The sequence below is a fragment of the Mytilus galloprovincialis genome, chromosome 9 (assembly GCF_965363235.1).
Source record: "Mytilus galloprovincialis chromosome 9, xbMytGall1.hap1.1, whole genome shotgun sequence".
Taxonomy (NCBI): domain Eukaryota; kingdom Metazoa; phylum Mollusca; class Bivalvia; order Mytilida; family Mytilidae; genus Mytilus; species Mytilus galloprovincialis.
The window spans coordinates 77,578,665-77,688,730 of NC_134846.1; the positions used below are offsets into that span (position 1 = coordinate 77,578,665).

Sequence of the window (110,066 nt, forward strand, 5' to 3'; positions counted from 1 at the left end):
ATGTTACTTTACGCGTACAGTATATAATATACTGTCCTTCCAAACCAATGTGCGAGACAAACACATCATTCAAATAATACTGGCGTGTGGTTTTACTATTGTTGAAGCCTACCAGGTCACACAGTTTACAAGTCTAGTAACTTGATATTGTACCATATGACTATAGACATCAGTTTGCCAATATCTTTCAAAATATTTAATATTTTAATCAATATATCAGTGTAACATATACATGATATATCATTTTAAGTCTTGAAACTTCTTTGGCAAACGGGCGAATACGTCTTCATCTGTCTATTGTTCAACATTGGAAACTTTCTACAACTGAAGTGCCCTCCTTTTTGGAATCTGTATCAAAATCTGTGTAATAAGCTTCAATAATTAAATCTGTATACGGTCATTCTTTGTCAGCAGTATTTGTTTTCTATTTGGGTAGAACTGCGTGTGTTTGATTGCTTTGAATCACCTTGTTGGTTAAGATAGTAACTAGTGCTATTAAAATAATGCATAATTTTAACCCGATGATTTTTCTTTTCTGTATTTTTTTGTGTGAACCTGCAACAGGAGGCAACTGCCTTCATGCCTCTATGTAATTTACGGCTGAGGAGTTCCAAGAGTAGAACTAATATACCTAAATCTAGGAAAGGATCGACATGTATTGCTGTTTATATTTTAAGTACTGTTGATTTTGAAGATAAATTGAATTTTGGTGGTTCTTTACTGAATTTTGGGTTTTAACTGTGATTCGATCATTACAGTAACGGAAAAAAATTGCTGTTAAAGAAGCGCAATTGGTACCCATAGGAGTGCATTCTTTTGTTTCTCGATTTCGCGTTTTCGCTTTCTCGCTTTTTCGATTTCTCTTTTTCCGATTTCACGTTTGCAAATTAAAAGGAGAAAAAGTGAAAACACGAAAAGAGGAAATGTCCGCATCCGGTCACCATTAGTTTGTGCTTGTGTTAGAAGTTTTCAGTTTTTTTCTGCATAAAATTGGTCCAAAACTTTTGATACTCAACTGCCTCTCCTTTAAGGGTCGGTAATTCACGTCCCTGGTCACTATTATTTTGCCTGTCCCAAGTGAGGAGCCTGTAATTCAGTGGTTTTACTTTGTTGCTGTATATCATATTTGTCTTTCGTTTATTGTTTTGTAAATAAATCAGTTCGTTATTTGTTTAGTTGTATTGCTTTATGTCATTTCAGGACCTTTTAAAGTTTACTATGGGGTATGGGTTTTGTTTTGTTGTTGAAGGCCGTATGATGACCTATAGATGTTTTAAACTTCTACGTCTACGTCATTTGGTCTCTAGTGGAAAGCTGTCTCACTGGCAATCATACATCATCTCCTCATTTTATATCGCTGCTCTGCTTGTAATCATTAAACTGTATGGGTCGGAACGACACGAATTGCCCCGCTCGCAAAAAAAGTCATTTTAGGATTGGAAATTCAGTGTAACTGTTATTTGTATGACATTTTCAATGTCCTAAAATCAGGAACCAAACGTAAACTCGATCTGTAACTCAGAATGGTAGACTCTTATACTAAAATAAGCTCGAAATGTGAAGGCGTTAGAAAAGTCCGTTTAACTGTTGCAGAATGACGAATAATATAAGGATAATTAACAATCTGTTTAGCCCTGAAAATCAACTAATATGGTTATGAGAAAGAATGACTCAAATCACTTCAAATGATTACGGTCACCTCCACGAATTGGTTAAAGGTCAAATATATGTTCACCGATCTGACTAATTATCGTATTTGATAAACAACATTTTATAACGTAAATGTAAATTTGAAAAAAGAGTCTAAAATAAACATTTTATAATGCATGGGCTCGTTAATATGTATCAACATTTTGGTGTACATTTTAGTCAAGACGCCATCTAATCGATGTGATATCTGAAAACTGCCGATGGCCATCTGAAAGGAACATAAGAAGAGATATGAATAGCGAATTCGTGCACTGGGATTTGTCTGGTTCTGTTTGATTTCATAATCATAGGTTAAAATAAAATCGAGATTTGAAACGAGGGATGTGCCTAAAAGACAACAACACGACAAAAGAGCCAAAAAAATGAAGGTCACCAATGGGTCTTCAGCACATCGAGAAAATACCCCAACCGAAGGCGGGCTTCAGCTGGCCCCTAAATGAAAATGTATACTATTTCAGTGATAATGGACGCCATGTACTAAACTCCAAAACATATAGATAAACAAAAAGTCATGGAAGATCTCAATCCTCCCCTATACCTCTAGCCACTGTAGAAAAACAAAAAACACACAGCAATATGCACAGCAAAACTCGGTTTAAAAGAAATCCGAGTCCGATGTCAGAATAGGTAACAAAAGAAACTAGGCAAAATGACAATAATACATAGATTAACAAAGGACTACTAGCAGTTACTGACATGCTAGCTCTAGACCTCAGTTAACCTGATTAAAAGATTATGTTTTCATCATAAGAAAACCAAGCACAATCTTCCCCGATAGGGGTTAGTATCATACCATCATAAAATATATGAGAAGAAAATAACCCGTAGCATGCCAACAACTGGTTTACGAATACATATGTTTATATCCGATGCAAAGACTCTATGAGTGAATCAATATTAATACCAAAATACGCCATCTTCAATGTCCTTACAACAGTATCGTAACTATATCCCTTCGTAATAAGTCTGTTGAAAGGTTTTGTAAGCTTTTGGGGTGAATGCCGACAGTTTTGTGCTTTATAAAGAGTATTACCATAAGAGATTGGATGTGAAATACCTTCACGTATGATACAAAAACAAGTCTGCTATTAAAGGGGTGCAACTGTTGCCCATAGGAATACATACAACCTGTCGACAAACTGTTTTGCCTAAACGTAAAAAAATAGTATCAAGGAGAAAATTAACAGCTTCGATCATCTCATCACATCTCCAATAAGTAAACTAGCATATTTACCTTTCTCATTAGAGAATAAGGCTTTTAATAAGTTACAGTCAATATATTTGCATTCAGATTTACCAAACGACCATTTAATAATATAGGAACACTTTTGTTTGTTAAAATTGTTTGAAAGTGTAGTGTAATGAGTTGAAAAGTAAAAACTGTCAACAGAATCAAAAGAACCACCAAAAGCACGTAATCTATCGAAATCATCCAAAGACTTTTTACACTTCGAAATAGTTAATTCTACTATGTTCATATATTTTATTACAAAAGTTTATGATAAGTTCTTTGATAGTAGTTAATGAACTATAGTTAAAAGCACTGACAGATTAGTTGTAGAACACTTACAAGAGGCCGAGATGAACCGATATTTGACGGGTTTGTTTTGTCTGTGTAGTTAAGGTAACCAATACATAGAAGGGACCTTCAAATGTTCGAAAGAAGTCTATAGCTGTGATGTGGTTACGACATGTTTGTTTTCTGTATAACTATCGGTGGAGCGCACGGACTTAAATGTAGATGAATTTGGAATTTCACTCTTAATAGAACAATGTCTGTGTATTATTTACGGCACATCGCCACCACATTATTGGCTGCTCTGTCGGCCGGTTTAAACACAAACCGCTTTGAAAGATCTTGAAGATTATGCATTTGCGTTTTATCAACATAACATACCAAAAATCATTGTATATATAAAAAACAAAAAAACATTCAATAAATTTATATACAGCTAAAAAGAATTTTCCCCATCATGCTTGTGTCAGATTGACAACAAAACTCCAAAAGGGTGGGTGGGAGTAAATTCCCTACAACAACCATGACTCCTTCTAACAGATACATCAGGTGGTTTAAAAATAAAGTTTCGGTCTTCACAAATTGAAACAATCTGTAATGGTACAGTTCCTCAGACTATTCACCACTAGAGGAATATGGTTTTCAATTTGAATCCACTAGAACAAAAACTAATTGAAGAATTTCGGTCAAAATTTAAACTAGTGTTCCATCTAAAAAAAGTTTAATTTTCTCATTCTCTATCAATTACCCAGAAACGTATACTATATTTTTTTATGATATGTCTGGTTTATATAAATACTTTTTTTTCTGATTTTGTCGTTTGTTCGGAAGAACTTTGAATGGAAATGTAAACATATTTCCATGACGTTGGTAAATTTTCTTAAAATTACAGGTATACAACTATTAAAAGTAAAAAGCGGAAATGTCTTGCCAATTTTGTTCATGTGTATCAAAGTTAAAATGTCCATATAATGTTGCAGCGCAAATGTCACTTAGAAATACAGGTGAAAAAGCGCAAATGTCCTCCTGCATCAGTCTGGTCACGCCCAAGATAATGCGTTGCCCGATTTTTCACGATACATTTTAATAAAAAATCAACAAAATTAAAAGTTTTTGAAATAAAAAAAAATATCAAGGGAAAAACCTTTTATGTCACTGTACTGACTGACACACATAAGATTCAGTTTCAAATATATCATTATTTATTTGAATGTGATCATTATAGGTACAAAACGTGTTGTTCTTTTTCCCATAGACTTGTGTTGCACCTTTTTGTGTTTTCTCCTAAAGTACTGCATATTTTCTAAATCTTAGAAGTTGAATGACATTGGTTTTTTTTGGGAAAAGGGGGGGGGGTCCGCGTTAAAATACTTTGAAAATACAGCAGGTTTTTTTTTTTATAGATTTTGAAATATTAATTAGATTTACAATCTATTGTATTCACTATCCAATACCGAGTCTTTCACGATCCAATCGCAATGCTTTGACCGCCCGTTATATAAATATTCTTTCACGATTGTTTTTCTCGATATAACGAATGACAGCCGTGAATACGCACTGAAAAAAATATCTAGTCAGAATGACTAGTCTGTCTAATAATCTCAGATAGATGTCTAGTAGATAATCATGATAATATCGATATGATTAACATAGCCAAAACACTATACCAAAAATAAAAAATAAAAACAACAGCAGCCACACTAAACTATGTGAATTACCTGGTTTTTTTTTTCTTCCTAAAAACCAAAAGTCTTAGACTGAATCTATATTTTGCTTTGAGACCACACTGTTGTCAAAAATATAGGTTTAATAAAAATTGCGTTTCATATTAAGAAAGGGTCCGTGATCGGCGAATATCATTTGCCTCACTTTTAAAAGAGGCTAGTTATGACCCTGCTTTACTGATATGTTTTCATATATTAAACAGTATTGACTTTTTGTTTTTGTAAGTATTTAATGTATGAAGTTTTGAATACAAAAAGATTGACTTCCAGCTTCCAGAGGATGATGATTAATTTGGATTACATTGTAAATGATGACTTGACTTAAAAATTGTGTATTTTCAGATGTTATAATAAGAATGATGAAAATAAATAATCAGTCCCTTGTTTTAGTGAAAATATGTCCTTATAGCCCTTTGGAATATAAAATGATCGTTCCCTCAACAAAATACTGATGCGTAATCCTTGTTTATGCTTTAAAAGGTAAGAGATGTAGACTTTCTCATAGACTTCTCTTAAACTGAGTTTTACTGTGCGCATTGTTGTTTTTTTTTTTCTACATTGGCTAGAGGTATAGGGGGAGGGTTGAAATCTAAAAGAAAAAGCATGTTTAACCCCGCCGTATTTTTGCGCCTGTCCCAAAAAAAAAGCCTCTGGCCTTTGTTAGTCTTGTATGATTTTTAATTTTAGTTTCTTGTGTATAATTCGGAGTTTAGTATGACGTTCATTATCACTGAACTAGTCTACTTAAAATTGAGAATGGAAATGGGGAATGTGTCAAAGCGACAACAACCCGACCATAGAGCAGACAAATATATTTGTTTAGTGGCCAGCTGATGGACTCCTCCGGGTGCGGGAGATTCTCGCTGCTTTGAAGACCACTTGGTGGCCCGCTTCGGCTCAGGTTGTCTGCTCTATGGCCGGGTTGTTGTCTCTTTTGTTTTATTTTTCATGTTAACGCAATCATAGGTTTTAACGTTGTTTTCAATTTAGACATGTTTATATCTTTTCTTTTGGTCTTGCATTATATTTGCCTTTGGGTTTATATGATCCATTCATCCTATTTCTACTCTTTAAATTCAAGAGTCTATCCTAAATTGAGGTAAAATTATTTGGCCTTCCCGATACCGTTTCGATTCTTAACATCACTGAAGAGACACAATTGTCGAAATCCGGATATGATGTACTACTTTTTGCACCTCGGTTTGTTTGCGGTCTACCATCTTTTTGCAAGTTTATTGTTTTCTGTTTGGTATTAAATTAATGATTTTAACATATTCATTTTGTTACATCTGGTGATCCGTTTATTGATCTTTATTAACAATTGCTAGTCAAATACATGAACGTTGATTTCAATTTAGACTTGTATACTATATATACGTAACAATGTTTATACAAGCAAAAAACAATAAACTTGCGGAAAAGATTGTAGACCGCAAACAAAAGGTGCTAGTACACCATATCCGGATTTTGACAAATGTATACATATATATTGTAGACCGCATTGCTTGAACGTTGTTTTCAATTGAGACTTAAGTTATTTATATTTATTCAGCGGAAAGGAACATCATCGAGGCGAGTTTGTGACTGAACTTTTTATTTTTAAAATGTTGGCGAGTTGAAGAGATGGGGCGAGTTTGTTGTAGGGCGAGATGTCCTTTTTCTGTCTTTGTTAATCCGTAGTTTCAATCACACTCTTCTAACTTTACAAAGGTTGGAAGTAAATTAAATTTATAATTTCAAGAATAAAGAATATTTCTACAGTCATTTAAGAGGAGTTGTGCTTACAAGACCTATTGCAACACATTGTGAAATTTAAACTAAGCAACATCAATTATCTCCCTTGAAAAAAAATCTGACCAGAAATATCCTCATGCACATCTTATATTTGTGCAAAACAACTGTGTAAAGTGTCATCAATCAATTAATTAATCCCTTTAGGAGTAGTTGTGCTTACATGTACAAAACCTGTTGCCATTTATTACTATATTAATACTAAGTAGTTTCAATTATCTCCCTTGAAATATTTCCAACCAGAAATATTTTCCTTCATGTACATCTTCAGGTTGTGTACTACAATTGTGTAAAGTTTTAACAATATTAATCTATCCTTTAAGGAGGACTTATGCTTACATGGCATAAGGACACACAGATAGACAAAGTGATACCTATATACCCCAAAACTGGTTTATTTTGGGGTATAATAGAAATAGATATAAATGAAAAACATTCTTTCTTACCTTGGTTGTCCGTGTTATTTGGGGACTTGAACTCTACTTCTTGAGGGTACCATACTGGTCTGAAACACTCAATTCCCCAGAAACCTTTCAAAACCTTTTTTCTTTTGTACACTGTTAAAAAATAATATTGTAATAAATATAAGTTTTGCAATTGCTTTAATAAAAGTTTAAGAAAAAACTAAACAAATAAGTATAAATGATTTCATTATGTCACAATAAATGTGAATAAAATATACAGTTGCACATTTTTCCCCACACCTTCGAAAACTGATTTCAGAAAATGATAATAATAAAATCAAAATTTTACTTTCAACCATTCTTTGTCTTAGAAAATCAAAAGAATAAAAAGTCCATGTATATAAGTGGCCTAATATCAAATAGCTTTTGGAATAGAGATTTCATGCTTGTGTAATTGATGTGCATTTTTAAATAACTCTTCAATAATAAAAAATAACTATACCATCTGATGCAACAATATTAGAAATAATCTTCCTCAAGTTTGCCAAGTTGATGTCTTCAATTTCCATAGTTGGCAATCCTAAAAAAAAATATCATAAAATTAAATGAAAAAAGCAAAGGATTAAAAAGATATCATCTATCTATATTAAAATATTACAGGAAGCTCTTTCAAATTAAACAAAAATGTGGAAAATTTCATATATTTTTATCACATTTCATAATCAAACTTTAAACATCAATGTTTTTTAAAGCACTACAAATATAACAAGTCTGGTAGCATTATGTTTTGTTGATAAGCACACAATTCCTTTATTTGGTTCTTAGTTTTATACATAACATAACAAACAATGTGCAAATTATTACATTATATAAAAAATTAACATACCAATAGGTACTACTGCCATTTCCTCTCCATTAGAAATGCCATCCCTTTCAGCATATTTCAAAAATTTGTTTATCACGTCCACATCTGAACCAAATGGTTTCATGAATGAAGGACCTAAAATTTTTCATTAATATATTGTTTTTCAATATAATGTATTCATAATATAAAAAGTCCAATATTTCACAGATGATGATGTTCCTTACATGTTTTATTCTGAAATATTTATGACTGAAATTCAGGAAAAAAAATCTTGGCAGGAATTTTTGTAAACAAAATGTTTTAAAGCCACTACACATAACATTCCATTCAATCATGCATCCATAAAATACTATATTTTAAATAATGCTAATATATTTTTTAACAAAGTGTACTAAAAAAACCTGCATAACTTCTAATTCCAATAAGCATGATAAGGACTGATCAATGTTAAAATTTCAAAAAAAAATTCAATTATTTTAAGAGTACAGAGTAAAATATTAAAGTTACCTGCATATTTCACTTTCTTGCTCTTTAAATCTAGTTTAAGGCAAACAACAACTTCATCTTTGCCAGCCCATTCTTTAGTCTTTAAAATTAAAAACATATTTAAGTGTTTTTCAAAACATCCATATAAATGTCACTTTAATTAAAAACCAATTGTTCAAATTGAAGACCTTTCCACCAGTAAGGATCTATTTTGATATGAAAAATATTAAAATTAGGTTTTTAGACATGTTAATTCCAGCTTCAAATGTCAGCTTCATGTATGCTGATTCCAAAATTATAGGGTTTATATTAAAAAAAAATATAAGGGAGATAATTCATTACTTAAAAATAACGATACCTTATACCCGAGCGCCTGTGTTCAGGTGATTAAATTTTAAAACTGTGTCTTTTCATTCATTTCTATAATAGTTTTTATTTGATAGTAATAAGACAATTGAATTTTACATTCCAATTTGAAGTATCCAACTAAAGTGCAAGAGGCCACATAACAGAAATAAGATTACATACCATTTCTTGTATCTTAGTCCATTTATCTTTCTTTGCAAACGAAGACATCTAAAATAATAAATCTTAGAATTGAGATGTTATATTCATATTCATCTATGATTTATGTCAACATAATTGAATCAATTTAAAAAGTATTGTAATAAATTACTTCATGTGCCCTTTAATTAAATTACAAATATCCTATTTAATCTTATAAACATAGAACATAAAATTAAAAAAATCACCAATTATGACATTAACAAAAAATAATATATAATGGGAAAGTCTAAACAAAAGTTATTTTACAATGTTTTTTATATTACATTTCAAATATTTCAAAAATATTTTGCAGGTCAATTCTCTCTAATCTGGACCCTACTTGCTGTCATATTAACTGTATTCTATATAGTTTTAAAAAATTGATAAAAGAATAACAATTAGTGAAGTTCTCTCCTGCAAAGGGAAATATACCAAATAAAAATGTGCACTATGTCAAAATAACTAATACAGCAACCATTTCATTTTCTAGGGCACTATGGAATTTTCCCCAGACAAACATAATATTTTGGGGAAAAGAAGAAAACAATTCTAGCATTAAATATAGTGGCAGCTGAGGGTGAAACCAATTCTTTTCTCAGAAGCTAAAAAAAACTGGAAATAAACTTTTTTTCACAAAAAATGTACAGCTCCTCCCAGAAAATCAAATGATTGCAGCTGTGTATCACAAGGTTAAAAAGAATCTTAGGGAAAATACTAATTAATTATATGAAAATAAAAAGAAAAAGAAAAATCAATAAAAGAAAGAAATATACCTGTACCAATAAACAAAAAACATAGGAATACACTCTAATGAATGAAGTATTTGAAATAATAAGCTGAAAAATCTTTACCTTTAAAAAGTCTGAATCTCTATAATAATCAATGTTTATCCTTGAAAATCTTAGGGTGAAGTGTGGTGATGAAACTGGGACACAAATATTCAATACTTAACTACAAACAACTATTGTTATATTGGGTGGCTTCTGAACATAGTTCCTTTGATCTTTACCAGAAGAAACTTTTGTCATGCTGGTTATCTTCTGGACATACATCAATCTCCTAATCTTCTCCAGACTTGTCACAGCAGGTGCATATTCCATTCTCCAAAACATCCTTTCATATAAAGATAATTAGATGCAAAATTTGTATAGATATAGATTGTTAGATAAGAATGGTCTGTGTAGACTGAATTTATTAAATAGGTACATGTATGGTCTGGGTGGGGGGGGGGGTTGCACTTCAATATTTTTTTGAAATGGTCTGTAAAGACTGAGGTTGTTAGATAAGAATAGTCTGTGTAGACTGAATATATTAAATAGGTACATGTATGGTCTGGGGAAGGGGGGGGGGATGTTGCACTCCAATATTTTTTTGGAATGGTCTGTAAAGACTGAGGTTGTTAGATATGTATGATCTGTATAGACTGAGGTTGTTAGATAGGTATGATCTGAATAGACAGGTTGTTAGATATGTAAGGTCTGTATAGACTGAGGTTGTTAGTTTTGTAGTTTCTGTGTAGACTGAGGTTGTTATATAGGTTTGGTCTGTATAGACTGAGGTTGTTAGATTGGAATGGTCTGTATAGACTGAGGTTGTTAGATTAAAATGGTCTGTATAGACTGAAGTTGTTAGATTGGAATGGTCTGTATAGACTGAGGTTGTTAAATAGGAATGGTCTGGATAGTCTGAGGTTCTTATCAGGGAATGGGCTGTATAAACTGAGGTTTTTATAAGGGAATGGGCTGTATAAACTGAGGTTTTTATAAGGGAATGGGCTGTAAATAGACTGAGGTTGTTAGGTAGGTATGGTCTGTATAGACTGAGGTACTTAGAAAGTTATGGTTTGTAACTCTGTATAGACAGGTTGTTTAATGGGAATGGTCTGTATAAACTGAGGTTGTTAAATGGGAATGGTCTGTATAGACTGCATGAGGTTGTTAGATAGGAATGGTCTGTATAGACTGAGGTTGTTAGATGGGAATGGTCTGTATAGACTGAGGTTGTTAGATGGGAATGGTCTGTATAGACTGAGGTTGTTAGATGGGAATGGTCTGTATAGACTGAGGTTGTTATATAGGTTTGGTCTGTATAATATACTGAGGTTGTTAGATGGGAATGGTCTGTATACACTGAGGTTGTTAGATGGGAATGGCCTGTATACACTGAGGTTGTTAGATGGGAATAGTCTGTATACACTGAGGTTGTTAGATGGGAATGGTCTGTATACACTGAGGTTGTTAGATGGGAATGGTCTGTATACACTGAGATTGTTAGATGGGAATGGTCTGTATACACTGAGGTTGTTAGATAGGTTTGGTCTGTATAGACTGAGGTTATTAGATAGGTATGGTATGTATAGACTGAGGTTGTTATATATGTATGATCTGTATAGACTGAGGTTGTTAGATAGGAATAGTCTGTATAGACTGAGGTTGTTAGATAGGTATGGTCTGTATAGACTGAGGTTGTTAGATAGGTATGGTCTGTATACACTGAGGTTGTTAGATGGGAATGGTCTGTATACACTGAGGTTGTTAGATTGGAATGATCTGTATAGACTGAGGTTGTTAGATAGGAATGGTCTGTATAGACTGAGGTTGTTAGATAGGAATAGTCTGTATAGACTGAGGTTGTTAGATAGGAATAGTCTGTATAGACTGAGGTTGTTAGATAGGTATGGTCTGTATAGACTGAGGTTGTTATATAGGTATGGTCTGTATAGACTGAAGTTTTAAGATGGGAATGATCTGTATAAACTGAGGTTGAAAAGTGGTGATGATCTGTATAAACTGAGGTTGAAAGATGGGTATGGTCTGTATATACTGAAGTTTTCAGATAGGTTTGGTTTGTATAGACTGAGGTTGTTAGATATAAATAGCTTGTATAGATTAAAGTTATTGCAATAAACAAGGACAAACAGCTGCTGATTCCAACCCCTCGTTTCATAAAAGTAATGAGATGATAAAACTGAAATTAAGAAAAAAATATTTATAACAATGTAAATTTTAATTCTAGCAATCGATAGAAACCCTTTCTTTAAAATTTCTTGATCACATCGACAGGTTCTAACTTAACATAAATAAAAATAAATAAACAAAACATTTAATACAACAGAAATAATATAAACAAAATATCTAACATAACATAAACAAAATATATACCTTTCTCGATATTACTACTACCAATATATAAATATTACTCATCCACGTGTTAGTTATTTATATATTATTTGTTTACATTTTTTCTATTAACCAATCAGAATCATTGTTATAAAATTCAGCTTGTTGTGAATCAACCAATCAGATTGAGGTTGAATCAACCAATGAATGTGAGGTTGAATCAACCAATGAATGTGAGGTTGATAACAAGGTTGATAGATGGTATACTGCTTTTATATTATACCTCGCCATTCGTGGCGAAGAACATGTCAAAGAAAAATGAAGACAATTTAAAGGATAAGATAAAGAATTTACTTGGTTTCTCAAAGGAAAAGGATAAACCGATCACCTTCCAAAAAAGCCAAACTAAGGAAATAGTTTTCACCCCAGAACGTTTAAGGGTAAGATCCGATTCAAAACACATATCTTTGGCTCGAAAATTTATCTCAATGGGGGTTTTAGTGCACGAATGTATGCGATTTGTAAGGTAAACAACTTTTTTTGTGGTGCATTTGCGAGAAGGAAGAATTCAGGTATGTTCTGGGGTTGGAATTCCCCCTTTTAGATTGCCAACTAATACGTTTGTCTAGGGACATACATGTATGTTTGAATACCCCCTTTTTATATGTGTAGTATGGTTTTGAAATCTCCATTATTTAAAACAGCGTGATTTGTGCATGCGTACAATTACCTTAATTTGATAACTGCTATGAGGGTGGTAGGTTATTTTCGTGCAACGTGATCGACGTTTTTTATTTCACTTTCATCGTGTTTTTACTTTTTTATTTCACGTTCAGTCGTGCAAGACGGGTGCCTCATTCAATGTGTTCTGCTTTTTTTAATTTTACATGCATCGTGATTTTCAAAGTCTTATTTTGCGTGCTCGGTATTTTTCAAATAAAATTCAAACACTTGGCAGGGTTCGTCAAGAAATACTTTTTTAAAAGCCGTAAACCAATTATATCATAAATATGTATACTAAATCGGGATTATCAAGTAAAACAAAGAGTTAATATATACAAGAAGACAGTGACTCAGTCACAAAAGGTTCACATAAAAGTATTTATTTTTCGTGCAACGTTCATTAAACAGGTTGGGAACAAACCCCCTGTATGGTGATTATACCTGTATAGAGGGATAATCCTTCTTTAGAGGGTAAAAATTATCCCTCTATAGAGGGGTATTTTTGTTTGCACTGGATTTAAAGCAAATTAGGGCAGAATGGCATTTTCTAGTTATATTGGCTATAATCTCTAGCATTATATGCATCAACATATGCACTTTACTAAAAATTGGGATAACCAGTTTTCTGCTAAAGTGACAAAACTTGCAATCTATTGTATACCTATCTGAACACCTGATTAACAACAAAAGGAATAGTTGACCTTTAAATTTCATGTTAAATCTAACAATAGAAATTCTGTTCAGTGAGGCATAAGTGAGTAGAATTTACCTGATCATCACAGCTTTCAATCATGGTTGACAATAGATTTTATATTTAGTCAGATAAGCATCAAACTGGGCATGTGCATATTAAATTAAGTACATCAATTGGTGCATCAACTGTTCCAGGTTACTGCCATAATAAGAAGAGAATGCCATTCTGCCCTAATTTGCTTTAAATCCAGTGCAAACAAAAATACCCCTCTATAGAGGGATAATTTTTACCCTCTAAAGAAGGATTATCCCTCTATAAAGGTATAATCACCATATAGGGGGTTTGTTCCCAACCTGTTAAAGAAACTATTTCACGTTCAACGTGAAATTATGTCTTATTTCACGTTTTTTCATGCTAGCCCCCCCCCTTTACCACCCTCTGCTATCATGTCTATGTCATTTTGTCTCTGGTGGAGAGTTGTCCCATAGGCCAGTCTGGGATATGGTTTTCAGAGGAATCTGTCATGTGACTTTAATATGAGGCAGACATTACCTGTTAATGGGGACGAAGTCTGTATGAATTATTTTTTTTTTTCAACATGTAAAATAAAAGAAACGGGAATACCGTAACGTTTCCGATTTGGATCTGTTGTTAGGGATTTAGTTGTGATGTTATTTAAGTTATGATGTCATATTCAATGTAAACAAAGAAACGCTTTCATCAGGTAATGTTTTATTCATATCAAACAATTACTAAAAATGAATTGGGCCAAAATAAAAAGATTGTATGTTTGCCCAAACGCGACCGACCCAAAATAAACCTGCCGACTCAAATTCTTTTTTTGACGTTTTTTGGAAGAATTTTTTTTCTTTCGGATTTATTTTGGGTCCGCTCCGTCATCGTACAAAACTTAATGTTTGTCGTCTTTGCGTTTGAAAGTAACTGTGAATAAGATTAAAAGAAAGCGTATAAGAGACGCAGTTAATCGATATTCGATGTTCTCTGTTTTTATTTTCTGATTTAACGAACGTAAAGAAGTAAAACATGTGAAGTGGCACAGTTTTTATACGACCGCAAATTTTGAAAAAATTTTCGTCGTATATTGCTATCACGTTGGCGTCGTCGTCGTCGTCGTCGTCCGGCGTCCGAATACTTTTAGTTTTCGCACTCTAACTTTAGTATAAGTAAATAGAAATCTATGAAATTTAAACACAAGGTTTATGACCATAAAAGAAAGGTTGGGTTTGATTTTGGGAGTTTTGGTCCCAACATAATAAGGGGCCCAAAGGGTCCAAAATTAAACTTTTGTTTGATTTCATCAAAATTGAATAATTGGGGTTCTTTGATATGCTGAATCTAACTGTCATGACTGTGTATGTAGATTCTTAACTTTTGGTCCCGTTTTCAAATTGGTCTACATTAAGGTCCAAAGGGTCCAAAATTAAACTTAGTTTGATTTTGACAAAAAATGAATCAGTTAGGTTCTTTGATATGCTGAATCTAAAAATGTACTTAGATTCTTGATTATTGGCCCAGTTTTCAAGTTGGTCCAAATCGGGGTCCAAAATTAAACTTTGTTTGATTTCATCAAAAATTGAATAAATGGGGTTCTTTGATATACCAAATCTAACTGTGTATGTAGATTCTTCATTTTTGGTCCTGTTTTCAAATTGGTCTACACTAAAGTCCAAAGGGTCCAAAATTAAACTTAGTCTGATTTTAACAAAAATTGAAATCTTGAAGTTCTTTGATATGCTGAATTCAAAAATGTACTTAGATTTTTTATTATGGGCCCAGTTTTCAAGTTGGTCCAAATCAGGATCTAAAATTATTATATTAAGTATTGTGCAATAGCAAGTCTTTTCAATTGCACAGTACATTGCGCAATGGCAAGAAATATCTAATTGCACAATATTGTGAAATATCAAAAAAAAAATTAATTAGAGTTATCTTTCTTTGTCCAGAATAGTAAGCAAGAAATATCTAATTGCAAAATATTGTGCAATAGCAAGATTTTTTTTTAATTGGAGTTATCTTTCTTTGTCCAGAATCAACTTAAATCTTTGTTATATACAATATACAATGTATATTCACTTTTTACTACCAACTGATAAATTAAAATAATCTTTACCATTCAGTGATAACAAGCAGTTTTTTTACATCTTAATATTTTATGATGTATTTAAATGAGTAGTTATTGTTGCAAACTCCATTAGAAATTTTAATTGAGATTAGTTTTGGAATAAGGGAAAGGGGGATGTGATTAAAAAAATTGGGTTCAATTTTTCTCATTTGAAATTTCATAAATAAAAAAGAAAATTTCTTCAAACATTTTTTTGAGAGGATTAATATTCAACAGCATAGTGAATTGCTCTAAGAGAAACAAAAATTTTAAGTTCATTAGAACACATTCATTCTGTGTCAGAAACCTATGCTGTGTCAACTATTTAATCACAATCCAAATTTAGAGCTGAATCCAGCTTGAATGTTGTGTCCATACTTGCCCTAACCGTTCAGGGTTCAACCTCTGCGGTCGTATAAAGCTACGCCCTGCGGAGCATCTGGTTTTATGCTGTAGTTGTTTGTACTACCAAACCCTTACCTATATGCTCAATGTTAATTTCATCGTGTTATCGAATATCTGATAAGAATATTCAGGTAGATTTGTTCAAAACCATGTGCAATCGAATATTTTCAATGTTATTCTGACAGGAAATGGATCCGGAAGTTGCGAATTTACAATCTTGCAAGAAGATTTTGTTTTTACTTAATAAAAAGGAATTATTTCTTGATAAATTGTTGTCTTTAATTATAATTTTCCTTTATCATGTAAATTAGATGCCCTTTTATTCAAATAGTTCAAATTTACAAGTCTCATTAGACAGTCAGTACGTTGCTGTTTGGGAGAATTTGATAAAACTATAATTGCTCACAGAATCAGAAATATAATCTTAACTGAATGTAACTCCTTCTGAATAATTTATTGCAATATAAATATAAATCCCTTTTGACAAGAGAAATCTGACTTTTGTCAGAAATATTTTTTCACATGTGCAAAAGTAAAAACATGCTATGGATGCCATATTGGATTTTTATACAATTTGTGAGGTAGCCTCTAGAACCATGACCTGAAAATAAAGTCTTCAGAAAACGTTAACTTTATGCAATTATATTTTATCAATAATGATTATTTTCAAAAATTTAAACTTGATTATTTAAAGAAATAAAATTATAACAAATACGTTTTTAGTTTGGAGATTCTACAGAACATGCTTTGATCTATTTATAGCCAAATTAGTTTACCTGTGTGATAATGTAAAATATAAATTTGTTTTCAAAACATGAAAAAGACACAAACTAAGGATGGTAGATAATAATTCATATAAAAATTTAATCTATTTTAATAGAAATAGGATTTAAAAACTGCAAGCAAATTTAATCATTACATAATCAGCTGATATTTTTTTTACACAAACATCGTGTTGATGGAACTGTTGAAAATCACTTCACAAATCCAACAGCCCTTTCACACAGTTAGCAATTGTCAGGGTTATAAACATCTCAGGATACAAATCATATAGTAGACTAATTTATTTATAGAGGTTTTAAATTCATGGCTTTTGGTTGTCTCTACAAAGGTTTGACAGAGAAAAAAAAGATATACTGTTTTAAGATCTTTTAATATTTTCATGCAAATTCGGATAAAAAAAAAAAAAAAAAAGAATTTGCCTACCTACCTACCCACACCTAGTCATCATGGGTCGGGTTTGGGCAAACTGAAATATTTTTAATTGTGGCCTTAGTATGGAGTGCCAATCCCAAATTTTACTAGAATGATAAATATATATTTTATTCAAACTCTCATCCAAACAAGACCAGAAAAGGACGTAAATTTCTGCGCAAATGCAGGGATTTGAAAAAGTCTGAAATAATTAATTATTTAAAATATCAGACCGAAGGCTCATATTAAGAGTTCATTGGTTCATCTGATGGTGCCCTTGACCTCATTTACATGGTTTATTGGTAACAGTCTTCACGCTTAAGTTTTGAGTCCAGAAGCCCAATTTTTGGAAAATTTTAGTTGGATTTTGTTGGCTTGTAGAGGAGAATTTTACAAGCCCAAAAGCAATTTTACATGCCAATGCCGTAGGACTTGTGGTTAAGCGTGAAGACTGTGGTAATGTTGAGTTTATATGTGATTCACCAGACTTTAAACATAAATTGAATCATGATATTAAAGTAAAACGGGTCAACCATTTCAGTGTGTGCACTCTTGTTTCTTAATAATTTTTTAAACAAGTTTTCTTATCTCATTCATGTCATTAGGCCTTGAAGGCTCAAATTTAGTAACATGTTGCTATTTTGTCTACCTTGGTGTTCTCTGATTTTAAAAGAATATGTAATATATGTGATGCTATAGTTTTAGGGAAAGCAGTGCTATTTTCAAACCTCATGGTCGTATCTGAAATTTCTATGGAAAACAATAGACCACTTTTGAGTTCATCCTTCACTGGAAAAAAGTCAATTATGCAAGGCACTTACCAGATAGACAGGATCACCTGTATCCCTGCACTTTTAACGTTCATTAAGTGTACTAGTGATCGTCATTGTGCAGTATAAACTAGAAATAATGTTTGTTTTATAAGTACTTAATCACAATTCCCTAATGACAGCAGTAACGCTGATTGTCAATTATGAGAATTTAATTTACCGAATAAATTATGCAATACAGAATTTTAGTTTTCCAACTACTTGTTCAACATTGGAACAGAAGTGACTATGCCCCTACATTGTAAACGCATGAATGATGTTCACTAAAACCAGAGTTTTTGACGAAAATGCATCGAACTCGAAAGTTGTCTATTGCATTATGCCTCTGCCACTTCTAAGGAAAAAAAATACTACAAGATTTTGCTTTATATACATTTGTACATGTACATTTGTATATGTAAGCATAATTTGTTACTTTTTTCAATCATGTACAATTATGTTTGTTTCACTTTTTTTTTCATTTTTGCAGGAGATTGGCCCTGAAAGTCCTGCTAACAACAGACTTAGAACAATAAGAGAGCTTAGTGAAGTGGTTCTAAATAAAAGATTAGAGGAGGTAAGAAATTCAGTACAATCACCAAGATTAAATTTGGTTGAAAAGGTATAGCAAAATATATTTGAACCAAAATTTTTTCCCAATTTCAACAGTTTTGAAATTGATCTGTTTTGTCTTAGGGTTACAAATGGAGATAAACTTAGAATGGGTAATATCTTGAATTTCTCTTTTAATATTTCCAGCAGATGTCTTATAAACAATATTTTGCTTTACATATCCATTTTAAAGTCAAAAGTCAAATTTCAAATATTTATATATATTTTATATTGAATATCACTGATATTGGACATATACTTTTTCATAATGAGGTAAAGAAGGAATTGACTTCCAGATGTAAACAAGGAATATTTCAAAGACCTGAGGTGGATGACAATTTGCTAATTGATTATAATTGGCCTTATTGTTGGTACCAAAAAAAGTTTTGGCTTTGATATGGGATTGTTTGTTACATGTTTCTATTCACTATGTCTTCTTGTACTAGATTATTGATCCACAATTGATGGTTCTTTTACAGAATGCAATTGAAGCATTATGGCATAGTATAAAAGATTTAGTACAGAGTACTTCACCATCAGAGAGTAGAATTGTTGCGTTACATTTCCTGAAATGCCTTCTAGAAGGACAGGTAAAGTGTTGTCTATAAACAATATAATTCAATTTAATATTTTGATGCTTTTAACTCAATCATAATTCATTTACTTTTATTTGCAGCTTCATTGTTTTCTGCCTCGAATCTTAAGTGTTTAAGGAAAGGAAAACATATTTAATCACTTACTACTTACACCAACTGTTATGTGGAAAAGTTTTCCAGGTTTGCAATGCAAATGTGTATCAGAAAATATAACATGTGTTTATACTACAATGTTTTTTTTTCATTTCTAAAATTGAATGGTTTTTTTAAATTTTATTGAGGTGTAAAATCACATCTTGTAAAATTACTAAAATGTGTACTCGCTCAACTTTTTTTATGCCCCTATAAATTTGATTAAAGAAGCATTTAATCTTATAATTACTTTCTCATGTTTCAACGTCAAAGTCATGAATTAAATCAAGCATTTTGTTTGAGATTCTATGCATTGTTTTAACATTTTCACAAAGCGCATGTGAAGTCATAGATGATGTATTTTATACTGAATGCCTTTACAAATCAAAATTACGAAATTATTTCAATATAATTTTATTATTTGATAATAATTTTTATTATTTCCATTTTAGTATCAGTATTTAGGGATCCTTAGAGCATTCTTTTTCCATGTGATTGAAAGTTTAACCGTACCAAGTGATACTGCATACAGGTATGTCTATAACTTTATTTTACTTCATGACAACATTATCAGTTAGAGGAGAAATTGTGACTTGTATCAATGTTTTATATATTTAAAGAATGACTGTAAAAAAATATCTGTCTATGAAGAAATAACATCAAAAATGTGGTGCACACTGAATAACGCGTGTAGCAGGTTATTTAACAGTGTTCACCAGATTTTTTATGTTATTTCGAGTAGATAGAGAAAAAAATTACAATCATTCCTTATAATTTAATTCTAAATTCAATTTAAAAGGAGTTAATCATGAAAAAACGTTGATGATGTCAGTCATATGACAAAATAATGTCTATGAGCTGATCAACAAATTCCCTCAGCCTATCAGAAGATGTGTTACATCCAAAATTAAACTATTACCTGATGTTCAAATCTGGTAACTTGAATATTCAAACTAAACGAAAAACATCTGAGCAAATGACATGAACTCCAAAAGAAGTGTGACAAGGCTTCAACAGGATAAGTAATTTGCAATGATTATATTTTGTAGTTTCTATTGATATGGTCACATCACTGTGTCAACATTTAATTGGCTATTTTAGGTTGGATTTGTTAACTCTGAGCGGACATGGAAGTAATTACAGTTTGTATAGACAAGTTGTATCTCTGTGTCAACATTTTATTTACTATTTTAGGTTGGACTTGTTGTTAATCCTTAGTGAACATGGAAGAAATTTACATGAGTTTGAAGAAGATGCAGGTACAAATATAAAAATTTGTTTAAGATTGGACAGTTGTATACATATAATGAAAAAAGTCATTGAAATGGACCAATGCTGAAACAGAGTCTCATTTTTAGCTCACCTGGCCCCAAGGGCCAAGTGAGCTTTTCCCATCACTTGGCGTCCGGCGTCCGGCGTCGTCGTCCGGCGTCCGTCGTCGTTAACTTTTACAAAAATCTTCTCCTCTGAAACTACTGGGCCAAATTAAACCAAATTTGGCCACAATCATCATTGGGGTATCTAGTTTAAAAAATGTGTGGCGTGACCCGGCCAACCAACCAAGATGGCCGCCATGGCTAAAAATAGAACATAGGGGTAAAATGCAGTTTTTGGCTTATAACTCAAAAACCAAAGCATTTAGAGCAAATCTGACTGGGGTAAAATTGTTTATCAGGTCAAGATCTATCTGCCCTCAAATTTTCAGATGAATCCGACAACCCGTTATTGGGTTGCTGCCCCTGAACTGGTAATTTTAGGGAATTTTTGCTGTTTTTGGCTATTATCTTGAATATTATTATAGATAGAGATAAACTGTAAACAGCAATAATGTTCAGCAAAGTAAGATTTACAAATAAGTCAACATGACCAAAATGGTCAGTTGACCCCTTTAGGAGTTATTGACCTTTATAGTCAATTTTTAACCATTTTTCGTAAATCTTAGTAATCTTTTACAAAAATCTTCTCCTCTGAAACTACTGGGCCAAATTAATCCAAACTTGGCCACAATCATCTTTGGGATATCTAGTTTAAAAAATGTGTGGCGTGACCCGACCAACCAACCAAGATGGCCGCCATGGCTAAAAATAGAACATAGGGGTAAAATGCAGTTTTTGGCTTATAACTCAAAAACCAAAGCATTTAGAGCAAATCTGACATGTGGTAAAAGTGTTTATCAGGTCAAGATCTATCTGTCCTGAAATTTTCAGATGAATCATACAACCTGTTGTTGGGTTGCTGCCCCTGAATTGGTAATTTTAAAGAAATTTTGCTGTTTTTGGTTATTATCTTGAATATTATTATAGATAGAGATAAACTGTAAACAGCAATAATGTTCAGCAAAGTAAGATTTACAAATAAGTCATAATGACCAAAATGGTCAGTAGACCCCTGAAGGAGTTATTGCCCTTAATAGTCAATTTTTAACCATTTTTTCATAAATCTTAGTTATCTTTTACAAAAATCTTCTTCTCTGAAACTACTGGGCCAAATTAAACTAAACTTGGCCACAATCATCATTTGGGTAACTTGTTTAAAAAATGTGTGGCGTGACCTGGCCAATCAACCAAAATGGCTGCCACGGCCAATAATAGAACATAGGGGTAAAATGCAGTTTTTGGCTTATAACTCAAAAACCGAAGCATTAAGAGAAAATCTGACAGGGTTTAATTGTTTATCAGGTCAAGATCTATCTGCCCTGATGTTTTCACATGGATCGGACAACCCGTTGTTAGGTTACTGTCCTGAATTGGTAATTTTAAGGAAATTTTGCCGTTTTTGTTATTATCTTGAATATTATTATAGATAGAGATAAACTGTATACAGCAATAACGTTCAGCAAAATAAGATCTACAAATAAGTTTACGTGACCAAAATAGTCAATTGACCCCTTAAGGAGTTATTGCCCTTTATAGTTAATTTTTAACATTTTTCATAAATTTTTCAATTTGTAAATTTTTAGAAAATATTTTCCACTGTAATTACTGGGGCAAGTTCATTATAGATAGAGATAATTGTAGCAACAAGAATGTTCAGTAAAGTAAGATCTACAAACACATCACTATCACCAAAACACAATTATGTCATGAATTTATCCGTGTCCATTTTTTAATATGCACAAGACCAAGGTGAGCGACACAGGCTCTTTAGAGCCTCTAGTTTGACAAAATGACTGTGCTTTTTTTTTAGGCGATTTATAAATATAAAGATGCAAAGACTATCAAAAATATTGACTGGCCCAATATTAAATTTCTAAATCTGTCAATTTCAGACATATTTTTTCTACATTTATTTCCCCAATTGTGAACTTCATAAAAAATTTACAATGAACTCATAAAAGGTTTACAACACTAAAGAATTTTTCCAACACCATCATCTTATTAGTTTTTGGGTAAAGATTGCATGACATGCAATCAAAAACATCAATGATGGCATTGTTAAAGTCATATATGATTCTTTAAAAATTGGAGTTATCTTCCTTTGTCCAGAATTCTAGTCGAAATAACTACATTGTACAAACATTTTTCAATGCAAAATTTGCAAAATTAAAGCAATCTTTACCAATCCGTGCTTACAAGCACTTTGATTAATATGGCAGCCTCATTAAAACCCAGTTTCCATAAACGACAGTATTTTCCCTTGTGTTAAATGTTATAGAATTTTTAAAAAAGCAAAGAAATTTTGTACATGATTTGTCAATTATTGATGAGTACAATATCACTTATATACCATTCTGTCTCAAAATAGCCAGGCCATATACTTTCATATACTACCTACTTTCAGTCAACCCTTAATACTAAATATGTAGACTAGATATTTATATAGATAAATAATGAGCATCAAACACCGACAAGATTAATCAATTTAGACAGTCACATATGGCAGGGTTGAGTTTTCGCCAGTCCTAGACAACTCTACACTAGAAATTAAATCTACAGTAGAGGTACTGAATTCAATTACACCAGATGCACCATAGCTATAAAGCAATAATCCTATATAATCTATAAAACTATGATATTGAAGGTTCCTGTTTCGGGGTTGAAGTAATACCTGAGAAAGATTTTTTTATACGACCGCAAAAATTTTAATTTTTCGTCGTATATTGATATCACGTTGGCGTCGTCGTCTTGCGTCGTCCTCGTCCGAATACTTTTAGTTTTCGCACTCTTACTTTAGTAAAAGTGAATAGAAATCGATGAAATTTTGACACAAGGTTTATGACCACAAAAGGAAGGTTGGGATTGATTTTGGGAGTTTTGGTCCCAACATTTTAGGAATTAGTGGCCAAAAAGGGCCCAAATAAGCATTTTCTTGGTTTTCGCACTATAACTTTAGTTTAAGTGAATAGAAATCTATGAAATTTTGACACAAGGTTTATGACCACAAAAGGAAGGTTGGGATTGATTTTGGGAGTTTTGGTTCCAACAGTTTAGGAATTAGGGGCCAAAAAAGGGGCCCAAATAAGCATTATTCTTGGTTTTCGCACAATAACTTTAGTATAGGTAAATAGAAATCAGTGAAATTTAAACACAAGGTTTATGACCACAAAAGGAAGGTTGGGATTGATTTTGGGAGTTGAGGTCACAACAGTTTAGGAATTAGGGGCCAAAAAGGGGCCCAAATAAGCATTATTCTTGGTTTTCGCACCATAACTTTTAAAAGTATAAGTAAATAGAAATCTATGAAATTTAAACACAAGGTTTATGACCATAAAAGAAAGGTTTGGTTTGATTTTGGGAGTTTTGGTCCCAACAGTTTAGGAATAAGGGGCCCAAAGGGTCCAAAATTGAACTTTGTTTGATTTCATCAAAAATTGAATAATTGGGGTTCTTTGATATGCTAAATCTAACTGTGTATGTAGATTCTTAATTTTTGGTCCCGTTTTCAAATTGGTCTACATTAAGGTCCAAAGGGTCCAAAATTAAACTTAGTTTGATTTTAACAAAAATTGAATCCTTGGGGTTCTTTAATATGTTGAATCTAAAAATGTACTTAGATTTTTGTCGAGCCTGCAACTTTTGTTGCAGAAAGCTCGACATAGGGATAGTGATCCGGCGGCGGCGGCGGCTACGGCGGCGGCGGCGGCGGCGGCGTTAGCTCACTCCTTAAAAGCTTTATATTTTAGAAGGTGGAAGACCTGGATGCTTCATACTTTGTATATAGATGCTTCATGTTACGAAGTTTCCGTCAGTCACATGTCCAATGTCCTTGACCTCATTTTCATGGTTCAGTGACCACTTGAAAAAAAAGTTCAAATTTTTTGTAATGTTGAATTCTCTCTTATTATAAGTAATAGGATAACTATATTTGATATGTGCGTACCTTGCAAGGTCCTCGTGTCTGTCAGACAGTTTTCACTTGACCTCGACCTCATTTCATGGATCAGTGAACAAGGTTAAGTTTTGGTGGTCAAGTCCATATCTCAGATACTATAAGCAATAGGGCTAGTATATTCGGTGTATGGAAGGACTGTAAGGTGTACATGTCCAACTGACAGGTGTCATCTGACCTTGACCTCATTTTCATGGTTCACTGGTTATAGTTAAATTTTTGTAATTTGGTCTGTTTTTCTCATACCATATGCAATAGGTCTACCGTATAAATCGTTAAATAAGCCGCAGGTTTTTTTCTCTGTCTTTGTCCCTGCGTGTTATACTCGGGTGCGTGTTATGTAAGTATTATTTTCTGTTTTCAGGACGACGGTGAAAGAAAAAAATATCTGGATTTGTTTTCTGGAGACAGTCAGATTGTCAAGTGCTTGCAGTGACTTGATAAATTGTTAATGTTGCATATGTTGTTATGAATAAATAAATATATTAACTAAATCGTTTGTTTTTATTTCATTCAATCATTGTTGGTTTACAGGAAGTCGATAACCATGTGTTTAGTGTTCATTTCGTAAACAAAGAAAGATAACTGTGTCCATACAGGATATTAATTGTGTATTTATCATAAATATGTAGTTGTTAGTTGATTTAATGTGTTTTAATATAAAATTTTCTAATGAAATAATAAAGAAAGTGATTGTGTGTCTTGCCAATATTACAAGTTTCTTTAAATGACGATGGTGATGCATGTGCTTAAATCGACACTTTAAAGTGCTTCATAAACAAAGAGAGATAATCGTGTTTGAGAAGAGGTACAAAACAGGATAAAATACTGAAGAGTAACTGTTTGTCGTTTTATTGTGTTTCAAAACGAAATATCTTTACGAAATATTATTGGATGTTTAACTAAAAAAAAAAGAATACCAATTTTTATAATTTAATCTGTTAAAACATTTATTTATTGCCGTCTTCTTTTAATTCCCCTTGTCATTGCTCATAACACTTTCATTTAAAAATAGACAATGACTTGCAAAAAGTAAATTGTTTTGTTTGTTGTATTTCATCCAAATTAAAATTGAAAAATGTTTGTTACGTTCAGAACTTCAACTTTTATTTTATAGACAACAATAAAATTCTTAAGATTGATTTAATTAAAAAAAAATCTTGACTTTTGGGTGAACAGTTTTCACACGTGGGTACAGGTAAGTAGGTCATAATCAAGGTAAACAATGGCAGTTTTATGGCTTGGGTGACCTTTCATGCATACATTTTTAAGATTAATTTAAATCCTTAATGCCAATTCAAACAATAAACAAGCAATCAATACCATACTAATTTTAATCAAAACAACAAGGTTCAATGGACACCCAAGCTGTCAACACATGGCCATTGTTGACAACATCAAACGAAACTGGCATAATTAAAACAATGAGAAAAGTATAATTATTTTATTACGATTTTTTATTTTAATATGACACAAATAAATATATTCAAAAATACTCTCAACTTTCTCACCAATCTGAAAATAGAAATGAAACAAATTACGGTGTGAGTTACAAAAGGAGAAAATATTCATGACACTATCAGGTCAGTAGAATAAATATACGTTTTCTTCAGTGTGCGCTTAATATTCAGGTGCGTTTTATGTAAGGACAAAAACAATCTTCCCCCCAAAAAACGGCCGTGCGGCTTATAAAACGATGCGCTTTAAATTCGAAAATATACGGTACTATATTTGTTGTATGGAATGATTGTTAAGTGTACATGTCTAGCGGGCAGATGTCATGTGACCTTGACCTCATTTTCATGGTTCAGTGGTCAAAGTTAAGTTTTTGAGTTTTGGTCTTTTTATCTAATGCTATATGCCATAGGTCAACTATATTTGGTGTATGGAAATATTTTATGATCTTTATGTCAGTCGAGCAGGTTATATTTAATCGTGACCTCATTTTCACGGTTCATTGCACAGTGTTAAGTTTTTGTGTTTTGGTCTATTTTTCTTAAACTATAAGTAATGTGTCAACTATATATGTTGTATAGAAGCATTGTTAGCTGTACCTGTCTGCCTGGCATGGTTCATCTGACCTGGACCTCTTTTTCAAGGTTCATTGGTCTTTGTTTAGTTATCTTGGTTAATGTTAAGTTTATGTGACAGTTGTAATAAAGCTTAGCTTTATACTTAGGACTATCAACATAATATCAATGATTAGTATAGAAGGCGAGACATTTCAGCGTGTGCACTCTTGTTGATTATTGGCCCAGTTTTCAAGTTGGTCCAAATCGGGGTCCAAAATTAAACTTTGTTTGTTTCATCAACAATTGAATAATTGGGGTTCTTTGATATGCCAAATCTAACTCTGTATGTACCGGTAGATTCTTAATTTTTGGTCCCGTTTTCAAATTGGTCTACATTAAAGTCCAAAGGGTCCAAAATTAAACTAAATTTGATTTTAACAAAAATTGAATTCTTGGGCTTTTTTGATATGCTGAATCTAAACATGTACTTAGATTTTTGTTTATTGGCCCAGTTTTCAAGTTGGTTCAAATCAGGATCCAAAATTATTATATTAAGTATTGTGCAATAGCAAGAAATTTTCAATTGCTCAGTATTGCGCAATAGCAAGAAATCTTCAATTGCACAGTATTGTGCAATAGCAAATATTTTCAATTGCACAGTATTGTGCAATAGCAAATATTTTCAATTGCACAGTATTGCGCAATAGCCAGAAATGTCTAATTGCACAATATTGTGCAATAGCAAGAAATTTTCAATTGATTGGAGTTATCTTTCTTTGTCCAGAATAGTAGTTGAGTCAACTTAAATCATTGTTTTATACAATATACAATGTATATTCACTTTTACTACCAACTGATAAATTAAAACAATCTTTACCATTCAGTGATAACAAGCACCTTTTGTTACATTTTAGTATTTTATGATGTATTTAAATGAGTAGTTATTGTTGCAAACTCCATTAGAAATTTGAATTGAGATCAGTTTTGGAAAAAGGGAAAGGGGGATGTGAAAAAAAATAGGGGGGGGGGGGTTAAATTTTTCTCATTTCAGATTTCATAAATAAAAAGAAAATTTCTTCAAACATTTTTTTGAGAGGATTAATATTCAGCAGCATAGTGAATTGCTCAAAGGCAAAAAAAAAATTTCAAATTCATTAGACCACATTCATTCTGTGTCAGAAACCTTTGCTGTGTCAACTATTTAATCACAATCCAAATTTAGAGCTGTATCCAGCTTGAATGTTGTGTCCATACTTGCCCCAACCGTTCAGGGTTCAACCTCTGCGGTCGTATAAAGCTGCGCCCTGTGGAGCATCTGGTTTTTAAATAACTCTGTCAGAGGATTTTCAAATAATTATTGCAGGACCTTTTCTGCTGCAGTGGATGCCACAAGTACGGTCATCAGGAAAGATAAAACAATATTTAGAACTAATTGTCAATGTTATCAAGTTTAATGCTGCTTACTTAGATGAACCTGTGCTCTCTGGAATAGTAAAGTAAGTTTAATTTCAGATAGAAACATTGAAACAAAAAAGCATTGTAAGAATTGGCCAAAGTATGTGATAATGTGTAAATTTATATACCTGCAAACATTTGAAAACCTTATGCTGGATTTACTGTGTGTGCAATATTTCAAAGCTTAATTTAGTGACATCTTTCATATAAGATATTTGTCTGTTTGCAGTTGCACTCGTGCATTTAATCATTGTTCTATTGTTTACAGCTGGATATATCCAGAAGAATCCTTATTACCTCCCTTCATTGAAGCAATACAAGTGTCATGCTGTGCTAAACATTTAGTAATAGCTTTAAAAAATATAGGGGTGTAAACAGAGTGAAAAACATCATTTACATCTTATACATAGAATTTATTGTGGTAATCAGTATGAAACCATGAATGCATTTTCACACATTGAAGATCATTGAACATAAGTTCTCAATTTCAACACATATGTAATTGTTTTGAGGGGAGCAGTTGTTCAACTTATATTATCTTCCTACCGTAGTCAGCACTTCTATCCGGACAATCTGGCTTCCTCCACCAATAAAAACAGACAATATAATATTGGTATTACATGCAATTGAATAGCTCATATAAATAAAGGCAACAGTAGTATACCGCTGTTCAAAACTCATAAATCCATGGACAAAAAACAAAATCGGGATAACAAACTAAAACCGAGGGAAACGCATTAAATATAAGAGGAGAACAACGACATAACACTAAAATGTAACACATATAGACAAAATCCCACGAGAATAACAAATATAACATATATATATAACATCAAAACCAAATACATGAATTTGGGATAGACAAGTACCGTGACACGTCTTATCGCAATGTGAATTTACACTCAAAAATAAGAGAAAACAAACGACACAACGTTATAATGTAATACACACAGAAACGAACTATAATATAACAATGACCATATTCCTGACTTGGTACAGGGCATTTTTAAAGGAAAAAATGGTGGGTTGAACCTGGTTTTGTGGCATGCCAAACCTCGCACTTTTATGGCCATGTGAAATATAACATCAAAATGACAACACAGGACTACAATATAAATAAATTGGAGAACACAATAGACAAAGAATCACACGAACAACAGCCAACAAAAGGCAACAAGTTCAAAATTTTAATACGCCAGAAGTGTATTTTGTCCACACAAGACCTATGTGTGACGCACAGATACAAAAGTTTGAAAGCCGAAACGAGTACAAAGTTGAACAGCATCGAGGACCAAAAGATCAAAAAGGTTGTGCCAAAAACGGCAAGGGTTTTCCGTTAAGTTACCAGAAAATCCCTATAATTTAGAGTAATTTATACTTTTGCAAACAGTAAATTTAATAAAATGAATATTCAAAAGATGTACATGATAAAGCTGAAGTATTAACTAATTACAGGAAACAACTGAAATACATTTACATAACCAGACATTTGAAACACAAAAGTAGACACATCCGAATACGTATAAACCTCTACGCCAAGTGACGTCCTATTTGAAACTGAAAAATGACGAAAAAATGACGTCATTAGAATTAGTAAAACAGAGCATCAAAAAATGAAAAATGACGAAAAAATGACGTCATTAGAATTAGGATTAATTTAAGATTATATATTTGAACTAAATACTGATATTGCATTTAATAACAAAGCACATTTTAATTCTTATTAATATAAAACTGAGGTAGCAATTAACTATATTATAAAACTATGTCAGGTTTGTTATGAATCTAACTTCAAACGTAAAATATCGTACTGATTACTTTGACGAAATCAAATCTGATAAATGAAGGCGGTGATTAATTTTCTTTACCATAACACAGAAATATAATAGAAAAGACGTCAACACATTTGACAAAATCCGATGAGAATTACAAATATAACATTAAACATTTAAACTAAATACATGAATATGGGATGTATAAGTACCGTACCACGTCTTATAGTAATGCGAGTTCACACTCGGCAAAACAGTCACAATCGGGAATAAGTCACGTTTGGTAATTAAAAGATCAGACGACATTATGACAAAACACAATCTACCATGTGGTAAAAATGTCCTAGCTAGTTTGGTCAACGAAACATCGTATGGATCCACCAAATCGTGATGGTGTCCATAAAATTTACGGAGTGTCAATTTTATAAAATATTCTATTGTTTTAACAGACAGACATGCATGGTTACAAATAAAGGTAACTCAGAAGAAATAAATAAGGTAAGAATGATTAGGGATTACTTGACTAGGGTTAATTACTTTGTAGGTCTTAATGACCATCTAATAAGTAACACATTACTACATCATATTCAATCAAGACAATATTAATTATAAAATACTAAGAAATTATTTAGAATTTATTGTTTAAGAGACTATCCTTTTGATATTGATTTATTGTTTAATCTTTTGTTTGTTTTGTCAAATAAAGCAGGATTATGGGACTTGAGCATTTTTGTCAGTTGTAACTTGATGCATAATGTCACCTGGTTAATGCTACTGCTCTGAGACCATGCTTTTCCATAAACTTTTATAATTAGTGATTTTTATAACAAGTTGATTACACTGTTTTGTGATTTTTATAGGACTATTTTACACAAGTTATGGCACTTTGAACAGTTCTTCTTATTGTCACTAAAGAGCACTCTGAGACCAAGATTTGGTGCTTTGTTTTATTAGAATGGTAATTTATATCCTAGTAGCAAATACAGTTCAATAGCATTCATGGACTAAGATTGAATCCAAAACTACCCAGCAGAACACTATGAAATGATTGCATACAATTTGGGTATGGTTATCTATTTTGTGTTATCAAGTCATTTATTACCGAAACTAGTATACATGTTGAAGTCTGATTCACAGATTCATTTTATTATCTGATTATAGGGTTGTTTGGATGTCCTGAATACTGTACTGTGTTACAGTTATCTGCCTACAGAATGCTTAGATTACTTCATTGCTGCCTTATGTCGCATGGTCAATATGGCACATTTCTGTCAGTCAAGCTGGGATGTAAGTAATTAATATATTAAATCAGTACTGTAAAAAACATCAACTTTAAACTTAGATGTGAACAATTGAAATATATCCAAATTCAGGGTTTTGGCCCTGATTTCATTGTTCATTGATGGACACTGAACATGCTTGTTAAATTAATACGAGATATGATTAGCAGGGAAAAGCCTTTTAACACTTACAAAATCTTCATCATGCACTATTAAAATGTCTTCTTAGATTCATGCTTACTTTAACTTGTTTTTTAACCGGATTTTTGTGACAGAAATGTCGGTTATTGATTTGGGGATGTACGGCGGGCGGGCGGTTGGGCGGGCGGTCGGGCGGGTGGCAATCAAATGTTGTCCGTGCATTAACTCATGAACCGTTCAACCAAAGCTTTTAAAATTTTAATATGTTGTTACTGACAACTAAATGAAGGTCGATTTCAATAATGGCGATTTTGACTTTTACCGTTCAGGAGTTATGGTTCTTGAAAGATTGAAAAATGAAGTTTCCAGTCGTGTCCATGCATTTACGCATGAACTGTTCTACCAAAGCTTCCCAAATTTTAATATGTTGTTACTGATGACAAAATAGAGGTCAGGTTCAATAAAGACGATTTTGACTTTTACCGTTCAGGAGTTATGGTTCTTGAAAGATTGAAAAATGGTGTTTCCAGTTGTGTCCGTGCATTTTCTCATGAACCATTCAACCAAAGCTTTTGAAATTTTTATATGTTGTTACTGATGGCGAAATAGAGGTCAAGTTCAATAATGGCGATTTTGACTTTTACCGTTCAGGAGTTATGGTTCTTGAAAGATTGTAAAATGGCGTTTCCATTCACGTTGTTGCATTTACTCATGAACCATTCAATCTAAGCTTTTCAAATTTTAATATGTTGATACTGATGACAAAATGGAGGTCAAATTTGATATTGACGATTTTCACTTTCACCATTCATCAGTAATGGTTCTTGTGATATTGCCAGGACACAAATAAATATTAATAAATCCGGTTTGCTGTCGTTGTGACAGCATCTTGTTTATGAATATCCTGAATTTTTCTTTCATTTTGTAGTTGATGAGGAAATTATTAGGAACTCATCTAGGTCATAGCACTATTTACACCATGTGTTGCATGTTACAAAACAGGTAAGAATATTGTTATGTTTAATTCTAATATTTCAGATTTAATTTCGTTTATTTCGTGGAAAGAATATATCCACTAAATCAAAACCTCCATGAAAATTTAACCTACATATAATATCCCTTCCATTTACAGGAAATCACGAAATTAAATCCCAATGAAATCTTATATAGAGACAAAACCATGAAATTTTAACCCCACGAAAAATTAATTTTTCTACAGTATGTATATAAATATATATATATACATCCATATTGGCACTGACAAGGACCCTGTAATTATTTGAATGAAATACTTCTTAAATTAATCCAGTTTCACATATTGATATATAAGAGAAATATTTAATGATCTTCACTTTTTGTAAATAAAATGCCATAAAATGGAAATAAAATTTAAAAAAAATTTGATGAAAAAATAATGTTATGATGGTACAAAACAATGCAGGGAGATAACTCTGTAAAGATCAGTTGAACATATAAATCCTGTTCTATTGCAAAGAAAATATTAAACTTCTCAATGGTTACAATTAGTGTTCATCAAACTATATTATATTCAATGAAATTTTTCCCAAAAAGTGTGTATTTAATTTTTTTTTAAATTTTACATTTTTGTCAAAAGGTTGAAAAAGTAAATATATTTTGTCACAATTATACAAAAATTAAATGAGCCTAATTAATTTTAGTTGAGGTGTTTGGTACTATTTTAAGTTGACAAAGTTATGATTTTTTTTCAACAGACGACAACCAATTGACCATGAGTTATTACGTGGTGCTGTATTTTTCATTGGAATGGCTCTTTGGGGCTGTAAGAAAGTGCCATCATTAAAACACACTGCTTCATCAGTGCTTCCTTCATTTCTACAGGTATGTGTATTATTATATATTGGAACAGATTACAGAATAATTGTTACAATGGGTAGTCATTTTTTTTTTACATCTAAATCTATCCATGTTTTTTAATCTTAGAACTTTATGTTACTATTTCATGCACAAACAACCCAAATATCACATCCTCTCTATAATAGTCAAACATGAAATGTCTAAATCCTCTAGAAGTAGTCACTTGAGATGTGTAAAAAGTAAAATCACAAAAATACTGAACGCTTGGAAAATTCAAAACGGAAAGTCCCTAATCAAATGGCAAAATCAAAAGCTCAAACAAATCAAACGATTGGATTACAACTGTCATATTCCTGACTTGGTACAGGCATTTTCTTATGTAGAAAATGGTGGTTTAAACCTGGTTTTATAGCTAGCTAGCTAAACCTCTCACTTGTATGACAGTCTAATCAAATTCCATTATAATGTATCATGTAATGTCATGGCTGTTTCTTTTATAATTGACTTCTATAACTCATAAGATTAAAGCCTCAAAATAGCATTAATGCTTAATGAATGCAGGTTAATTTGCTGTTATATTCCAAGAGAATTGACAATTAACTTTTGACACACTTCTTTCTTAAATGAATGTTGTAAATCATTTCTGTTAAAAAGAAATAGGATTTCAAGATACTTTTCTAGGTATGTGTATTGAGGTAAATTGAAAAGCCTTGGCTATTGTTGAAAATCTTGTAAAATTTTGTGATCAGGTGCTATCAACAAACAGTTACTTGGTTGGACATGAGGTAATATTAAGTGTACAGAGACTGTTGAAGAAGTATGGCAAAGAATTACAGTATGTTACATGGAACTGTATACTGGATATTATGGAAAGCCTTCTCAAATTATTTGAGGTATTATTAAAATAAATTAGGAAATTCTAAAATTGATGTAACTCTTATTTTATACATAATTGTTTTTAAAAATTACCAATTTATTTCAGCAGTATTTATGTAGATTTTTTAAAAGGCAAAATCAGTACAAGCTTAATGTGTTACAAAAAGCTTTCTTGTGACTTAAATAATTTCTTTGATTGTGATTGGTGCACCAGAGTTCTTATTACATTTATGCTGATTAGACTTTCAAAATGGCCAGTTAATGGCCACCAGTATTAAATACATAAGAGTCTATGTAAAATCTGTAGCAATTTCTTGCCGAATAGCGGATTATTTTCGCAGGGTGCAATTTTTTCGCTTATTTTAGTGATTAGAACAAAATTGCCAAAATAAATTCCACCAATTTAAAATGGCACATGCAAAGTATTGATAAAAGTTTTTAATCCGCCGAAATATATCGTATACCTTATTCATTGAAAATCGTGAAATTTTACACCCGCAAAAATAACCTGCTATAGGGTATTAAGCACTGCTTATCGGGGTTAATTTCATGCAGTGATGAGCAATCTGTCGTACTGAGGCATACCATAGTACTTGTAGAGTCTTCTAGTAAGATTCCATGCAGTGGTATATCTTTGATCAATGAACCTAGTATAACTCTGAGCATGCTTGGAGATTCTACCATAGACACACTGTTATTTAGAACTGTAAATAAGTAAAACTATATTATCTCTGTTCATATAGTTTAATGGTAATTTATATAAAGTGATTCAATGCTCCAAACTTTATATGGATATGATTATTTTAAGGAAAGAATTCTCTTTGAATCCCCTCTTATGACAGACTTAGCATGGATATACATGAAGAGGGGTTAAAAAGGAAGTCTTGCGAAAATAAGGTTTTGTTTCTTTCAATCTATTTTAAAAATTGTAATGGAAAAATAAATATTATATCACCTACCTTGTTCAAAACTTCATTATGTGCTTAATTTATTTCTGTATTGTATAAAGCTTATGTAGGGAAAGCATGAAAAGGTGAAAAGAAAGAAGATTGAATTTTAGAACATTAAACTTATATTTGAAAAATTAGTGTTGAAGAAAAAATAATGATATTTAAAAGTTAATTGCATTGTAATATTTATGTTTGCATCTTTAAGTAAATTTTAGACTGTCATTTTAGCTACCACAATATTCAGACAAATGAAAACTGATATATTATTATGGCGTGGAAATCCAAAATTTCTTGTTTAGGACAAGTAAATGTTCACTATTTTATAATAATTTCCAATGAAATATTTGCATTTTAAAGTTTTTTACTGATTTTAAGAAGCTGCATACTAAAAATTTGTCAATTGTTGTGTCATTTATATGGATGATTATCTTATGAAAATCTAAATCTTTCTTACTGCAATGATTAGAATTCGGCAAATGTAGATTTATCCTATTATTGTAGAGTCTCCCAGTGAGATTCCAATTATTGATATATCTGTGATCAGTAATATTGCTTTTCTCTGAGCATGTAAGAATGATTAAATATTTATAAAAGATTTGGGTTATGGTATAGATGAAGTATATTCTTAAATGAGATGGCAATCGATGACTCTTATTAATATTACACAGCTTTGGTTTTAATGATTTCATAATTAGTATGGAACTTTATTATAATGAGTTGTATCAAGTTATTGACTATATCCCTACAAGACAGTCAATTCCTGTTCAAAGTTGCTTCCAATTATTGATATCCCAACTGTGCATGTGACTCAGCTTCTGTATTAAGGATTGCTTTGATATTTGGTATGGAACTTTATCATGAATTGTACTGTGTAAGCTTAGGAGCGACTTTTGTATGATAATACTTTGTGTTTTTCATATACCCATTGCTAGTTTCCTTTTTAGCTCACCTGACCTGAAAGGTCAAGTGAGCTTTTCTCATCACTTGGCGTCCGTCGTCCGCCGTCCGTAAACTTTTAAAAAAATCTTCTCCTCTGAAACTACTCAGCCAAATTTAACCAAACTTAGCCACAATCATCAATGGAGTATCTAGTTTAAAAAATGTGTGGCGTGACCTTGCCAACCAACCAAGATGGCCACCATGGCTAAAAATAGAACATGGGGTAAAATGTAGATTTTGGCTTATAGCTCTGAAACCAAAGCATTAAGAGCAAATATGCACATAGACCAAGGTGAGCGACACAGGCTCTTGAGAGCTTCTAGTTTAGGTTAGTGGTTCTCTCTGTATTTTAAGGCTTCCCTTAGAAAAGAGACTGGTCACATGATATAGCCAAGAATTCTAAAAATTAAAATGACATTAAACACTGTCAATCAATCGATCAGTTAATCTATGATCAATATGTAACCAGATAAATTAGCATGCAGTGATGACATTTCGTCGTGTTAAGATGTTCATTGGTTGTGTAGAGACTATTTGATTAGACTCCATACAATGATCTGTCTATGATCAGCTTAAAGCACTTAATTTGTCTGAGCATGCTCATAGAATGAAACATATCAACATATCATAGTTTACAACTCCCATATAGTGATTGTTCTGTATAGATATTTGAATTTATACAAGGTGAACCAACACCTGAAGTGGTAATCATGTTGTTGGGTAATAGAGGGTAGATATTGAAATGTATTCACTTTATAGATATTTGTTCATTTCCATTTAGACCCCAGTCCAAACAACACAGCCAGGGTTCACACAGATGGTGGCAAATTTACATGAAATCTTAACAACAATTGAGGAACTGTATGCACATGGTCATTACAGTGGTTGTGTATCCAGATTCTTCAAAATCATAGAGCTATGTTCTACCAAAAGACCAGTAAGTATAGAGTCATAGATATGGCATGAAAATTAAACAGGGTTAGAATCAAATTGATCAAAACTTAATTCTGATTGCATTTTTTGTATGCAGCATTTCCTGAAATATAATTAATTAATCAAGCATTTATTTACATGCAATATTTTCTGAATTAACAATAATAAGATATTCCGGTTGTAAAGTGTTGCAGGAAATAAATGTATAAGCTTTATATAAGGTACTTTATTTCTTACATACTGAAATTTAAATGGAATACGAGTAGAATGACAATTAAATATTCAGTTTTAATCAGATATATGTCCTTTTGTCAAACCCAACAAAAATGTATAGGAAATAGGACTGTAGAGAGCTACTTTATGTTTATATTTTTAAAGATTGTTTTTTTTCATTTCAGGAAAGTTCAGTTTCTATGTTAATTGATTACGATGCTCAGCAGATTCACCCAGGGAAAGAGAACTGGTTATCTAACATGTACCAATTATTGGAGAAATATTTCAGGTAACATACACAATACATTAGTTCAAGACAACTCCTTTATATGTTTTTTTGGGATACGATTGCTTTCAAGCAATCTGTAGACTTATACGGTGGCTCAGAGCATTGCCCTCACGTCAATCATTTTATTCTAAACATTAAGGAACATCTCAGATTCTTATGATTGTCTTGCTTTAAAAGGTAAAAACAAACAAAGGGATTGAACTTAAACAACTTTCCTATAATGTTCTTTTCATAATCTTCATGTTTGATAATTCCCTTGACTTATATGCATGTTTTAAACAACACGGAAAATCAGAATTAAGCAGTATTTATGTTTAGTATTTTTATAAATTTAGAAACACGTCAGAGGGAATTCCCAGTTTTGATAAAATGCGAGAGTTCTCTGAATTCCGATAAATCTATTTCTGTCATTTAAGAATTGAAGTGGAGTTTTTCTTATATGTTACCGTTATGAAACTGATATTTGAGATTGTACTTCCATAAAGAAATAGAGAACCATCTAGGTCGTTTAATAAACATTTAATACACGTTCTTGCTCCAGGGTTTGTTTTGGAAATTATGTGCATGCATATAGTTTTCTTGACTTCAAGGGGTTTTAGATTGAATGGTTGCTCTGGATTCTCCACTCAATTAATTAATTTATAACTCATGGGATCTTTTCTATGTATGTCTGCTATTGAAGGTTATTGTTGTTGCATAATTTTAAATCATATGCACCATTTAAATTAAAATAAATGTAGTCCTCATCGTAGAACACCCCTTCAGGCGAAATGGAGTCTTCCATATTATCGTTTCGAGTTGTCTCCCTTCCGGAAGTAACTTCCGTGAATTCTGAATCAAAACAACACGTCGAGTATTAGCTCGTTCTGTCAATAAACGTCGTATTATATTAAAAACGATCGCATTTTAAACCGATAATTGTGTACGGAAAGCAGTCATGATCACTGACCCAAAGGAAATTAAAATTTTTAGGAGTTAGGAATGGGGTTCCTCCTAGAATTAACGTAGGAAAATAGGTGATAAGATACGAAGTGAAATACCTCCTCTCAGTCTTGAGTCTCAGTGACTGCTGTGGAAAGTAAACTTGGAATTGATAGTACAAAAATAAAACATAGGCCTGATTACATTGTTCATACACTTTTATCCGTGATTGGCTATTTTTATAACTATTTTAAATGTGCATTTGAATTAGTTTTGAAAATAATATTATCCAGCTACATGTATACATGTGTCAATGAAATAACGGCAATCGTATCCCTCAGAGAAATCTGCTCTTTGATTCAAGTATAGGCTTTAATAGACCTTTTCAATATCATTTTTTTTTTATTTCAACTTTATTTGCATAATAAGTATTCTTTTGACAACGTAATAAATACCAGGAAATATAAAAAGTAGAAAGTAATTGTTAAAAAATGTTAATGTTTATAAAATTAAAAACCTTTTGGTCGTATATTGGTACCACGTTTTCATCGTCAGCTTCGTCCAAAGATGGATGATTTATGGATAATAACTTTAGAATAAGTAAATAGAAATCAATAAAATTTTAACACAAGGTTTATAACCTCTAAAGGAAGGTTGGGATTGTTTTTGGGAGTTTTGGTCCCAACAGTTTAGGAATAAGGGGCCAAAAGGGTAAAAATTAAACTTTGTTTGATTTCATCAAAAATTGAATTATTGGGGTTCTTTGATATGCCAAATCTAACCCTGTATTTAGATTCTTAATTTTTGGTCCTGTTTTCAAATTGGTCTACATTGAGGTCCAAATGGTCAAAAATTAACCTTAGTTTGATTTTAACAAAAATTGAATTCTTGGGGTTCTTTGATATGGTGAATCTGAACATGTACTTAGATTTTTGATTATGAGCCCAGTTTTCAAGTTGGTCCAAATTGGGATCCAAAATTACATCTTGTTTGATTTCAACAAAAATTGAATATATGGGGTTCTTTGATATGCTGAATCTAACCATGTATTTATATTTGATATTTGGGCCCTATTATCAAATTGGTCCACATTGAGGTCTAAAGGGTCCAAAATTGAACTTTATTTGATTTCAATAATACCCAAAATTGACAACAACACTTCGAATGGTCTGCAATTTTATTTGCTATGGTCTACATGTTTCGCCTGCAAGGCAGGCTTCATCAGGACAATTTTTATACAGAAATTAATCCCTGAAGTACTCAAAGTGGTGCATTGAATTTGATGTCGTCATGGTGAGAGAAACAATGAAAAGTGAAAGTAGCAATACAGAGTTATAAATAGATAAGATAAATATAGAAAATTCAAGTTTGTTTACAATGTAACTTGAGTTCGTTTTACTATTATATGATACATGAAATTGTTCTAAAGGCTTGGTATCTAATTGGACGAACTTCACATGGTTCCTACCACTTCGCAAGGCTTCTCTTCCAACCTGGCCATTGTTGGAGGTTACTACTTCCTAGGGCGTCGGCAACAATAGGAAGATTATGGTCGCCGCTATGGAAAGTAAAATTGTCAAAAAATGCTCCCTTGTTGTAAATTATTTGGTGACTCTATATAATTGTTGGATCGTCTGCAGTAGTTGGTCTGTTTAATGGCATGGTTTTGAATTCCTAGCAAGTTCCTTTAAGATCGGCGCCCGTGGTACATTTCTTCTACTATCATTTATATCTGCTATCATTTATAAATGTAGACCATAGCAAATAAAATTGCAGACCATTCGAAGTGTTGTTGTCAATTTTGGGTATTATTTTAATGTTGCATTTATTTGCATAATTTGACAACCCTGCATACCAAGGTATCCACTTCAGGGACTCTAACGAAATGATTCACACAGGCGTTGGTTCACCACATGGAGTTTTATTTGATTTCATCAAAAATTTACTTCTTGGTGTTCTTTAATATGCTGAATCTAACCATGTATTTAGATTTTGAATATTTGACCATAATTGGTAAATGTCAAATTTAAAAATTTAAAGACCATATTCATTCTGTGTCAGAAACCTATGCTGTGTCAACTATTTAATCACAATCCAAATTCAGAGCGGTATCAAGCTTGAATGATATGTCCATACTTGCCCCAACTGTTCAGAGTTCGACCTCTATGGTCGTATCAAGATGTGCCCTGTGGAGCATCTGGTTTCTTATAGTTTAATACAAAAGTAGCAAGACTTAAACTTCATAAGTGAGGTTTATCATATATTTTCAATAAATTCCTTCTTTTTCAGACATGAACACAGGACACAAATACGAGTAAAAGCTTTGACCATTTTGTCCTTTACACTCAGTGTCAATAAGCACATGCATGAGGTATTACTTAATTTAAAAGTTATTCTTAAGAAAATGAACGAAAAGATATAAGGTAAAACATCAGACATTATATTTCATAAGAGCTAACAAAAAAAGGCTCACGGCAGTGTCTTTAATGGTGAGCTTACAAAGGACTAATAGATTTGCAGGTGATAAAATTTCCAATAGAGAATTGCTTAAAATGTGAGAATGATGGTATAATATTAAATATACTGAGAGAAGTTATTAATATATACCAATGTTAACTAGGTGATAAAAATCTATTACAGATGTAGCTTAAAAAAAAAAGCTTGTCATTGTAAAGTGAAAAAGACAGTGTTTTTGCCCTATGATAATGCTCCATTAATTGATTTTGTGTGTACTTTTCTTTTTATGGAGCAAACTATTGTCAATATAAGACAATTATTTTTGTCGAGCCTGCAACTTTTGTTGCAGAAAGCTCGACATAGGGATAGTGATCCGGCGGCGGCTACGGCGGCGGCGTTAGCTAACTTCTTAAAAGGTTTATATTTTAGAAGGTGAAAGACCTGGATGCTTCATACTTTGTATATAGATGCCTCATGTTACAAAGTTTCCGTCAGTCACATGTCCAATGTCCTTGACCTCATTTTCATGGTTCAGTGACCACTTGAAAAAAAAGTTCAGAATTTTTGTAATGTTGAATTCTCTCTTATTATAAGTAATAGAATAACTATATTTGGTATATGCGTACCTTGCAAGGTCCTCATGCCCGTCAGACAGTTTTCACTTGACCTCGACTTCATTTCATGGATCAGTGAACAAGGTTAAGTTTTGGTGGTCAAGTCCATATCTCAGATACTATAAGCAATAGGGCTAGTATATTTGGTGTATGGAAGGACTGGAAGGTGTACATGTCCAACTGGCAGCTGTCATCTGACCTTGACCTCATTTTCATGGTTCAGTGGTTATAGTTAAGTTTTTGTGTTCTGGTCTGTTTTTCTCATACTTTATGCAATAGGTCTACTATATTTGTTGTATGGAATGATTGTAAGGTGTACATGTCTAGCGGGCAGATGTCATCTGACCTTGATCTCGTTTTCATGGTTCAGTGGTCAAAGTTAAGTTTTTAAGTTTTGGTCTTTTTATCTAATATTATATGCCAAAGGTCAACTATATTTGGTGTATGGAAATATATTATGATCTATATGTCAGTCCCGCAGGTTTTATTAAACCATTACCTCAATTGCACGGTTCATTGCACAGTGTTAAGTTTTTGTGTTTTGGTCTATTTTTCTTAAACTATAAGTAATAGGTCAACTATATTTGTTGTATGGAAGCTTTGTTAGCTGTACATGTCTGCCTGGCATGGTTCATCTGACCTTGACCTCATTTTCATGGTTCATTGGTCTTTGTTTAGCTATCTTGGTTAATGTTAAGTTTATGTGACAGTTGTAATAAAGCTTTATACTTAGGACTATCAACATAATATCAATGATTAGTAAAGAAGGCGAGACATTTCAGTGAGTGCACTTTTGTTTAAAGTATTCTAAAGGAAATGTGAACCAGTGTCTATGGATTGATGCTATAACTGTAAAATGACATCCTATGAAATTTTCACAATTGAAATATTTTTAAAATTGTAAAAAGAGATTTTATATACTTTAAGGATGATTTAATCAACAATGTCGTGCTGCCACATCTTAGCCATATTGACATTGACAAAGACCCTGTAGTTAGGAAGGTAGCAGCAGACATATTGATATGTCTGGCCCAGAGTTGTAGCCCCGCTTGTTTTGCCGATATAATTGGACTCCTTGACAAGTTGATAACAAGACCAATGGTGGCATATCTAACTTCACCACATCCCGGGATGGACGGCAGTGATATGTTACAGAAACTTGAAGAGAGCCACCTGGTGGACATAAAAACATCATTATTAGGATTAGTAGATTTATTCAAAGTAAGATAATCATTATCTATCAGTATTAGTTTGTTCTTTTAAAGATATTACCACAGTATTATTATTCAAAGTTTTAAAAAAAATGAGGAATATGCATTTTCTTATTATACAGTTTATGTCTCATCAAGCAAATACTTATATATTTGTTTACATTAATACTTTTGAACTAAATATATTAAGATTTTCACTAAATATTTAGATTTTGGTTGGCATAATTATGACATTTAAAATAATTTACACTTATTCTTTTAACTCTTTCAAAGATATTTTTATTTTATTTGTTTCAGGCAAAGTTATACACACGGCCATCAAACCAGTGTTTGAAGTTGTATGAATTGTTGATCACTCATATGAAAAACCAGTATTCTTCACCCAAAGAGTATGTTAGCTATGCCGCTGCTACTGTTAGGAAAGCCGTAAGTTTGAATCAAAAAAAGGATAACAAATTGCAGTATGATGATTTATATAGCAACTACTTCCAAAATTCCAAAAGTCATTCACTCGTTTATAACATAGATTAATAAGTGATCTATACCATTATTTGATAAAAAATAAATTGAACCCCCCCTGTATGGAAAATTGAACCCCCATGGTAAATTGAACCCCCCTGTTTTTTTCATTCTAGATGATTAATAAAACATTTAACATTATATAAAAACTAATCAAATATTAAAAATCATTAATACAAGAAGGGGAGGTCAATTTTCAATGATTGGTTAAAAGAAAAATATTTGCTTGGTATAAGTAAGGGGACGACCATTTGATATTCTGGGGGGGGGGGGCAGGAGGATTTTGAAAATAGATAACTCAGCCATGATAATCACAAAAATGAATGGTTTGTTCTGTGGTAGTTTGAAAATAAATTACCTGACTGGCAATGTTTTGAAAATAAATAACTCAGCAGGTCTAATCGAAAGTATGAGATGGCACCAGATTCTTCGTAAATTCATCTTTTCCCCCAAAAAAAATCGTGAAACACTTCCCAAATTTTTTAATAATAAAAGTATAAATATTATTTAAATATACTTGATATGTCTGAAAATTGGTTTTATTTAACTTTCAAGAGGTATCTTGTCTCAGGAAACCTTACCTCACTTTTATTTTAACATATTTTAAATGCTTCATGTAGGAAATTTCAAATTAAACGCTTGTCTCCATATCAAGTTGTGTTCACAGCGAGTGCCTTGCAAGAAGCAAATTCTGTTTTCCCTCATACGTAGCCCTGATTTTTTCGGGATCAATATTTTCTTATTTATTTGTCTTTTGTTCATTGATTGCCCTTCTGTATTCTGTTAGTGTTGCATTCTTTTTGTAATCTAGTAATTTTGTTATGAACTTGATCATGAGTTTAAAAAAAAACGGCAGCCACAGACTTAACTATGTGAATTCCATTTTTACTTTATCATACACATTGGTCTTATGATGTTGTCCCTAGAAACTTAAGTCTTACACTGAATTTATACATTTTGCTTTGAGACCAAAATATTGTTAAAAAATTATTAATACAAAACTTTCAGATTATGAAAGGGTCTTCGGAACACTCAGAAAGCATGATTTAACATCATTTGTTCTATAGCTTCTTTGGCCTTCAGTGGCTCCAAAACCCTTTAAAAAAAATTTGACTCGCTCCGCTCGGCGAAATATGTTTGCCAATACTTTTAATATAGGCGTTACTACCAAACTTTAATACTATGTATGTATGCAATACATGTATATGCAGTTGGGAATATAAAAGATTCATTTCTGCAGAGGATGATGATTAATTCTGATTAAAATGGTACATATTAATGACTTGACTATACATGTATTATTCATAATAAACAAATCATTTAAAACTCCATCTGGTGAACCAACGCCTGTGTTAATCATTTCGTTAGAGTCCCTGAAGTGGATACCTTGGTATGCAGGGTTGTCAAATCATGCAAATAAATGCAACATTAAAATAATACCCAAAATTGACAACAACACTTCGAATGGTCTGCAATTTTATTTGCTATGGTCTACATGTTTCGCCTGCAAGGCAGGCTTCATCAGGACAATTTTTATACAGAAATTAATCCCTGAAGTACTCAAAGTGGTGAAATTTGACGTCGTCATGGTGAGAGAAACAATGAAAAGTGAAAGTAGCAATACAGAGTTATAAATAGATATAAAGATAAATATAGAAAATTAAGAAAATTAAAGTTTGTTTACAATGTAACTTGAGTTCGTTTTACTATTATATGATACATGAAATTGTTCTAAAGGCTTGGTATCTAATTGGACGAACTTCCCATGGTTCCTACCACTTCGCAAGGCTTCTCTTCCAACCTGGCCATTGTTGGAGGTTACTACTTCCTAGCGCGTCGGCAACAATAGGAAGATTATGGTCGCCGCTATGGAAAATAAAATTGTCAAAAGTTGCTCCCTTGTTGTAAATTATTTGGTGACTCTATATAATTGTTGGATCGTCTGCAGTAGTTGGTCTGTTTAATGGCATGGTTATGAATTCCTGGCAAGTTCCTTTAAGATCGGCGCCCGTGGTACATTTCTTCTACTATCATTTATATCTGCTATCATTTATAGATGTCAAGATGGTATCGGACATCTTGGTCATCTTGGTTCAGTTGTTATTTCGTCGCAAGTATGTAATATTCCTTGGTCCATGTATATGCTGGTGGCCTGTAGATCAGCGCGTGTAGCAAGGCGGTTCCTTTCGGATGCAGGGGTTCACAAAAATTAATAACAAATTAAACTCCATCTGGTGAACCAACGCCTGTGTGAATCATTTCGTTAGATTCCCTGAAGTGGATACCTTGGTATCCAGGGTTGTCAAATCATGCAAATAAATGCAACATTAAAATAATACCCAAAATTGACAACAACACTTCGAATGGTTTGCAATTTTATTTGCTATGGTCTACATGTTTCGCCTGCAAGGCAGGCTTCATCAGGACAATTTTTATACAGAAATTAATCCCTGAAGTACTCAAAGTGGTGAAATTTGACGTCGTCATGGTGAGAGAAACAATGAAAAGTGAAAGTAGCAATACAGAGTTATAAATAGATATAAAGATAAATATAGAAAATTAAGAAAATTAAAGTTTGTTTACAATGTAACTTGAGTTCGTTTTACTATTATATGATACATGAAATTGTTCTAAAGGCTTGGTATCTAATTGGACGAACTTCCCATGGTTCCTACCACTTCGCAAGGCTTCTCTTCCAACCTGGCCATTGTTGGAGGTTACTACTTCCTAGCGCGTCGGCAACAATAGGAAGATTATGGTCGCCGCTATGGAAAATAAAATTGTCAAAATTTGCTCCCTTGTTGTAAATTATTTGGTGACTCTATATAATTGTTGGATCGTCTGCAGTAGTTGGTCTGTTTAATGGCATGGTTATGAATTCCTGGCAAGTTCCTTTAAGATCGGCGCCCGTGGTACATTTCTTCTACTATCATTTATATCTGCTATCATTTATAAATGTAGACCATAGCAAATAAAATTGCAGACCATTTGAAGTGTTGTTGTCAATTTTGGGTATTATTTTAATGTTGCATTTATTTGCATGATTTGACAACCCTGCATACCAAGGTATCCACTTCAGGGACTCTAACGAAATGATTCACACAGGCGTTGGTTCACCAGATGGAGTTTAATTTGTTATTAATTTTTGTGAACCCCTGCATCCGAAAGGAACCGCCTTGCTACACGCGCCGATCTACAGGCCACCAGCATATACATGGACCAAGGAATATTACATACTTGCGACGAAATAACAACTGAACCAAGATGACCAAGATGTCCGATACCATCTTAACATCTATAAATGATAGCAGATATAAATGATAGTAGAAGAAATGTACCACGGGCGCTGATCTTAAAGGAACTTGCCAGGAATTCATAACCATGCCATTAAACAGACCAACTACTGCAGACGATCCAACAATTATATAGAGTCACCAAATAATTTACAACAAGGGAGCAAATTTTGACAATTTTATTTTCCATAGCGGCGACCATAATCTTCCTATTGTTGCCGACGCGCTAGGAAGTAGTAACCTCCAACAATGGCCAGGTTGGAAGAGAAGCCTTGCGAAGTGGTAGGAACCATGGGAAGTTCGTCCAATTAGATACCAAGCCTTTAGAACAATTTCATGTATCATATAATAGTAAAACGAACTCAAGTTACATTGTAAACAAACTTTAATTTTCTTAATTTTCTATATTTATCTTTATATCTATTTATAACTCTGTATTGCTACTTTCACTTTTCATTGTTTCTCTCACCATGACGACGTCAAATTTCACCACTTTGAGTACTTCAGGGATTAATTTCTGTATAAAATTTGTCCTGATGAAGCCTGCCTTGCAGGCGAAACATGTAGACCATAGCAAATAAAATTGCAGACCATTCGAAGTGTTGTTGTCAATTTTGGGTATTAAATCATTTAAAAGTTGTATGTTTTCGAATATCATAAATGTAGTTGTGAAAATGAATAATCAGTCCCTTGCTTAAAAGAAAATAAAAAATCTTGCTTCAATAGTACAGAAAATGAATAATCTGTCCTCTTAGTTTACAAAAATAAATAACCGATCAAAAACAAATCCTTCTGGCCCCCCCCAGAATATCAAATGGTCGTCCCCTAAGTGCTCTGAAGTCTTAACCAACAAAATTACAATCAAAAAACTTCTTAAAGCATTATAACTAGACCATGTAGCTCGGACACTTTAATTCTTTGAAATTTGAAATATTTATATAGAATGGTTTTAATTCTCCATGGTAAAAAAGGGGGAGGGGCAAGGATCCGGAAATTTTTTCACCTAATTTCGGTCATTTTCATATAACTTAAAGTTGGTGCCACTTTTCAAAAAAAATGTCAAAATCTCATTACTGCATGAGTATGCTCATACTCGTAGCATCAACGAACTTGTTTCACTGGGGCATCGCATTTACTTCATGATTTATCCTTCCATTTTCCTGAAATCGATCAAGAGCAATTAAGGGAAGGCAACAGTTTAAAAATAAAATGATTTTAATGACTCAAAATGATAATTTTCTCAGTCATGGCTTACGTTTCTTTCGATTCTGAAGTCGAAATTAAAACCGGATGTAATGCGATAATACTAAAACGAACAATTCCGGACTCATTTCCGGGATTAGTTTTGTTGATCAAATTCACAGGAAAACATCGGCTTTTTGATGTTTTACCTTTAATAATGTAAGAATATTAATGAAAATAGTTGCACTTGCTTTATTTAGCATGAAATCATTTTAAATTTACGATTTAGCGTCAAATCTGCGGAAGAGAATTTCAGGCATGCGTATTCCATAGTAAACAAAGCACGTGTGTTAGTAGTGAAAAAAATCTTTTTTCTACGTAAATTAAATCAAGTTTTAATTAAATTTTAATCATAATTGATAATTGTCTTACACTTTAGCTGAAAAGTAATTAAATAATGAAGACAGTTTGTATAATCTTAATTTCTTTATAATTTGGAGCTTGTGATTAATAGTCCGGTGTGAATTAAAAACACAGGTAAAGAGATTAGCGATTATTAGCCAATAGCTCCCCGAGGCATTAATATAGTTATTAGGAGGGCCCTCAGGATTATAACACTTTACTGGAGTGGCAGTTTAATTACATAAAATCGATAAGAAAACAAAAACATGTTCAATATGGCTATTTTGAAACTCGATCTCAACGAAATGACCGAAATTATTTCTGTTGAAAAATAAAATTTGACCTAAATCCCAATAAATGCTTTAGGACTTTTGAATTTCCGAATCGGTCATGTCTGGCATATATGACCGTTTCCGGACCCTTGGGGAGGGGGTCAAATTACCATGGCTCAGTCAATCTAAAAAGTAAAATTTACAAAACATTTTTTCAAGCTACTAAAATAAATACAAACTACTTATTGGAGTATAATAGATATGTAAAGGAGTTACAGTAGCTAGATATTTTAGTATTACAGGTCTATAGATATATAGAAGGGGGTTCAATATACCATGGTAGGGGGGTCAAAATAACATGGCAAAGTAAAATTTTCCAAACATCTTTTCCAGCATGGTAAATACATTCAAACTACTAGTTGTTGGAGTATAATAACTACGTAAAGGAGACATAACAGCTAAAATTTTGAAATTCAAGGTCTATAGTAGGAGATTCAATATACCATGGTAGGGGGGGGGGGGTCAAAATACCATGGCAAAGTAAAATTTTCTAAACATCTTTTCAAGCAACCAAAATACATACAAACTAATTATTGGAGAATGATAACTATGTTAAGGAGTTAGAATAGCTAGAATTTTTGAAATTAAAGGTCCATAGTGGGAGGTTCAATATACCATGGTAGGGGGGTCAAAATATCATGGCTAAGTCAAATTTTCAAATTATCTTTTCAAGCAAGTAAAATACATACAAACCACTTATTGGAGTATATAAACTATGTAAAGGAGTTGAAGTAGCTAGAATATTAGAAATTAAAGGTCTATAGCAGGGGGTTCAATATACTGTGGTAGGGGGTCAAAATACCGTGGCAAAGTAAAATTTTCTAAACATCTTTTCCTTCATGGTAAATACATTCAAACTTCTATTTGGAGTATAATAACTACGTCAAGGAGACATAACAGCTAAAATTTTGAAATTCAAGGTCTATAGTAGGAGGTTCAATATACCATGGTAGGGGGGGGGGTCAAAATACCATGACAAAGTAAAATTTCAAAATTACAAACTATTTATTGGAGTATAATGACTATGTTTAGGAGTTGGAATAGCTTTAAAAAATTTTTATGACAGGTCTATAGTAAGGGGTTCAATATACTGCAGGGGGGTCAAAATACCATGGGTTAGGAAAATTTTCAAAACCACTTTTCAAGCAAGTTAAATACTCACAAACTACTTATTGGAATACAATTACTATGTAAAAGAGTTATAAAAGCTGTTTTTTTTGTTTTTTTTTAGAAAAACAACGTCTATAGTAGGGGGTTCAAATTATATACCAGGGTTTCAAGCAAGTAAAATACATACAAACTACTTTTTTTGGAGTATGATAATTTTGCAAAGGAGTTACAGTAGCAAGAATTTATAAAACTAAAGGTCTATAGTAGGGGTTCAATATACCCTGGTAGGGGGGGGTGTCAAAATACCATGGCAAAGTAAAATTTTCAAAACACCATTTTAAGCAAGTTAAATACATACAAACTACTTCTTGTTAGTATAATTACTATGTAAAATAGCTAGGTTTTTCTAAATTAAAAGTCTATAGTAGGGGGTCAATATACCATGGTAGGGGGTCACAGTACCTTGGCAAAGTATTTTTTTCATAAAGTTCATTTGAGGTGTGGCTTTATTAATAAGTGAACAAGGATATATATCCTAATCAACCATTAGTGTATTGGACTCATTGGATGTGTTGAAAACTATGTAGCAGACTTAGTAAACATAGACCATAGATCAAACAACAGCCAAAAGCCACCAATGGGACATCAATGTAGCTAGAAACTAATGCAACCAGAGGCCTCTTTCAGCTAGCCCCTCAACAAATATGTATAGTTCAGTGATAATGGTTGTCATACTAAACTCCCAATTATACACAAGAAACTAAAATTAAAAATCATTCAAAACATTGTAGTAATACTCCATTTCCTCCATAATGACGCCTTTTGACGCCACCCCCTTTACACCATAATGACGCCTTTTGATGCCTGTGTAGTACCTCAGTTGAAATGCTTTGACTACAAAATGTCTTCATAAGACTTAAAAAAAATTGTATTCAATATGAAAAGGATATTCATGAGAATTATCTGACTTGAATTTAATTGATGAAATATTGGTTTTCACAATCAATGCATTAACACTTTAAAACTGATGATTTTTTTTAACTGAAAAAAATCCTATACGAATCAGGTATATTAAAAAAAAAATCCATGGAGGATATTTTGAAAATTTTACTTAGCCATGGTATTTTGACACCCCCCCCTACTATGGACCTTAAATTTCAAAAATTCTAGCTATTCTAAATCCTTAACATAGTAATAATACTTCAATAAGTAGTTTGTATGCATTTAACATACTGGAAAAGATATTTTGAAAATTTTACTTAGCCATGGTATTTTGAACCCCCTGCAGTATATTGACCCCCCTACCATAGACCTTAAATTTCAAAAATTCCAGCTATTCTTAATCCTTAACATAGTAATAATACTCCAATAAGTAGTTTGTATGCATTTAACATGCTGGAAAAGATATTTTGTAAAAAAAAAATGTCCATGGTATTTTGACCCCCCTGCGTTATATTGAATCCCCTACTATAGACCTTGAATTTCAAAAATCCAAGCTATTCTAACTCCTTAACATAGTAATAATACTCCAATAAGTAGTTTGTATGCATTTAACATACTGGAAAAGATATTTTGAAAATTTTACTTAGCCATGGTATTTTGACCCCCCTGCAGTATATTGAACCCCCTACCATAGACCTTGAATTTCAAATATTCTAGCTATTCTAACTCCTTAACATAGTAATAATACTCCAATAAGAAGTTTGTATGTTTAAACATGCTGGAAAAGATATTTTGAAAATTTTACTTAGCCATGGTATTTTGACCCCCCTGCGGTATATTGAACCCCCTACTATAGACCTTGAATTTCAAAAATTCAAGCTATTCTAACTCCTTAACATAGTAATAATACTCCAATGAGTAGTTTGCATGTATTTAACATACTAGAAAAGATACTTTGAAAATTTTACTTAGCCATGGTATTTTGACCCCCCTGCGGTATATTGAACCCCCTACCATAGACCTTGAATTTCAAAAATTCTAGCTATTCTAACTCCTTAACATAGTTATTATACTCCAATAAGTAGTTTGTATGCATTTAACATACTGGAAAAGATATTTTGAAAATTTTACTTAGCCATGGTATTTTGACCCCCCTGCAGTATATTGAACCCCCTACCATAGACCTTGAATTTCAAATATTCTAGCTATTCTAACTCCTTAACATAGTAATAATACTCCAATAAGAAGTTTGTATGTTTAAACATGCTGGAAAAGATATTTTGAAAATTTTACTTAGCCATGGTATTTTGACCCCCCTGCGGTATATTGAACCCCCTACTATAGACCTTGAATTTCAAAAATTCAAGCTATTCTAACTCCTTAACATAGTAATAATACTCCAATGAGTAGTTTGCATGTATTTAACATACTAGAAAAGATACTTTGAAAATTTTACTTAGCCATGGTATTTTGACCCCCCTGCGGTATATTGAACCCCCTACCATAGACCTTGAATTTCAAAAATTCTAGCTATTCTAACTCCTTAACATAGTTATTATACTCCAATAAGTAGTTTGTATGCATTTAACATGGTGGAAAAGATATTTTGTAGAAAAAAAATGTCCATGGTATTTTTACCCCCTACCATGGTATATTGAACCCCTACTATAGAACTTGAATTTCAAAAAACCAAGCTATTCTAACTCCTTAACATAGTAATAATACTCCAATAAGTAGTTTGTATGTATAAAACATGCTGGAAAAGATATTTTGAAAATTTTTTAGTTAGCCATGGTATTTTGACCCCCATGCTGTATATTGAACCCCTACTGTAGACCTTGAATTTCAAAAATTCTAGCTATTCTAACTCCTTAACATAGTAAAAATACTCCAATAAGTAGTTTGTATGCATTTAACATGCTGGAAAAGATATTTTGAAGAGAAAAAAAATCCCATGGTATTTTGACCCCCTACCATGGTATATTGAACCCCCTACTATAGACCTTGAATTTCAAAAATCCAAGTTATTCTAACTTCTTAATATTGTAATAATACTCCAAGAAGTAGTTTGTATGCATTAAACATGCTGGAAAAGATATTTTAAAAAAAAAAATTCCATGGTATTTTTACCCCCTACCAATGGTATATTGAACCCCATACCATAGACCTTAAATTTCTAAAATTCTAGCTATTTTAAATCCTTAACATAGTAATAATACTCCAATAAGTAGTTTGTATGCATTTAACATGCTGGAAAAGATATTTTGAAGAAAAAAAATGTCCATGGTATTTTGACCCCCCTGCAGTATATGGAACCCCCTACTATAGACCTTGAATTTCAAAAATTCTAGCTATTCTAACTCCTTAACAGTTATAATACTCCAATAAGTAGTTTGCATGTATTTAACATACTGGAAAAGATATTTTGAAAATTTTACTTAGCTATGGTATTTTGACCCCCCTGCGGTATATTGAACCCCCTACCATAGACTTTGAATTTCAAAAATTCTAGCTATTCTAACTCCTTAACATAGTAATAATACTCAAATAAGTAGTTTGTATGTATTAAACATGCTGGAAAAGAGATTTAGAAAATTTTACTTAGCCATTGTATTTTGACCCCCCTGCTTGCTGTATATTGAACCCCCTACTGTAGACCTTGAATTTCAAAAATTCTAGCTATTCTAACTCCTTAACATAGTAATAATACTCCAATAAGTAGTTTGCATGTATTTAACATACTGGAAAAGATATTTAGAAAATTTTACTTAGCCATGGTATTTTGACCCCCCTGCGGTATATTGAACCCCCCATTATAGACCTTGAATTTCAAAAATTCAAGCTTTTCTAACTCTTAACATTGTAATAATATTCCAATAAGTAGTTTGTATGTATAAAACATGCTGGAAAAGATGTTAAGAAAATTTTACTTTGCCATGGTATTTTGACCCCCCTGCGGTATATTGAACCCCTTACTATAGACCTTAAATTTCAAAAATTTTAGCTATCTTAACTCCTTAACATAGTAATTATACTCCAATAAGTAGTTTGTAGGTACTAAACATGCTGGAAAAGATATTTTGAAAATTTTACTTAGCCATGATATTTTGACCCCCCTCGGGTATATTGAACCCCCTACTTAAAACCTCAAATTAAAAAAAATTATAGTTAATAAATTGTAAATTAGATTATCTGCAATACTATTTATCAAAAACAGGGGGGTTCAATATACCGCAGGGGGGTTCAAAATACCATATGTGAAAAATGAACCCGGTTCACTTTTTAGGGGGTTCAAAATACCATATGACACCGGCGGTGTTAAAAAATGAACGATATTCATTTGATAACAGTAATTTGGTGAAAAAATACACTGGCTATCAACCAATCAAAACCCAGGATTCTTACATAAGGTGTAATTAATGTAGAAATTACTCTTTGATTATAAATAAACCCATTATCATTTATATTTTCAGATATTAGAATCATTCTTGCTATTAAGATGTGACAGTTTACATAGATTAGGATTTATAGATAAAAACCAAGAAGACAATCAATTTATATTTAGTCCCTATATTGTGTGTGAAACCAGGTAATTAGCATTTACATTTTGAAGATTAACTGCTTTCCATAATTTCTCAACTTTTTGTCTTGCCTAAGAAGGAATAAAACAATTCTTAGATGTGCCGATTCTGTCAGCTGGAGCTGTAGTGGCAGCTTCGACACTATTAGTTTGTGATTAGGTCAGTTTAAAGTTAACAAATAGTGGTAAGTCAATGATATTTGGTATGCAGTTGTATAAGTATTGGGGAAAATTAATTCCATGGAGATTATTTGGGCCTACCCCTCAGTCATGGTGTATTTACTCTGAAACTTTAACTTAGTGTACATTAGCTTGTGATAAGGCCAGATAAGGTTGTAGGTCAATAATATTTGATATGCTGTTGTATAAGCATTGGAACAACTTAATTCTTTGGAGATAATTTGGCTCCGCCCCACTTAATTCATGGTCTATTGATTTAGAAACTTTTGTTTGTTTGTGATAATGCCAGTTTAAGGAGTAAATACAAGTGATAGGTCTATACTATTTGGATTTGTCATGGTATTAGCATATTTCATTTCCATGGAGATTATTTGCCCCCAACCCCCTCAGTCATAGTCTATTGACTTATTTACTTTTGTTAAAATGTTACAGTTTGTGATTAGGTCAGTTTAAGATGAGCCAATATTATTTGGTATGCAACTGTATTAGCATTTGCAAATGTTATTTCCATGTTGATTTTATGGCCAACTCTCTCATCATGGTTAATGAACTTTAAAACTTTTACTTAGTTTGAATTTAAAAGTTTGTGTTAAGGCCAGTTTAACCGGAACTGTTATGATTATTCAAAAATATTTGGTATGCAGTTGTATTTTGTTTATTGATTTCTGTCATTAAAATGTTTGCTTAGTGAATTTACAGTGCAATGGGAGATAACTCCGGAGGCATGGTTTTGTGAAATTTGATATCGTGATCCTGTTTTTCAATGTTCAGGCATTGATTTGAAACCATTTAAAGTTAAAGGAGTAGGGGCAATAAGGCCCTTATTTGGCCCAAAAATTACTGCAAATTTAAAAGTTATCATACATATTCTTAAATAACTGAAAACTTGACTAAGGTATAAGGTACTAAGAAAAACAAAACAAATTTGACATCGAACAAGTAACCATGGCAACAAATCATGACTTAATTTGCATATTATGTTAAATTTTAAGTATATTTTAGATTGAAAAAGTATGTGCGCACCCAAGAAACAACTTTATATTTGGGGAGATTATGCCAATAGTTATAATAAAGCTTCTGTTAAATTATTTTGTTGTTTCTTGGCTGCGCAGGATGTTTCTACAACAGAAATAAAGATAGAAAACTGCATAAATTCTGTAGTTTTTCATCGTTTTTGTGAAAACAGTACATATTATGACGTAATTGTGACGTCATCAGATAAAAATCTTTAAGTTTTTCATTTATATTTCTTGACCTGATGCATTTCTAAACAATATGTTCCAATTTGAAATGGTTATCAAACATTTTATTTTCTTGGGCCAAAACTAGGTCTTAATGCCCCCTACTCTTTTCTGTTTTTGTCGAGCCTTTGACTTTAGTCGAAAAAGCGAGATATAGCGATCCTACATTCCGTCGGTGTCAGCATCGGCGTTGGAGGCAGCGTCCACAAATATTCACTCTGTGGTTAAAGGTTTTTGAAATTTTAATAACTCTCTTAAACTACTCTGGATTTCTACCAAAGTTGGACAGAAGCTTGTTTATGATCATAAGATAGCATACAGAAGTAAATTTTGTAAAACTAAATTCTATTTTTCTGTATTTTACTTATAAATGGACTTAGTTTTTCTGCCAGAAAACTTCACATTTACTCTGTGGTGAAAGTTTTTGAAATTTTAATTACTTTCTTAAACTATCCTGGGTTTGTAATAAACTTGAACAGAAGCTTGTTTATGATCATAAGATAGTATCCAGAAGTAAATTTTGTAAAAAAATAACTCCATTTTTTCCATATTTTACTTTTAATTGAATTTAGATTTTCTGCCAGGAAACAACATATTCACTCTGTGGTTAAAGTTTTTAAAATTTTAATAACTTTCTTAAACTATTTTGGATTTGTACCAAACCTGGATACAAGTTTGTTTCTGATCAAAAGCTAGTATCTAGAAGGAAATTTTGTTAAAATTTTGTACCTGTGTATCTGTATTTTAGTTATAAATGGACTTAGTTTTTCTTTCAGTTTTAAACATTACATACAGTCTGCTGTTAAGTTTTAAAAACATTTCTTAGATTCATAAACTATCTTGGATTTCTACCAACTTGGACAGAAGCTTATTACAATCAAAAGATAGTATGTAGAGAAATATTTTTATTGATTTTTTTCCTCATTTTTGTTGAGCCTGCAATTAACAGCAAAAGTAGCGAGACACTGGGTTCCACGGAACCTTTACAATTTTTTTTTAATGTTCTTTATTTGGGAAATTTCTATTCAAAGTAATGTTAGTAGTCTAGAAATAAAACATTGAATTTTTCTGATTCATTAGACATTTAGGTATTTTCATTATCTATTACTAATAAAGTTATAAACTATGTATCCATATTTTAACATAAATCTGTTGTATATCTACAGTGAAGAAGATGAAGAGGATCTTCAACCCTGTAGTCCTCCAGAACAAACCAGTAGTGCTGCCTTCCTATGGTCCCAAGCTGCATTACTCAGCTATGATGAAATATTCAATATGTTCATAGACTGTTTAGAACATGTAAGTTAGTTCAATTATATAACTTGTCCTTGATATAATTAAGGAATGACTGTAATATTTTTTCTGTCTATGAAGAAATAACATAAAAAATTTGGTGCACACTGAATAACGCGCGTAGCGGGTTATTTAACAGTGTGCACCACATTTTTTATGTTATTTTGAATAGACAGAAAAAATATTAAATCATTTCTTATAATTTAATTCTAAATTCCATTTTAAACCGTAGAAAACCATGAAAAAACGTTGATTACGTCGGTCACATGACTAAATTATGTCTATGGGATGATAACAAAATAACGTCAGCCAATCAGAAGACGCATTACATCCAAAATTAAATTATTGTGTTATAAAAAATAGAAGCTAGAGATTGTGAAATAAAATGTATTGAACAAATGGTTTGTGTCATTTCCAAAAACCTTAAAACATAGGAAACTGATTTATAAAATAAGGATCAAATTTTAAATGTTGGTTGATAAATGTTCAGTGGGATACTCAGCTTAATTATCTACCGTAGGTCCTACCAAAAATAGTATGACACAATGTGAATCTGAAGTATAGGATACTTAGGATAGAATATACTTGTACATAATTGATTGTTTGCAGGACAAAGACTGGCAAGTAATGGAATGTGTATTGGTTAACTTACCACTTCTACTACAGAACAAATCATTAGTACTATCAACAAATCGTAACATGGTAGATGTGCTGTGTCAAAAGCTATGTTCTATGGTAAGTCTTCTTAACATAGTTATTTAACATTATTTGTAGTTTTCGTGAAGTAATTTATTGGTCATGTTAGTAAATTATAGTGTGTTGCTATAGAATGTCTTTGACCTTCTGTAATTAGTCGGAAATCTTTAGTATTTTCAAGAATAGGAGGCATGAATGATGTAATAAGTTCAAAATTGTCAACATTACTTTCAACATTCTGTACCATGCTTAATAATATATGACTTGAGAAACTATAGAATTAGAAAATTTCATTTCAGGTCATTCATTATTTTAATGTTTTACAATGTTTTGTCTTTTACGATTTACAAAACAATGATTTATGAACATGGTATTTTTATTTATGGTAATGCTTTGATATATTTCTGCAGGTGAATGACAGACAGTTAGGTTTTCCAGAGAAGTTACAGAGTGTACCTCCAGGAAAGTTCACACGTTCAGACTTCCACACCTTTATATTTCCTGTTCTAGTGTCATTAGTATCCTATCATTCTTACCTGGATAAAAATAAACAGGTATGTTCTCATAGGGACAACATTCATTACTGTATGACTAGATACACTTTAAAAGGACAGTTGATGCCAAGCAATAGAAAAGCCTGTAATCTATAACAAGATATGGGTATCAAATAAATAAAACATATAGTATGGGTAGGCGTGCAACAATACCACTGCTACATGCATTTACTATAAGTAATAACACATATATATTCATGATTTCTCTAAAAATCAGCACAACAAGGTTAAATCTGCAAATAAGCTGAAGCAAATTTTTGTTCTTACCATGCTTGGATTAGAACTCATGCGATTGTGATAACAAGATAACACCGCCTGCACAGTGTCTAGCTCTCTAGACCACTTGGCCACTTAGAGTGCACAAAAAATTCAGCTTTTGGTGGCCTAGTGTTACCTTACCTCGTCAATAGAATCTAGGAGTTGTAACACAGTACATGATATATTAGGCATCAAGATGGAATTCATTGCAGATTAGCTAAATTATCATATATATATTAACTATAACACAATTTTCCATATGTTTCGGCCATTATTGCCTTCTTCATTCGAATAAATTACAACAAATAAGTTTTTGCCACTATGGCCTTCTTCATTGGAATGAATTACAACATTATCCTTGATGTGCAATCAAAAAATTGGAACATGGTGGGTGTACTCTGTCATAAGTTGTGTTCTATTATATTTATACTTCTACTTCTTTCAACCGGAACATTACCTTACTGAATATACTACATAATCATAATAAGCTTTCACCCTATATTTTTGTTTGTTAAAGCTCATTATGAGTTTGTTGTATATTCAGTAAGGTAATGATTTTCTGGTAACACAAGTAGAATTAACATTTAAGCAAATTACTTAGCTACATTCAATATTAATCCATATTAATCTTTTTTTTTTCAGAGACAACTTATAAAGTGCTTAGAGTTTGGTTTGGTGTCTAAATGTTCCAAGATATGTACTAATTCCTTGAGAATCTGTACATTAGAGATGCAGGACGTCATGATGAGATTGTTACCATCAGTACTGTTACAACTGTCGAAGATCTCAGCCACTGTCCATATGGCTATTCCTGTCTTAGCCTTCCTTTCCAGTAAGTTATTTCAAAAGGGCTTATTAAAGTTTGAGACTAGTCCCATTTGTGAAAATACTGCTATATATTTACAGTTTGTATTTCAATTTTTATGCCCCCTGCTGTAGCAGAGTGCATTAAGTTTAAGCCTTGTCGGTCTGTCTGTCCGTCCGTGGGTATGACCTAAAGTTGGTTTCGGTTCTTTAACTTTAGTTTGCATCAACCAAGTGTAATGAAACTAATACACAATGCTTATTACAACAAAACACAGATCAAGTTTGAATTTTGGTAGTGTAACTTTAACCGTTCTAGAGTTATGCCCCTTTACAAATGGAAAAATTGCTGAATTTTTAGATTCTGTTCTCTAAATTTGGTTTGCATCAACCAATGCTATGAAACTTACATACAATGCCTGCGACCATTAAATACAGATCAAATTTGAATTTTGGTGGTGTCACTTTAACAGTTCTAGAGTTATGCTCACTTACAAATGGAAAAATCGTTGTGAATTTTCTTTTCCGTTCTCTAAATTAAGTTTGCCTCAGCCAAATTATATGAAACATATACACAATATTATGACCACAAAAATCAAATCAAGTACAAATTTGGGTAGCGTCATTTTTGGAAAGTTTGCTATAGCTTGCTATAGCTTCTTTCCATAGGCATCGGCCTCAACTTTCGAAGAGACAGACAATCGCAATGTTCTGCTCCAAGATAATGTAGTACTAGTGTTCGAATTCTGATTCTTGGATATTTTGAATTGATACTCTTTTGAAAAGATAACAGCTTGAATAAAAAAGGGATTGAATGTTCACCGACAATTCAGATGAATTTCACTTCATTTTGAAAATAAGTATCACAAACACTGCTTTGCAGATCGGCCATTGGCTGAAGAGAAAATCAAAAGAAATCTACGCGAGACAGCGTTTCATTCATGAATATTTCATGAATGAACATTTTCCCGCACTATTTTTTACTATGTACGATATTTACAACTGTTTATTATTGAATAAGTAAAAGCCTGAGTGTATCGAAAGAGTCCGGTATGCGAGAACAAGTTGATATTTGACCAAGTTGTCGGATAATTGACAAGTGATAATGGTTTAACAAATTTTTTAACAAAACACAGGTGATAGAATATAAAATAATCGATAATTATAGGGCTTATGTCTCACACCAAGGACGAGTAAAGGTAAATACCGGCTTTAATAGAAAAGTGCATTGTTTTTGTCAAACTGACATCGATCTGAAAGTTTTGATGCCAAAAATCATTTGAAAACTTTTAATTCCGTTTATATATTAAAGTTTCACATTCTAATGTGGATATAAGGACCTTCACTCGTTCAGCATGCTCAAGTGGATCAAACTGACAACAGAAAAACATTGTCTTAATGACAATGAGTATCATAGCATCCGTATAATTTAAAAGCAACAGAGTCATCATCTACTTCTTAGACTATTACAGTTGAGAGTCAGTTCAGTGTATCAAGACTGAGATCAAGCTAAAGACAAGTGCTGTAGAAATTATTAAAATGATTTAATAACATTTGTCCATGTACTAGCAAAATGACTTTCTTATTGCTTAAAAATGCAGTGGCAGATCCAGAAGTTAAATCCTCACACTTTATTCCTGGGGGAGTATGATTCTTTAAGATTGACCCATAATTAACAATGTGTCGTCCTGACACAGAGGCAATGATTACTAGTATATCAAATAAATGGCTTAAAACAAAAATCTCAAATGTCATTGCCACAATGGTAATTACACAGCAGCAACTCAAATGTGTTACAGGTTTATAAACACCTCAGATCAACATTGTATAATCTAGTGTATATAAACTTTTTATTCCTGAGGTCATACTACTATTGTTATGCCCCCACCATATTGAGTTTTATCCTTGTTTTTTCTGTAAGTATGTTCGTCCCTAACTTGTATGTACTTCCATCATTTTGTTCATACATACCAAAATTGATTTCTGTTATCTTACTTTCAGTTTGCCTGAACCAAATTTTATGAAACTTGTACGCAATGCTTATAACCACAAAACACAAGACAAGTTTGAATTTTGTTGGGGTCACTTTCACCATTCTAGATGTAAAGGGGTGAAATTTCAGTATACCCTTTCAAGTATATATACCCTTATATATAAACAAGTCTAAATTGAAAACTACGTTCAAACCTATGATTGCGTTGGATAAAAACCACAATTTTATTTGGCAATCGCCAATGGCAGTCAGCAGGGTTAAAGAACATCAATTGTTCGACCTGTTAGTCAAATGTGTTTTGTTTAAATATACTTTTTCACTTTTTTGGTCTTTTGGAATATGTTGTTTGTGCTGTATTTATACCCTTTAGATATGTACACAGGCTTAACAAATTGGACAAAGGGTTACTTTATGATGCTTATGTTTGTAATAAAATTTTAGATGCAGAAAACATTAATTGTTGGTATTCATCTATGAGATATGTACTTCAATCACTTGATATACAAAATTTAGATACAAAGCTCAATAAATTAATTAAATTTGTAAAATGTAAACTTTGTAATAGTTTTAAAACATTTTGGTTGGCCAAAAGATCTGAAACCTTATCACAAGGTAATAGTAAATTAGAAAATTATTTCAACCTCAAGACTGACTTTGTAAAGGAGGCTTATTTATCAATTAAATATTTTAGTATAAGAAGAGCTATATGTAAAATGAGAATAAGTGCTCATGATCTTAGAATTGAGAAAGATAGATATAGTAAAAAATACATAGAGAGAACTCAACGTCTATGTCATCACTGCTTATCACATGGATCAAATTCTATTGAAGATGAGACCCATTTTACAGTAAATTGTCCATTATATAATGAACAGAGGAAATTATTATTTGATAAAGTTATCACTTTTTGTACTAATTTTAAAGAACTACCTAATGATAAGAAATATTTCTGGCTGTTCACAAATGAGCATTTACTAACTCTCATGTACCTAGGAAATTACATTATTAAAGGTTTAGAAATAAGATCCAAATGTAAACAAAATATATGAAATAATATAATATTTTATTGTTATAAGATTTAATATAATAGTTATATAAAACACATGTTTTGTTAGGCTCTGATCCTGTCCATAACGTTATAGTATGGTATTAGTTTTCTGTTTTGCTTTTTCCAATCATATTGTGTTGTAAAATGATGCCCTTTATGGGTTCTTGATTAGATTAATAAAATTCTTATCTTATCTTATCTTATAAGTTAGTAGCTTTCTTCGGTTATACATTTATCAGGTGAACATAAAAACAGTCTTTAGATTTAGAAGTATAGATATATAAAACAAGAATGTGTCCATAGTACAGTACACGCATGCCCCATCTGCACTATCATTTTCTATGTTCAGTGGACCGTGAAAATGGAGTAGAAACTCTAATTTGGCATTAAAATTAGAAAGATTATATCATAGGGAACATCTATAATACTAAAATAACAAGGCCCAATTTGTCAGCCGTCATGGGGTAAAAACAACAAATCAAAGAATTCAATTTTATATATATCCAATATAGGACAATGGTGTTGATTAAAAATTACACCACTCCAGACCCTTTTGTTTTCCACATAATTAATATTGCCAATAATTTACAAGTTCTGGGTTGAATCCGATACCGATACCAATAGTATATTCACCTGTTACCTTTTACCTTACCTGTATGTTTCTCATTTGACAGGCGCACCACCAAACGGTGTATTTCGGATTTGCTATATACACGGGTCATAATCACAGGGTTGACACTACTAAATTCAATCATTGTCAAATTGTTCCCTATTGTAGTATTTTAAGCAGTAAGACTTCCTAAGATGACAATACGAATACTAAAAATCTGGACTTAAAATAAGGCGAATAGGTAGTTTTCAATTTGTTAGAGGGCATGTCACATAAAACAGCGAATCAAAGAATTCAACTTTATTTATAACTAAATTAATAAATATAGGACAATGCTGTTGATTAAAAAATACTCCATTCCAGGACCTTTTGTTTTCCAAATAATTAATATTACCAATAATTGATAAGTTCCAGGTCGACGGGTTCAAACAGAAAGATTTTGAAAGCAGAGAAAACTGTGCATCTTATAATCAGCATGACTTTATCAGATATCAAAACTACCTCGACCAAAAATTTTAACCTGAATGGGACAGACAGACGACCGGACGGAAGGCAGAACGGACGCACAGACCAGAAAATATAATGGCCATAAATGGGGCATAAAATGTGATTTTTTGAAATTGCTGGCAAGACAATGGTTTAGTTTGAAAAATCAAAACTGTGGTTAAATACGTATTTGAAATAATACATGTCTATAACCTATTTGAAATAATACACATATATAGTTGCAAACTTTCCAGAGGTGCTATCCAGCACTTTGATTACTGTTCTTCAGTTATGTCCCTTTAAAACTTGATGTGATATGCAAGCAGGGCATCATCTGTGTCCCATGGACACATTCCACATTTATTTTTTATTCATCCAATTATTGTAACAACTCAGTATTTTAAAATGGTTAATATGTGAACTTTTATTAATGCCATGTTTATTTATATTTTCAGGTATTGTACGTTTACCAAAGATGTATGCCAACTTTGTAGAAGATGAATACATGAGTGTCTTTGCCATAGCTTTACCTTATACTAACCCATTCAAGTAAGTATGGCTGATTCAAATTTAAAAAAAGTTGTCTTGCAAAGGACAGGGTACAGTAAGGGTATTATTCAACATTTCTTTTCACTCAAATTTGAACTTTCAATTGAAAGATTTCATTATATATCTTTTTTAAAGCCAAATCTAAAACATTTCTCTTATATTTTAAAAAAACAAATTAAGTAAATAAGTTTGTTTACACTGTGATTTTAATGTGATAAAAACCGAGTTGTTATATTTTTCAGATTTAGTCACTACACTGTGTCCTTGGCTCATCATATCATAGCCATCTGGTTTATAAGATGCAGAATGCCATTTAGGAAAGGTTTTGTTAAATTTATTCAAAAGGTTTGTTATGTTTCAATAAAAATTGAATTAAGTGATATTGGTTTTACCTGAATAAGTCAAATAATTTTACCCTTTAAAGTTTGTTTTTAGATTGAAATTTAAATTAACAACTTCTCTGGTACTGATTCTAATAAAAAAATGTTTTTAATGTATTCTGAAGACCAAGACACAATTTTAAGAGTTAAAAGCCATAGACAACTAACCTAAAATAAATGATAAGAAAAATGGCATTATACTTGATAAGAAGAAATAATTGATTGAAAGATAAGTACGTTTTAGTTCATTTATTTTATGGCAAATGTCTTGTTGCAGGGACTTAAAGCTAACGTTCTGAAACATTTTGAAGACAATAGTTTGAGCCATCTAAACCAAGATTCATCAGAAAGAGGTCGATCAGCTACATATAATGAACCTGCATTTAAAGCGTAAGTTTACATGTACATGAAGATTCAAGATTTGACCAATAATTTTACAAGGTGAGATAGTGCCATTAATTGGGTTCCATTGGCTTACAGTTTGAAATCCTGTTCAATTTTCTTGCTCAGACTCTGAATTCAACCAATCAAATTCTAGATTTGGTGTTTCAAGCACAAATTGTGTATGTTGGGTACTTGGGTAAAGTTTATGACTGAAAGGCCTGGTCATCACAGCTGTTCAGACACTACTATGCAAATGTTAAATATTAGTTGATGGCCCTTTTAAGCATGACTTAATAAAAAAAAATATATTTTGTCAAAATGTGGTGGAATTGTTCAATGAATGCCCTTGCAGGAATAGGTATAATTTATAAAACATCCTTCAATTTGCACCAAACGATATTTTCTTCAAAGAATGTAAAATCTGTTTTCTAGAACTCTTAAAGTTGATTCAAAATTCAAAATTAGGATCCTGGGAGGCAGCTATAGTTAATGAAAACCTATAGCTACTTGAATTCATATTGAAGCAAAGACAAAAGTGAAGCTACCCACTAGCTTTAGCCCTGATCTTTAAAAACATATTATATAGACAAACTGTAAATGAATATCCTAATTGTGACTAAAAATTCAAAAAAAAATTAGTTTAAACATTATGTTCTGTAATCCCTGAGATAAAATCTGGTATTTGTATGGTTGAACTTTAAAACCAGAAAATTAAACTTCAAGAATATTTAATGCAAAATTATGTGTATTTAACTAGTATCTGTCAAATGATTTCAGCCGTAGAAGGATATCATCTGGTCCAGGTAATTCACCACTGCGTTCTCAGTCACCACCTGTGGATGATAAGATGTCAGTATTCCACAAAGAACTCACAGAAACTTGTACTGATATAATGTCTAGATATACATTTGCCAACTACAGTGCTGTACCTCAGAGGTAATGTTCACAATATTAGTGTTTCCTGCAGCTTTTAAAAAGGGCAGGGTAATTGTTAGCTCAGAGGGCACATTAAGCGCGATGGACAACAATTTTAGGGCACTTACTTAATATAAACAGGCAATTTCTATAAAATGGATTCTTTTAAAACATACTAGTTTAATGCTATAAAAAGGACATATACATCTGTAATCAATCATTAAAACAAATTGTTAAACAAGAAAAAGTGTTTAAAACATATATATGAAATATTTAAAACAATAAACACAATTAAAAACAAAATCAGTTCTTTAAAAATGTTTAAAAACAAGAAAGAACTATGTCATATATATAAAAATATTGCTTTGGTCATATCAATTGTCATTGACAAATCCTCCTTTTTTCCCCTAAAAACAGGTTGACACATTCCCTGATATCCAAATCATCTATTGATTTGGTATTTGCTGACACTAGAACAAGATTGTTTACAGTTGACACATTCAGTCTATTTCTGCGATGTGAAACTGTCATTTGAACTTTAGAAAATGTACGTTCCACTGGTGCAGTTGACAGAATCAAGGTTTCACAAACTGACAGTAAAAAGTTAATGTTAGGAAAAGTATCACCCAACATAGGTGATTTTTTAGGCAGTTAAGCTGCCTTATGCGAGCACCCTGGATTTGTGTGCTACCCAATAAATGCTGAAATACGTGCCATTGTTATCATCTAGCTGGCTACTATGTTATTTATAACTTATTGAACAGTTTTTTCTTACTATTCATTCTGGATTACAAAAAATATGACCAGAAAAAACTTAAATGATCGTCGATTTTCCCAAAAGTTTTGAAGTTGCACATAGGAAGTAGAGCACATTATGAATCCTTATGTAGTTTATTATCCCCTGAGCTTTTGGCTAAGAAGTCAAAGAACAAATGTATGAAATATTTAATCGCCGAAAATCTCTAAAGACAAGTAGTTAAGATTTCCCAAATTGCAAAAGTCGTAGGAATATTGTTTGTCGTCAATACGTAGTCAACTACGTCAGTAGTCTATTAATATAAGTTCAACTGTTCACGCTGTTGGCGGCAATTTTGAATTAGAAGACGAAATTTTCGTATCTTTTCAATTTGGACGCAGGGGTTCAAATTAGCGGTGGTCCGAGGTCTGCGACCTTCCACTTTTGCAGTTGGACTTTCTACTTGGTTACTAGCAACGCCCGACATGCCCGACGGACCTTGAAAGAAAATAAAAAAATAACTTTTTTACCAAAGTTTCCTAATAAACGATCTCAAACTCATTTTTCATCATTACTGTTCATGACAGCAATTTTCAATTTGTTAAACCGCCATCTTTATACAGAAAATCGCCGACAAATAATGTGTAAATCCGAGTAAAACCGTATCTCACAATCTGACAAAAACAACATTGAAAAAAAAATGGCTGCCGCGAGAAGACAATTACAATATCGGATCCGATTCCGGAACCGGATAAGGGTAATCCGGGTTTTGGCTATCAACTAAAAAAATCCAGACAGGTGACAAAATACATCTATGCATGGTAAATAAATATAAACACTAGAATAGAAAACCAAAAGATATATGTAAAAAAAAGAAAAAGCAGAAAATATTTTGTACACCAATTTTAATGTCAAAATCCATTGTATTGGACCAATACAATGTGACAGCTGGGAACAGTTTATCTAACAATATATATGTTCCTGGTAACAGTATAATTTTTTTTATCAGTGATAAATGTTAGATGCATGTTAGATGCTTTAAAAGTTAAACATATTACTGCAATTTCAAGGGGTATTTTTTCTTCTCAATTTTGATAGGTCAGTTAAAATAGCTGGTAGTTTCTCATATATAAAAAAAATGATGTGAGATGATTGCCAATGAGACAACTGTCCACAAGAGACCAAAATGACACAGACATAAACAACTATAGGTCATCGTACGGCCTTCAACAATGAGCAAAGCCGATGCCGCATAGTCAGCTATAAAAGGCCCCGATAAGACAATGTAAATCAATTCAAACGAGTAAAACTAACGGCCCTATTTATATAAAAAAAAAATATAAAAAAACAAATATGTAACCTGAGACTACTATAAGTAGTCTCAGATGTAACACATAAACAAACGACAACCACTGAATTACAGGCTCCTGACTTGGGACAGGCACAAATAGTGCAACTATATTATATGATACCTGAATGTAAGCAAATAATATGATATATAGGTGGAGTCCATTGGGCCACTCGACCTCCTCCTGTTTGATAACTTTGAAACGGATGAGATCCCCACTCCTCAACCAGATACATTTATGTATGAGACTAAATAACTAATCAAATGAAATATTGGGGAAGTCCATAGGGTCACCCCACCCCCTCATGTTTAAGAACTTGGAAACAGTCGAAATCCCCACCTCTAAACCATATTTATTCATGTATGGAACAATATATATATAATCAAATGAAATATAGGGGAAATCCCTGGGGGTCACCCCACCCAACCTCTTTGAGAACTTGGTAACGTTCGAGATCCCCACCCCTAAACCATATATCTTCATGTAGGGGACAATATAACAAATCAAATGAACTATGTAGGGGGAGTCCCTGGGGATCACCCCACCCCTCCTATTTGAGAATTTGGAAACGGTCGAGATCCCCACCCCTAAACCATATATATTCATGTATGGGACATTATAACAAATCATATGAAATATAGCTGGAGCTCGTGGGGCCTTTCTTCCCCTACCGGTTTGAGAATTATAAATCGGTTGAGATCCCCAATCTTGAACCATATATATTCATGTATGGGACAATATTTCAAATCAAAGGAATAATAAGGGGTTCCTATGGCCACTGTACACCCTCCTGTTTGAGAACTTGGAAACATTTGAGATCCTCACCCCTTAACCATATATACTAATGTATGGGACTATATAACAAATCAAATGAAATATAGAAGTCCCTGTGGTCACCCTACCCCTCATGTTTAAGAACTTGGAAACAGTTGGGATCCCCACCTCTAAATTAAATGAAATATAGGGGGAGTCCCTTCAGTCACCCCACCCCTCCTGATTGAGAAATTGGAAACAGTCGAGATCCCCACCTTTAAATTAAACCATATATATTCATGTTTGAGAACTAATCAAATGAAATATAGGGAGAGTCCTTAGGGTCACCCTACCCACTCCTGTTTGATAACTTAGAAACAGATGAGATCCCCACACCTCAACCATATATATTTATGTATTAGACAATATAGCAAATCAAATGAAATATAGGGGAAGTCACTAGGATCACCCACCCCCTCCTGTTTGAAAACTTGATAATCGTTGAGATCCCCACCCAAACCATATATATTCATGTATGGGACAAGATAAAACATTAAATGAAATATAAGGGTAGTCCCTAGGGTCACCCCTCCCCCTCTTGTGTGTGTTTTGAGAACTTGTAAAAGATTGAAATACCAACTCCTAAACTAAACCATATTCATTCCTGTATGTCATTTCAAAAAGATTGAATGACATACAATGTCAATCTCATAGGCGTCACATATGCATGTCACTTTGCTAGACCTAACCAATGTGTACTAGACCTTGCCCAATTTCAGGCGACCATGAGAATGAATAATTATGAGAACTTTGTTTGGAAGACTTCGTAACAGCATTATGTTACAATCATTTTTTTGATAATTATAAAATTTTATTGATGAAAAATAATTAATTGGTTTAAAGAATTTACCTTAATTATAATTTGAATTATTTCTGGTCCTATAAAGATTTTCATTTTCATATGGCTCATTTTAAAGAAAACATATCTTTCAAGCCCAAGACTGTTTTTATAATTATCTGTCATTTTATTCCAAACTCAGACATCATAGATGAAGTGGGGGACATTTACATTTACTATGGACAGGTTAATCAGACCTCATCTTTGATCTCTGTAGTAGTAAACATTTGTCTGATTTGTGTCTCATAACTTTTGTACTGTTGAACACAAACTCAGTTTTCTTTCCAGGGAAGCAAGTCCATTCATACTTTTACAAGCTCGTACTAAAGTCAACTTAAACTACTAACAGTCAACTAATACCGACGTTAACTATCAACTAGAAGAACTGCAATCATTGCAAACTTGTACCACTGCAGACTCATGACCATGAAAAAAATATACTTGATATATGCGTTGCTTTTAAAAACTTTGACAAAATATGAATTATTTGCCTTAATGATTAATATTAATTCATTAAATGAACATAAATGTACATTATATGAATGTTTAATGTTTGTTCTCTTTAAAGATCTTTAAAAAATAATTGAATCAACATTGCCACAGTTTTTATACGACCGCAAAATTTGAAAAATTTTTCGTCGTATATTGCTATTACGTTGGCGTCGTCGTCGTCGTCGTCGTCGTCGTCGTCGTCCGAATACTTTTAGTTTTCGCACTCTAACTTTAGTAAAAGTGAATAGAAATCTATGAAATTTTAACACAAGGTTTATGACCACAAAAGGAAGGTTGGGATTGATTTTGGGAGTTTTAGTCCCAACATTTTAGGAATTAGGGGCCAAAAAGGGCCCAAATAAGCATTTTCTTGGTTTTCGCACTATAACTTTAGTTTAAGTAAATAGAAATCTATGAAATTTTGACATAAGGTTTATGACCACAAAAGAAAGGTTGGGATTGATTTTGGGAGTTTTGGTTCCAACAGTTTAGGAATTAGGGGCCAAAAAAGGGCCCAAATAAGCATTATTCTTGGTTTTCGCACAATAACTTTAGTTTAAGTAAATAGAAATCAATGAAATTTAAACACAATGTTTATGACCACAAAAGGAAGGTTGGTATTGATTTTGGGAGTTTAGGTCCCAACAGTTTAGGAATTAGGGGCCAAAAAGGGACCCAAATAAGCATTTTTTTTGGTTTTCGCACCATAACTTTAGTATAAGTAAATAGAAATCTATGAAATTTAAACACAAGGTTTATGACCATAAAAGGAAGGTTGGTATTGATTTTGGGAGTTTTGGTCCCAACAGTTTAGGAATAAAGGGCCCAAAGGGTCCAGATTTAAACTTTGTTTGATTTTATCAAAAATTGAATAATTGGGGTTCTTTGATATGCCGAATCTAACTGTGTATGTAGATTCTTAATTTTTGGTCCCGTTTTCAAATTGGTCTACATTAAGGTCCAAAGGGTCCAAAATTAAACTTAGTTTGATTTTAACAAAAATTGAATCCTTGGGGTTCTTTGATATGCTGAATCTAAAAATGTACTTAGATTTTTTATTATTGGCCCAGTTTTCAAGTTGGTCCAAATCGGGGTCCAAAATTAAACTTTGTTTGATTTCATCAAAAATTGAATAATTGGGGTTCTTTGATATGCCAAATCTAACTGTGTATGTAGATTCTTAATTTTTGGTCCCGTTTTCAAATTGGTTTACATTAACGTCCAAAGGGTCCAAAATTAAACTAAGTTTGATTTTAACAAAAATTAAATTCTTGGGCCTATTTGATATGCTTTATCTATTTTGATTATGGGCCCAGTTTTCAAGTTGGTCCAAATCAGGATTCCATATCAAGTATTGTGCAATAGCAAGAAATTTTCAATTGCACAGTATTGCACAATAGCAAGAAATATCTAATTGCACAATATTGTGCAATAGCAATTAATTTTCAATTGGAGTTATCTTTCTTTGTATAAAATAGTAGTTGATAATATATGTTGGAAATTTACCAGACATGACTATGATGTCATTTTCTATTTTTATTTGCCAATAACTTTATGTAAATAACTTCATTGGAAATTTGCCAATATAAAATGTTGCTGATGAAGCTTTTTTTCCTTATCTTATCTAAAATGTTTTTAGATAATGTATGTTGGACATTTGCCAGACATGACTATGATGTCATTTTCTATTTTTATTTGCCAATAACTTTATGTAAATAACTTCATTGGAAATTTGCCAATATAAAATGTTGCTGATGAAGTTTTTTTTATTGTTTTATACAATAAACAATGTATATTCACTTTTACTACCAACCAATCTTTACCATTCAGTGATAACAAGCACTTTATTTTACATTTTAATATCTTATGATGTATTTAAAAGAGTAGTTATTGTTGCAAACTCCATTAGAAATTTGAATTGATATCAGTTTTGGAAAAAGGGAAACGGGGATGTGAAAAAAAGGGAGGGGGTTTAAATTTTTCTCATTTCAGATTTCATAAATAAAAAGAAAATTTCTTCAAACATTTTTTTGAGAGGATTAATATTCAACAGCATAGTGAATTGCTCAAAGGCAAAAAAAAAACTTTTAAGTTCATTAGACCACATTCATTCTGTGTCAGAAACCTATGCTGTGTCAACTATTTAATTTTAGATTTAAAAAGTTTGAAGAAATCTTTAATTGATTTGTAAAATCTTGACATTTGTTTTGTGTAAAAAAAAAACATATAATGTCAAAAATTTGATCACAATCCAAATTCAGAGCTGTATCACGCTTGAATGTTTTGTCCATACTTGCCCCAACTGTTCAGGGTTCGACCTCTGCGGTCGTATAAAGCTGCGCCCTGCAGAGCACCTGGTTATAATTATGCTTGGCTTGGTTTTTGGTTAACTGCCTACAGCGCTTACAGTGCTTTGATTTGACAATGTTGAAAGCATATATCTTGCAGAGCATTTTTCTCTTTCTTCTTTAAAAATTTGTTTAATTTCATTCCATTCTAATAATGCTTCCTCTTCATTCAGTTTGAAATGTTCAGCTAAAAAACTTATGTCAAAATCCCCATAATATGAAATTGACTCTTCAGAACTCAAGCTTAAATTCAAAGCAGACAGGTGAGTAATAATCTCTGGATTCAACTTTAACCTTAAATTATCCCTTTGACAAAAGTTTATTTTTACCCCCGAACTAACACCGTTGCAAGTGCGTAACCATTTTGTAATAAAAATCTACAAACCTTTGAAAAAATGATAAAAGCTTTCTGCATTTTGCGGCCGGTTTCTCATTTTCTTCCTCACGTTTTCACTTCATACGATTTGTTGATGGCATGATTAGTATCTGTATTCACTATTCAATCTATTGCAGTTTGCTAATCAGCTGATTACGAAATCGATTACAAAATGGCGTCCTAGTGAACTTTTGTTTACATTTGAAGAGAAATAACTCGAGCGGTATTCATAAAATATGTCTTTCAGTACCGGTTGTTAATTACGACAATAAAGGCATGGCGTCAGGAATTTCGACAAAATTAGGGCAGGGTGCCAAATTTTTTTCCCAAAAAGGGCAGGACGTCAAGAAATCGGGGCAGGGCGCCATTACACGCCAAAACCACCTGTAGGAAACACTACAATATGCTGTGTCAACTATTTAATCACAATCCAAATTAAGAGTTGAATCCAGCTTGAATGTTGTTTCCATACTTGCCCCAACCGTTCAGGGTTCAACCTCTTCGGTCGTATAAAGCTGCACCCTGCGGAGCATCTGGTTATATATATTATTCGTGTCATCAGGCACATTCTTCTTTTATTTTTCAAAAGGATAGATTGAATAACAGTGTGAACCTATACACCAAAATATATGTGTCTATTGGTCATTATGTCTAACTCAGGGTTAAAACCCTAATTTTACAAATATTAAAAGTTAACATCATAAGTTTTAAGTTGATGTGACCAAAATGTCATAGTAAACAACCACTTATCACTGAACTAGTAGTATACATTTTTGTAAAGGAGCCAACTGAAGCACACCTGCGGATGCCGGATTTTCTCACTGTATAGTGTATTGAAGAACCATTGGTCTGCTGTTTTCTGCTCTTTGGTTGGGTTGTTGTTTCTTTGACAGATTCCCGATTTTCATTCTCTATTTTATCAACAACTGGAGAACAGTTTGCTCCCCCATTTATAAAAGATAGGGCATTAAAATCGTAACATTTTACACAAGAGAAAAAGGATCTTTAGTCAAAATTGCTTATACCCTACAGTTTAATGCCAATCATATTGTAAACTCATAATCCTAAATATGCATTTTATTGCAAGAACTTAGTTAAATAATTTTATTTTTTATATTTTTTGTTTTATTAATTTTTAACAGGTCTCAAGTAGCCGAGTTTCTGTTAAATGGTGGCCAATCACAAACATGGAGTGTAGGTAATAAATTGATAACTATTACGACCAGTGGTGGAGCTGGAACTAAATATAACAGCACAGGAGTCCTGTGTGATAAGTGTATGGCCCAATATCAGCCACAAAGTCAGCCTGCTGAACCAAAGACACCAGTCACTCCTGGTAGACGACGCCACAGATCTGCCTTTGTAGGGCGGAGCACATCTTTGATTGACAATTCCAAAGGAAGTATTGATGATATAGGTGTCCAATCAAGACTCTCATTTAATGATGATATGAGTTTGGAAGATGCTCTTGAAGGACAAGATATTGGGGTACAGACTGGGACATCTCTCACAGAACATACACCAAAGTCGGGATTTGAAAGTGAAAATCTTGAGTCAATACTTTGTGGTAAGATATAACTTAATTAAGCCCAAAGTTTGGAAAAACAGACTGCTGTGTTTTATGATTTTATTTAAACAAACAAAAATTAAAAAAAAAATATTTCTCTCACAATGTATAGGTTTCCATAATATCTTTTTTCTATAGAGATAGTGTTTTATAAATGAAAAATAGTGTTTTAGAAATGAAAAATAGCCTTTAGGGAGTAATAAATTTTCATATAACTTATTTTTTAGATATTTGCATTAACCTGGAAATTGGAATGGGATACTTGCGCTTTTTTACGTTATCACTTTTCATACATGTAAAAATAATAATTCTGTTTACAGGTAAATTATTTTTTATATCTTTTAAATAAATAAATTCCCCAAAATATGTGCTTTTTGCAGGGTCAATGAACAAATCGACAGATGGACGGATGTTTAGTAACTACCAGTGTAATTGTTGGTGCACAGGATGGGCCGAGGTTTACATCAGATCTCCTAGTGGTGTCATTGGATGGATGATGAGAATTGAAAATGAAACATCTATGACTTCACTTCAGGTTGGTATAGATCTTAATTTTTAGCTCACATGGTAGGAAGGGCCAAGTGAGCTTTTCTTATCATGCCCCTCAAACCTTTAAATGAGGATTATTTTTGTGTTTTGAGCAAAAACTTAAGAAGGTAGATAGAAACTAAACAGTATAAAGGATCAACAATACAACAAAACAGAGATTTTTGTCATGATTTCTATTATCATCTATAATTTTAGAGAGTATCTTTTGTTGAATATGCACATAGACCAACGTTTGTGACGCAGGCTATAAAGAGCCTCTAGTTTACATGATGGCTTGAAACCTATCTTCAAATTTTATTAACTTGCTTGTGAATTTTGAACTGTTATCAATAAAAAAAACTAATGGTTTAAAGCTTGGTTTTAAGCTTTGTTCGTTTTGACTATACTTGTTTCATGTTGTATTTTCAGGACCCACAGTTTCACGACTTTACAATATTATTTGCTAACTTCCGTAATGCCAAACAGCCAGATATAGACAGCCTGAGTAGCAGGATTGATGTAGACAGTCTAGGAGAAGAAGAATATGTTTCACTATATGATCAACATTTCCCAACTGATCACGGATCTTCAGGGAGATTGTTTGCTGAATGTAAGTACTAAATGTATTTATAGCTTTAAATTCAGACAGAACTCCAGTATTTATAGCTTTAAATTCAGAGAGAACTCCAGTATTTATAGCATTTAATTCAGAGAGAACTCCAGTATTTATAGCTTTAAATTCAGAGAGAACTCCAGTATTTATAGCTTTAAATTCAGAGAGAACTCCAGTATTTATAGCTTTAAATTCAGAGAGAACTCCAGTACTTATAGCTTTAAGTTCAGAGAGAACTCCAGTACTTATAGCTTTAAGTTCAGAGAGAACTCCAGTATTTATAGCTTTAAATTCAGACAGAACTCCAGTATTTATAGCTTTAAATTCAGACAGAACTCCAGTATTTATAGCTTTAAATTCAGAGAGAACTCCAGTATTTATAGCATTTAATTCAGAGAGAACTCCAGTATTTATAGCTTTAAATTCAGAGAGAACTCCAGTACTTATAGCTTTAAGTTCAGAGAGAACTCCAGTATTTATAGCTTTAAATTCAGACAGAACTATAGTATTTATAGCTTTAAATTCAGAGAGAACTCCAGTATTTATAGCATTTAATTCAGAGAGAACTCCAGTATTTATAGCTTTAAGTTCAGAGAGAACTCCAGTACTTATAGCTTTAAGTTCAGAGAGAACTCCAGTATTTATAGCTTTAAATTCAGAGAGAACTCCAGTATTTATAGCTTTAAATTCAGAGAGAACTCCAGTATTTATAGCTTTAAATTCAGACAGAACTCCAGTATTTATAGCTTTAAATTCAGAGAGAACTCCAGTATTTATAGCTTTAAATTCAGAGAGAACTCCAGTATTTATAGCTTTAAATTCAGAGAGAACTCCAGTATTTATAGCTTTAAGTTCAGAGAGAACTCCAGTACTTATAGCTTTAAGTTCAGAGAGAACTCCAGTACTTATAGCTTTAAGTTCAGAGAGAACTCCAGTACTTATAGTAAGTTCAGAGAGAACTGGGTCAGGATCCCAAATGGACCTTCAGATGAGGAACTCAGATGACGTAATTAAAAACAAATATTAGTCCGCCATACAATTGTGGATGCTGTGATTTAAAAAATGGACATAAATGAACAATAAGAACTGTTTTTATAGAGCTGATGTGATGAAAAAAGAAATATGTAGATTTGACCTGAAATAAATTATTAGAAAGGACAATTTTTTTATTGAACTTTATGATTAGACTTTTGGGATTATTTCATGGGGAGGGTAACATTTTTCACCATCTTCCAGGGTCCAGCAATTTGCAAAAAAAGTAATCTCACTTGCCACCCCAAAAATTTAACCAGACATGTATAAATGTATCAGCTACGATATGAGCCATCATACATGTTCAAGTAAACGATATGGACTGAGCAATGGAGGAAAACGCTACCATTACCGCCTATGGAGAATTGATTATAAATGTTGACCCATATTTGGTCAGGATCCCTAATGGACCTTGAGATGAGGAACTCAGATGACGTAATTAAAAACAAATATTAGTCTGCCATACAATTGTGGATGCTGTGATTTTAAAAATGGACATAAATGAACAATAAGAACTGTTTTTATAGAGCTGATGTGATGAGAAAAGAAGTATGTAGATTTGACCTGAAATAAATTATTAGAAAGGACAATTTTTTATTGAACTTTATGATCAGACTTTTGGGATTATTTCATGGAGAGAGAGTAACATTTTTCACCATCTTCCAGGGTCCAGCAATTTGCGAAAAAAGTAATCTCACTTGCCACCCCAAAAATTTAACTAGACATGTATAAATGTATCAGCTTCGATATGAGCCATCATACATGTTCAAGTAAACGATATGGACTGAGCAACGGAGGAAAACGTTACTATTACCGCCTATGGAGAATTAATTGTAAATGTTGACCCAACTCCAGTACTTATAGCGTTAAATTCAGAGGGAACTCCAGTATTTATAGCGTTAAATTCAGAGAGAACTCCAGTATTTATAGCTTTAAGTTCAGAGAGAACTCCAGTATTTATAGCTTTAAGTTTGGAGAGAACTCCAGTATTTATAGCTTTAAGTTCGGAGAGAACACCAGTATTTATAGCGTTAAATTCAGAGAGAACTCCAGTATTTATAGCGTTAAGTTGGGAGAGAACTCCAGCATTTATAGCTTTAAGTTTGGAGAGAACTCCAGTATTTATAGCTTTAAGTTAGGAGAGAACTCCAGTATTTATAGCATTAAGTTGGGAGAGAACACCAGTATTTATAGCGTTAAATTCAGAGAGAACTCCGGTACTTATAGCTTTAAGTTCAGAGAGAACTCCAGTATTTATAGCTTTAAATTCAGAGAGAACTCCAGTATTCATAGCTTTAAGTTCGGAGAGAACTCCAGTATTTATAGCTTTAAGTTCAGAGAGAACTCCAGTATTTATAGCTTTAAGTTCGGAGAGAACACCCGTATTTATAGCGTTAAATTCAGAGAGAACTCCAGTATTTATAGCTTCAAGTTCAGAGAGAACTCCAGTATTTATAGCTTTAAGTTCAGAGAGAACTCCAGTATTTATAGCTTTAAGTTCGGAGAGAACACCAGTATTTATAGCGTTAAATTCAGAGAGAACTCCAGTATTTATAGCTTTAAGTTCAGAGAGAACTCCAGTATTTATAGCTTTAAGTTCAGAGAGAACTTCAGTATTTATAACTTTTAAGTTCAGAGAAAACTCCAGTATTTATAGCTTTAAATTCAGAGAGAACTCCAGTATTTATAGCTTTAAATTCAGAGGGAACTCAACTATTTATTGTTTGGTTGGGTATCATATTAAACACTTAATGAGATTCAATGTGTTGTGATAATATTGAAAATATCTACCAATCATTTTTAACATGCTTTTAAGATGACAGAGCCTGCTAATTCAAAAAATCAAATATAGATAAATTAATTTGAAGCTAGATACTTTATTGGGTTTGAAATTGAATTTATTATACGACCGCAAAAATTGAAAATTTTTTGGTCGTATATTGGTATGATGTTGGCGTCGTCGTCTGCATCGTTGTCGTCCGAATACTTTTAGTTTTCGCACTCTAACTTCAGTAAAAGTGAATAGAAATCTATGAAATTTTAACACAAGGTTTATGACCACAAAAGGAAGGTTGGGATTGATTTTGGGAGTTTTGGTCCCAATATTTTAGGAATTAGGGGCCAAAAAGGGCCCAAATAAGCATTTTCTTGGTTTTCGCACTATAACTTTAGTTTAAGTAAATAGAAATCTATGAAATTTTGACACAAGGTTTATGACCACAAAAGGAAGGTTGGGATTGATTTTGGGATGTTTGGTTTCAACAATTTAGGAATTAGGGGCCAAAAAAGGGGCCAAAAAAGGGGCCAAAAAAGGGCCCAAATAAGCATTATTCTTGGTTTTCGCACAATAACTTTAGTATAAGTAAATAGAAATCAATGAAATGTAAACACAAGTTTTATGACCATAAAAGGAAGGTTGGGTTTGATTGTGGGAGTTTTGGTTTCAACAGTTTAGGAATAAGGGGCCCAAAGGGTCCAAAATTGAACTTTGTTTGATTTCATCAAAAATTGAATAATTGGGGTTCTTTGATATGCCGAATCTAACTGTGTATGTAGATTCTTAAGTATTGGTACCGTTTTCAAATTGGTCTACATTAAGGTCCAAAGGGTCCAAAATTAAACTTAGTTTGATTTTAACAAAAATTGAATCCTTGGGGTTCTTTGATATGCTGAATATAAAAATGTACTTAGATTTTTGATTATTGGTCCAGTTTTCAAGTTGGTCCAAATCGGGGTCCAAAATTAAACTTTGTTTGATTTCATCAAAAATTGAATAATTGGGGTTCTTTGATATGCCAAATCTAACTGTGTATGTAGATTCTTAATTTTTGGTCCCGTTTTCAAATTGGTCTACATTAAAGTCCAAAGGGTCCAAAATTAAACTAAGTTTGATTTTAACAAAAAATGAATTCTTGGGCTTTTTTGATATGCTGAATCTAAACATGTACTTATATTTTTGATTATGGACCCAGTTTTCAAGTTGGTTCAAATCAGGATCCAAAATTATTATATTAAGTATTGTGCAATAGCAAGAAATTTTCAATTGCACAGTATTCAGCAATAGCAAGAAATCTTTAATTGCACAGTACTGTGCAATAGCAAGAAATTTTCAATTGCACAGTATTGCGCAATAGCAAGAAATCTTCAATTGCACAGTATTGTGCAATAGTAAATATTTTCAATTGCACAGTATTGCGCAATAGCAAGAAATCTTCAATTGCACAGTATTGTGCAATAGCAAATATTTTCAATTGCACAGTATTGCGCAATAGCAAGAAATATCTAATTGCACAATATTGTGCAATAGCAAGAAATTTTCAATTGGAGTTATCTTTCTTTGTTCAGAAAAGTAGTTGAATCAACCTAAATCATTGTTTTATACAATATACAATGTATATTCACTTTTACTACCAACCAATCTTTACCATTCAGTGATAACAAGCACTTTATTTTACATTTTAATATTTTATGATGTATTTAAAAGAGTAGTTATTGTTGCAAACTCCATTAGAAATTTGAATTGATATCAGTTTTGGAAAAAGGGAAAGGGGATGTGAAAAAAAATGGGGGGGGGGTTAAATTTTTCTCATTTTTCTCATAAATAAAAAGAAAATTTCTTCAAACATTTTTTTGAGAGGATTAATATTCAACAGCATAGTGAATTGCTCAAAGGCAAAAAAAAATAATTTAAGTTCATTAGACCACAGACCACATTCATTCTGTGTCAAAAACCTATGCTGTGTCAACTATTTAATTTTAGATTTAAATAAGTTTGAAGAAGAAATCTTTAATTGATTTGTAAAATCTTGACATTTGTTTTGTGTAAAAAACCCATATAATGTCAAGAATGTGATCACAATCCAAATTCAGAGCTGTATCACGCTTGAATGTTTTGTCCATACTTGCCCCAACTGTTCAGGGTTCGACCTCTGCGGTCGTATAAAGCTGTGCCCTGTGGAGCACCTGGTTTATTGATGGTGTGATTTTTGTGAAATTGATATTTCAGTTCTTGCTTATTACAATTTGTATTGCAGTATGTCAAACATTCACAATACTTATATATTTGTAATATGTGTCTGAAAGTTGCTAAGGAAATGTAAATGCGGAAGCATATTTGCTCTAATTAAAAATTATTAATTGTATATTTTAGGTGCAGAAGGCATACAGATTTTGATTGAAGGAAACAATAAGATTGGTATGTTATTTTTTATATTTTGAACAAAAAAACCTAGGAGGAAAGGCAGAGAAGTTCTGTGTCCTTTGTTCAGTATGTTCTTTGTCAATTAGTCTTAAACCAATCAGAACTCAACATTAATCACATTACTCTTTACTTATTTATAGTTATATAAAATATGGAGATGTGATATGCTTCACCGGGGCGGATCCAGCCATTTTAAAAAGGGGGGATTCCCAACCCAGAGTAAAGGGGGCTCCAACTATATGCTCCCATTCAAATGCATTGATCGTCCAAAAAAAGGGGGACCCCCCTCCGGATCCGCCAATGATTCAACAATAAACAAAACCCATGTAGTATTAATGGATCCTTTTTGTTTGTATATGAATACAATCAGAATAAGGATGTCAAACACCTCATCTCAGTTAACTCACTTGACAGAACCTTACCAATCAGAATAAGGATGTCAAACACCTCATCTCAGTTAACTCACTTGACAGAACCTTACCAATCAGACTAAGGATGTCAAACACCTCATCTCAGTTAACTCACTTGACAGAACCTTACCAATCAGAATAAGGATGTCAAACACCTTTTCTCAGTTAACACTCTTTATAGAACCTGTTTGTATATGAATACAACCAGAATAAGGATGTCAAACACCTCATCTCAGTTAACTCACTAGACAGAACCTTACCAATCAGTCTAAGGATGTCAAACACCTCATCTCAGTTAACTCACTTGACAGAACCTTACCAATCGGACTAAGGATGTCAAACACCTCATCTCAGTTAACTCACTTGACAGAACCTTACCAATCAGACTAAGGATGTCAAACACCTCATCTCAGTTAACTCACTTTACAGAACCTTACCAATCAGTCTAAGGATGTCAAACACCTCATCTCAGTTAACTCACTTGACAGAACCTTACCAATCAGTCTAAGGATGTCAAACACCTCATCTCAGTTAACTCACTTGACAGAACCTTACCAATCAGAATAAGGATGTCAAACACCTCATCTCAGTTAACTCACTTGACAGAACCTTACCAATCAGAATAAGGATGTCAAACACCTTTTCTCAGTTAACTCACTTGACAGAACCTTACCAATCAGAATAAGGATGTCAAACACCTCATCTCAGTTAACTCACTTTACAAAACCTTACCAATCAGACTAAGTGGCTCACCTACTATGAAAGTACATAGAAAAGATGCTACTGGGAAAGTGGAAAGTATTCTACTTATAATTTAAATTCTGAAATACATGTTTTTTCCCTTTAACTTGATTGCACTTTATGATAAGGTAAACTAAATGTAATAAACATGTTCAAAATTTTTTTTTTTTCTTTCCAGAAACGAATGGTCAGGTTGAAAAGGTAAGTTCAGGAAAAATATTTTCACAATTTCATAACTATGTGTAAAAATTATGAAAAAAAAAATGTTAATTTCATTTACTGTTATCATTTGGATATATATAAAAACTATATAGCATAGTTACTTCACAATTAAATTTTCAAAAACATTGGTTTTGACATAATATCAGTATATTTAGTACTTTATATTATTTTATTGCATTTATAACATTGGTAAAGTTAGGATTTTATAGAGCCTTCTGATTATCAATTCCTTATTTGAAATTGATTACAATTTAAATTTTCAGGAAGACACTAAAGATTCAACTAATCAAGATGACAGCATTATTTCTTTGTTGAAAAGGAGCACATCATCACCATCACTCTTAGAAACAGGAAATAATCACTCGGGTGAAAAAGACTTTATGCCATCCCCTATTGCAGATTCAAATAAACTTTTACATGATTCAGAATCTAATTTACATAAAACAGTGGTTGATGGTCCAAAAGTAAAAGAAGATGGTATGAATTTGAGTTTGGTGTCAAACAGACCTAGTAATATATCTAAAAGCACAAATATTCTTAGTCCAACTAGTCCAAATACTGTGAATCTTCCACAACTGTCATTGTCGCCAGAAAGTTCTGAATCCTCTGCCCAAGATGAACTGCCAGATTTACCAGCATTCAAGAAACAAAGAGGTCATACGATATCTGTTGTGACCCCTGAGAGAGGCCATGAGGAGAGGTCAGGTGCAAAAGATGCTGGCAGAGGTGGCATCAATCCAAGTTTTGTGTTTTTACAATTGTACTTTGGAGGAATGTTGCACCACGGAGGGGAAATGCCACTTCTACTTCCACAAAGTGATGTAAGTTAAAGACAAATATAAAAAGTTTTTGATCTTATACATGTATATGTGAGTTAAAGAAATCATTTCAAGTAAATCATTTCTTTTCAAATGAAAATAGCTCCTATTAAGAACTAACAATTACATGTATTAAAGAAACATCACATTTAAATAATGTATATGTACTGTCACTAATTAATAAGTAATTATTCAGATTAGAACACAGATTTGTTTATGTAACAATAATCAGTCCTTTCAATTTTAAAAGTGTTAATGGCATGACCCTGTAGGGTGTTTATTTAGCAATATGAATGTATAACAATTATAATTAACAATTCACTTAAACACTGCAATAAAATGCTTTTTCAAAGTTTGGAATATTGAAACAATACTTGGTAATTAAAAGGTATCTTTAAACGTGCAAATCTTGTATTCTGCCTTAGTACCTATAAAATTAATAGACATGATAGAGAAGAGAATGAAATTGAATTTTCTAGAATGACTGTCAATGGTTATCTGTATAAAAAGTATAGATTTAGCTGTTATACTATGAAACTATAATAAGTTTTTACTATTTTGTGTTAAAATAAGCTTAAAAAATCATATTGCCCAGTAATGCCCACTTTTACCCATTTCTGGGAGTATTGCCCAGCCCGGGAAAACCCGGGTTTTCCCGCCCGGGAATTCCCGGGTGGGTAATACTTTGCCAACCCTGACCTTCAGTGTGAGGAAGAACCTGCCTGCTCGACAATGCGCCAGCCAGGAAGTGGAGTCTCTCCACAGAGAGGATGAGAATAGACATCTCATCTGCAGCCGGGTTGTGCAAGGTCTGCATCAGGGGATAGCCCATGTGCTAGTAGAGTAGCATGGGTCTATCAAACTGGCACTGGAATAATTTAGATCAAATTTGTCCCCTAAATGCTTGGGGATGAATGAAATTTTAGAAATGACCAGTGATAAAATTCCATCAAGGTCCAAAAACTCAGATGGAACAGCTGAGTGCCCCCAAGGATTTAATATAGTGATTTTAATATATAACCCTAAAATTTTATTTCAGTGTCAATATATTTTATTTTTATTCTTTAGAATCGAAAAAAGATCACCAAAAAAACCAGAAAGCTTGTGTCAGACTTTCATATACCTATTTCATTTAAAGGATTTATAAGATTTTTTTGTATTTTGTTATTTTGGCTTTCCATACTTTTAAAATCGAATTATCACCCTTTAATTTTGGCATGACGTAAGCAAATGGTTTTCTTCAAAGTTAAAATAATACAGTAGATGAAAAAATTTCGGTAGAAACACACACGGAAGTAAAGGAATGACGGAATTACCGGACACGACTGTAGAGAAAGTGTTTGGGAGGATCTGAAGTTACCCTTAGCACAAGGTCACTAGCACATTATGTTACTAATAGTATAAGTCCCAGATGGTATAATTGCTATCTTTTTGTTAATGTTACAGAAAAGTATGAAATCCATTACCAAAATGTTATTCATATATAAGCATAGAAATAGAAATGTGTGAATCATAGAATATAATTGCAATCATTATAATTTCAGGTTATGAAGAGAGCCATTAACAATCTAGATAGAATTTACCCGTTTGCCACCCATAAGATTGGTGTTGTTTATGTTGGTACACGCCAGGTATGCCTCTATTTTTCTCTATAAATTGATGAATATAACCACATTTACTAAAAAAAACTATACATATCATTCATGAGAAAAACTCATACCATTGTGGGCTATAAAAGGCTCCAGTTTAAAACAATTCAAACAAGAAAACTTGTAGCTTATTAATAACAAAACAATTTTTGAAAAACATATGACTGACAACTACCACTGTGGTACATCAAAATGTTCATAAAGTTATATATACTTAAAACATATGACCAACAACTACCACTGTGGTACATCAAAGGTGTTCATAAAGTTATATATATGTAAAACATATGACCGACAACTACCACTGTGGTACATCAAAGGTGTTCATAAAGTTATATATATGTAAAACATATGACCGACAACTACCACTGTGGTACATCAAAGGTGTTCATAAAGTTATATATACTTAAAACATATGACCGACAACTACCACTGTGGTACATCAAAGGTATTCAAAAACATATATATACGTAAAACGTATGACCGACAACTACCACTGTGGTACATCAAAGGTGTTCATAAAGTTATACATACGTAAAACATATAACCGACAACTACCACTGTGGTACATCAAAGGTGTTCATAAAGTTATATATACGTAAAACATATGACCGACAACTACCACTGTGGTACATCAATGGTGTTCATAAAGTTATATATACGTAAAACATATGACCGACAACGACAACTACCACTGTGGTACATCAAAGGTGTTCATAAAGTTATATATACGTAAAACATATGACCGACAACTACCACTGTGGTACATCAATGGTGTTCATAAAGTTATATATACGTAAAACATATGACCGACAACTACCACTGTGGTACATCAAAGGTGTTCATAAAGTTATATATACTTAAAACATATGGCTGACAACTACCACTGTGCTACATCAAAGGTGTTCATAAAGTTGTTTATACTTAAAACATATGACCGACAACTACCACTGTGGTACATCAAAGGTGTTCATAAAGTTGTATATACTTAAAACATATGACCGACAACTACCACTGTGGTACATCAAAGGTGTTCATAAAGTTATATATACGTAAAACATATGACCGACAACTACCACTGTGGTACATCAGAGGTGTTCATAAAGTTATATATACTTAAAACATATGACTGACAACTACCACTGTGGTACATCAAAGGTGTTCATAAAGTTATATATACTTAAAACATATGACCGACAACTACCACTGTGGTACATCAAAGGTGTTCAAAAACATATATATACTTAAAACATATGACCGACAACTACCACTGTGGTACATCAAAGGTGTTCATAAAGTTATATATACTTAAAACATATGACTGACAACTACCTCTGTGGTACATCAAAGGTGTTCATAAAGTTATATATACTTAAAACATATGACCGACAACTACCACTGTGGTACATCAAAGGTGTTCAAAAACATATATATACTTAAAACATATGACCGACAACTACCACTGTGGTACATCAAAGGTGTTCATAAAGTTATATATGTGACGGGATTGCTTCCCTTAGAAAAACTTAGTAGATACTTAGTCAGCCGTAAGCGGTTGAGCTAAGGAAGTACTTCTTTAGCTCAGTCGGTTAGCGCGCTGCCTTGTAACACAGAGGTCCCGGGTTCGAGTCCCGGTGGAGACAAGCAATTTTGTAATGGAATTCGTGCTCTCCGGTTACATTGGCGCCCAACAATAATAACCCACGGTTAGAAGAATTACCTAGCCAGGTTAAAATATAAATATAAAAAAGATGAAAATATCATCATTATAGAGTATAATGACTCTTGAGGTGGGGGAAGTGTGACGGGATTGCTTCCCTTAGAAAAACTTAGTAGATACTTAGTCAGCCGTAAGCGGTTGAGCTAAGGAAGTACTTCTTTAGCTCAGTCGGTTAGCGCGCTGCCTTGTAACACAGAGGTCCCGGGTTCGAGTCCCGGTGGAGACAAGCAATTTTGTAATGAAATTCGTGTTCTCCGGTTACATATATACTTAAAACATATGACCGACAACTACCACTGTGGTACATCAAAGGTGTTCATAAAGTTATATATACTTAAAACATATGACCGACAACTACCACTGTGGTACATCAAAGGTGTTCATAAAGTTATATATACGTAAAACATATGACCGACAACTACCACTGTGGTACATCAAAGGTGTTCATAAAGTTATATATACATAAAACATATGACCGACAACTACCACTGTGGTACATCAAAGGTGTTCATAAAGTTATATATACGTAAAATATATGACCGACAACTACCACTGTGTTACATCAAAGGTGTTCATAAAGTTATATATACTTAAAACATATGACCGACAACTACCACTGTGGTACATCAAAGGTGTTCATAAAGTTATATATACTTAAAACATATGACCGACAACTACCACTGTGGTACATCAAAGGTGTTCATACAGTTATATATACTTAAAACATATGACCGACAACTACCACTGTGGTACATCAAAGGTGTTCAAAAACATATATATACTTAAAACATATGACCGACAACTACCACTGTGGTACATCAAAGGTGTTCATAAAGTTATATATACGTAAAACATATGACCGACAACTACCACTGTGGTACATCAAAGGTGTTCATAAAGTTATATATACTTAAAACATATGACTGACAACTACCACTGTGGTACATCAAAGGTGTTCATAAAGTTATATATACTTAAAACATATGACCGACAACTACCACTGTGGTACATCAAAGGTGTTCATAAAGTTATATATACGTAAAACATATGACTGACAACTACCACTGTGGTACATCAAAGGTGTTCATAAAGTTGTATATACTTAAAAAACATATGACCGACAACTATCACTGTGGTACATCAAAGGTGTTCATAAAGTTATATATACATTTTTTGTATATGTAAAAATGCTTAATATATAAAAATTAAAAGTTGAAATTAAACTATTGTTATTGTTTTGTAGACAAAAGATGAGAAAGAAATACTTTCAAACCAGTCAGGGTCAGAGAGATATATTAAATTTTTACAAGGTTTAGGACAATTAATAAGACTACATGATTGTGATCCAAACAAAGTTTACATTGGAGGGTTAAATAAAGATGGCAGTGATGGACAATATTGCTATGGTTGGCAGGATGAAACTTTGCATGGTATATATATCTATTTTAACTTGATATCAGGAAAATCAAGTCCTTAAGCCATCATTGCTATAAATATTCATAACATTATTGCCATATAAAAATAAATAGATGTGGTATGATTACCAATGAGACAACTGTCCGTCTGAGTTCAAATGGAGAAGATAAAAGCAATAAAAGGTAACCATTTAACAATGAGTAAAACTAGTACTGCATAGTCAGCAATAAAACTTATTATTTTTATTGTATAGTCATCTGTTAAAGGCCTGACATAAAATAGTTGAAACAATTTAAATGAAAAAACTAGACAATTCTTGTGTTTTGTGTTTTGTGAGCTAAAACTTGTTACTTATGGTCCTGATCAAAGTTGTAAATGTTGTATTATCTTAGATGACTTATATTCAAACTCTATGGATGTCACAAAGACATTACACATGATTTTCTTTTGAGCTGAGAAGAATAATGTAGAACTAAAGTAATTAAAAAAATCAATTATGAAAGATAAATTCATTTCTTCTTTTTTACAGTGATTTATCATGTTGCTACCCTGATGCCAAACAAAGAGTCTGACCCTAACTGTAATTCCAAGAAACTGCACATTGGTAATGACTATGTTACTGTTGTATACAATGATAGTGGTGAGGATTACCGGATTGGTACAATAAAGGTAGATAACTCTGTAATGAAAGTTAGCCTGTAAAAAGAGGGATGCAAAAAGTGCTTTTTCACCATATTTAAAACCCATTATGCACTATCAAATAAGAATTTGAGAAAAGAGAATGAAAAGAAATTTCAACCCTTTATTTTATAGTCATACCCTTATCCGTCATTCAGCAACAAACAGTTATACAGACTTTTTTTCTTAACGGCTTCTGATATTGAGCTAAATTTTTGTATGCAAGTCTACTTTGATGAGTTACAGATCTGATTTATGTTTTGTTGGGCTCTGCTTGTTTAAATTGAAATTACGGGCTTTGGATTTTGAAAATTTTGTGGAAACAGCAGATTAACAGACTTTCATTCTCAAATTTTCACTCAAAAAAATGGTTTCAAGCTTTATTTTTGCAAGAGGGGCCATTGAAACAAACAATGGATTCAGTTGGTAAATTTTAAAGACAGTGTTGATTTATTTTAAGGGTGGTAAGTTATAAAGTTAAACAGCTGAATGAAGGGGTTAAAAGTAGTATTCTCAAAGTTTCTCTTTTGGTGCTATTTGACATCCTTATTGGTTTTCTTTGATATATTTCAGGGACAGTTTAACTATGTTAATATTGTGATCAAGCCATTAGACTATGAAAGTAATGCTATAACATTACAGGCCAAAGAAGGTAAGTTTAGACATTTTAACTTTCATTTATAATTAACTTGACAATTTTCAGACTGACATAACTGAGGGTTTGGATAGGGTATACAGAAAAGAAATAAATTGGCCAAATCTACAACAAAATCTGACAAAAAAACTGAAAAATAGAAAAAATACAGCAACAAAAATAAAGAATATTGAATAAAATGTAAAGAAGAGATAATAATGGAAAAAAATATGTAAAAAATTGAAGAATGCAGAATGAAGCGTCACTCATCCAGACCCTCACAATTCAGATGAATAATAAAATAATATCTTCTGTAAGCTAGGCAGCAATACAATACAATTTTATATACATACTGTTTGATATGAAATTGAACAGTATTTTGAGAATGTCTCTTACAATATGCATGCAGGGAAGGTTAGTTTGGCTTCTATTATATAAAAAGCACACTTTATTGTCATTATAAAAGTTAATGATTTCATTTCATACTTAAAAATCACATACTATGAACTTTTGAATGAAGTATTCATCACTGCTCAAATGATAGAAATATCATAATTCTTGGAATATTTAAAGTTATGCTGTGTGTTTTATGGAACCTCTTTCTTAGATTCATTTATACATAGCAAATCATATGTCCTAACCTAAAACATTCATTTCTATTGGTTTGAAATTTAAACTTTTATTTTGTACATTGCATGCTGTTTTCTACCATAAGTTTTATTGATACTCATTTATTTTGCATCACAACTGAAAGAAATTCAAGGAATGCAAATAAACAATTGTTCCCCATATTGAGTTTAGTGTTGAACTCCATCAGAAACCATGTTGTTCACCAGATATATATATATATATATATATATAAGTCTGAAAATTACACCAAACAGTGTTAGAGTTAGATTTTATACTGACAAATTTTTGTCCGTCCCTCAGCGGGATTCGAACTCACACTTTTGATACACTACAGCACCAATCGCTTAGCCTCATGTCCAGCGCTCTAGACCACTCTACCACATCCGCTATATAAAAATATAACTTCAATAGTCGTAGTGTTACCTTGTCACGGAAGGTGAATCTAGAGATAGACATAAGACACGTATATCTATATATCAGTGGAACAGTAACTCTTGTGATCCTTATGATATCTTTTTGACAACTTGCTGAACATTTATGGGATGACAATCATGAGATAGTAAGCTAATTGTCAAAAAAGGATTACAAGGACCATAAGAGTTACAGTTTCACAGCTACATACCACTTTGTCAATTCTCATTTATAGATTGGCTCATTGTGACAAATTAATGTAGTTTTTTGTCTTTATTGTCACCAGTTACATTTATAAAATTACTAAATTTGGATAATTAACAAATCAAAGATGGTATTACGCTACTATAAGTGTACATGTATAATTCATCATTTTTATATTATTTGGCACATATGTTAAAAGAATTACCACCATTAGAGTTTGATAAAAGTTTACCTTTCAAGAATTCCTCTGTATTTATTTTATAATATTTTACCATTACATTATAGAAAAAAATGGAATAATATTCCCATTTTCAAACTACTTATACATAGTTGATTAACAACTGTCAGGTTCAAGTCACCTTGATCTCATTCTTCATGGTATATTTGTCAGTACCGGTATTCCTGATTCATTTTCTCAATTCTAAATACTAAGTCAAGTATATTTGGTGTATTATATTGTATATATCTTTTGACCTTGACCTCATGGAGTTTGTTTTATATACATATTATATACAATGCAGTAAAAGCTTATAGAAAGTAACAAAAAAAGAGTTTGCAGTTGCTTTAAACTGCTTCTGGTGAAAAGATTTTATAAATTAATAAATGACAATAACATTTCTATAAATTACATATTGTTAAAACCCTAGTGTTTTGTTTAATCAGCTTTATGGTGATCTGTGCATGAACTATTTGTGTGGTTAACTAATACAATGTTTTGTTTTATAGTACCATTTCAGGACAGTATCACAACAGGTACTTCTGTGTATGACTGCTTTGCTTTAATGCTTTATCATATTTACACCTGCTTCTATTTAATCCGGCACAGATTCAGAAAAGATCCACACTGTATTGGAAATTTAAGTTAACAAAACACATGAATTTAAATTTTCAACAAAACTCACATTTTCTATAGGCTTGTATGTCGAGTTTGACAAAACCATAAATTCAAGTATTCACCAAAAAAACAATCCTTGAAAAGTAGTAACCATGAAAAATAATTTGACTGGAATATTTATAAAGAAAATTTAACATTTTAGTCTCTCTTTTCTCAATTTTGGATCTGTGTCTGGACAGTTGGCTCATTTATACTTAAAAAAAGATGATTCGTACTGGGAAACAAGATGTACTTTTAAATAATAGCTAATAAAACACTTTGAGAATAAAAAAAACTGTCATAATACTTGTTAAATAAACTTATGTTTTGAGAAGAAAATAACCTTTGTTTTTGGACGTCTTTTGCCAGTTTTGATTTAATTTTAATTTATAAATGGGCCATTAGCTGCAAGTTTAACAACCTTTTATCTTTATATTATGATCTTCTTAAAGCTACTCTAAGCTTGGATTGAAGACTGCCTCTTCATCCCACATCAAAAACACTAATAATGTGGAAAAATTAGTATAAATGAAATGAAATAGACATGGACAGTGTTGAATGGAAATCCTCTTAGCATGGACTTTACTGTAAGAAAAATTAAGTCCTGCAAGCTGTTTTTTTCCCCATATCCCAACTATTGATGTATTAAAGTTATCTGTAAAATGTCAAATCACAAAGATTAGTTACATATTTTAAAAGGTAAACGCCAAGCTGTTAGTTATCACAGTTACAGCAGAAGAAAATTTCAGAAATCAGTCTGAATTTTTATAGTTTTGTAAACTGAAGAAAAAATTAAAGAAGTCAAATTTTACTTAAGTTAAGCAAAAAAAAGGGCAGATTGATGTTACAAGGTAAATACATTTCTTACAATGAATTAAAAAGCCCTGATTCTAGACACAGTTTCATTGGTCAATGACTAGGCTAATGTTGCAGCAATGATTTTAGATATCACTGAGGCCAATGTCACTTACAACAGATGTTTACTTTACAGTTATTTGTCATGTAAAACATTTTTTATTTTGCACACTTTAATACAAAAAGTGCCTAGCTCATAAGAAGATGGTTGTATGCTGTGCAAATCGTATATGCATTGCTTTTTGCTACATTATCAACTACCTTGTCTGCTTTTTCCATGTAAATTTTGTACAGCTTGCATAGCAAATCTAATGAAAAGAACTCCTGACAACCAATATAACAAAGATAGTATTAATAAAAACATGTTATACCAGTTGATCAACAGAAAATATTCACTGCACTCAATTTCTACAGGAAGGTATATTGTTATACACAGGCCCTTTCATTCATCACATACAGAAACTTAACAGGATACAAGAGGTTCCTATTGCTCTTGTATCCTTCAAAGGGCCTCAGTGTCCGTTCCTATTGCTCTTGTACCCTCCAAAGGGCCTCAGTTTCCTTGTTTAAATAAATATTTTAAAAAATGTACAAAGATATGTAAAAATAAAGAAAAGTTTCCTCAATATAAGTTAAGATACATCCTGCTTTACTATATGGTGAAGGACTTTTATTTAAAGATTACTTTTATTGTAAACTAACTGTAGGACTTTTATGGCTCACTCTTTTTAAAAGATATTTTGAATACTCTGGTCATCTGTAGTTCCTTTACCTCACAATAACATTAAGAAAGTCTATACATTAAGATTGAATACACTATGAGAAATGTTTTTGTCATTAGATAGTAACACCTTGAGTTCTTCACACTTGTTTTTCTTGTAAATAAATCTGTCTTAGTCAATTAGTTTTTAACATCCAATAATTACTTGTCGTTTAGATTAGAAAACATTGAATATATCTGCTATGCTATTTACAAATATCTAAATACATTTTTTCTACATTTCTTCATTTGATATATTTTATGGGAATAAACTGGTCAGATTTTGGTATTTCACAGTGCTTTAAATAGTTGAGCTTTTTTGTTGAACTTATGGAAATATAATACATTTTAATGTTATATATAATATTAAATGTTAAAGAACTATTTGGACATCTACACAACTTGACCAGCCTCAGCTTCCTTTGGTCAATTTAAAAATAATTGTTTTCATTTGTTATTGCCAGCAACTTACCCAGCTTTTCACCAACTCATTTACCATGGATTACAATTTAGTAACAAATGTTTGATCATGCTTTGCTATTTATCATTGACATATGCATGTATGGTCCACCAAATATAAAATTTGACTAATAAATATTAATACAAACATATGTTTATTCTAAAAGTAATTGACAATACATTTTCAGATATAGCTGAAATTCTTGGTCACAAAGATACTAAAGTAATTTCTGATGAACATTTATCAGATTTAGTAAGACAGATTGCTGTAAATTGTAATGTAAGTATAAATGAATATAATTATTTACAGACTATACAGGTATAAAGACAAAAACAATGTGGAGTAGAAATTGATGACATATCTAAGGTCAATGCAATTCCAAACAAACAAGTATGTGTGTTTCCTGTACATGCTGAAAAAAGCGTAGGCAGGCAAGAATTTTTTTTTATATTTAGATCTAATATTTGTTTTACATTGAGTCTATGGGAGCAATATTGTGACTTTAACTGTGCTTAATAAAAAAAAATGGTAGGGAATAAGAACTAAGTTAGGCAGGGGTACAGTAAACACACACTTTTTGTATGGCCTAACCATTATCTTTTAATGTTGTATTTTTAAGGAAAACGGGTCTTTTTAAGAATGTCAAAGAGATAGTGCTACTAGAAGTTTTTACTTAACATACACTGTAACAAATAATATGTAAACACCACTGATCTTTACCATGGAAACATGTCACAGAAATCAAAATTACCATAAAGAACATGTTACTTGAACAGTAGAAAAAGATATGTTACACTAGAACTGTTATTGCTTATTTTCAGACTGAGGGCAGTGATCATAGTTTTGTGACAGGTTTATTCTGCATTATGAATGGTTGCTCCTTCATATGCTTAATATAAATTGTCAATTTATCAACTATAGCATCATTGAGAATACTACATTCTATAATCTTTCTTTGAACAGTTGGCATCATTAGTGCTACAAAGACAACAGTCCAATCCAGAGGATCCATTTGCTAGTAATCCACTGGAACGACTACGTCAAATAAAGAGGATTAAACAGAAAGCCTTACTAGAGTTAGGACTACAGAACCCCACAGAACAAGATCACAGAGGACAAAAATTAGATGATTTTACTGATTTCGTTTAGATCATTTCACAAAATTTACCTATTAATTTGATAGATCATTTCACAAAATTTACCTATTAATTTGATAGATCATTTCACAAAATTTACCTATTAATTTGATAAACCATTTCACAAAATTTACCTATTAATTTGATAGATCATTTCACAAAATTTACCTATTAATTTGATAGATCATTTCACAAAATTTACCTATTAATTTGATAAACCATTTCACAAAATTTACCTATTAATTTGATAGATCATTTCACAAAATTTACCTATTAATTTGATAGATCATTTCACAAAATTTACCTATAGGTAGGATATTCATTATTATTGATCTTTTTTCAGAAAAATCTATTAGTATCACTACAAAATAGAAATTTTGATGAATTGATTATGACCTGAATTGCTGCTCAAGTAAAAAAGTCAAGATCTCTTCTATAGATTAATATTGGATATGTTATGTATACAAAATATATAATACATTCCCAGTAAATGCATAAAAAAATAATGATGAATTACTTAAAAATGTTTCATTTAATGTAAGAGGCTGTAAATACAGAATTAAGGTTACATTGCCTTATGTGAGAGTGTATTTTTTTTCAAATTACCAATAATAATTGGGCATTTCAACCCCTTATTTTAAGAAAGGAGAAGGGCCATTTAAAATGCAACAGAAAGGGGTGTAAATGTAGCTCAGTAAAAACTTTTAAACGAATTCATAGGATGAAATCAAAATTTTTAGTCGTGCATAAATCTAAGAGTATGTGATAATAGTCACAATTAAAGGCATTTGAAACCAAATGGACTATATGTTAAAAGTTACTATTATAAGCATTTAAAACCAAATAAAGGTATGAAAAAGATTGAATGATAGATGTTTGCCCTATGCCAACTCAGCACATAAATAAAGTTATATTTTCTGGTGACCATTTTATTTGGTTAGTAAATTTGTAATTTCAAGCACAATTTTTTTTTTTTTATATATATATATTAAACCTTTAAACTTCATTAAAGTAAGATTTTTTTTTATTTTGAGTGATGTTTTTACCTAATTTTGGAAGATCCTTAAACAATAAGATGAACAGTTGCAAGCAAAAAATCTCTCTTTTAGTAATTGAAAAACTTTTTGAACAGGATCTTTTCGTACATTTTTTTCAGGAAACGATTAATGTACAAGTTTTTAGTGAATTATCCCATCTAAAAGCAAAAGGGTTTATACTTGATGAATTGAAATTTGCCTTGATTAAAAATACAGCAACATAAGATTTTATATCAACAAGCTTTCTGAAGTTGTTGAATCCTTTATTACTGTGTAATAATAGGCTGTTATATGATTTCTATTTCCTGTCCAATGGACACATTATGTTTTTGACTCTTTGTTTGCCAATAATCTCCTTTCTCAAAGGAACTAATTTCATACAGATAAGTATGAAGCTAAGAACCTGATGAGATTGTAGAATGTGCATAACATAGTGTCAATTAATCACTATTTGTTTTGGTTTAAAGCTTTATATATTGTTTCTTTTTATAATTTCTCTATGACTTTGAACATTTTATTGCTATATAAATTTGCATATAAACTTATTATACCCAAGCAACGAAGTTGCGGAGGGTATAATGTTTTTGACCCGTCCGTCCGTCAGTCCGTCCGTCAGTCCTGTTTCTTGTCATCGCAACTCCTCTCAAACCACACAACAGAATTTCACAAAACCTTTTCAGATAATAAGGACATACTATGTAGTTGTGCATATCGACGGGAAATTGCGATTCAATTTTTTTTCTAGGAGTTACGCCCCTTTGAACTTATTTACTTTAATGTACTACTGCAACAGTGTCATCGCAACTCCTCTCAAACCACACAACAGAATTTCACGAAACCTTTTCAGATAATAAGGACATACTATGTAGTTGTATATATCGACGGGAAATTGCGATTCAATTTTTTTTCTAGGAGTTACGCCCCTTTGAACTTATTTACTTTAATGTACTACTGCAACAGTTTGTCATTGCAACTCCTCTCAAACCACACAACAGAATTTCACGAAACCTTTTCAGATAATGAGAACATACTATGTAGTTGTATATATCGACGGGAAATTGCGATTCAATTTTTATACGACCGCAAATTTTGAAAAAATTTTCGTCGTATATTGCTATCACGTTGGCGTCGGCGTCGTCGTCGTCGTCGTCGTCGTCGTCGTCGTCGTCGTCGTCGTCGTCGTCCGCCGTCCGAATACTTTTAGTTTTCGCACTCTAACTTTAGTAAAAGTGAATAGAAATCTATGAAATTTTAACACAAGGTTTATGACCATAAAAGGAAGGTTGGTATTGATTTTGGGAGTTTTGGTCCCAACATTTTAGGAATTAGGGGCCAAAAAGGGCCCAAATAAGCATTTTCTTGGTTTTCGCACCATAACTTTAGTTTAAGTTAATAGAAATCTATGAAATTTTGACACAAGGTTTATGACCACAAAAGAAAGATTGGGATTGATTTTGGGAGTTTTGGTTTCAATAGTTTAGGAATAAGGGGCCAATAAAGGGCCCAAATAAGCATTTTTCTTGGTTTTTGCACAATAACTTTAGTTTAAGTAAATAGAAATCTATGAAATTTAAACACAATGTTTATGACCACAAACGGAAGGTTGGTATTGATTTTGGGAGTTTAGGACCTAACAGTTTAGGAATTAGGGGCCAAAAAGGGACCCAAATAAGCATTTTTCTTGGTTTTCGCACCATAACGTTAGTATAAGTAAATACAAATCTATGAAATTTAAACACAAGGCTTATGACCATAAAAGGAAGGTTGGTATTGATTTTGGGAGTTTTGGTCCCAACAGTTTAGGAAAAAGGGGCCCAAAGGGTCCAAAATTAAACTTTGTTTGATTTCATCAAAATTGAATAATTGGGGTTCTTTGATATGCCGAATCTAACTGTATATGTAGATTCTCAACTTTTGGTCCCGTTTTCAAATTGGTCTACATTAAGGTCCAAAGGGTCCAAAATTAAACTTAGTTTGATTTTGACAAAAAATGAATCGGTTGGGTTCTTTGATATGTTGAATCTAAAAATGTACTTAGATTCTTGATTATTGAAGTTTTTTGGTCCAGTTTTCAAATTGGTCTACATTAAGGTCCAAAGGGTCCAAAATTAAACTTTGTTTGATTTCATCAAAAATTGAATCCTTGGGGTTCTTTGATATGCCAAATCTAACTGTGTATGTAGATTCTTCATTTTTGGTCCTGTTTTCAAATTTCAAATTCTACATTAAAGTCCAAAGGGTCCAAAATTAAACTAAGTTTGATTTTAACAAAAATTGAATTATTGGGCCTCTTTGATATGCTGAATCTAAACATGTACTTAGATTTTTGATTATGGGCCCAGTTTTCAAGTTGGTCCAAATCAGGATCTAAAATTATTATATTAAGTATTGTGCAATAGCAAGTCTTTTCAATTGCACAGTATTGTGCAATGGCAAGAAATATCTAATTGCACAATATTGTGAACTAGCAAATTTTTTTTTAATTAGAGTTATCTTTCTTTGTCCAGAATAGTAAGCAAGAAATATCCTATTGCACAATATTGTGCAATAGCAAGAATTTTTTTTAATTGGAGTTATCTTTCTTTGTCCAGAATCAACTTAAATCGTTGTTATATACAATATACAATGTATATACACTTTTTACTACCAACTGATAAATTTAAATAATCTTTACCATTCAGTGATAACAAGCAGTTTTTTTACATCTTAATATTTTATGATGTATTTAAATGAGTAGTTATTGTTGCAAACTCCATTAGAAATTTGAATTGATATCAGTTTTGAAAAAGGGAAACGGGGATGTGAAAAAAAAAGGGGGGGGGGGGTTAAATTTTTCTCATTTCTTCAAACATTTTATTGAGAGGATTAATATTCAACAGCATAGTGAATTGCTCAAAGGCAAAAAAAACCTTTTAAGTTCATTAGACCACATTCATTCTGTGTCAAAAACCTATGCTGTGTCAACTATTTAATTTTAGATTTAAAAAGTTTGAAGAAGAAATCTTTAATTGATTTGTAAAATCTTGGCATTTGTTTTGTGTAAAAAAAAACCCATGTAATGTCAAAAATTTGATCACAATCCAAATTCAGAGCTGTATCATGCTTGAATGTTTTGTCCATACTTGCCCCAACTGTTCAGGGTTCGACCTCTGCGGTCGTATAAAGCTGCGCCCTGCGGAGCACCTGGTTTTTCTAGGAGTTACGCCCCTTTGAACTTATTTACTTTAATGTACTACTGCAACAGTTTGTCATCGCAACTCCTCTCAAACCACACAACAGAATTTCACAAAACCTTTTCAGATAATAAGGACATACTATGTAGTTGTGCATATCGACGGGAAATTGCGATTCAATTTTTTTTCTAGGAGTTACGCCCCTTTGAACTTATTTACTTTAATGTACTACTGCAACAGTTTGTTATCGCAACTCCTCTCAAACCACACAACAGAATTTCATGAAACTTTGTAGATAATAAGGACATAATATGTAGTTGTATATATCGACGGGAAATTGCGATTCAATTTTTTTTCTAGGAGTTACGCCCCTTTGAACTTATTTACTTTAATGTACTACTGCAACAGTTTGTCATCGCAACTCCTCTCAAACCACACAACAGAATTTCACGAAACCTTTTCAGATAATAAGGACATACTATGTAGTTGTATATATCGACGGGAAATTGCGATTCAATTTTTTTTCTAGGAGTTACACCCCTTTGAACTTATTTACTTTAATGTACTACTGTAACAGTTTGTCATCGCAACTCCTCTCAAACCACACAACAGAATTTCACAAAACCTTTTCAGATAATAAGGACATACTATGTAGTTGTGCATATCGACGGGAAATTGCGATTCAATTTTTTTTCTAGGAGTTACGCCCCTTTGAACTTATTTACTTTAATGTACTACTGCAACAGTTTGTCATCGCAACTCCTCTCAAACCACACAACAGAATTTCATGAAACTTTGTAGATAATAAGGACATACTATGTAGATGTGCATATCAACAGGAAATTACGGTTCAATTTTTTTCTAGGAGTTATGGCCCTTTGAACTTATTTGCTTCAATGTACTTCTGCAACAGTTTGTCATCTTAACTCCTCTGAAAACACACAACAGAATTTCATGAAATTTTGTAGATAATAAGGACATACTATGTATATTGACAGGAAATTATTATTCAATATTTTTTCTTATACTTATTTAATTTCTCCAATGACAATGTGGGGACGTGGGGTATGTGAGCGTGCTCACTAAGGTTCTTTAATATTTCAAAACTGGTTTTGTCTATTAGTTTCCATATTTCTATTTATTTGTGATCCTTTCTTTCATTCTAAAACTGGTTTTGTCTATTGGTTTCCATATTTCTATTTATTTATGATCCTTTCTTTCATTCTAAAACTGGTTTTGTCTATTAGTTTCAATATTTCTATTTATTTGTGATCCTTTCTTTCATTCTAAATCTGAGGGGAAGATACTGATAAAATAAAGTTATTCTTATTCTTTCACATGACATGGTTATAATGTATAGGATAATGTAAATATGTTTACAGCAATTCTTTATTATCTTTAAAAATATGGTATAAGAGTCTGTTTCTATTGCTCTGCAATAAAATGCAGTTGTATATTGAAAAGGTTGAGAATAAAAATAATCTGTCCTTATTTGAAAGTGCTGGGTAATTTTATTTCATAAACGAATGTATCAATACTCCCTCAAAATATTTAGAGTAAGTACTGAACAATTTTAGATTATTTTCTTGTATAATGAAAACATATTTAGATATATTCAATTTAGCAAAATTAGCATTAAAAATTATCTTCGTCAAGATACAGTAAATGGGCTACATCACAGAATTAGGTAAAAGTTTGCATATCACTTTTTTTTCTTTTTGGACTACATACAACTGAAAGTCCAAAAAAATAATGCATTTATCTTTTTTATTTATTGAAATATTGCTTAAAGATTTCTTTAAAAAAAAATTTAACATTTGTACAAAAAGGACTTAAATTTGACAAAAAATGTTTTTCAATTTGTTTTAAACTCAAATCTCAAATATTAAGTAAAGGGTAGTTGAATGTTTTATTTTTGTCACTATTGATGATTATCATTTTTATTTGTTCAGCATTATTGTACTTTATTCTTCAAACATATGAACACTGCTACGTTTTTTCAAACAGTAACTTAGTTATTTTAGACAGGTAAAGGATTAGGCAAGATTAGTCATGGACAGGTATAACATAATTTGCTAGCTCAACCCAACTATATTTTATTGATAATGTAATTATTGCTTTCTCTAACCATTTACAGTACTGCTTTGTTCATGTTCTGTTGTGATTAATCCTACACCAGTAGTCCTGTGAAATCTACTGGATTTATTTTTAATTTTAAAGGCCAGTTTTTGTTTAATGTATTTTTCTTGCATTTGTATCGTTATGTCTGCTCAGTGATTGTTATCTAGTCCATAAATATTCCACATGGAATTTAAAATAAATCAGAATTTTTATTTAAGCATCAATATATAATATTGATCTAACATTAACTATTTAAATATTGGAATTATAAATATATACCTATACAATATACTTTGCTTTTGTTATTGTTTGTTTTGCCTTTCACCACAAAATGTTACAAAAACAGGAACAGGGCAACAAGACAGACATTTTCTAAAAGCGGGATGAAAGAAACCAAAGGGACAGTCAAACTCATAAATCCAGAACAAACTGACAATGCCATGGCTAAAAACAAAAAAGACAAACAAACAACAGCACACACGACACAACATAGAAAACCAAAGAATAAACAACACGAACCCCACCAAAAAACAAAGTTCACTACATTGAATTGTGGTTCCTTAATTTAGCAGTTTGACTATAAAACCAAAGCTTTTCATGTTCATGTAAATGCTATTCGTAGAGTGTACACACATGGTTTCCTGGTATTCTGCTTCTGTTATGATCAAATGACAATATTCAAATTACTGTGAACAGCTCAAAAAGGAATGATGGAATTAACCATTGCAACATGAATGTTTATTAGCAGGATAAAAACAATTGATATTTGTTTGTTATGCCCCCGCTGTAGCAGAGGGGGCATTAAGTTTCACCCTTGTTTGTCCATCCACCCCAAAATGGGTTTCTGTTCTCTAACATTAGTTTGTCTAAACCAAATGTTATGAAACTTATACACTATGCGTATTACCACAAAACACAGCTCAGTTTGAATTTTGGTGGCATTACTTTTACAATTAATAGTTATGCCCTTTTACAAAAGGAATAAATGCTGTTCTTAATATATAATTGATGTACATTATTTGTCCTTTTTGTGCAGAATGATAGTTGAATTAACTACAACCAATGCTTTAATCTCATTACATAAACTGCTCGATAAATGAATTAGGTGTTGACGATTCACTTGGAAACTCAACATATACCATCACAACACTTACCAAAGAGGAAATCCTGGATAATTATAGGTCTGTTTTATGTTCATTTGGAATTTCAATCAAAGATGAATACTGGATCTTCCAACACTGTACTGGATACCTAAATTACATAAGTGTCCTTACAAACAACAGTATATTGCTGCGTCTTCCAAGTGCTCTTTCTTAATTATTAACGTCTATTTTATCAGCAATCAAAACTGGGCTTCAAAATAATGGTGAAATTCCGAGGTGGTGTGAATCGGATGTGGATCCTTAAAAATTCAAAAGATCTTTTATAGTACATACAATCTATGACTCTTTCATCTTGCGAGAGTATTACAACATTTGACTCTTCTACACTTGATAGAAGTATTCCCCATTCCTAACTAAAAGACAAATTGAAAGAGTTGGTATTGCTTTGTTTAATTAAAAAAAGAATGGCCAACGTAGATACAAGTATCTTGTCTTAGGGAGGAATAAATCCTACTTAGAAAAGAATCACTCTGATTAAAAAAAAAATTCTCTGAAACTGACATTATCATGATGCTTGATTTTTTGATTGACAACATATTTGTTACGTTTAGAGAACGTGTTTTTCAACAGACTGTCGGAATTCCAATGGAAACCAAGTGTGGCCCTCTTTTTGCCGACTTGTTCATTTATTATAATGAGGCTGATTCATACAGGAACTAATACGAAGAAAGATAAGAAGTAAGCAATATCCGTTAACTTTACTTTCCGCTATATAGATGATGTTCTCTCACTAAATATTTCAAAATGTGGTGACTATGTTGAAGGATACAACAGAATCTCAACGAAATGACTGAAATTATTTCTGTTGAAAAATAAAATTTGACCTAAATCCCAATAAATGATTTAGGACTTTGAGTTTCCAAATCGGTCATGTCTGGCATATATGACCGTTTCCGGACCCTTGCTGAACAGATACAGTTAAGTCTGCCTCATATCTTGACTTACATCTTGAAATTGACAATGAGGGTCGGTTGAAAACAAAACTTTATGACTAAGGAAATGATATCCGCTTTCCAACTGTGAACTTTCCATTTCTATGTAGCAACATTCCAGCAGTGCCTGCATACAGAGTATATATCTCCCAATTGATACGATATTCCAGGGCTTGTATTGTCATCATGATTTCCATGATAGAGGGTTGCTGCTCACAAGAAAGCTATTAAACCAAGGATTCCAAATGGTGAAGTTGAAATCATCCCTTTGTAAATTTTACGGACGCCATTACAAGTTGGTTGACTGTTATGAAATAACAGTTTCACAGATGATATTGGATATGTTCATTTTTTTACATAAATAAGGCTGTTAGTTTTCTCGTTTGATTTGTTTTGCATTGTCTTATCAGGGCCTTTTATGGCTGACTATGCGGTATGGGCTTTGCTCATTGTTGAAGGCCGTACGGTGACCTATAGTTGTTAATGTCTGTGTCATTTTGGTCTTTTGTGGATACATTTATAGTTGTCTTATTGACAATCATACCACATCTTCTTTTTTATATCATTATGTCTAAATACAATCCCTTCCTTTTTATACGACCGCAAAAATTGAAAAATGTTTTCTCGTATATTGGTATCACGTTGGTGTCGTCGTCGTCCGTCGTTGGCATCAGAAGACTTTTGGTTTTCGCACTATAACTTAAGTATAAGTGAATAGAAATCTATGAAATTTAAACACAAGGTTTATGACCATAAAAGGAAGGTTGGGATTGATTTTGGAAGTTTTGATCCCAACAGTTTGGGAATTAGGGGCCAAAAAGGGCCCAAATAAGCATTTTCTTGGTTTTCGCACTATAACTTAAGTTTAAGTAAATAGAAATCTATGAAATTTTGACACAAGGTTTATGACCACTAAAGGAAGGTTTGGATTGATTTTGGAAGTTTTGGTTCCAACAGTTTAGGAATTAGGGGCCAAAAAAGGGTCCAAATAAGCATTATTCTTGGTTTTCGCACAATTACTTTAGTATAAGTAAATAGAAATCAATGAAATTTAAACACGAGGTTTATGAACACAAATGAAAGGTTGGGATTGATTTTGGGAGTTGAGGTCCCAACAGTTTAGGAATTAGGGGCCAAAAAGGGACCCAAATAAGCATTTTTCTTGGTTTTCGCACCATAACTTAAGTATAAGTGAATAGTAAGTGATGAAATTTAAACACAAGGTTTATGACCATTAAAGGAAGGTTGGGATTGATTTTGGGATTTTTGTTCCGTACAGTTTAGGAATAAGGGGCCCAAAGGGTCCAAAATTAAAAAAAAATCAAAAATTGAATAATTGGGGTTCTTTGATATGCCGAATCTAACTGTGTATGTAGATTCTTAAGTTTTGGTCCCGTTTTCAAATTGGTCTACATTAAGGTCCAAAGGGTCCAAAATTAAACTTAGTTTGATTTTAACAAAAATTGAATCCTTGTGGTTCTTTGATATGCTGAATATAAAAATGTACTTAGATTTTTTATTATTGGTCTAGTTTTCAAGTTGGTCCAAATGGGAGTCAAAAATTAAACTTTGTTTGATTTCATCAAAAATTGAATAATTGGGGTTCTTTGATATGTCAAATCTAACTGTGTATGTAGATTCTTAATTTTTGGTCCCGCTTTCAAATTGGTGTAAAGGGTCCAAAATTAAACTAAGTTTGATTTTAACAAAAAATGAATTCTTGGGCTTTTTTGATATGCTGAATCTAAACATGTACTTAGATTTTTGATTATGGACCCAGTTGTCAAGTTGGTTCAAATCAGGATCCAAAATTATTATATTAAGTATTGTGAAATAGCAAGAAATTTTCAATTGCACAGTATTGCGCAATAGCAAGAAATCTTCAATTGCACAGTATTGTGCAATAGCAAATATTTTCAATTGCACAGTATTGCGCAATAGCAAGAAATATCTTATTGCACAATATTGTGCAAAAGCAAGAAATTTTCAATTGGAGTTATCTTTCTTTGTTTAGAATGCTAGTAGTAGTTGAATCAACTTAAATCATTGTTTTATACAATACACAATGTATATTCACTTTTACTACCAACCAATCTTTACCATTCAGTGATAACAAGCACTTTATTTTACATTTTAATATTTTATGATATATTTAAGAGTAGTTATTGTTGCAAACTCCATTAGAAATTTGAATTGATATCAGTTTTGGAAAAAGGGAAAGGGGGATGTGAAAAAAATGGGGGGGGGGGTTATATTTTTCTCATTTCAGATTTCATAAATAAAAAGAAAATTTCTTCAAACATTTTTTTGAGAGGATTAATATTCAACAGCAAGTTCATTAGACCACATTCATTCTGTGTCAGAAACCTATGCTGTGTCAACTATTTAATTTTAGATTTAAATAAGTTTGAAGAAGAAATCTTTAATTGATTTGTAAAATCTTGACATTTGTTTTGTGTAAAAAACCCATATAATGTCAAAATTTTGATCACAATCCAAATTCAGAGCTGTATCATGCTTGAATGTTTTGTCCATACTTGCCCCAACTGTTCAGGGTTCGACCTCTGCGGTCGTATAAAGCTGTGCCCTGCGGAGCACCTGGTTTATTATTGGCCCAGTTTTCAAGTTGGTCCAAATTGGGGTCCAAAGTTAAACTTTGTTTGATTTCAACAAAAATTGAATTCTTGGTTTTGTTTTATATGCTGAATCTAAACATGTACTTAGATTTTTTATTATGGTCCCAGTTTTCAAGTTGGTCCAAATCGTGGTCTCAAATTAAACTTTGTTTGATTGCAACAAAAATTTAATCCTTGGGGTTCTTTGATATGCTGAATCTAAACATGTACTTATAATTCTTATTATGGGCCCAGTTTTCAAGTTGGTCCAAAATTAAACTTTGTTTGATATCAACAAAAATTGAATCCTTGGTGTTCTTTGATATACTGAATCTAAAACTGTATTTAGATTTTTGATTATAAGCCCAGTTTTCAAGTTGGTCCAAATTGCGGTCCAAAATTAAACTTTGTTTGATTTTAACGAAACTTGTATATATGGGGTTCTTTGATATATGCTTAATCTAACCATGTTTTTAGATTTTTGATGTTTGGACCCGGTTATCAGATTAGTCCACATTGAGGTCTAAAGGGTTCAAAATTGAACTTTATTTGATTTCATCAAAAATTGAATTCTTGGGATTCTTTGATATGCTGAATCTAACCATGTATTTTTAGATTTTGGATATTGGACAATAATAAGTAATGTCCAATTTAAAATTTAAAGTTTTTAAGTTTAAGTTCTTAGACCACATTCATTATGTGTCAGAAACCTGTGTTGTGTCAACTATTTAATCACAATCCAAATTCAGAGCTGTATCAAGCTTGAATGTTGAGTCAATACTTGCCCCAATGTTCAGGGTTCGAACTCTGCGGTCGTATAAAGCTGAGTCCTATTATAACTGGTTCATGAATGTGACCTACCAAATAAGACTTCTAGTATTTACCGGATTTGTGAGCAAAACGACGGGTGCAGGATCTGCTTATCATTCCGTAGCATCTGAGATCACCCCCAGTTTTTGATGGGGTTCGTGTTGCTTAGTCTTTAGTTTTTTACGTTGTGTCCTGTGTACAATTATTTGTCTGTTTGTCCTTTTCTTTTTTAGCCATGGCTTTGTCAGTTTATTTTCGATATATGAGTTTGATCGTCCCTCTGGTATCTTTCGCCCCTCTTTTATACAATGCAATATTCAATTTTACCGCCACTGATAAATTGAAGCATTATTTACCATTCAGTGCTTACAAGCACTTTGATTATCATTATGCCCCTTTACAAATGAAAAAAATAGCTGAACATTTTCGTTTCTGTTCTCGAACTTAAGTTTTTCTCAACTAAATTTAATGAAATGTATATATAATGTTTATTACCACTAAACTAAGTTTATGCTATTGTTTCAGAAAAAGGGAGAAGGTTTGGATCCATTAAAACGTTTAATCCCGCTGCAAATGTTTGCACCTGTCCTAAGTCAGGAATCTGATGTACAGTAGTTGTCGTTTGTTTACGTAATTTATACGTGTTTCTCGTTTCTCTTTTTTTTTAATTTTATATAGATTAGACCGTTGGTTTTCCCGTTTGAATGGTTTTACACTAGTAATTTTGGGGCCCTTTATAGCTTGTTGTTCGGTGTGAGCTAAGGCTTCGTGTTGAAGGCCGTACATTGACCTATCATGGTTTACTTTTTTTAAATTGTTATTTGGATGGAGAGTTGTCTCATTGGCACCCACACCACACCTTCCTAAATCTATTAGTTTAAAATTTTGGCAGCTTCACTTTTACAGTTCTTGAATTATTTCCCTGTATAGCGTTATATATATGCTAGCGGGGGCATCAACTGTGTCCCTATGGACACATTCCCAATTTATCTATTGTGTACAAATAGTCTGACACAGTACTGTTTCGTTTTATATGTTGTGTACTGACAAAACTGTCAGTCACAGTACTGTGAAACCTACTAGTCATTGTTTATTTGTTTTGTTTGCCACTTCTGTCCTGCAGGAACTTAAAAACTAATGACAAATTTTGTAAAAATTTCAAAGAATCATACTTTAATACATTATGTTCTTTGGCACCCCTGTTTAACTTCTTTTTCCAAATGAGACTTAAGTTTACTTTTGCTTGAGATGGACTTAATCATATCTACACATAACAATATGCATTTGTATGTTATTCTCCCAATGAACCCCTTGGGCTATGTCCTGTTTCTCAAGCATCCCTCGTCAGAAATTAAATGAAACTATATCAGATTCCCACCATGTCATGCCATTGTGCATCTAGTAAGTAAGATTATGTGAATTTTATTTTGGTTTCCTTAGCAAATTATGGACTTTGCAATGTCTGATGGGGCATACGTTTGTTAAGTTCGCTCACAGTACCTCTATTGTAAAACTAGGTTTATTTATGGAATAGAAAGAAAAAATATACTATTAGGTTGCTGTAATTGAAAATAAATAAATGTATAAAACTACTGTCAAGTTGGTTGAACACTATAGGAGATATACACAAATCCTACATTAAAACTTTGTTATCATTTTCTCCTATTTGTAACTGTTATACAATAGAAGTGTAAAGTAAAATGACAAAATTATTGAACTCCAAGGAAAATTCAAAACAAAGCCCATGATCAAATGTCAAAATTAAAAGCTCAAACACATCAAATGTATGGATAACAACCGTCATATTCATGACTTGGTACAGGGATTTTTCTTGTGTATGAAATGGTGGATTTAACTTGGTTTTATAGCTAGCTAAATCTCTCACTTGTATAACAGTCACATAAAATTTCATTATATTGACTTTTGCTCTTTTTTGTTTCAGGTAGTTCTCAAAAGATTTTCATTTCAATCGTTTTCAGTGGGTAACCCGACTTCTGCAGTTTCTTTGGAGCATATTATGTCACGCTGTTTCGTTTATTACTTCACAACCGGCTTTTTAGGTTTGACATTGCTTAAGAAGTTAACGTCTTTCTCTGAGGGTTACTATTATTCAACATTTGCTTCTGTTACTGTGTAACTAGAAAAAGTTTATAAAAGTACAAAAGACTACCCTACTGCGATTACATTGTCCAAATAAACTAGATTATCTGTGATGGGGGATTTTCTCGCTGTGTTGAAGACCTATTGGTGGCCTTCTGCTGATTTCTGCTCTTTGGTCGGGTAGTTCCCCATTTCCATTGTCAAATTTAGATATATATGATCAACTGAAATTATGCAAAAACCGTTTCATTAATCATTCGAAGATTGCTGGTGATCCGCCAAAAGCAAATGGCAGTTGTCGAAATTAATACAGTTCCCGTCGTGTAGAACATCCTGTTTCTTGCGATCTTTATCTTTCATTTTTACTTGCCAGTACCCAGTACAAAGGTCTAATGTAGAGAATTTATTTTCGAATAGTTGTTCTAAAATGTTGTTGATATATAAAAAGAAGATGTGGTATGATTACCAATGAGACAACTATCCACAAAAGACCATTCGTTACATTTGTTGTTTTTATAGTGATTAAGATGATAACACAATGTTGACTGCTGTACCCCTATTTTTGACATTTTTACCTATTATGTCTGTTTGTTTTGTTCACGCATCGGTGACTATATAATGGAATTTGATGCGACTGTCATACAAGTGAGAGGTTTAGCTAGCTATAAAACCAGGTTCAATCCACCATTTTCTACATTTGAAAATGCCTGTACCAAGTCAGGAATATGACAGTTCTTGTCCATTCGTTTTTGATGCGTTTTGTTATTTGATTTTGCCATGTGATTATGGACTTTCCGAATTAATTTTCCTCTGAGTTCAGTATTTTTGTGATTTTACTTTTTATGACACAGACATTAACAACTATAGGTCACCATACGGCCTTCAACAATGAGCAAAGCCCATACCGCATAAGCAGCCATAAAAGGCCCCGATAAGACAATGTAAAACAATTCAAACGAGAAAACTAACGGCCTTATTTATGTAAAAAAAAAGCGGGGTAAAGTGTATTTATCTTATCATTTTATATCGTTAACATTTCGATAGTCTTCACAAAAGCTTGTATTACAGTCCTTTTTTTCGCTGATACTATCCAAGATTAGTCATGGACCGTATGCTGACTGAATTATCCCTGATTACACTGAACATTGATTTGTTTATCGACTTCCTATCGTGTATATGTTACAGTGAATTTGTATAATCAGGGATTATGTAGAATCCCTAAAATTTTCAGGGATAATGTATAAACACTGGTTAGTTAAGGGGTTATATATAATCACTAAAACTTTCAGAGATTATGTATAATCACTAGAAAAAACGTCAGGGATTATACAGAATAACTGAAATGATACTAAAATATATAACATATTGAAATATCTTAAAAGTTAACCTTAATATATCATAATAATAACGTTAGGCATAATTTATTAATATGAAAGACACAAAATTATTGAAATGTTAAACACAAAATAATTAAATGATAAGCACAATATAATTAAATGATAAGCAAAATATATATAGAATAATTGATGTTTTGTTTTTAATACTGACTTTATCAGTAATAATATCAAGCGAGTCCTATTTGATATTGACTGACTCTGTTTTAGTATTAATAATATCAAGCGAGCCCACACGGGCGGGTTGATGAAGTCAGTATGAAAATATTAAATTGCATAATGATTATTTTTTTTATCGTATTGTTCTTATCCCGGGCATAAAACTATGCCGTATTTTGCGAAACCTTTTCAACTTTTGATCTTCAGTGCTGTACAACTTTGTACTTTTTTCACTTTCGATCTTTTATATCTGGGCGTCACTGGTGAGTCTTGTGTGGGCAAGGCGCGTTTTTGGCGTATTGAATTTTAAACCTGATGCTTTTTGTTATCTATTAATCATGTTTTTCTGTGTCTAATATGTTCTCCTATTTATTTGTATTGTAGTCCTGTAATATTATGTTGTCATTTCAATGTTATATTTAACTTTGCCATTAAAGTGCGAGGTTTGGCATGCCTTAAAACCAGGTTCAACCCACCACTTTTATTCCCCTTTAAAAGTGTCCTGTACCAAGTCAGGAAGATGGTCATTGTTATATATTGTTCGTTTCTCTTTGTGTTGCATTTTAACGTTGAGTCGTTTGTGTTTTCTCTTATTTTTGAGATATTGAGATAAGACGTGGCACGG

At 32.3% G+C, this 110,066-nt stretch overlaps 2 protein-coding genes across 3 annotated transcripts; one reads left to right on the plus strand and one right to left on the minus strand.

Moving 5' to 3' along the window:
* Positions 1-6,871: 6,871 nt before the first annotated feature.
* LOC143046834 (uncharacterized) lies at positions 6,872-9,173 on the minus strand. Its single transcript, XM_076219895.1, has 6 exons — positions 9,025-9,173; positions 8,518-8,596; positions 8,032-8,145; positions 7,648-7,725; positions 7,188-7,298; positions 6,872-6,915 (listed from the first exon to the last, which is right to left on the minus strand). Exons 1-6 carry the CDS (start codon positions 9,070-9,072, stop codon positions 6,872-6,874), a joined length of 474 nt encoding a protein of 157 aa, XP_076076010.1. The 5' UTR covers positions 9,073-9,173.
* Positions 9,174-12,453: 3,280 nt separating this feature from the next.
* On the plus strand, positions 12,454-95,976 carry LOC143046018 (tuberin-like). 2 transcript variants are annotated; one of them, XM_076218959.1, is made up of 38 exons: positions 12,454-12,601; positions 18,599-18,685; positions 19,200-19,310; positions 19,901-19,980; positions 20,643-20,707; positions 28,152-28,284; positions 30,465-30,513; positions 31,177-31,302; positions 32,365-32,438; positions 33,170-33,296; positions 34,022-34,165; positions 36,819-36,974; positions 37,369-37,472; positions 40,683-40,764; positions 42,392-42,685; positions 42,973-43,101; positions 53,929-54,044; positions 56,623-56,755; positions 57,359-57,484; positions 57,856-57,999; positions 58,900-59,089; positions 63,654-63,747; positions 63,990-64,092; positions 64,405-64,517; positions 65,289-65,447; positions 73,521-73,945; positions 74,326-74,480; positions 74,903-75,083; positions 80,269-80,313; positions 81,649-81,671; positions 81,956-82,513; positions 84,055-84,141; positions 87,123-87,309; positions 87,825-87,964; positions 88,547-88,625; positions 90,579-90,605; positions 92,989-93,080; positions 93,765-95,976. In XM_076218959.1, exons 1-38 carry the CDS (start codon positions 12,467-12,469, stop codon positions 93,948-93,950), a joined length of 5,259 nt encoding a protein of 1,752 aa, XP_076075074.1. In that variant the 5' UTR covers positions 12,454-12,466; the 3' UTR covers positions 93,951-95,976. The 2 variants fall into 2 exon arrangements, with proteins under 2 accessions (XP_076075074.1, XP_076075075.1); XM_076218960.1 differs by lacking the exon at positions 90,579-90,605.
* The last annotated feature ends 14,090 nt before the right edge of the window (positions 95,977-110,066 follow it).

Bases quoted from the DNA above. Each gene is read 5' to 3' on its own strand.
- LOC143046018 (XM_076218959.1), top strand. From the start codon at position 12,467: ATGTCAAAGAAAAATGAAGACAATTTAAAGGATAAGATAAAGAATTTA. The intron at 20,708-28,151 runs GTACAAATATAA...TAATTATTGCAG, and splicing joins TGAGTTTGAAGAAGATGCAG to GACCTTTTCTGCTGCAGTGG. The intron at 30,514-31,176 runs GTAAGAATGATT...ATCTGATTATAG, and splicing joins ACTCAGAAGAAATAAATAAG to GGTTGTTTGGATGTCCTGAA.
- LOC143046834 (XM_076219895.1), bottom strand. From the start codon at position 9,072: ATGTCTTCGTTTGCAAAGAAAGATAAATGGACTAAGATACAAGAAATG. The intron at 8,146-8,517 runs GTAACTTTAATA...GAAAAATTTTAG, and splicing joins CAAGAAAGTGAAATATGCAG to GTCCTTCATTCATGAAACCA. The intron at 7,299-7,647 runs GTATAGTTATTT...ATTTTTTAACAG, and splicing joins TAATATTGTTGCATCAGATG to TGTACAAAAGAAAAAAGGTT.